The 144179-nt window shown below is 51.5% G+C and overlaps 1 protein-coding gene across 2 annotated transcripts; it reads right to left on the reverse strand.

Moving 5' to 3' along the window:
• Positions 1–12241: 12241 nt before the first annotated feature.
• Positions 12242–65696, reverse strand: LOC140410138 (beta-1,3-galactosyltransferase 5-like). 2 transcript variants are annotated; one of them, XM_072498090.1, is made up of 2 exons: positions 65661–65696; positions 12242–14515 (listed from the first exon to the last, which is right to left on the reverse strand). In XM_072498090.1, exon 2 carries the CDS (start codon positions 14501–14503, stop codon positions 13454–13456), a length of 1050 nt encoding a protein of 349 aa, XP_072354191.1. In that variant the 5' UTR covers positions 14504–14515; positions 65661–65696; the 3' UTR covers positions 12242–13453. The 2 variants fall into 2 exon arrangements, with proteins under 2 accessions (XP_072354191.1, XP_072354192.1); XM_072498091.1 differs by lacking the exon at positions 65661–65696 and adding an exon at positions 64373–64429.
• Positions 65697–144179: the final 78483 nt, after the last annotated feature.

A 144179-nucleotide genomic window follows, 5' to 3' on the forward strand; every position in this document is an offset into this window, starting at 1 on the left:
GAACGGTTGCCACCGCCTGTAAAACCCCTGCGCAGACCCTCTCAAAGCAAACTTAATTCTCTCCAATTTTATGCACTCCGCCATGTCGTTCATCCAGGCCTCCAGGCTAGGGGGCTTCGCCTCCTTCCACAGCAGCAAGACCCTTCGCCGGGCTACTAGGGACGCAAAGGCCAGAATTCCGGCCTCTTTCGCCTCCTGCACTCCCGGTTCGTCCACTGCTCCAAATATTGCTAGCCCCCAGCTTGGCTTGACCCGGACTTTCACCACTTTAGATACTGTTCCCGCAACTCCCCTCCAGAACCCCTCCAGTGCCGGGCATGACCAAAACATATGGACATGGTTCGCCGGACTTCCTGAGCACCTCCCACATCTGTCCTCTGCCCCAAAGAACCTACTCAACCTCGCCCCCGTCAAATGCGCTCTGTGAACCACCTTAAATTGTATCAGGCTGAGCCTGGCACACGAGGAAGAGGAATTAACCCTACCTAGGGCATCAGCCCACAGACCTTCCTCGATCTCCTCCCCCAGCTCCTCCTCCCATTTACCTTTCAATTCTTCTACCAGCGCTTCCCCCTCTTCTTTCATCTCCTGGTGCATTTCCGACACCTTGCCCTCCCCGACCCATACCCCCGAGATCACCCTATCTTGACCTTCTTGTGCCGGGAGCAACGGAAATTCCCTCACCTGTCGCCTCACAAAAGCCCTCACCTGCATATATCTAAATGCATTTCCCGGGGGTAACTCAAATTTCTCCTCCAGTGCCCCTAGGCTCGCAAATGTCCCGTCAATGAACAGGTCCCCCATTCTTCTTATCCCCGCCCGATGCCAGCCTTGGAAACCCCCCGTCCATCCTCCCCGGGACAAACCAGTGGTTACCCTTGATCGGGGACCACACCGATGCTCCCATTGCACCCCTGTGCCTTCTCCACTGGCCCCAGATCCTTAGTGTCACCGCCACCACTGGGCTTGTGGTGTAATTTGTCGGCGAGAGCGGCAGCGGTGGCGTTACCAACACCCCCAGGCTCGTTCCTTTACAGGACGCCATCTCCATCCTCTTCCATGCCGCCCCCACTCCCTCCATAACCCACTTGCGGATCATCGCCACATTTGCTGCCCAGTAGTAGCTCCCCAGGTTTGGCAGCGCTAACCCTCCTCGGTCCCTACTGCGTTACTGGAACCCTCTCCTTACCCTCGGGGTCCTATTTGCCCACACAAACCCCATAATACTCCTACCTACCCTCTTGAAAAAGCCCTTGGTGATCACGATGGGGAGGCACTGAAACACGAACAAAAACCTCGGAAGGACCACCATTTTGACCAACTGCACCCTACCCGCCAGCGAGAGCGGGAGCATGTCCCATCTTTTAGAATCCTCCTCCATTTGCTCCACCAACCTCGTCAGATTCAATTTATGTAGGGCCCCCCAACTTCTGGCTATCTGGATCCCCAGATACCGAAAACTCCCCTCCGCCCTCCTCCCCTATCCCTCTTTCTTGGTCCCCTGCCTGTAATACATAAAGCTCGCTCTTCCCTACATTAAGCTTGTAGCCCGAGAACTCTCCAAACTCCTTCAGAGTCTGCATGACCTCCACCATCCCCTCCATTGGGTCCGCCACGTATAGCAGCAGGTCATCCGCATATAGCGATACCCGATGCTCCTCTCCCCCGCGGACTATCCTCCTCCATTTCTTAGACTCCCTAAGTGATATGGCCAAGGGTTCGATCGCCAATGCAAACAACAGGGGGGACAGGGGGCACCCCTGCCTCGTCCCTCGGTACAGCCGAAAGTACTCCGACCTCCGCCGGTTCGTCACTACACTCGCCACCGGGGCGCTGTAAAGGAGCTTAACCCATCCAATAAACCCTCCCCCGAACCCAAACCTGTGCAATACCTCCCAGAGGTACTCCCACTCTACTCGGTCAAAGGCTTTTTCCGCGTCCATAACTGCCACTATCTCCGCGTCTCCCTCCTCCGATGTCATCATTATCACGTTTAAGAGCCGCCGCACATTGGTATTTATAACTGCCTGCCCTTTACGAATCCCGTCTGGTCCTCATGAATCACCCCCGGGGCACAGTCCTCAATCCTAGTGGCCAGTACCTTCGCCAATAGCTTAGCATCCACATTGAGGAGCGAAATCGGCCTGTACGATCCACATTGCAGTGGATCCTTGTCTCGCTTTAGGATCAGGGAGATTGTCGCCTCCGACATTGTCTGGGGCAGGGTTCCCTCCTCTCTTGCCTCGTTAAAGGTCCTCACTAGTAGCGGGGCCAGCAGGTCCACATATTTTCTATAGATCTCCACCGGGAACCCGTCCGGCCCCGGGGCCTTCCCGCCTGAATGCTCCCCAAACCCTTACTCAGCTCCTCCAACCCAATTGGTGCCCCCAAACCAACCGCCTCCTGCTCCTCCACCCTCGGGAACCCCAGCTGGTCCAGGAATCGCCTCATCCCCCCTTCCCCCCCCCTGGGGGCTGGGATCTGTACAGCTCTTCATAGAAGGCCTTGAATACCTCGTTTATTTTCGTCGCACTCCGCACCGTGGCTCCCCTTCCCTCCTTGATTCCCCCTATCTCCCTCACTGCCGCCCTCTTACGGAGCTGCTGTGCCAGCATTCGACTAGCCTTTTCCCCGTACTCGTAAGTCGCCCCTTGCGCCTTCCTCCACTGTGCCTCCGCCTTGCCCGTGGTCAGCAGGTCAAACTCCGTCTGGAGCCGTCGCTTTTCCCCAAATAATCTTTCCTCTGGGGCCTCTGCGTATCTCCTGTCCACTCGCAGAATCTCCCCCACTAGCCTCTCCCTTTCCATGCCCTCTGTCTTCTCCCTATGAGCCCTGATGGAGATCAGCTCTCCCTTGATCACCGCCTTCAACTCCTCCCATACCACCCCCACCCGCACCTCCCCGTTGTCGTTGGCCTCCAAGTACCTTTCGATGCACCCCCTCACCTTCCCACACACCACCTCATCAGCCAGCAGTCCCACATCCAGCCGCCGCAGCGGGCGTTGGTCCCTCTCCTCTCCCAGCTCCAGTTCCACCCAGTGCGGGGTGTGGTCCGAAACGGCTATAGCCGAATACTCCATCCCCTCCACCCTAGGGATGAGCGCCCTACCCAGAACAAAGAAATCTATCCGGGAGTAAGCCTTATGTACGTGGGAGAAAAAAGAAAATTCCCTGGCCTGCGGCCTTGCAAACCACCATGGGTCCACTCCCCCCATCTGATCCATAAACCCCCTAAGTACCTTGGCCGCCGCCGGCCTCCTTCCCGTCCTTGATCTGGAGCGGTCCAGTGCTGGATCCAACACTGTATTGAAGTCCCCTCCCATTATCAGGCCTCCTATCTCCAGGTCCGGAATGCGCCCCAACAGGCGCTTCATGAATCCTGCATCATCCCAGTTCGGGGCGTATACGTTTACCAACACCACCCACGTCCCTTGCAGCCTCCCACTCACCATTACATATCGCCCTCCATTGTCCGCTACAGTAGTCTTGGCCTCAAATGACACCCGCTTTCCCACCAGAATTGCCACCCCTCTATTTTTCGCGTCCAGTCCCGAGTGGAATACCTGTCCTACCCATTCCTTTCTTAACCTGACCTGGTCCGCCACCTTCAGGTGTGTCTCTTGGAGCATGGCCACGTCTGCCTTCAGTCCCTTTCAGTGCGCGAACACTCGAGCCCTCTTCACCGGCCCATTCAGGCCCCTCACGTTCCACGTTATCAGCCGGATGGAGGGACTCTCACCCCCCCCCTCCGCGTCTCCCTCACTCTCCAGTCCCCCAGCCGGGGGACCCCCGTCCCAACCACCTCTTCTGTGTCCCGTTCTCTTTCGGCCAGTGCAGCAGCAACCCTTTCCCCCCCCACTTCCCCCCCTCCCCCCCGCCCCCCCCCCCCCCCCCCCCCCCCGCGCTAGATCCCCGTCTAGCTTTTTTGCTCCCCCCATATCCCTCCCGTAAGTCAGCTGACATCTGCTGACCCCGGCTTCCCCCGCCATCCCTTTGACCCCCCCCGTGTGGGAATCTCCCAATCAATGTACATTCCTTCGTTCCCCTTCCCGCACGCAGGAAAGAAAACCCCGCGCTTTCCAAAGTTTGCCCCGCCCCCCCCATGGCGCAGCTCCCGTCGTGGCCTTGTCTCTCGTCCCCAGCCCATATAGCATTTCCTGCGCGTGGTTGATCCCCTATGTACAACAACCGTCATACTTCAACCCTCTTCGGGCGTTTCGAGGTAGTGGTGTTGGCCATTATGTGTGACCCACAGTCGCGCTGGCTGCAACATTCCAAATTTCACCCCTTTCCGATGCAGCACCGCTTTGGCCCGGTTGAAACCCGCTCTCCGCTTAGCGACCTCCGCGCTCCAGTCCGGGTATATTCTGATCTCTGCATTGTCCCACTTGCTGCTCCGCTCCTTCTTGGCCCATTTCAGGACCCTCTCTCTGTTCCTAAACCGGTGAAATCTCACCACCATCGCCCTTGGCGGCTCTTTTGCCTTGGGCTTCCTCGCTAGCACCCGGTGCGCCCCTTCCAGCTCCAGCAATCCCGGGGGGGGGGCCTCCGCACCCATCAGCGTCCCGATCATCGTGCCCGCATATGCCGCGGCGTCGGCCCCCTCCACTCCTTCTGGGAGACCCGGGATCCTCAAATTGTTTCTCCTTGATCTGTTCCCCAGGTCTTCGAGTCTTCCCGCCCACGTCCTGTGCAGCGCCTCGTGCCGCTCCACTCTCTCCGCCAGGCCCACGAGCTCGTCGCCGTTCTCACTCACTTTTTCCTGGATCTCCTGACTCTTCACCTCTTGGGCTTTCTGGGTTGCTCCAAGTCTTTCCACCATTGCCAGTATAGGCGCCACCATCTCCTTACGCAGCCCTTGATGAACTCTTGCATCTCCTCTCTGTCCGTGGGCGCCGCCATTTTCCTTTTTTTTTCTTTCTTCTCCCGCTGCTCCAGGGCCGCTTTCCTCGCCGTTTCACTGCGGGTCCGGTCCATGCAGGTTAGTAGGGGACCTTTCCCCTTCTTTCCCCACGGGTTGGTTATTTAAAAAGTGCCGTTGGGGCTCCATTAGCGGGCCCAAAGCTCCGTCTTCGCGGGAGCTGCCGAATCGCGCGGCTTAGCTCCGCATCGCCGCGACCCGGAAGTCGGTTCCTACAATTTCAAAACGCAGGGTTGCTTGTGAAGAATGATGGGTTACCGCAAGCTGGCATGAGCCACTGGCAGCAATGGCATTGGCATTGTAGTCGAGGAGCTGGCAGGCCGGTGGAAGAATGCTGGGCTTGACGCGGATGGTGTCAAGGTCAGACTTGGAAATGAGGTTCGCTGAAGCGCCGGTGTCCAGCCTGAAGCGTACGCGAGCCTCGTTGACCGTAAGGGTGGCGCACCACTCGTCGTCCGGATCATCACTGGGAGTTGTTTCACCTTCTTCGCTGAAGGCAGGGTATGCTTGGTGATGATGCCCACCCGGAATGGGGATGTGAGGCCCTCGGTGTCGGAATCTGGAACCATGTCGGAGTCGGAATCTGCAACGGGTTGCCCCACTGACCGGACGTCCCTGCGCTGCGACGGGGATCGCTGTGTATTGGGCAGTTGAGCAGATCTGCACAGGGCTGCGTAGTGGCCACACTGGAGGCAGCGCCGAGATTTCGCGGGTCATTGCCGCTTTAAATGGGCGGAGCCACAGTTGCTGCACGTCATGGCGCCGACGTCAGGGCGCTCCGCGCGCCACCGCGCATGCGCGCTGCGGTCGAACGATGTGCGCACCTGCGCAGTTCGGTCGTCGGCCTCGCCGCCCCCCTTGGTCGTGGAGGCCGGGAAAGGCGCGCGAAATGGCCGCCCTCGTCCAGACTCAGGCCCTGGAGCTGTTTTACGGCCTGCACCCGCTCCGCATCGTGGGGGCCTTGCCGCGCCGTCTCTGCGGCCTTGATTTGGGAGCACCGGTTGTCAGCGTGCTCGTGGAGGACGCAGGTTTCGATGGCGATGGTGAGGGTGAGCTGCTTAACTTTAAGGAGCTGCTGGCGAAGGGGATCGGAGTGGGCACCGAAAACGATCTGGTCGCGGCTCATGGAGTCGGAAGTGGAGCCGTAGTTGCAGGACTGCGCGAGGATACGGAGATGGGTTAAGAAGGACTGAAAAGGTTCATCCTTACCCTGAAGCCTCTGCTGGAACACACAGCGTTCAAAGCTCTCGTGGGCTTCGATGTCACAGTGGCTGAGGAACTTCAGCAGGACTGTTTTAAACTTTGTCCTGTCCTCGCCTTCAGCAAAGGTGAGGGAGTTGAAGATGTGGATCACGTGGTCCCCGGCTGTAGAGGGAGGGCGCTGTCCATGTTACCGGGTGGCTGATCGCTGGTCAAAGACAGACTATCTCAAGGTAGGTCCGTCAAACCCAAACATAACTCACTGGTACCATGATGTGTTGGGTAGGCCGGGTCTGCGAGGACTGCGTTTACTGCAGCAGTGAGAGAGACAGGCCTCCAACACTTGAAGAAATGCAACTCGATTTTATTGAACTCTTAACTATCATACACACTTGAACTGTGGGTTGACACTATGCTGACTTGACTGGAGGCCTGAGGCTAACCTGACCAGACTATCTTACTACCACATGGTGTATGTTCTAGTTGTTGCTCACGAACTCTGACTGTCTCAGAGGCTGGGTCCCGAGAGAGCGGGAATACTAGTGCCCTCTGGCTTTATAGTGGTCGTGTCCTGTCTGGTGATTGGCTGCTGTGTTCTGTGTGTTCACTGGTCATCCTGTGTGTCAATCACTGCCTGTCTGTGCACCATCATATACCTGCGTGTATATTATGACACCACACACATGCATACACACCCACTCTATCTTTTTTGAGAATTGCTTACTGTGTGGCTTCAAATGAAGTTACTGTGAAAAGCCCCTAGTCGCCACATTCCGGCGCCTGTTCGGGGAGGCCGGTACGGGAATTGAACCCGCGCTGCTGGCCTTGTTCTGCATTGCAAGCCAGCTATTCAGCCCACTGTGCTAAACCAGCCCCAATCACACACAAACTCTCTCTCACACCCACACACGCACTCTCACACACACACACTAACACTACACTCTCTCACATGCACACACACTCACACACACTGTCATGTGAGAGCACCTTTAAGAAATGGATGTTTAAGCAGTGTACCTTTAAGGGATGGAGCTGATCATACCACTGAAGTGATGTCACGGGGGGGGGGGGCGGAGCTGAGCTCACTTCTGCTTTTGGTTTCAGTTTGAGAGCTTGGGTGTGCCTGGCTGGTTTTGCTGAGAGCAGCTGAAAGGTGCCTGGCTGGTTTGCTGAGAGCTGCTTGGAAGGAGAAAGCCAGTTTGAGGATGAGGCTGGGAGTGTCTGGGTGTTTTGAAAAGAGCGGCAGGAAGAAAAACACCGAGCTGGTCTGTGGACGTCTGCAAATCCAAAGACTATAAGTTTATTTAATGTAACCTCATGTCTGTTGTTAAAGGTGAAGTCTTGTGGATGTTTAAAGGAACATTTTGAGAGATTATTTAGTGTTGTATTATTTTTGGGGTTATCCTTGAAGTAAGGGGTGTTAAGAGATCCAATTTTATTTAAAAGGTCAATTTGAGTTCATGGAATAAACATTGTTTTGTGTTAAAAACCACGTGTCCATAATTGTAATCCCACACCTGGGGAACAAGCCGGGTGCTTCAAAAGCAATAATCCATTAAAGTGGGGGGGGGTTGGTTGAACTCCATGATACATTTTGGAGTTCTCACACAATATACTCAGAAACACACGCACATTTGCAAACTTTCCCTTTCGGACTTGGTGAGCTTGGCAATTGCCACCTAGCCCATTGTAATGTTCAGGAAAACATTCGGCCCACTGAGCCCCGATTTGTATGGGCTCTCGACTCGTCTCCGTTCTCCAATCCTGCCGCAGAATCCAGGAAATGTTTCCCCTTCAATCAACTGTCACCAAACGGTGTGACTCGGGAAAAGGTTCAGGGCTGAGCTTGCCAATGACAAACGGGTACCAGGGAGAAAAGACACCTCCAAAATAAAACTGGTTGACATGGATCATCAGTTGTCACACTGCTGTACGAAAAGGAAAGTTGCATAAAGAGACTTCCCAGTAGAGCCACAGCTTTTGTGATGTGGAGTAGAGTATGGAAAAACTTTATTCTTTTTTATTTTCATTTGTTTGGAAATATTACGTGTGTGATATAAAGTTTTGATTTAAAGAAAATATAGCAGTCTTTTAATATGTTCATTTTATTGGTCCGGTGAAGGTTACACAGGGGAAGTACATTGATTGATTAGGTACTTTGAGCATTTGTAAAGAAAGACCTCTGTGACATTGGTTATGGAGGAGACATAAAATGTTCTATTCCATTAATAAATCTGGTATTACTATTAGCTAAAAGATTGGCATCTTCATAATTCATCTTCAGAATGATAAGCAGTTAGCAGATAGAACTGACATGGCGGGTTAGTGACTGATGCAGAAACTATGGGTGCGATCCAGGTCCAACGTCTGAATCGCGCGACAGCCCCAAATCCTCCTGGCCGGGCGCTGGGGTGATCAAGAGTCACTCTGGATCTCCCCGTCGCCATTGCGAGGCCTCAACCGGGCGCAGTCTAGCACTGGTTCCCAAGAACGCAGACCAGGCACAGTGGCACCTTGGGAGGTCTTGCAGACCATTAGAGACCCCCCCCCCCCGGTGGTCAGGGACAGGGTGGGATGGTATCCAGGCACTCCCCCTGGCACTGCCAAAATGTCAGGGGTCCCAGGTGGCAGTGCAGGCTGGCAGTGCCACGGTGCCCGGCTGCCAGGTTGGTATTGGCAGGGGTTGGGGGTTCGGTGGGGGGGTGGGGGGAGGGGGGGGGGGGATCACCCAAAATGGCAGTACGGTAGCATAGTGGTTAGCACAATTGCATCCAGGGGTCCCAGGTTCGATTCCGGCTTGGGTCACTGTCTGTGCGGAGTCTGCACGTCCTCCCCGTGTGTGCGTGGGTTTCCTCCGGGTGCCCCGGTTTCCTCCCACAGTCCAAAGATGTGCGGGTTAGATGGATTGGGCCGTGATAAATTGCCCTTAGTGTCCAAAATTGCCCTTAGTGTTGGGTGGGGTTACTGGGTTATGGGGATAGGGTGGAGGTGTGGGCTTGGGTAGGGTGCTCTTTGCAAGGGTCGGCGCAGACTCGATGGGCCGAATGGCCTCCTTCTGCACTCTAACTTCTATGTCTAAAAGAGCAGGGACAAGGGAGGAGGCCACACGCGCCCCCAAAAAGGACTTCAGCTTTGTCCGCTGAATCGTGCCCTGTATCAACATTCAAGATTCGATTTGTTGTCTGGATAAGTATCTTAATTGAATTTCACAAACAAACAGAAACCACATTATTATCGCAGTAAGAAGTCTCGGAACAAACCTGTTGGACTTTAACCTGGTGTTGTAAGACTTCTTACTGTGCCCACCCCAGTCCAACGCCGACATCTCCACATCACATTATTATCAATCAACGAACAACCAACATGATAGAAATGCAGAGTCAAAAAGTTATATATACATCCACCCTTATATTAATTGTAATAATAATCTTTATTAGTGTCACAAGTAGGCTTACATTAACAGTGCAATGACGCATGTTCTGGGCGTGCCCAGCGCTGGAGGAATTTTGGAAGGGCGTAGCGAGGACGGTGTCGAGGGTGGGAGGATCCAGGGTCAAGCCGGGCTGGGGGCTCGCAATATTTGGGGTGGCAGAGGAGCCGGGAGTGCAGGAGGCGAAAGAGGCCGGAATTCTGGCCTTTGCGTCCCTGGTAGCCCGGCGAAGGATTCTCCTTCGGTGGAAGAGGATGCGAGGCCCCCAAGCGTGGAATCCTGGATCAGCGATACGGCGGGGTTCATTAAGTTGGAGAGGGTGAAATTCGCCTTGAGAGGGTCGGTACAAGGGTTCTTTAGGCGGTGGCAACCGTTCTTAGACTTCCTGGCAGAACGCTAGACATTGGTCAAAGGCAGCAGCAACCCGGGGGGGGGGGGGGGGATTCGTTTACAATTATCGGTGGCACAGGGGTTAGCACAGCGGAAACTAGAGCACCCAGAGCAAACCCACGCGGACACGGGAAGAAAGTGCAGGCTCGGCACAGACAGTGACCCAGGTCCCTGGCGCCGTGGAGCCCCAGTGCTAACCGCTGTGCCACCGTTCCGTCTACGATTGTCACAAACAAATTAACCCCACTCTAAGCTAACCCCCCCCCTAACAGTTGACTGTTTCTCGGTCTTTAGAAAATGAGATTACAGGTGGCCCCCCCTCAGGTAGAATCTCCCCACCGATACCCTGGTGAAATACTTAATTTGCTCCAAGTGCTTCAAGTCACCCAACCTGGCGGATGCGCGAGGCGGCGTAGGCGAAGTCCAGCTGGGCAATGTTCACCTCCTGGACACGAAAGGGGCACAGGACGGGACGCCCAACCCCACCTCAGAGTGAAATCCTGGACAGCCAGAGACACCAAATAACGCTAATAATGGGCATGGCTCTGGAGGGCTCGAGGAGAAACCTGGGAGGGGGGGGTGAGGGGTTTGCGAGGGCAGCAGTGCAGTAATTATGGAGCGAAGCCAGGAGGAGGTGGTCCACGACCGAGCCCCCATCTTACCCATAAGACACAGGAGCAGAATTAGGCCTCGCGGCCCATCGAGTCTGCTCCGCCATTCAATCAGGGCTGAAGTCAGAGAATTTGCAGCGCAGAAGGAGACTATTCGGCCCATCGAGTCTGCACCGGCCCTTGGAAAGAGCGCCCTTCCTAGCCCACACCCCCACCCTATCCCTGTAACCCAACCCAACCTTATTGACCCAACCCAACCCACAATGCGGCCGATGTCTTCCGCCGTCAGCAGTGTGGTCGGTAGGGGAGAAAGAGAGCCCCCCCCCCCGCCCACATCAGTTTACTTTGTGTCCAGTCCTGAGACGGCTAAGAGTGATGACGACGCAAACCCTTCTGGCATTTATCTCTTCTGGGCATTTTTATAAAGTAAGTGTCTTCCCACTTCTGCTTCTTCAGACAATTGCAAGCAGAGATTGGAACAGGATGGGTCAATATGGTTTAGTGGAGGGTAAACACCATCAGTTGCTAGTTGGGACCGAATGTTGTATCTATCTTATAAGAACATAAGAACTAGGAGCAGGAGTAGGCCATCTGGCCCCTCGAGCCTGCTCCACCATTCAATGAGATCATGGCTGATCTTTTGTGGACTGAGCTCCACTTTCCGGCCCGAACACCATAACCCTTAATCCCTTTATTCTTCAAAAAACTATCCGTCGTTATCTTAAAAACATTTAATGAAGGAGCCTCTACTGCGTCACTGGGCAAGGAATTCTATAGATTCACAACCCTTTGGGTGAAGAAGTTCCTCCTAAACTCAGTCCTAAATCTACTTCCCCTTATTTTGAGGCTAAGCCCCCTAGTTCTGCTTTCACCCGCCAGTGGAAACAACCTGCCCGCATCTATCTTATCTATTCCCTTCATAATCTTATATGTTTCAATAAGATCCCCCCTCATCCTTCTAAATTCCAACGCGTACAGTCCCAGTCTACTCAACCTCTCCTCGTAATCCAACCCCTTCAGCTCTGGGATTAACCGAGTGAATCTCCCCTGCACACCCTCCAGTGCCCGTACGCCCTTTCTCAAGTAAGGAGGCCAAAGCTGCAGCACCAGGAAAGTGACCTAACGGATTGTGAACATGGAGTGGGGCCCACGGACGGAGATCTGAAACATTGGATTCGGCGATCCAGAAATCCAGGGAACTCGGGATACACATACCTCATTGAAAGATTTATTCAGCCATTCTAAAATGACGACAAAAGAAAAAGTTTTCGAGGAAACGCTTGGACAGAAAACCGTCATGGAAGGCGTTGAAAACAATATCAAAACCAGCGTGAATCTTCGAATTAATCAGGTGGGTGTGAAATATGAAGGCGGGTGTGGGGTGATTCTCCGAACCCACCAAGGCTGTGAGGTAACCTGGTTCACATTCTGGCTGGGCGAGGATATCTAAATTATAATTCAAATCTGCAGAATCGTCTTTGAGCTGAATTCGCCGGCCTCCTCCAATTCTCCCTTCTGGCACAGCTCAAGGTGAGAATCACTGCTGGTTTCCAAAAATTGAGGCCAGGCCCGGGGTGGTCAGGGAAATGGCTGGAAAGGTGCCGCCCACTGCCCTCTGTTGGCTCGGCAGTGCCAGGGTGCCGGGGGGGGGGGGGGGGGGGGGAAGGGGACAGTGTCCAGTTGGCACTGCCCAGGGGCGGGGCCTGAGGGGGGGGGGGCAGAGCTTGAAGTGGGGAGGGCTGCCTTCGGCGACCCCCATAGCGGGGTGTCGCTCACATTGGGTAGGCCCCATGACAGCAATTTGGGAGAGGGGGGGGGGGGGTGTTGGTGGACAACGAGGGGCTGGTTTAGCACAGGGCTAAATCGCTGGCTTTGAAAGCAGGCCAAGGCAGGCCAGCAGCACGGTTCGATTCCCGTCCCAGCCTCCCCGAACAGGCGCCGGAATGTGGCGACTAGGGGCCTGTCACAGTAACTTCATTTGAAGCCCACTTGTGACAATAAGCGATTTACATTTACAATTGGGATTGGGGTTCTGTAGACCTGTCTTCAGGTCGGACCCTCGTCAAAAACGGCCTCTGAGGAACATGGTCGCTGCCGTGTTAGGCCCCGCATATCTCGGTAACAGCGCAAATCACCCCAGCCTCACAAGGAAATGTCCCCGCCCGGGATGGATTGCGATCTGGATTGCGCCGGCCTACCCAACGGGAATCGTACCCCGTTTCCTGCCTCAGACCGCACTTACAAATTTGTTTTGAGAATTGGTCCATAATTTTTTTAAAACTTAATTTAGATCCTGATGTCTCAGATTAGAAATTTCAGACATTGTGTTCCCTGAAAAGCATTCCGTTTAATTTGACCATTTCTGGACACCCCCCACCCCCGCTCCTTCCTGTGAAAGAGCGATCTAATCAGTTCCAATCTCACCCAGCTCTTTCCCCAGAACTCCGGAGAAAACCATTTTCCCCTTCGACAATTTATCCAGCTCCTCTTTGGAAAGTTATTCCTGAATCTGCTCACAGCGCCAGACAAATTCTCCACAGCTTCACCCTAATCCATTTATTATCAAAAATATCCTGAATACGAGAATATCAATTTTAAAATTACGCGGGATGGCAATTTGCGACGTCGGCCTGTGCCTTAGGCTGTGGCCCAGTTTCAGCAGCTGGGAGACGTCAAACTGAGGCTCTGCAGCACCATCACTGGGGCGGAGGGTGTAATTCCAGCGCGGCGGCCACTTAAACGCTATTCCCACAATGAATGTGAGTGAGAGAATTTCTTACAGTGGAGAGTTAAACCAAAAACTCTGGCCCACCTGAGAAACATGTCAAAGCATCCAGAGAGGTAGTTTTGTAAGTACAATGAGTATTTTGCCCGCACAGCATCAGCACCGGTGATGGGAGCTTACAAGTTTGCAATGATGTTGAACAGCAGGGGAATTAGGGGAAGTGTATTTGATGGGGTCAGCATGAAGCCTCTTCCAGGTGGCCTCCCTCCTTCGCCCGTCTCTGGGCAGTGCTCACCTGCTGCCTCTCCCAGTGATTCCCAGTAGCTCAGCAGCTCGGAGGGATTCACCCCGTGAGAGGTGATGAGTGTACGAAACTCGCAAACAGAAAACGTCACCTTCCAATTGTGGAACTTCTCCTCCGAGTGGATTTCCACTGGTGCAATCTTCAACTCCGCCAAGCACAGCCCGATGTAAACATCCTCCAGTTTAAAGTGGGGGATGACCCTGGAAATATTCCAGACTCGATTGGCAACATCGGCCGACAGCACGTACCCAGTGCCGGAGCAGAATGATGGGTATACATTCGGAGGATAAGTCTGTCGGCTGATGAACCATTTACTGAATATATTCCTAACAGGTCCAAAATTCCTCATGACGAAGCCGGTGAAAATGTCCTTGCGGTTCATTCCCAACAAGAGCTCGGCCAGATAATCCACGTTAACAAACATGTCGGAATCGGTTTTCATCACGAAGGATGTGGACGGACAGAATCGGTCCACCCATTCCAGGCCCATCAGCACCTTGAGGGTCAGGTTGTAATAACTGTCGGTGAAACCTTTCTGGATGATGTCCTTGTGCAGTGAACTCTCTTTCTGCAGCTGTTCCTGATGCTCTCGGCTGTACCCCAGCAGGAAGTAGGTCGCCACCCTCTTGCCATGGGTGGTCCTCGCTCTCCCCCAGGTCTGGCGAATGGCCGAGCGAGCTTCCAACTGGTCCTGGGCACTGGTGACCAGAAGGACCAGGAATGGGGGCCGGGTCTCAGAGCAGCTATTTGGCAACATGAGGAAAGGGGTGTCGATGAGGTTTGCAGACTGCCAGTCATCACCCATGTACTGGCTGAGATATCCAAGTACAATAAATATCAGCAACGCGGGCACTAAAAACAAAATACATTTGGTTTTTTGAAGCAATCTGAAGCACCAACTTGCAGAATAAAATACCTTCATGCTCCGAGTGACCTGTAAAATACAATAAATAAAACAAGTTGGTTTTAGTGGGGTCCAGATGACACAAAGGGAATTGTCATGATATTCAAACACACACATCATGATAGACAGACCAACAGACAAATTAGCACACATAACACGACAGCCAATCACAGACAAGGACAGAGACAGTATAAGACAAGGAACACGACACCTGGTGGCCGGTCCATCTAGAGACCAGGACAAGGACAGGACCTGATTGACAACACACTCAGGGAATCACCACGTGCAGAGTATCAAGACAGAACTGTAAATAGCAAGTTGGAATAAAACTGCGTTGTACCAATTGCAACCGTGTTGGTTCATCTGTACCTCAGAGCACCCAACACCACATGGTACCAGTGAGTGGATCGATACCTGCCGGCAAACCTGCCATCCTGAGCCATGGACATCACCAACAAACCGCAGCCGTTGCAAGTCGCTGGGAACCTGGGCACCAACTGGAAGCTTTTCAAGCAGCGATTTGAACTGTACATGCGAGCCAACGAAAAACAGGGTGCCTCGGACGAAACAAAGATTGCCATGCTCCTCACTACCGCAGGTCAGCACGCCATCGATGTATACAACTCCTTGGTGTTCGTGGAAGGCGAGAACCAATCCAAATATGACACGGTCCTCCTCAAGCTCGACCAGCACTTCAACGTTGAGGTAAATGAAAGCTTTGAGAGGTATATCTTTCAGCAACACCTGCAAGGTAAGGATGAGCTCTTTCAACCCTTTCTGACGCACCTCCGCATACTCGCGCAGTCCTGCGGTTACGGCAACACCTCAGGGTCCATGATCCGGGACCAGATCGTTTTTGGCGTTGCCTCCAGTGGCCTACGCCAGCAGCTTCTTAAAATTAAAGGCCTGACCTTAGCGTCTGCGGTGGAAGTTTGTGTCCTCCATGAAAATGTGACCAGCCGTTTCGCCCAATTTCAGGCTACCGAATCGGCACGGAGGGGGTCCCTAGCTGTCGAATCGGCAAGCCAGGCCGCCCACGAGGCCGAACGCATCCAGGCAATCGAGTATCTCCCGGCCCGCGGCCCGGACGAGGGCGGCCGTTTCGTGCGCTTTTCGAGGTCTCCCGCGCTTGTGCGCGCCAAAACGAACGGCAACATCGAGGGACGCACTGCGCAGGCGCGCCCGATGCAAGACCGAACTGCGCATGCGCAGTGGCGTAACGAACGCCGTGACGTCACGACGTGCGGCAACTGTGGAGATGCACATTTAAAAGGGCAATGTCCTGCAAAAACCCGACAATGCCTACGATGTGGCAGGATGGGCCACTACGCTGCCTACTGTCGAGCGGCTCAACCGATGGATCCTACACATCTCCGACAACCTCGCAGACACGTAAGGACCGTCCAGCCCGCACATCAGGACATCCAGCCCGATGACACAGATGACCAAGATGCCTTCCGGGTTGCGGTCATTGATGTGAACCGCGTCAACACCATCAATCCGGCCGATGAATGGAGTGCCACCCTGACGGTCAACCGATCGCCGATCACTTTCCGCCTGGACACTGGCGCATCCGCCAACCTCACAGTGTATTCAGCATTCCATGCCATGAAGGTCAAACCACCTATCCAGCCATCCCGGTGCAAGATGGTCGACTACAACGGGAACGTCATCCCGGCCATGGGATCTTGCCAGCTCCAGGTGACACACAACACATACACGGCCACACTCTCGTTTGAAATTGTTGGCTCATCAAAGGATTCCTTGCTGGGCGCACAGGCATGTAAGGCTCTTCACCTTGTACAGCGAATTATGTCTCTCTCTCCAGACGACACATCCGACTTCCTGGATGCTGAGTTCAACTAAAATCTACAATCGCTCCTCGCTCACAACCAGGAGGCATTTGAAGGCATGGGAACACTGCCATACACATACAAAATTCGCCTCAAACCGGACGCCATCCCGGTCGTTCACGCACCTCGCAGGGTTCCTGCGCCACTTAAAGACCGCCTCAAGCTGCAGCTGCAGGATCTCCAGGACCAAGGGGTCCTATCCAGGGTCACGGAGCCCACGCCATGGGTCAGCTCCATGGTGTGTGTCAAGAAGCCCTCCGGCGAGCTCCGCATCTGTACAGACCCTAAAGACCTAAATAATAACATTATGCGGGAACATTATCCCATACCTAAACAGGAGGAAATCACCACTGAAATGGCCCAAGCCAAGATATTCACCAAACTGGATGCTTCTAAAGGATTTTGGCAGATCCAACTGGACCCGTCCAGCCGAAAGCTATGCACCTTTAACACCCCTTTCGGCAGATTCTGCGATAACCGGATGCCATTTGGCATCATCTCGGCATCCGAGGTCTTCCACAGAATCATGGAGCAGATGATGGAGGGCATCGAAGGGGTGCGCGTATATGTGGACGATGCCATCATCTGGTCCATCACAACACCGCAGGAGCACATCAATCGTCTCCAGCGCGTTTTCGCCCGCATACGGGAAAACGGCCTGCGCCTCAACCGAGCCAAGTGTGCTTTTGGCCAAACCGAATTGAAGTTCCTGGGGGACCACATCTCCCGATCAGGGGTCCGTCCCGATGCAGACAAGGTGAGCGCCATCACAGCCATGCCGCGGCCGGCCGACAAGAAGGCTGTCCTACGATTACTGGGCATGGTCAACTTCCGAGGGAAATTCATTCCCAACCTTGCCTCCCACACAACGGCTCTGCGCCATCTCGTAAAAAAATCCACAGACTTCCAGTGGCAACACACACACCAGCTGGAATGGGAGAAGCTCAAACGCAAACTCGCCACGGCACCAGTGTTGGCGTTCTTCGACACGTCTCGTCCCACCAAAATCTCAACTGATGCCAGCCAATCCGGCATTGGAGCAGTGCTCCTGCAGAGGGATGACACGGCATCATGGGCCCCAGTGGCCTATGCATCACGGGCTATGACCCCCACAGAGCAGCGCTACGCGCAAATCGAAAAAGAATGCCTGGGCTTGCTAACTGGTTTGGACAAGTTCCACGATTATGTATATGGTCTTCCACGGTTCACGGTCGAAACTGACCACCGCCCCCTGGTCAGCATAATAAACAAGGACCTGAACGACATGACCCCTCGCCTCCAGCGCATTCTACTTAAACTCAGGAGGTACGACTTCCAACTGGTCTACACTCCAGGGAAGGACCTCATCGTGGCGGATGCCCTATCCCGAGCAGTGAGCACGCCGCCAGATACGGAGGGGTTCGTATGTCAGATCGAGGCACAAGTGGCCTTGACAGCGGCAAATCTGTCGGCTGACGACTCCAGTCTGGCCCGCATCCGCCGAGAGACAGCGGCCGACCCCCTTTTACAGCGAGTGATGCGCCACATGACGGGAGGTTGGCTCAAAGGGCAGTGCCCGCAGTTCTATAATGTACGAGACGACCTAGCCATCATTGATGGGATCCTTCTGAAGCTGGACAGGATTGTCATTCCGCACAGCATGCGCCAGCTGGTTCTTGATCAAATACACAAAGGCCACTTGGGGGTCGATAAGTGCAGACGGAGGGCCCGAGAGGCGGTATACTGGCCGGGCATCAGTGACGATATTGCCAACATGGTGATCAACTGTACAACCTGCCAAAGGTTTCAGCTGGTGCAACCTCCTGAGACGCTTCTGCCCCATGAGCTGGGGACGTCCCCCTGGGCGAAGGTGGGTGTCGACCTATTTCACGCGCTTGGCAGGGACTATGTTATCATCATGGACTACTTCTCCAATTACCCAGAAGTCATACGCCTGCACGATCTGACGTCGTCTGCTGTCATCAGGGCCTGCAAAGACACCTTCGCTCGCCACGGCATTCCGATGACTGTCATGTCGGACAATGGGCCCTGTTTCGCCAGCCATGAATGGTCATCCTTTGCCGCCTCGTATTGCTTCACACATGTGACGTCCAGCCCTCTGCATCCCCAGTCCAATGGAAAGGCGGAAAAGGGCGTTCACATTGCCAAGCGGCTCCTCTGCAAGGCTGCTGCTGCCGGATCGGACTTCTTCCTCGCCCTGCTGGCCAATCGCTCGGCCCCATTAGCCATGGGTCTCTCACCAGCCCAGCTGCTGATGGGTCGCACCCTCAGGACAACTGTGCCTTCCATCCTGACACCAACAACGGACCATGCTACGGTACTGCATAAGATGCAACTGCAGCGTGATCGCCAGAAGAGTTCGTACGACACAAGAGCAACTGATCTTCCCCCCCCTGGCCCCTGGAGACAACGTCCGCATCCACCTACCAGACGGTGGCTGGTCAGCACCTGCCGAAGTTCTCCGACGGGTGGCTCCCCGCTCGTTCCTGGTATGCATGACGGATGGATCCGTGCGTAGGCGCAATCGGCGAGCCCTTCGCCTACTTCCACACTCGCAACGGAACCACACACAGACGCCGGGTCCTCCACTGGTTCCTGATAGCGACTTCGTGGAGCGGCCACAGACCATGCCCCTTCTGTCGCCGCCCGTGGCCAGGCTCGCACCTCGGCCGGTGGTTCTCAACCCACCCTTGAGGCGGTCAACCCGAATTCGTCACCCACCTACTAGACTGGACTTATGAGACTGTTCACATGTCAAAGTTTAGCAACTACTGTATTGTAACATGTCACTGTTTTATCATTCCAGATCTCGTTTGACCGGACCACACTTCAAAGTTTTTTTCTTCTTTTGTTATGGTACAACCTCGTTAGCATGCCACACCTGACATCGCCCCATGTATATAGTTACGCCACATGTACATGCTGTACATATCACGCACACACACCTTTAGCTGCACTCAGGACACATTCATATTTTCACCACTTAGGCACATAATCTTGTAAAAAAGGGGGGGATGTCATGATATTCAAACACACACATCATGATTGACAGACCAACAGACAAATTAGCACACATAACACGACAGCCAATCACAGACAAGAGCACACACAGTATAAGACAAGAAACACCACACGTGGTGGCCGGTCCATCTAGAGACCAGGACAAGGACAGGACCTCATTAACAAGACACTCAGGAAGTCACCACGTGCTGAGTACAAGGACATATGTGTAAATAACAAGTTGGAATAAAACTGCGTTGTACCAATTGCAACCGTGTTGGTGCATCTGTACCTCAGAGCACCCAACACCATAGGAATCACTTTCCCATTTAAGATTCTTTGGTTCAACTGGCAACACAGGAATACAAGGCCGTTCAGCCCCTTCTCCAGCCTCTTACACAGGAACAGGGGGAGGCCCCATTCAGCCCCTTCTCCAGCCTGTTACACAGGAACAGGAGGAGGCCCCATTCAGCCCCTTCTCCAGCCTGTTACACAGGAACAGGGGGAGGCCCCATTCAGCCCCTTCTCCAGCCTGTTACACAGAAACAGGAGGAGGCCCCATTCAGCCCCTTCTCCAGCCTGTTACACAGGAACAGGAGGAGGCCCCATTCAGCCCCTTCTCCAGCCTGTTAGACAGGAACAGGAGGAGGCCCCATTCAGCCCCTTCTCCAGCCTGTTGCACAGGAACAGGAGGAGGCCCCATTCAGCCCCTTCTCCAGCCTGTTACACAGGAACAGGAGGAGGCCCCATTCAGCCCCTTCTCCAGCCTGTTACACAGGAACAGGAGGAGGCCCCATTCAGCCCCTTCTCCAGCCTGTTACACAGGAACAGGAGGAGGCCCCATTCAGCCCCTTCTCCAGCCTGTTACACAGGAACAGATGGAGGCTCCATTCAGCCCCTTCTCCAACCTGTTGCACAGGAACAGGAGGAGGCCCCATTCAGCCACTTCACCAGCCTGTTACACAGGAACAGGGGGAGGCTCCATTCAGCCCCTTCTCCAGCCTGTTGCACAGGAACAGGAGGAGGCCCCATTCAGCCCCTTCTCCAGCCTGTTGCACAGGAACAGGAGGAGGCCCCATTCAGCCACTTCTACAGCCTGTTAGACAGGAACAGGAGGAGGCCACATTCAGCCCCTTCTCCAGCCTGTTAGACAGGAACAGGAGGATGTCCCATTCAGCCCCTTCTCCAGCCTGTTACACAGGAACAGGAGGAGGCCCCATTCAGCACCTTCTCCAGCCTGTTACACAGGAACAGGAGGAGGCCCCATTCAGCACCTTCTCCAGCCTGTTACACAGGAACAGGAGGATGCCCCATTCAGCCCCTTCTCCAGCCTGTTACACAGGAACAGGAGGCCCCATTCAGCCCCTTCTCCAGACTGTTACACAGGATCAGGAGGAGGCACCATTCAGCCCCTTCTCCAGCCTGTTACACAGCAACAGGAGGAGGCCCCATTCAGCCCCTTCTCCAGCCTGTTACACAGGAACAGGAGGAGGCCCCATTCAGCCCCTTCTCCAGCCTGTTACACAGGAACAGGAGGAGGCCCCATTCAGCCCCTTCTCCAGCCTGTTACACAGGAACAGGAGGGGGCCCCATTCAGCCCCTTCTCCAGCCTGTGACACAGGCACAGGAGCCCCCATTCAGCCACTTCTCCAGCCTGTTACACAGGAACAGGTGGAGGCCCCATTCAGCCCCTTCTCCAGCCTGTTACACAGGAACAGGAGGAGGCCCCATTCAGCCCCTTCTCCAGCCTGTTACACAGGAACAGGAGGAGGCCCCATTCAGCCACTTCACCAGCCTGTTACACAGGAACAGGGGGAGGCTCCATTCAGCCCCTTCTCCAGCCTGTTGCACAGGAACAGGAGGAGGCCCCATTCAGCCCCTTCTCCAGCCTGTTGCACAGGAACAGGAGGAGGCCCCATTCAGCCCTTCTCCAGCCTGTTAGACAGGAACAGGAGGAGGCCCCATTCAGCCCCTTCTCCAGCCTGTTACACAGGAACAGGAGGAGGCCCCATTCAGTACCTTCTCCAGCCTGTTAGACAGGAACAGGAGGAGGCCCCATTCAGCCCCTTCTCCAGCCTGTTGCACAGGAACAGGAGGAGGTCCCATTCAGCCCCTTCTCCAGCCTGTTAGACAGGAACAGGAGGAGGCCCCATTCAGCTCCTTCTCCAGCCTGTTGCACAGGAACAGGAGGAGGCCCCATTCAGCCCCTTCTACAGCCTGTTAGACAGGAACAGGAGGAGGCCCCATTCAGCCCCTTCTCCAGCCTGTTAGACAGGAACAGGAGGATGCCCCATTCAGCCCCTTCTCCAGCCTGTTACACAGGAGCAGGCCCCATTCAGCCCCTTCTCCAGCCTGTTAGACAGGAACAGGAGGATGTCCCATTCAGCCCGTTATACAGCCTGTTGCACAGGAACAGGAGGAGGCCCCATTCAGCCCCTTCTCCAGCCTGTTACACAGGAACAGGAGGAGGCCCCATTCAGCCCCTTCTCCAGCCTGTTACACAGGAACAGGAGGAGGCCCCATTCAGCCCCTTCTCCAGCCTGTTACACAGGAACAGGAGGCCCCATTCAGCCCCTTCTCCAGACTGTTACACAGGAACAGGAGGAGGCACCATTCAGCCCCTTCTCCAGCCTGTTACACAGCAACAGGAGGAGGCCCCATTCAGCCCCTTCTCCAGCCTGTTACACAGGAACAGGAGGAGGCCCCATTCAGCCCCTTCTCCAGCCTGTTACACTGGAACAAGAGGAGGCCCCATTCAGCCCCTTCTCCAGCCTATTACACAGGAACAGGAGGAGGCCCCATTCAGCCCCTTCTCCAGCCTGTTACACAGGAACAGGAGGCGGCCCCATTCAGCCCCTTCTCCAGCCTGTTACACAGGAGCAGGAGGAGGCCCCATTCAGCCCCTTCTCCAGCCTGTTACACAGGAACAGGAGGAGGCCCCATTCAGCCCCTTCTCCAGCCTGTTACACAGGAACAGGAGGAGGCCCCATTCAGCCCCTTCTCCAGCCTGTTACACAGGAACAGGAGGAGGCCCCATTCAGCCCCTTCTCCAGCCTGTTACACAGGAACAGAAGGAGGCCCCATTCAGCCCCTTCTCCAGCCTGTTACACAGGAACAGGAGGAGGCCCCATTCAGCCCCTTCTCCAGCCTGTTACACAGCAACAGGAGGAGGCCTTAACTCTGAACACCCCATCCCATCACAAATCTGTCAATCCCCGATCCGAACCCTTCAAATGGCCCGCTAGCCTCACTAGCTTTTGAGGGACAGAGTTCCAGACTTTCGCTCCTCTTTGTTGCCAACGGTACATCCTGAATGACCGAGTTCTCATTTAAAGATTCTGACCCTCACTCACATATTCCTTCAACTGAAGAAATCATTTATTTCTATCGTCACTGGTAACATATTTAATAAATTAAATACTTTAATTCAACACGAAATGGAATCCAAAAGTCTACAGCTGCTTTCGAGGATATTAACACAAATCTGTATGGATATCGCTGAGAAAGACAAATGCGCAAAAAATATTAGTGGGGGTTGTATACAGACCCTCAAAATGATGTTGGAAATGGCATTAAACAGGAAATGAGAGGCACATGACACAAAGTAATTATGTAATTATGGGTGATCTTAATTTGCACATAGATTGAGCAAATCAAATCGATTCCCGGCTCGGGTCACTGTCTGTGCGGAGTCTGCACGTCCTCCCCGTGTCTGCGTAAGTTTCCTCCGGGTGCTCCGGTTTTCTCCCACAAGTCCCGAAAGACGCGCTCGTTAGGTGAATTGGACATTCTGAATTCTCCCTCTGTGTGTACCCGAACAGGCGCCGGAATGTGGCGACGAGGGGATTTTCACAGTAACTTCATTGCAGTGTTAATGTCAGCCTACTTGTGACACGAATAAAGATTATTATTATTAGTAGTAGTAACAATACCGTAGAGGAGTTTTGTGAGGGCCACGAAGAATCCAGCACGTGTTTTAAGGATACAAAGTAATAACATTTATTTACTATAACGTATATACATAACAGTAGCAGTAACTTCCCTTGCTACATACTCCTTCCTGCTGGTTCCTGAACTGGCCAGCTTTATTTATACTGGGAGTTTACTAATGGTTTATCCGCCCCCCTCATTGGGGAAGCTCATACTCCCACAGGATTGTGGGATTGTCATTAGTCCCCAGCCAATGGTAAGTAGGCAGGTTATAACAAGGAGGAATTCCTGGAGTGTATACGGGGTGGTTTTCTGGACCAACATGTTGAGGAACCAACGAGAGAACAGACCATCAGAGACTGGGATTTGTGTCATGAGAAATGAATAGCTGACAATCTGGTTGTGCGAGGCCCTTTGAGGGTGAGCCACCGTAATATTTAATCAAGGTGAAGAGTGAAGTAGTTGATTCTGAGAGGAGGGTCATGAATATCAATAAACGAAACTATGATGGTATGAAGCACGAGTTGGCTATCACGGATTGGGAAGGGTTACTTGAAGGGATGATGGTGGATAGTGATATCCTGACAAGCGGTAAGTTACAGCCGCACTTGTCCCAGAGTCATAGCACAAGAGGGCAGCACGGTAGCACGGCGGTTAGCACTGTTGCTTCACAGCGCCAGGGTCCCAGGTTCGATTCCCGGCTCGGGTCACTGCCTGTGCGGAGTCTGCACGTTCTCCTCCCGTGTCTGCGTGGGTTGCCTCCGGGCGCTCCGGTTTCCTCCCACAAGTCCCGAAAGACGCGCTCGTTAGGTGAATTGGACATTCTGCATTCTCCCTCTGTGTGTACCCGAACAGGCGCCGGAGTGTGGCGACTAGGGGATTTTCACAGTAACTTCATCGCAGCGTTAATGGAAGCTACAATGACAATAAGGATTATTTTTAAAATTAAGAGTATTCAGCCAAGCAGGACAATGGACTTGAATAAGGAGGGGAAAGTAGAGTACGAGAGAAAGCTCGCGGGGGGTCATTAAAAACTGACTGTAAAAGTTTCTTAAAGTCTGTGAAGGGAAGAAGATTGGGGAAGACAAATGGCTTCGTCAGGAAACAGGAGACTTTATAATGGGGAACGAAGAAATGGCTGAACAACTGAATACGCACTTTGGCTCTGTCTTCACAAAGGCGGACGCAAATAATGAACCAGAAATGTTGGGTAGCACGGGGTTTAGTGAGAGGAAGGGACTGAAGGAAATCAGTGTCAATAGGGAGATGGTGTTGGGGAACTTGATGCGGTTAAAGGATAATAAATCCCCAGGGCTGAATAATTTACAACCCAGGCTACTTAAGGAAGTGGCCCGAGAAGTAGAAGATGGATTGGTGGTCGTCTTCCACGATTCTATCGACTCTGGAACAGTTCCCATAGATTGGAGAGTAGCTAACGTAACTCCACTATTGAAAATGGGAGGTAGAGGGACTTCCGGTGATGGCCATGGTGTGAGTGGTCACGCATTCAATAGCTCCCACTTGTGGTGATGTTTTTGGGCTGGTTAACGGGCAGACTTTTTAATGGAAAAAGGTTGAGGAGTAGTGGAGGAAGAGTTTGTCCCACCGGTGGATGGAGTCATGGACCAGGAGAGGTTTGGGGCGAAAGGAGCTGCTGGTGCGGGCAACTTTCCCTGTGCCACAGGGGAAGAATTCAGAGGGTAAGGGACCGGCCCTAACGTCACAATGGAGCAACTGGTGGGCCTCTTGAACGAGAGGTTCACCCAGCAGTGGAAGGAGTCTCGGGAACATCTTGGCCACGTACAAGCCAGCGTCCACTGTCTCAATGTCCTCTGGCAACCCCACCATCCTCAGGACCCCACGTTCTCCACATCCTCCACCTTCTCCTGAAGCCGCTTCTGGATATCACGCATCGCCCCCATCTCGGCCGGCAGCGAGGTAAGCTGCTCGTCGCGGGGCGAGGACGGTAGACCTGATTCAGGTCTACGCGAGTTGAAGAGACCGAACAGGTCACTCTCAATCTTGCTTTTTGACTTGAACGGTTTTTCATTGAAGAGCCCCGTCAGCTCTTCTTCGATAACCAGGTTTCCCGGGCCTTGGTGCTTGTTTTGGCCTACATTCCTGGTCGGCATTGAGAGAGCGGACGCTGGCTTGTACGTGGCCAAGATGTCCGAGAGGTTGTTGGGAGAGGAGGTCTTCGAGCGGCCACGGGAGGCGGTCCTGGCGCCCAGGGAGCCGATGAGGAAAGCCGCAGAGTAACGAGCCCCCGAGGGCGATGGTGCAGCAGCTGCACCGGTTTCTGGGTGACCCTGAGGAGGCAGGCAAGGCGGTATGCCTGGGAGGGCAGTGAACTTCGAGTTTACCAGGACCTGCGTGCAGAGCTGGCCTAAAGGAGAGCGGGTTTTACTAACGTGAAGGCTGCCCTCTTTCAGAAAGGGTGAGGTTGGGGATGCTGTACGCAGCCCGTCTCTGAGTGACCTACAATGGCCGATAATATTATTTTGGGGCACCGGAGGAAGCAATGCCACTTCTGAGGGACAATGGAGTGGCAGGAGCGGGAGGACATTGAACTTTGCAGGAGGTGTCCTTTTTTATTTGGGGGCCATTGTTCTTCGGTGGGGGATGGGCCCTTCTTCTGTTCTCTTTTGGTCTTTGAATGTTGCTATTGTTTGTATCAGGCTATTGTGAGAGTGGGGGGCAAGGGGTGGGGGGGGGGATCAGTGTGGGATAGAAAGGGGAGCGGGATGCTGGTGGTGTTGGTGAATGTTTATGTCCCGAACTGGGACGATGTAGAGTTTATGAGGCGGGCCCAGACTCACACCGGTGGACATTGGGAGGGGAGGGGGGGGGGGGGGAAACGGAGGTGGTTTATGGAGCGGGGGGGGGGGGGGTGGGGGGGGGGGGGGGGGGCTCGTGGAGGTTTGGTAGGCCGAGGGCGAAGGAATTCTTGTTTTTTTTTCTCTCACGTGCACAGGGTACTCCCGGGTCGATTATTTTGTGTTGGATAGGACGTTGTCGGCAGGGGTGGTCGGAGAGGAGGATTCAGCAATTGTAGTTTCAGACCATGTGCCACATTGGGTGGACCTGCAGGTGAACCTGGTCAGCTACGCTCGGGTAGGGCACACACGGCATTGGTCGCCGTCCTACCCGGGGACTCCATCCAAATCGTACCCGCCGCGGCCCGTGCGCACCTCGTTCCGTCAAGTTTTGTTCAAGAAGTTTTCTTTTGTTTTCAGGTGACCCTGAGGTTGCCAACCCTCTGCTATTTACATCCTCAAACATTTGGATGGTAAACCGCACAGTCTGCGAGACGGCTCGCACGGTTTCGGTATTTGTAAGTGTGTCTTGTGGAAGGTTTTCGGGCAATTCGGCCCTTTTTGGACTGTTCAAGAGTAAAATCCAGAGACTGGAACATAACCAAATTTCCCAGCAGGCTTGGCCTGCTGAGCTGGGTATGTGTATGGATACTTACAAACTGCCCCCCCCCCCTCCCCCCGGAGCTACAAGGAAGAAGGGGCCAGACAACTAGATAAGATTAAACACAGAGACAAAGGGCATGGTAATATAAAGGGGCCTGCCTGCAAGCAGGACAATGGGATGGTCATAGCCCCATGCAGATGTAAATGACTTTGCCTCCACCAGAGCAGAATCCAATCAACACCCCATCAACATAGCAGCGATCTCCAGAGCAGATGGAAGACTTTGAAAATCTTCACAAGGGAGCTTAACCTTGTTATCTAAAAAAGCAGACTGTCTGGGCTTAGTATATTGCGCTGGAAAAGCCCGGAAAGATAAACGGTAGAAAAAACCAAGTTGGAGGCGGACCTAGGGGAGGTCCTCCAATCCTGACAGAAGCCACCGGCAGGAATTCACTGGTCAGAGGGGGCGGAGCCCGCGCCAAACTCAAACTACCAAGTTGGAGGCGGACCTAGGGGAGGTACTCCAATCTTGGAAGGTCTGATTGACAGGAACCATGGTCGGAGGGGGCGGAGCCCGTGCCAAGCTCCAACTATCAAGTTGGAGGCGGACCTAGGGGAGGTACTCCAATCTTGGAAGGTCTGATTGACAGGAACCATGGTCGGTGGGGGCGGAGCCCGCGCCAAGCTCCAACTACCAAGTTGGAGGCGGACCTAGGGGAGGTACTCCCATCTTGACAGGTCTGACCGGCTCAAAGGGGGCGGGACCAGCGGGAAATTTAAACCTTATGGATTCAATGCAAAAGGGGCTGGCCGAACACAGGAAAAAGCCAGGTAAAACGGATATAAAAGGGGCTGTGTTTCGATTGAGGGTCTCTTGGCTTGACCTCTCCACCTTCGACTTGACGTCCCGCTCGAGCCGCAGCCTTGGACTGTAAGTACCCTGCAGCAGCTTGCGAAACTCCCTTGACCTTGATAGTGGTTGAGGCTTTGGGGCAGGGGGATTGATTTGTGTTTTGTACCATTGCTAAAATTGTGTAACGATAAGATTTTACGTTGTGTCCGTTATAGTACTTCCTGAATAGACATAGTTTGTGTTAGAGCTTAAGGTTTTATTATAATTTCTTCTGTTTGATGATTTTGACCTGGGTTTTGCAATAAACCTCGATTTGCTGATAAATTGGAGTCGTTTAAATTCTTCAATCTCTCACCAGCGATCTCTGACCAAGTCATTGTTAAAATATTCCTCACCCTAATTCCGGGGTCGAGAATCTGGGGTCATCTTGAACGATTCGAACCCGTTCACTCAGGACAGGCTGCTGGTTAGGTAATAAACAGCAGTGTCCTATTCTCTCTCTTGGGAAAGCTACTCCAGCGAAGTAGGAACCGGGTGGGTGTTATACCACTGGCAAGAGAGAGAATCACCTGGGCATTGGTGGGGGTCTGGATATCTGTGTGATATAAGCCTCAGGCTTCCGGTTAGGGATAAACGGCCGGCTTGATTCAGTGCTCTCTCCCGCGGAGGTGTCCCAGTGCGGCATCCCCTGGCCTCTGAAGTTTCAGTGCCAGCTGGAGAGAGACACACACAGATACTCAAACCCCAGATATCGGCCCAGTAGTGGAGTAGCAGAGATGGAACCCTCTACAATGGCGACCGGGGCAGGAGCCCGGTGGTTTGGAGTATGTGACTTGGCAGAGGGGGTGAGGGAACGAAGTAAAATGGAGGAGAGAATCTCCTCGTATATGTGGCAAAAGGTCAACCTCACCAAACCTTGGGTCTCAGAGCTAATCAATGCGGAGCGACCCGTAATGGCGGCGGCCGCATGGACAGAGAGTAAGGCGCACAAAAGGCACTTGGAGAAGGCAGTGTGGCTGGTCTGCTTGTCCCAGCAGGTAGCCAAAACAGAGCGAAGGGTCGAAGAATTAGAGCAGGAGTTGGGAGAAGTTAGGGCCAGCGCAGGGGACAGCGCTAGTGCAGCTGAACGACTGCGGGAGGAATTAGCAGAAGTGAAACAGGGCAGCCTACAGGAAAGCGAGTCTAACCGGTATGAGAAGGAATATCTCCACTGCCAGATAGGGGAGGGTAAGGCAAAGGAACGAAGGCTCCAGGGACTCTATGCTCGAAGTACGGAGCAGTATAGGAAGCTGGAGGGGAAGTGCCGGGACATCCAGGCAGCGTACCGGGTGGCTCGCGAGGAGGTAGGGGACTGCGCTCACGGGCCGTGCCAGGCATGGATAACGGAGTTGGAGGAGATCTTGTCCAAGGTCAGGGGACAGGTACACCTGGTAAGCCCAGGCGGGTTCCCAAGGGGCAAGGTGCTCCTCGCAGCGGATGATTCCCCAAAGGCCAAGGGGAACAGACCGCCTCCTGAGGGGCCGGGATGGTGTCCGGGTCGGCAGGCAGGGATCGGGACGTCCGGGAAGGGACGGGCCCAAGGGGGAGCCGAGAGGGATCCCCAGGTAACAGCATCTCCTGTGTGGGTCGTTAACCCAGGGGTGGTAGGGCCAAAGGACACAGGAGAAGAAGAGTCAGACAGGGAGGAGGAGGAGGAGCAGGAACCCCAGGTAGGGCAGATGTGCCCTGTAAGGCAGAGAAGGTATGGTCCCCCAGCAGGGCTGGCGAATAGGGGACAGGTAGAGGGCGACATTATCATTCCTCATGGGGCATCCGCACTCAAGGGGATGGTGGCCCACGTTCCCAGGCTGACTCCGAAAGGGGATCCGTCGCTTCATTTTATGGAGGTGGAGCAGGCAGCCAGCATTAATGACTGCGACGAGGGGGAGCAGGTAAGGATGCTCCTGATGACCCTAGATTCGCAACTATGCAGGACAGTGACCTCCGGGAATGGGGGACGACCTGACACATGGGCAGCACGGACTGCTGTCCTGGAGGCAATGGGCTTGAATCTGGGGAGCCCTTTCATGAGGGTGGGGGAAACCAAGCAGCAGCTAGGGGAATCGCCAAATATGTTTGCAGACAGGCTGTGGACTGTCTATGTGGAGGCGTGCGGGGTCCCCGCGGATAGGCAGAATTTAGATGAGAGAACAGCCCACTGGCTGAAGACCCTCGTAGCTAACTGTCTCCCTCACGTTAGGGCAAAGGCCGAACACTGGTTCGACCCGCAGACCCCGGCCCTTAATGAGGCAGAGGTCCTTAGGAAACTCACCCTTGCATATCGCAACGGGGAGAGGAGTGAGGAAAAGCCCCATAAGGGTCAGGTGCATGAAATCGCGCCAGCACCCCCTAAGAGAGAGTGGAAGCATGAGGGCTCCCGGACCTCCGACAAGAGACCGGTATGCTCCGGGTGTGGAAAGACCGGGCATTTCAAGAGGGAGTGTGAGAACCCTGGCAAGGAGGAGAGGGCTCCCGTAGTAGAGAGTCAGACCCCGGCGGCAGGAGCAGCTGCCCCGGAAAACATCAGCTTGAAAAGGCTTTTAGCCTTTTTGCCGAGCCCAGCAGCTGGGTCGGGACAGGTGGCAATGGCAACGGGCCAGGGCCTGCCCGCACCCACACCACAAGAACCCGTGTGACTACCCAGGGAGCAGCCTCAGGAAAAAGGGAGCGCAGGGGTAGTTCTAGCCCCAGACCCTGGTCCGGTCCAGGTGCAGGGTCCTATTCTGGAGGCTGCCTCAGCGGCTATTTGCAGTTTAAATCCCTTAAGGTGGGACCCCTGCGAACGCCACATCAGTCAATTTAAATTGTTCCACCCCAGAAGGGCAAGAAAGAGCAAGTTGGGGGGAAGACTGGGGGTGGTGGTGAAGGAAGCCCTCGTAGAATTAACGACGGTGGGGGAGGTCCCTGACTCCACGGTCACACAACCGGTGACAAGGTGCTGTCCCGAAGGGGCAGTCCCAAAGAAACCGACAGTGCTACAAGCACCCAGCCCAGGGACAGTAACAATCCCCAAGCCCCTGCCTGTGGGTCAGGTGGCCTGCCTTAGTATAGAGGCTAGGGAGGCAGAGGAGAGGGAGGTATCACCTTGGGCGTGGGAACCATCCAGGGGACGAAGGAGCAATCGGGTCTCCAAGCCCCCGGTAAGATGGTCCCCAGTAGAAGGGAACGGTGAGGGAGGTAGGACATTATCTAGTGCTGCCACAGGTAGCCCAGTCTCCGGAGGGAGCAGAAAGGGATCCCCGAACCCCTTTGGGGAAGGAGAGGCAAGGGGCAGTCCGGACCCCCGGGAGGGGGAGGTCTGGCCCGAGCCTTTGGTCCAAACAGGTGAACAGCCCCAGTATAGCGGGGTCCAGTTTTAATTTGGCCACCCGGAGACGAGTGGCATTGTATATATCATTTTCCCCTGTTAGTTCTAATTAGTGTTTAGTGGTGTGTGGGTTATTTAGGATCGTGGGATCACAGAAGCGCATAGTGCAGTGATATAATGGATGAACTGCAGGCACTAGCACCCTGGTGGAGCCGGGCTGTGGGCACAGAACCACAGACAGGCTGCGGCAATTTCATGTCGATTTCCCAACTTCAAAGCGGGAGCTGCTGCTGCCGCTGGATAGAAGCCATGCACTTTAAGGTAGGTAGTTCTGTAGAGGCAAGGATGTGTTTTGTCTGTTTTACAGATGGGACACCCGACGATGTGGAGCTTGCTGGTGATCTTGGTGAGGTACCCTCAATAATGACGCTTAGAGATTAAACTGTAAAGAAGGCTTTATTAGACTAATAACTATGCTACAGATTTGGACGAGAGCTGACTGCTATACAGACCATGAGGCAGCCCTTTATGTATGGCTCCCAGATGGGCGGAGCCAGAGGCGGAGTCCCCAGGATTCCAAGCCCGTTCGTAAAGGGGACATCACCTTACATGATGATAAGGCAGTAACCGTTCATCACATTCACCCCCTGTTTAAAAAGGAGTCCGGCGGGTGTGAAGTGCCATCATAGGTCCATCCTTCTCGGTGGCCGGATCGTCCTCCTCGACCTCCTCAATGCGGGCAGTGGTGTGGTGGGCACGGACGTCCCGGTTGAGGGCACATGCGGGAGAACAGCGGTCGGAGCTTCGGCCCGGGTCGGGGCAGAGGAACTAGGCAGGGCCGGGGGTAGCGGAGCCGGCGCCGGCGGGGTGTGTAAAGGGGGGGCGCTAGGGGGGGCGCACGGTAGGAGCTCACCAACGGGTGGTAGGGCCGGAAGGGGGTGTATTGTAGGGGGCGACGGGTCCTGCAGGGGAGCGGCGCGGGAAGGGGCGTCTGTGGTGGGGGATCCAGTGGGCGCCAGATCCCGGAGGGAAACCGTATCTTGCCTGCCGTCGGAGTATTCCACGTAGGCGTAACTGGGGCGGGCGTGGAGCAGTCAGACCTTTTCAACTAGGGGGTCCAATTTATGGCTCCTCGCGTGCCTCCGGAGAAGAACAGGTCCCGGAGCCGTCGGCCAAGGTGGAAGCGAGACCCCGGAGGTAGACTTCCTGGGGAAGACAAACAATCGGTTGTGAGGGGTCTCATTCATGGCCGTGCAGAGGAGCGACCTAATGGAGTGTAGGGCATCGAGTAGGACCTCCTGCCAGCGGGTATTGGGAGATTTCTCGACCGCAGGGCCAGAAGGACAGCCTTCCACACGGTCGCGTTCTCCCTCTCCACCTGCCCGTTTCCCCGCGGGTTATAGCTGGTCGTTCTGCTCGAGGCGATGCCTTTGCTGAGCAGATACTGACGCAGTTCATCGCTCATAAACGATGTACCCCGGTCGCTGTGGATATAAGCGGGGAAACCGAACAGGGTGAAGATGCTGTGTAGTGCCTTAATCACCGTGGCTGAGGTCATGTCGGGGCAGGGAATGGCGAATGGGAAACGGGAGAACTCATCGATCACGGTGAGGAAATAGGTATAACGGCTGGTGGATGGGAGGGGCCCCTTGAAGTCCACGCTCAGTCGCTCAAAGGGGCCCGAGGCCTTCACGAGCCGAACCTTGTTTGGCCGATAGAAGTGCGGTTTGCACTCCGCACAGACTTGGCAGGTCCTGACCATGGCCTTGAGCTCCTCGGTTGAGTAAGGTAGGTTGCGGGATTTGATGAAATGGACGAGCCGGGTAACCCCCGGGTGGCAGAGGTCATTGTGGGTGGCTTGCAGGCGGTCCTCCTGCGCGTTGGTGCATGTGCCGCGGGACAGGGCATCTGGGGGCTCGTTGAGCTCCCCTGGACGAGACTTGATATCGTACGAGTAGGTGGAGAGTTCGATCCTCCACCTCAAAATTTTATCGTTTTTTATTTTGCCCTGTTGCGTGTTATCGAACATATAGGCGACCGACCGTTGGTCGGTGACGAGGGTAAACCTCCTACCGGCTAGGTAGTGTCTCCAGCGCCGTACAGCCTCCACAATGGCTTGTGCCTCCTTTTCGACTGCAGAGTGTCGAACCTCGGAGGCGGTGAGCGTTCGGGAGAAGAACGCTACTGGTCTGTCTTCCTGATTGAGGGTAGCAGCCAGGGCGATGTCTGATGCATCGCTCTCTACCTGGAAAGGGATGGTTTCATCCACCGCGTGCATGGCGGCCTTGATGATGTCGGCCTTGATGCGGTTGAAGGCCAATTGAGCCTCAGCCGAGAGGGGAAAAGTGGTGGTCTTTAGGAGTGGGCGAGCTTTGTCCGCATACCTGGGGACCCACTGGGCGTAATAGGAGAAAAGCCCCAAGCACCGTTTGAGGGCCTTGAGGCTGCGGGGGAGAGGGAGTTCCTTAAGGGGGCGCGTGCGGTCGGGGTCGGGACCTAGGACCCCGTCTTCCACGACATAGCCGAGGATGGCCAGCCGGGCGGTGTGGAAAACGCATTTGCCCTCGTTATAGGTCAGGTTAAGGGCTCGGGCGGTCTGGAGGAAATTGTTGAGGTTAGCGTCATGGTCCTGCTGATCATGGCCGCAGATGGTGACATTGTCCAAGTACGGGTATGTAGCCCACAAACCGTACTGGTCCACCATTTGGTCCATCGCCCTTTGAAAGACGGAGACCCCATTTCTGACACCGAAGGGGACCCTGAGGAAGTGGAAGAGCCGGCCGGCTGCTTCGAAGGCAGTATAGGGGCGGTCTTTTGGTCGGATGGGGAGCTGGTGGTAGGCGGATGTGAGGTCGACCGTGGAAAAGACTCGGTATTGGACGATCCGATTTACCATTTCCGCGATGCGAGGAAGGGGGTACACATTAAGCTGCGTGAATCGGTTTATGGTCTGGCTATAATCCACGACCATCCGTTTCTTCTCCCCGGACCGGACTACCACCACTCGCGCTCTCCAAATGCTGTTGCTAGCCTCGATGACCCCCTCTCCCAGTAAACGCTGGACCTCTGACTTGATAAAAGCCATATCTTGAGCACTGTACCGCCGGCTCCTGGTGGCGACGGGCTTACAGTCAGGAGTGAGGTTAGCGAATAGCGAGGGGGGTGCGACTTTCAGTGTCGCAAGGCAGCACACCGTGAGGGGGGGGGCAAGGGTCCGCCGAACTTCAGTGTCAGGCTTCGGTGGCTGCGCTGGAAATCCAGTCCGAGCAGCAGGGGGGCGCAGAGGTGAGGGAGGATATAAAATTTGAAAGGGGTGTATTTGGCGCCCTGGATCGAGAGATCCGCAATACAGTACCCCGTGATTTGTACCGAGTGGGACCCAGATGCGAGGGCTATGGTTTGGGATGTGGGATGGGTGCGTAGGGAGCAGCGCCTTACCGTTTCAGGGTGGATAAAGCTCTCCGTGCTCCCGGAGTCGAAGAGGCATGCAGTGTCGTGCCCGTAGACCTGGACCTGCATCATGGAGTTCTCCAGGTGTTTTGGCCGAGTTTGATCGAGGGTGATCGCACCCAGTCGCGGGTATCGGAGTTGTCAGCCGAGTCGGACTCGTAAAATGGCCGCCGCCGCTGGTCGCACGTGTCGGGTCGAGAAGATGGCCGCCGACAAGATGGCCGCTCCCATGATTCGCACGAGGCTGATGATGCATCAGAAGAGGGCGTGTCGGGTCAATGCGCAGCAGCATTGCGAGGCCTTCGGACCTGAGAGCCTGATTTTCGGGCAGGCTGTTCTTTGTGCTTCTGGCCCCTGGGTCTGGCCAGGCAGACCCTCGCAAAGTGCCCTTTCTTCCCGCAGTCGCTGCAGATCGTGGAGCGGGCTGGGCAGCGTGGGCGTGGGTGCTGGCCCTGCCCGCAGAAGTAGCATGGTGTGCCCCCATGGTGAGCGGGTCGCCGCATGGCGCAGGCCTGGAATACGGGCGAGTCTGAGGAAGTCCGGGGGGGGCTGGCAGAGTCCGCGGGGTACGTACCCAAGTTATGTCAGGCCACCACCAGCGAGGAAGCGAGCGTTAGCGTCTCCTGGAGGTCGTTTGCCTCGTTTTCGAGCAGCCGCTGCCGGATGTAGGTCGAGCGGATGCCGGACACGAAAGAATCTCTGATGTGCAGGTTCATATGGACTTCCCCTGTCACATCCTGATGGTCACAGTCCCTGGCCAGCGCGGTGAGTTTCTCAACAAACTCGTCGAGCGATTCCCCCGAGCGCTGCCGGCAGATAGAGAGCAGATGCCGGGCATGCACCTCATTGACGGGTTTGACAAACCGCTTGCGGAGAAACTCAATCGCTTCCTCATAAATCGTCGCCTTTTCGAGCGTGGCGGAGATTCTGTGACTCACCCGGGCGTGGAGTAGACGCAGCTTGCGTGGCCCCAGGATGGGAGTCTCTGCGGAGTCCAGGTAGGCCTCGAAGCACCGCAGCCAGTATTAAAAAATTTCCTTTGCCTCCGGAGTTCGTGCTTCCAGATTGAGCTTCTCTGGTTTTAGGCCTGCGTCCATCCTGAATCTAGTTTTGTCTAATAAATTGAGGTACCCTCAATAATGACGCTTAGAGATTAAACTGTAAAGAAGGCTTTATTAGACTAATAACTATACTAGAGCTAGAGACGAGAGCTGACTGTTACACAGACCATGAGGCAGCCCTTTATGTATGGCTCCCAGATGGGCGGAGCCAGAGGCGGAGTCCCCAGGGTTCCAAGCAGACCCGCTACTCACACCTGGGGAGGTGGCCTGGGTGGCTGGGGTCGAACTCGACCAGGTACTCCGGCCACCAGAGCTTCACCTATGGAGAGGCCTCTGTACTCTGCGAGGAGATACAGGTGGCGACTGACCGGGTTAGGGTGACTGAGGGCAGGCGGGTGTGTTTAACCTGTGAGGGGGACGTTCCTTTGGGGAGATGGTGGTGGCCCAGGAAGCTGAGCCTGGACATGAGGGATCGGTCCTCGGACTGGGAACGCCTGGACAATGACACCTACCGGACCATCACGGGGTCACCGGGTAGGATCACCGTTTGCTGGGATAAGTGGTGGGCTTCTGACCAGGGCATTTATTTGTGTTTATGGGGGTCTACCAAGGCATGTCCACAAGGGACATCGATCACTTTTGGAAGGTGGTGGCAGAACCCAGGGAACGGGATGAATTGACCACAGTGGGGAGGGATGTGTAACGCCCAGGGAAGGGATGACTGTAAAAGCTACCGAACTGCTGGTTCAGGTAAAGCGACCCCTGCCCACAGCCCAACCAATCGACCCTCACGACTGTCCGATCACCACCAGGGGGCCTGAGAATGGTTTAGTGTTTGTCCCCACAAAGAAAATGTTGCACCAGGGGGTACATTATGCTGTCGCCTCAGTTGTATGGAATCTCTCAGCTGCAGGTATTGACGACGGAGGAAAATGAAGAGCCTTCAACGGGCTTTTGGGAAGAAGCGAAGTGCAGCCCAGAAAAGAGGATCCTTAGTGTAATAAAGAGATTCAAATGTAAATAGTTGTATGGATTCGCGGGTTTCAGTTATTTGATTGTGGTGTATGTACAGGGACCCTTACGTTTGGGGTTCCAGTGAAATGTGTGTATGTTACTGTGTGTTTAAATTAAGTATGGTCTTGTCTTTCTCTTTCAATGAAATTAGGGGTAGCCTAGATTAAGGGAACTGTCTTGGGACTTGTAGTTTGGCAGGTTGTTGAGGGGGTGCCTGCGGTCCACACAAAAGGAAATGATTGCCCTTCACCTGTGTCGATACGGTCCAAGCAGGTAGGGACGTATCGAAGGGGCATCTGTAAGGTTTTCAGGCAACTCGGCCCTTTTTGGACTGTTCAAGAGTAAAATCCAGAGACTGGAACATAACCAAATTTCCCAGCAGGCTTGGCCCGCTGAGCTGGGTATGTGTATGGATACTTACAAACCCCCCCCCGCGGAGCTACAAGGAAGAAGGGGCCAGACAACTAGATAAGATTAAACACAGAGACAAAGGGGCATGGTAATATAAAGGGGCCTGCCTGCGAGCAGGACAATGGGATGGTCATAGCCCCATGCAGATGTAAATGACTTGGCCTCCACCAGAGCAGAATCCAATCAACACCCCACCAACATAGCGAGGTGAGAATAGCAGCGATCTCCGGAGCAGATGGAAGACTTTGAAAATCTTCACAAGGGAGCTTAACCTTGTTATCTCAAAAAGCAGACTGGAGGCGGATCTAGGGGAGGTACTCCCATCTTGACAGGTCTGACCGGCTCAAAGGGGGCGGGACCAGCGGGAACTTTAAACCTTATGGATTCAATGCAAAAGGGGCTGGCCGAACACAGGAAAAAGCCAGGTAAAACGGATATAAAAGGGGCTGTGTTTCGATTGAGGGTCTCTTGGCTTGACCTCTCCACCTTCGACTTGACGTCCCGCTCGAGCCGCAGCCTTGGACTGTAAGTACCCTGCAGCAGCTTGCGAAACTCCCTTGACCTTGATAGTGGTTGAGGCTTTGGGGCAGGGGCTTGATTTGTGTTTTGTACCATTGCTAAACCTGTGTAACAATAAGATTTTACGTTGTGTCCGTTATAGTACTTCCTGAATAGACTTAGTTTGTGTTAGAGTTTAAGATTTTATTATAATTTCTTCTGTTTGATGATTTCGACCTGGGTTTTGCAATAAACCTCGATTTGCTGATAATTGGAGTCGTTTCAATTCTTCAATCTCTCACCAGCGATCTCTGACCAAGTCATTGTTAAGATATTCCTCACCCTAATTCCGGGGTCGAGAATCTAGGGTCATTTTGAACGATTCGAACCCGTTCACTCAGGACAGGCTGCTGGTTAGGTGATAAACAGCAGTGTCCTATTCTCTCTCTTGGGAAAGCTACTCCAGCGAAGTAGGAACCGGGTGGGTGTTGTACCACCGGCAAGAGAGAGAATCACCTGGGCATTGGTGGGGGTCTGGATATCTGTGTGATATAAGCCTCAGGCCTCCGGTTAGGGATAAACTGCCGGCTTGATTCAGTGCTCTCTCCCGCGGAGGTGTCCCAGTGTGGCATCCCCTGGCCTCTGAAGTTTCAGTGCCAGCTGGAGGGAGACACACACAGATACTCAAACCCCAGATATCGGCCCAGTAGTGGAGTAGCAGAGATGGCACCCTCTACACTTGTCCTGAAATTCGGTTTTTGAAAAATAAATGAGTGAGTCACACATAGTGACCAATTATAAAGGGAGTAATTGGCACTAAAGGACAGACAGGCTATCGTACGAGATATTAAACCAAGATAGTAACAGACACTATGCTTGATCCCACAGAACCCCAGAAGCTCCAGGACCGGAGAAGAGAAGAGAAGAGAAGAAAAGAACCATGAGGACATCCTCCGCGTGGCTCATCGCCATAATGGACATTTGGTTGCGCGCGAACGCGAACCCCCTGACCCCAACCCCCCCCCCAGCCGTTAATGATTCACTTCCCTACAGTACCCAGAGCCCAGTCACCAGCAACACCACACCATCTTGGTGACAGGTTTATAACCTGGTACTCCCTGTCCTACTTGATAGAATCCTTCTTGGTATTGGCGATACTCTGCCGCATCGTGCAGACTATTCGTCTGAGAAAATGGAGAAGGAGAGCCTACCGCGCTCGCACCCCGGTATATAGGATCAGATCCCCTATTTTCAGATATGACCAGACCCCCGAACCCGCGATCTTTAATAAAGAGCATTCGTTTGCGGTTTGTTGTAAATAAAAAAATGTTCCTGAGCTTGACTGCCAAGCCAGAAAATGTGTATAAAACTGCTATGATTTTGTTTGTATGGTTTAGGAAGTCCGTGTGATGAAATGTTTGAGTGAGTGTAGTGTATTAAGGATAGTTAGAGGTTCCCATTTTCTTGTTTTGTAATGCATGTCCCTGTTTGCCATAGCGCCCCTTAGAATTGTCAGTTAACATTTTTTTGCATAGTTGTGGTCAGTGTAGAGGCCATAGAAGAGTGCTCGCCGGGTCAGGGAATGAAAAACAACGTAGTTATGTGATCCTTCACACTTCGCGTTAGGATCACAAGGAGGGTGTGTAGCCACCTGGGTTGGCCAAGTCCCGATTTAAAATGGAGAACAGCAAAGGCTGAAGGGAAATTCAGCCAACACAGGCAGAAACTAGCAGGTGCAAGTTACTGTGTATTAAACTCTGCAAAGCCCAGACAGCATCGATACAAGCAGCCATCTGCATAATAATGTAGCAGCCATCAAAATACTAATAAGCGATCCCCGGGAACAATCGAAACAGTTGGGATAAACAAAGCTAAGCCAGACTCCTCGGCGCCAGCAGGAGCCAACACAAAAGAGGTTAACGGACACCTCAAGACCGCCCATCGATCAGGGAACCGCTCCAGTATTGGAGAAATCGAACCAAGCGATTGGAACCAAGTCCAATCACCTAGAACCAGGTACAGGGTCCGCCCCGAAAGGCGGGAAGCCCCTGGGGACTGTAAAGTTAAGCCCCCAAGTTCGAATCGTTCTTCTTGACCGGGTCACTCAGCAACGCGAACCAACCCTGACCGTGACCGGCTCAACTGCCGCCGATATCCAGTAAGCCTGAAGTCAACGCTCGCTACGAGATAGGCGCTCCTAGCTACCAATCTGTACCAACTTTGAATCCCGCAGACTCAGAACCCGAACTGAAGGCCATTTGTTCCCCTGACCTGGTGGGCCAGTCTGAAGCTAAGTATAGGCCTGTTAGTTGTAGACGTAGCTTAGACGTAGAATTTGTGCATGAGTAGCGATTACTGTGTTTAATAAATATGTTTTGACTTGAATCTCACTAATCGGTGTATTGAGTTATTGATCATTACTTGGACTTGAACCTCGTGGCGGTATCATAAAGATACCTGGCGACTCGAGAGCAAAGGTTATAAAACAGAGCCAATTGAACCAACCAAACGTTAGCAACAGGCTGTTGGCAGATGAGGAGGTCTCTGAGCGGGTGGGGCCGGCCATTCGGGATGCGTAAGCTGAATGACACGGGGGAGGTTTTGGCCGCCATGTTGTGTGAGGCACTGAAGGCAGTAGTAAGGGGGGGAGCTTATTTCAATACGGGCGCACATAGACAAGGTGGAGCGGGCGGAGAGGGCTAGGTTAGTGTCTGAGATTTGGTCGGTGGATAGGAGATATTCGGAGTCCCCGGAGGCGGGGTTGTTGAGGGAGGGGCAGAAATTCCAGGTGGAGTTTGGGCGATATGGGGGGGTAAGCCCGAGGCCCGGACGGGTTCCCGGTGGAATTTTATAAAACGTCTTTGGGACCCCTGCTGGTGAGGGCGTTGAATGAGGAGAGGGAGCAGGGGATGCTTCCCCCTATACTGCCGCAGGCCTCGATCTCCTTAATCTTAAAGACGGACAAGGAATTAAAATGAAAATCGCTTATCGTCACAAGTCGGCTTCAAATGAAGTTACTGTGAAAAGCCCCTAGTCGCCACATTCCGGCCCCTGTTCGGGGAGGCCGGGACGGGAATTGAACCGTGCTGCTGGCCTGCCTTGGTCTGCTTCCAAAGCCAGCGATTCAGCCCAGTGTGCTAAACCAGCCCCAGATCCGGAGCAGTGTGGGTCCTACAGGCCAATGTCATTGCTGAATGTGGATGCTAAGTTGTTGGCCTCGATTTTGGCTCCAAGGATTGAGAACTGTGAGCTGGGAGGACCAGACGGTGTTCATTCACGGGAGGGATCTGCCAGGCAACATCAGCTGTTAAATGTTAAAATGGTGCCCCCGGAGGGGCGAAGTGGGGTCGCCATGGATGCTGAGAAGGCCTTCGATCAGGTGGAGTGGGACTACCTGTGGGAGGTGCTGTGGGGGTTTGGGAAGGGGTTTGTGGATTGGGTCCGTTTGCTGCACCAGTAGTACCTGTGTGAATGAACCGGGTGAGGTTGGAATATTTCAGGCCGCATCGGGGGACGAGGCAGGGGTGCCCACTCTCCCCATTGCTCTTTGCCTTGGCGATAGTGCCACTGGCAATGGCGCTCAGAGCATCAAGGGACTGGCAAGGGATTGTGCGGGGGTGGGGGGGGGAGCGCGGGTGGAGCATTGGGGTCTCCTTGTCCTCGCCGATCTGTCGCTCTATATACCAAACCCGTTGAAAGGTTTTGGGGGGGATTATGGGCCTATTGGAGGAATTTGGCGGGGACTCGGGACATAAATTGAATATGGGGAAGAGCGACGATTTCCCGACCCAAGCGACGGGGCAGCAGAAGGGGCTGGGGGAGTTGCAGTTCAGAGGAGTGGGGGGGGGGCGACCTTTCGGTATTTGGGTATTCAGATGGTGCGGGGATGGGAGCGGCTGCACAAGCTGAATCTGGCTCGATTGGTGGAACAGATGGAGGGGGATTTTAGGAGGCGGGATGTGCTCCCACTGTCGCTGGCGGGACGGGTGCAGTCGGTGGAGGTGACGGAACCCCCGAGGTTCTTGTTTGTGTTCCAGAATATCCCGATCTTTATCCCGAAGGCTATTTTCGGGGGTTGAATGCACTGATGGAGGCAGCCTCTTAAGGACTCGAGCTTGGGGGCACTATTGATGTCGTCTTTCCCATCCTCGCCGGCTAGGTCCTCCACTAGCCTGGTGGTGGTGGGGGCCCTGAGGGTGTGGGGACAGTGGAGGCAGCACCTGAGGTTGGGGTAGGCCTCGGTTTGGGCACTGATCCATGGCAATCATAGATTTGGCCCGAGGTGGGGGGTGGCTAGACGGGGAGTTTTGGGGTTGGCAACGGGCCGGGATCGAGCGGTTTGGGGACCAATTCATTGGGGAAGCTTCTGGAGCTTGGTGGGATTGGTGGAGGAATTTGAGTCGCCCAACGGGAATGGGATCCGGTGTTCGCAGGTGAAGGATTTTGTTCTGAAGCAAGCACCGACCTTTAGTCACCTGCTGCCCCAGGGGCTGCAAGATGAGGGCAAGGTGGTGTCAAAAACAGGGGTAGGTAAGAGTAGAATGTCAGAAATGTACAAGGAGTTGATGGATTGGGAGGGAGCCCCAATAGGGGCAGTGAAGCGTAACTGGGAGGAAGAGTTGGGGAGGGAGGTGGAGGCTGGGGTTTGGGAGGAGGGTGAATGTATCCTGTGCTAGGCTTAGCCTTATTCAGTTTAAGGTGGTCCACAGGGTACATATGACTGTGGCTCGGATGAGCAAGATTTTTGAAGGGGTGGCGGATAGGAGTGCAGGTGGGCCTGTAAACCATATCCATATGTTTAGAGCCTGTCCGAAGTTTGGGGCATTCAGGCAGGGGTTTGCCGTCATTATGTCGGCGGTCCTGAAGGTGGAGGTGGTCCCGAATCCAGAAGCGGCGATATTTGGAATGTCGGAAGACCCGGGAGTCCAGAGGGCGAGAGACGCCGAGGTCTTGGCCTTTGCCTCCCGGGGAGCCCGGAGACGGATTTTATTCGAATGGAGTGACTCGGGGCCACTAAAACTGGGGGGGCGGGGGAGGTGAGCAGGCAGAGTTTCTTAGGCTGCGGAAGATAAAGTTCGCCTCGAGAGGGTCTGTGGAGGGGTTTGCCCGGAGATGGCAGCCGTTCATCGACTTGATTGAGAACAGTCAAGATGTCAGCAGTTAGGAGGGTTTGGGGGCGTAAAATAGGGAGGTAGGGGAGCTGGGGAACAGGAAGCAGAATGGTGGGGTGTTAGGTATTTCGTTGATTTGGTTATTTGCAACCTTGTTGGCGTGTCTTGTGTTACGGTTGTACCTGAACAAAGAACAAAGAAATGTACAGCACAGGAACAGGCCCTTCGGCCCTCCAAGCCCGTGCCGACCATGCTTCCCGACTAAACTACAATCTTCTACACTTCCTGGGTCCGTATCCCTCTATTCCCATCCTATTCATGTATTTGTCAAGATGCCCCTTAAATGTCACTATCGTCCCTGCTTCCACCACCTCCTCCGGCAGCGAGTTCCAGGCACCCACTACCCTCTGCGTAAACAACTTGCCTCGTACATCTACTCTAAACCTTGCCCCTCGCACCTTAAACCTATGCCCCCGAGTAATTGACCCCTCTACCCTGGGGAAAAGCCTCTGACTATCCACTCTGTCTATGACCCTCATAATTTTGTAGACCTCTATCAGGTCGCCCCTCAACCTCCGTCGTTCCAGTGAGAACAAACCGAGTTTATTCAACCGCTCCTCATAGCTAATGCCCTCCATACCAGGCAACATTCTGGTAAATCTCTTCTGCACCCTCTCTAAAGCCTCCTCATCCTTCTGGTAGTGTGGCGACCAGAATTGCACACTATACTCCAAGTGTGGCCTAACTAAGGTACACCTTGATGTGTAAATATATAAATCCTTCAATTAAAATATATATTTTTTAAAACAACAAGGACTGTGGAGAACTGGGAATTGTCGCTCAATCTGCCTGACATCAGCAGTTGGAAAATTCTGGAGTCCATGATGAAAGATTTAGTAGTTGAACACGCGGCAGAATCGGACAGAGTCAGCATGGATTTTCGAAAGGGAGATCTTACTTGACAAATCGACTGGAATTCCTCAAGGATCTAACTCATAGATTTAATGAAGAGGAGCCAGTGGATGTGGTTTATTTGGACTTTCAGAAGGATTTTGACAAAGTACCACATAAGAGATTAGCGTGTAACATTAAACCGTACGGGTTTGGAGGTAGTGCATTGAGATGGATAGAAAACTGGTTGGCAGACAGAAAACAAAGTGGAGAAATAAACGGGTCATTTTGCGAATGACAGGTCACGTCTGACCAACTTGATGGAATTATTCGAAGAGGGGGCCAGGTGTGTGGATGAGGGAAACGCCTTTGACGTGGTCTACTTGGGCTTCAGCAAGGCTTATGATAAGGTTCCACACGGGAGACTGATAGCGAAGGGAAGAGGCCGTGAGGTGCAAGGGAATGAGGCAGATTGGATCCAGCATTGGCTGAGTGGCAGGAAGCGGGGGGGGTGGTGGTCGAGGGGGGTTGTTTCTGACTGGAGGCCTGTGTCGAGTGGGGACCCGCAGGGAGCAGTGTTGGGGTCCTTGCTGTTTGTAGTTTCTACAAATGATTTAGATATGAATGTAGGAGGATGAATCAGTAAGTTCTTGGATGATTCAAAAATTGGTGGAGTAGTAAATAGAGAGGATGATAGCCTTAACGTACAGGAGAATATATAGAGGTGAAATGAATGAAGGAATTTCAGATACATTGTATTATAAGTATTTGGTCAGTAAGGGTTAAAGCCTGGGTTAGTGTGTGCATAACTTCTGCAGCTGACGAATGTGATATAAAATAGTTACTTTAGAGATATTAGTTACTGTAGTGTAGAGATAGGCCAGTCTCATCCTGGTGAGTTCACAGACAAAGGATTTCAGACCGCATGGCAAAGCAAAGGAAGAGGTGTGTCCAGCTACGGAGGGGAAAAGGATGCTGGGTGATAGGGGCCAGAGGAAGGGATTGGAAGTGAGCCAATTAGAGTGTATGGATAGGTCAGGAGGGGTATAGGATGACCTATGGGAATCGTGTATGTGAAACTTGATGCCATTTGTATTAATAGTAAAGATCTCTTTGTCCTACAGAATCACTTGATTCCGGAGGTGTACGAAGCAAGATGTGCTTTCTATTTGCTGTGAATTGAGAAAGACTTGCAAGTCAAATAAAATAACTAATGCTGTACCTGCAAATCCATCTCGACTTTTATTGAGGCCAGACTGACGGGTAAAGAAATTTGGGATTTGTCATTTGGTGCCCGAAACCCGGGATTTCTCAAGACGGTTCTGACCAACTGCGAAATCAGAATTAGACTGATTATGAACAGGAGGATGGGAAAAAGGGGCCCACAATGTACAGCTGGAAAATGACCGCGCATTGATTTTTCCCCTCTTCTTATCGTCTGATTAGTCTGGTCACTCGCGGGTGGTACGGAAAGATCGTCTCGACGAAATCAAAGGTCAGTCTGGGGATTAGAAATTTAATTGATGGGATTTCATATTGTTGATTCGGCTTGGGTTAGGTTTTGGGTTGATGGGACATCTAAAACGATGATTCAATTCCATGTATAAGTGTTTTTAAGGCTGCTGGGACTTCAGTAGATGAAGGTTCAGTTCAATAAGTGTTTTTAAATCTGAAGATGATTCAATTCCATGTGTGAGTGTTTTAAATCTATAGTTGATTAAGCTAAAATTGTACCCTTGGACTGTCGTGGCGAAAAACGCAGTTCTGAGGACTAGTTGAGATTATGGGGAATTCCTTGGATAGCACAAATGATCCAGGCATGCCACTGCAAATATTATGCGATATGTATCCGGATAAAGCAAAAGATTTCAGGGAAATGTCAGCAACGTTAAGGAGTAAAATGGGGGAGGAATGGCCACTAGGGGGCACCAAAGACATAGAACATAGAACATAGAACAATACAGCGCAGTACAGGCCCTTCGGCCCACGATGTTGCACCGAAACAAAAGCCATCTAACCTACACTATACCATTATCATCCATATGTTTATCCAATAAACTTTTAAATGCCCTTAATGTTGGCGAGTTCACTACTGTAGCAGGTAGGGCATTCCACGGCCTCACTACTCTTTGCGTAAAGAACCTACCCCTGACCTCTGTCCTATATCTATTACCCCTCAGTTTAAGGCTATGTCCCCTCGTGCTAGCCATTTCCATCCGCGGGAGAAGGCTCTCACTGTCCACCCTATCTAACCCTCTGATCATTTTGTATGCCTCTATTAAGTCTCCTCTTAACCTTCTTCTCTCTAACGAAAACAACCTCAAGTCCATCAGCCTTTCCTCATAAGATTTTCCCTCCATACCAGGCAACATCCTGGTAAATCTCCTCTGCACCCGTTCCAAAGCCTCCACGTCCTTCCTATAATGCGGTGACCAGAACTGTACGCAATACTCCAAATGCGGCCGTACCAGAGTTCTGTACAGCTGCAACATGACCTCCTGACTCCGGAACTCAATCCCTCTACCAATAAAGGCCAACACTCCATAGGCCTTCTTCACCACCCTATCAACCTGGGTGGCAACTTTCAGGGATCTATGTACATGGACACCTAGATCCCTCTGCTCATCCACACTTTCAAGAACTTTTCCATTAGCCACATATTCCACATTCCTGTTTTTCCTTCCAAAGTGAATCACCTCACACTTCTCTACATTAAACTCCATTTGCCACCTCTCAGCCCAGCACTGCAGCTTATCTATATCCCTCTGTAACCTGCTACTTCCTTCCTCACTATCGACAACACCACCGACTTTAGTATCGTCTGCAAATTTACTCACCCACCCTTCTGCGCCTTCCTCTAGGTCATTGATAAAAATGACAAACAGCAACGGCCCCAGAACAGATCCTTGTGGTACTCCACTTGTGACAGAACTCCATTCTGAACATTTCCCATCAACCACCACCCTCTGTCTTCTTTCAGCTAGCCAATTTCTGATCCACATCTCTAAATCACCCTCAATCCCCAGCCTCCGTATTTTCTGCAATAGCCTACCGTGGGGAACCTTATCAAACGCTTTGCTGAAATCCATATACACCACATCAACTGCTCTACCCTCGTCTACCTGTTCAGTCACCTTCTCAAAGAACTCGATAAGGTTTGTGAGCCTAGAGATTGTTAAGAAAATTTAGGGACACATTTGGAAAAAGAGTCAAAGAATGAAAGCAAAAGAATTAATTGGATTATGGAGACAATATTGTCAAGAGGAAAGAGATAAGATCATGTTATCAAGTTGGCAGGACAATGCCCTTAAAATGGGAATTCCAATTAGTGAACAGGGTAACCAAAAAACATTACAGGTCTTAAAAAATGAATGTGCATTCAAAAAACGCGCAAGTAAAGACAGGAAAGGCTCGGGTCAAACAAAAGATGGGCTACGTAGTTCAATGGCTGGCCTTGAATTGACAGAAAATGATCAATTTGATGATTTGAAAATGTCAGCAAAAGTTCCGACTGCAGCTGTAGCATTGTCTGCACTAATTCCAGAACCACCAGAGTATAATAATTTATATCCAGTCACTGCTCCCCAGATTCCAATCATGCCAGTAACTCCAGCCCTTTTGGTTGATAGCGTGGGTCCCGATTTACCATCTTCACGATCAGTAGGGGAAGAGGAGCTCTGTTCCACAAGCCCAGTTAGCTCTAGGACCCGATCTCGGACAGCGAGAGAAGGGCTTGATCCTAACCAGAAACAATTAAGCAGACCACCTAAATCCCTTCAGACCAAGGGGAAACCGCAAATTTCGAGAACAAAGGGAGATGCCACAGATGATTTTGAAGAGAAAGAACTCCCTCTAGTGACAGGGAGGGAATTCGAAGTCTTGGAAGAACCAGAGGAAATAGCTAGAGTGCCCCCTGGTGAGACTCGGAGACAGTTGCCGATTAGGAAGCTACCAAACCCTGACGCGGTGACTGCCGGGGCGCAGCCCACGATAGACGTTTACTTCCCATGGACACCCAGTGAGATGATGGCTATTATGGCTCCAATCCCAGATAGAAAAAAATCTCCTGCTGCTTTCGTGGATTCGCGGAGAACTACCATCTCAATTTATCACGCTGATTCTAGGGACCTCTGGGCCCTAGTCCAGCAGGTTTTAACCCCAGCAGAGTACCGCAATTATCTTAATCAGTTGGATTATGCTAGCCACGCCGCAATTCAGCAAGCCCATGCGTTAGACGACGATAGACGGACACAAATCCTGAATGCGTTGAATAGCACATTTCAAAAGCCCATAAATATTTCTGCTATCTTAGACCTAAAACCTAAGAAGATTGAAGAGCCAGAGGAATTTCTGGAGCGTTTTAATGAAATCTACCGTGGGCAGTCAGGCGACTTGCCATATCAAAATGGTCAGAATTCCCCTCAATATTGTGCTATGTTAATGCATTGCCTACCACCTTCCGTGGCTACTGCTGTGAAATGTAATAACATGAATTGGACAGAGAACGACCCTTCCCAGATGGCAAGGGCAGTCAGATTTTATTGGAAGGAGGGTGTAGACCAGGAAGGAGGCTCAGTTACAAAGGTTAAGACTGAGTATGTAATGAAAAAGGATGATCTGCGACCCCAACAAGCGGCAGAAATGGTAGCTTACCAGCTGGAACCCCAATATTGTGACTTTGGGTGGGTGGATCAGCGAGGGGGAGGATATCAAACCCACCCAAAGGGACCCTCAGCTCCTTTTTATGGCCCACCGTATGCACCAACAGCGTTACAACTGCCGCCCCCTCTGAGGGGCCATTGGTCTACTGGGAGAAGAGGACGGGGCAGATATAGAGGGAGCAATGCATGTTTTAATTGCGGCCGTGCAGATCACTGGCAACAGGAATGCCCCTTTAAAAGACAGGCAGCAGAAGGAGACTACCCGACCCAAAGGAGGGGGTACCCACCAAGGGGAGGACAGACGAGATACACTGACTTCTTCCAGGCAAACCCTTTCCCAACACAGGATTGACTAGCTAATTTAGTCATAAGGACTCTCCAATCGGACAGGGAACCTATTATTTCTCTGCAGATAGGAGATCAACATCACTCATTTGTAATCGACACTGGAGCAGCCAAGTCTTCTGTGCAATCAGAACTTCGACTACCATTATCCGACCACACGCAGCAATTGTCGGGGTTCCAAGGACAGGTGTGTGAGTATCCTATTTCTGAACCTGTGACAGTCACTTACGAGAATAAGTCTGCAGATCATCAGTTTGTAGTGACTACTGGATTGGACTGTAACTTGTTGGCCCGAGATTTACTGTGTATCTTCCAGCTACAGCTAGAGTGCAGAGACGAGGGGGTAACGGTTAAATCATGGAGGATGAGACAACAGTGCTATATTTCTATCACCCCCCAGCGGTGGACGTTAGAAATTGAACATTCACTGCATCACGTTACCCTGGCCTATGACAGAACCAGACAAAACAGGGAGTTGGAGGACAAATACCGGCCATTAATTGGGACCGAATGGCCAGTCAAGATTACAGCCACAGTCACGGGAAAAGAAGGTACAGCCAATTTTGTTACAATACCACCACATTTATGGCCACAGTCAGCTTCTGTAAGCCCTCATATTACACGTCAGGTCCACGACCAGTACCATGCCAGGGATCTGGGGCCTATGGTAAGGAGGGCAGTGGGTCATTCGGATCCAACAGAGTACGCACTTCAAGTCACGCCAGACGGCACAGCCATAAAATATTTTGAGGTCCCTGAAACGATTAACACTCGACTGCAGCATCACCGGGGACATGATGTGTTGGAATATGTCAATCCACAGGTCTGGGCGGAATACCCATCACAAGTGGGAAAGACAAATGTTACACCTATTAAGGTAACGATTAAGGATCATGTAAAGCTACCTTCCATTCGGTAATACCCCCTGAAATCCCAAGCTGCTCCGTCAATAGACAAATTAATTCAAGAGCTGTTGCAACAGGGTATTTTGGTCCCTTGCCAATCAGAATGTAACACCCCCATACTTGCTGTGCCTAAACCAGCCAAACCAGACCAGTACCGATTAGTACAGGATTTACGTTCAATCAATGCCATTGTACAGCCGTTACATGCTCTCGTTCCTAATCCTGCCCACATACTGGCTCAAATTCCAGCTCGAGCCCGGGTCTTCGCCGTAATTGACCTTCAGCACGCCTTCTTTGCCCTCCCACTCGCAACTGAAAGCCAATATTTGTTTGCCTTCACTTACAATGGACAGCAGTATACCTGGACCCGACTGCCACAGGGGTTCGTCAACTCACCTACGCTCTTCCCCAGATGCCTGCAGACCCAACTCCAGGCCTTGACATTGGAGCATGGTTCCACTCTAGTGCAGTATGTAGATGACATATTGGTAGCGAGTCCCGCCGAGCCCAGTAACAGGGATGATGTGATCCAGCTATTAACCCACCTCTCCTCGTTGGGTTATGTTGTTTCACAATCAAAGGTCCTGGTGGCTCAGACAAAGGTCAAGTTCTTAGGAGTTTTACTTACAGCCACAGAAAGAGGTCTCGAACCCAGTAGGATTGAACCAATATGCCAATTCCCCGCGCCTACCACAGCCAAGGAGGTCGGTCATTGGCTGGGTATGGTGAATTATTGTCGGCAGTGGATACCAAACATCGTTGTCTATACAAAGCTGCTGACGCCTTACACTAGTGAAGGGGGGAATTTTACTCTCACCACCGAGGCACTCGGGGCCTTCCGTTGCCTGAAGCAGGCCTTGCTACAAGCACCGGCCCTCGGTAGGCCCCTATATGACCGACCATTCCAGATATACTGTACTGTTCTGGAAGGATGTTCAACAGCGGTACTCACCCAGCAACATGGGGACAAGCACCGGCCCGTAGCATATTACTCTTCCAAACTCGACCCAGTGGCGTTGGGCCACCCTGTTTGCACCCAGATCTTGGCAGCGATATACAATAGTTTGCAGGCTGCTGCCAATATCACTCTCCAACAGGATATTACGGTGTATAGCTCCCACTCGGTAATCGCACTATTGGGGCAACTGCAGTTTCAGCATCTTACCGCAGCTCGTCAGAATAGGTATGAGATATACCTTTTGAACAATCCACGTCTGACATTTAAATACTGTACCACTGTCAATCCAGCCTGGTTTCTTAGCGGTCCCCCTGTCCATGAGGACGCACCTGGTCACGACTGTTTAGCCTTGATTCAGGAAACTACCACAATAAGGGAAGATTTGAGTGATATTCCGTTAGAACAACCTGACATGATTATGTATGTTGATGGCAGTGCATTAGTAAGCCCCACTGGCCGGAGATTGTCCGGTTATGCAATCATAGATCAGGATGGTCTGATTTTAGAAGCGGCAGCTTTCCAGACCCCTTATTCAGCTCAACAAGCCAAACTTTTTGCCCTCACCCGTGCATGTATACTTGCGGTAGATCGTCGGGTAAATATTTACACTGACTCCCGATATGCTTTCGGGGTAGTTCATGACATCGGACAACTCTGGAAGAATAGGGGATTCCTTACCTCGGCCGACACGGACATATCCCACCGGGGTTTAGTTAATGACCTACTGCAGGCCCTCCTTATGCCAGCGCAGATTTCCGTTATTAAATGCGCTGCCCATACAAACGGTAAGACCCCAGTTGACGTTGATAATGAACGAGCAGATTGTGCAGCGCGGACAGCCGCGCAAATTCAGCAAGTGATGGTGCATAAAATGTTAAGTCAGACTAAACGATCTACTATAAATATGTCTGCTTCTGACAAGTCAATGCCAACCATCCAAGACGTCATAAGGTTACAGGAGGACGCTCCTGAGAGTGATAAACAAATGTGGAAGTGGTTAGGTTGTACATATGATTCTGTTTCCTCTTTATGGACCACGCCAGCACATCAGACTTGTATGTCTGATGTGCTGGCTTTATGGGTCATTGAATGTGTACACTTTGCAACTCATTGTGGGGCTCGGGGGACTAGTGATTTGTTGCAGGGGTTGGCCCAGAGTATCAGTAATCGGTGTTTAATCTGTCAGCAATATAACACCGGAAAAGGTATCCCTTGTGGGATGGGGCAAACCCCATTGCCCAGTGGTCCCTTTGAGACGCTCCAAATGGATTACATTGAGTTGGAAAGGTGTCAATGTTACAAATATGTTTTGGTCATTGTGGATGTGTTCAGCAGATGGGTCGAGGCGTATCCGACTATCGATAATAAAGCTGCTACTGTGGTTAAAGTTCTGATGCAGGAAATCATTCCCCGGTACGGTATACCAGCTCAGTTAAGTTCTGATAATGGGCCTCATTTTATTGGACAAATTAACAAGGAGTTTTGCTCCCAGTTGGGCATACGCCAGCAGTTACACTGTGCTTACAGACCGCAGGCGGCCGGGTTGGTTGAGAGACACAATCAGACCCTCAAAACTAAATTGGCTAAATTAAGAGCAGACACGGGACTGACATGGCTTAAGTTGCTCCCCGTTGCCCTCTTCCAGCTGCGGGTTACACCTGCGGGACCGGCCCGGCTCTCTCCCGCCGAGATTCTTTATGGCAGGCCTCTTAGAACTCCCTGGAGCCTGCAGGTTCCCAGACTGGTTCAGTTTCACCATATGACTGAAGAGATGACCACCGATGTTCTAGCCCTCACTCAGGTCCTCAAGGAACTCCATGGCCAGGTCCGCGCGGCTCACCAGCCATCGCCCCCAGTACCTAGCTCACTTTCAGTCCAGCCCGGTAGTTATGTCATGGTCAAAAATTGGACTAGGAAGGGGTCGGAGCCGCGATGGGACGGGCCCTTCCAAGTTCTCCTTACCACCCCCACAGCAGTTAAAGTGGAGGGGCGAAGTGCTTGGGTCCACCTACATCACTGTAAATTGAGTACATCTCCACTACTGTAAAAGGTCGGATACTAACCTGCCTCCCTTCTCCAGTGCTATTTTACAGGTGTGGAGCATGATGGGGTGGCTACGCACCGCCTGTGTGATCTACGGCCTCACCTCGCTTGGAGTGTTATTGGCGACGGACATGGAAAAGGGAAATATTATCTACATTTATAACCCCAACCAATCTACAAGGATACATCACCTATGCAAAGGTGATGTTCTTCGCTGCCCCCATATACGAGGACATGGTATCGACTCATGGAAGGTCGTCAAAGTTAAGGAGAATGCAGGAGTCATGAAGCAATTGCACCGGTCCCGGCAATGGGAAGGGAATATTACATGGACATTGCCTTGTTTTTGGAATACATGTAAATTTGATTTTGGATGTGTTAAGATTGGTGCAATAAAGGTAACATCAGACCGTCAGGAGAGCATAGGAAGAGGCTGTGAGAGAGGGACTAGAGAGAGGAGGGGCGTGTGAGAAGGGAAGTACAGCTAGAACGTAGGTTACCGGGAGATACACTTAATTTAGTTAAAGGCCAAACTGAGGAAAACCTGGGTAGTTTGAATCTCTTCTACCAGATTTACCACCGCTTGTATGGCCAGGGACGGGTTGTCTGCTACCCGAACCCCGCAGCGGTGTCTAGGTTATTTTCTGTTTCACCGCTTTGGGGCACTCCCCAAACGGTGGTTCATTGTCAGCGTTCCGAGCCACTGCCCGAGCTAGTCACTCTTCCTTACGATCCGGGTTCAGCACCACCGGCTATTTGTCTTCCCCTTCCTCGGGATAATTCCCATTCACAGTATGATATGCTGCAACGGTGGAGGGCATATATACCTAGCCACTTCACTCCCAATAGGGATTCCCGGTCGTACGAGAATTGTTTCAGCAGTGAAGGATACGGCTGTTTGCTGGTAGAGGTGGACACAAATATAACATGTCTGTTTCCCACCTGTACGGACAGGAGGTGCCATATCACCCAGGCGTCTGGCCAATGCGTTTGTTACAACACCACTTGCGTTCCATTGAACGCCGGCCTCCAGCTCCTTTGTGGCTGGGCGAATGTCTCTCATATCACTGTTGGGACTAGGGCTTTCCGCATTGCTAGGCGGCCCGAATGGGCGATTCGAAGCTGGATAAACTGGGCTACTGGGGGATCCTTACGCAACCGACATACTGATTGTGATGCTAGCCTGCACACGGAGCAAGGATACTACTTTTTATTTAATGGCACAGCGACCACTGTTTTGTCACCCCCATTTCCCCGCCAAATTGCTATTGGGACTCTAGTCCCTACCACAGTCCCCTGCCCCTCGGCGTGGATGCTGCATAATCAGTTAGCACGAAGGGCAGTCTCAGCTGAATTCTGCGAGAACTGGAAAAAACCTCAGGTTCTCGCACCCAACCGGGGCCACTCAGCCGGGTGGGGCATTCTGAGCGCCTTGACACTGGGAGGTGTGGGGGGTTCCTTGGCTGTCAGTGATCGGAATTATTTTATTTGTGGCCTTACCATCTTGGGAAATGAAACCTTGGGAGCCCTCGGGGCAATAACCAAGGAGTTGTCTCAGCTACGGTTGTTTGCAATGCAGAACCGGTATGCTCTTGACTATCTTCTGGCCCGTGAGGGTGGGGTATGCGCCATAGTGCAGGGCAAGTGTATCATGGGAGTTCAGGACTTGACCGCTAACATCACTAAATTTATGGATCACATACGGGATCACCTGGACGGAATGCAGAATCCTGGCTCTTGGGGTAACTGGGGATTTGGAGGTTGGAAGGACTGGTTGATAAATATGGCCATGTATTTAGTGGTGGCTACCGGCTGCATCTTTGTGGGCCTAGCCATCCTTAAATGTGTGATGGGTAGAATGCGGGGTGCACTGGAACAGATCAACGCCCCTAAAATCTTAGCTGTCAAAATCCATGAGGGTGCAGCGGATGAAGGGGGGCTACGCCAGGAATTGGAAATGCAGCGACGGATCCTTTTTAGATGCGGAACCGTAGCTATGGATTGGATAGTTCGGTTATCATGGAATGATAAAAGGAGGGAATGATGAATGTGATATAAAATAGTTACTTTAGAGATATTAGTTACTGTAATGTAGAGCTAGGCCAGTCTCATTCTGGTGAGTTCACAGACAAAGGATTTCAGACCGCATGGCAAAGCAAAGGAAGAGGTGTGTCCAGCTACGGAGGGGAAAAGGATGCTGGGTAATAGGGGTCAGAGGAAGGGATTGGAAGTGAGCCAATTAGAGTGTATGGATAGGTCAGGAGGGGTATAGGATGACCTATGGGAATCGTGTATGTGAAACTTGATGCCAGTTGTGTGAGTAGTAGAGATCCCTTTGTCCTACAGGCTCACTTGATTCCAGAGGCGTACGAAGCAAGATGTGCTTTGTACTTGCTGTGAATTGAGAAAGACTTGCAAGTCAAATAAAATAACTAATGCTGTACCTGCAAATCCATCTCGACTTTTATTGAGGCCAGACTGACGGGTAAAGAAATTTGGGATTTGTCACAGCCATGTTTTCAAAGAATCCTGGTTTGAAAGGTTGGGAGCCAGGGGTGCAATGAAGGCACCATAAAAAATCTTGGGTTAATGCACTTTTGTTTGGATTAAGGGGGGTTCCCTGTGGAGTTAATTAGATTTCAGCTTGATAAGATTATGTAATTAATGGGTGGAGCTAAGGTATCAGGCATTTTTTGCCGAAAGCAGCTCAGTGGCGTTTTAGATGCAGCTGTGACCAAAAGCCAAGCAGTTTGCTCTCTGCAGTTCAGTAAAAGATAGGTCTGTAGACATATTAGCAATCTTTCAAAGCAGATCATACTTGTCTGATTAGAAGATGAACAGAAGCAGCTTCTCAGGAAATACAGTGAGAGTGTCTGCATGGTTCTGACAGGCTTCAGGTCTTTTCTTTAAAGCAGTATCAAAAGATCCCTCTTTCTCAAAGATCATCTCTGTATAGCAGGCATTCCTAAATGCTAATAATAGTTGGAGTGGATTGAGAATTGAGATGGTATTTCTTGTTGTTTGAGTGAGAATAAGGATAGCATTGAAGAGTAGTGCATTCACTGTATTGAGTAGTAGCTCAAATGCCAGCTATGTTCTGGTGTGACGTTAAAGATATTTTATACTGTTGACTCCCTCATTTCCCCTTTCTTTATTGTTTTGCTGTTTTCACTTTGATCCATTTGGATGCATAATGGATATGTATCTTTAAGTCGAGCAGCAGAGAAAACGGGGAATTCATGAAGTTGCAACATGGTATTTGGTGCTAGTATTTGAACAGGAGAGCTCAGACTTTATGGCACCCGAGAGATGGGGTGGGACTCGGTTCGATTGGTTGGCTGGTGGCCAATGAACTGGCTAAAAGGCCATATTCTGCCTGGTAACAGGCGTTGGTTAGGTCCGACTTGAGTAGACAACTATCTAAAACAAAGGCTCATCTTTTACTTTTATTTATTATTGTCACCCTTCTCTTTTCTTCGGTGTTTATCTGTCTTGTATGTGTGCAGAGTGCCATGATATTCATGTGAACATCACAGCACATACACACACACATAATGATGGACAGATCAACGGACCAATCAACACACACAACACGACAGCCAATCAGGGACAAGAGCGTACACAGTGCAAAGCAGGGAACACGACACTTCCTGGGCACTCGAGCAGGAGGGCGCTCAGGGCACAGACCTGATTGCCAGCCACTCAGAGGTTCACCATTGTGCTGATTACCAGGGTTTACTATGTTTATAGTTCAATGAAATAAAACTGCGTGGTACCATACGCAACCGTGTTGGTTTGTCTGTGTATCAGAGTGCCCAACACTTCACAGAGGGTGGGGGGGCGGGGGGGGGGGTAGAAGTGGTAGATTAGGAAGTCGATAATAGTTAACCAATTGTATTTGCTTTATATTTCACTGTTGTTGTTATTATAAATAAAAAGTAATTGTGTTTAAATTTACAAACCTGGTGACTATAATTATTGGACAGCCAAGGGCCAAAGAGTTTGGGTGTTTTTCTTAGAATTATTGATTAATTCAGTTGTGTTGCAACTCCAGGTCAAGCGGGGCTGAAATTGACCGTGCACCAGACCAGGGTGCCGTACCAATACTGTGTTCGTGATCAAGATTGGTTTAATATACCGTATCACTATTTTATTGTGCAGTCACTCCTGGAGCGCGGCATCCTGTCCTCACAGTCCTACAAAATTAAATTAAAATGTTGGGCTTTCGGTCCAGTATCCTACCCACTGTCGGGGTCTGGTTGTAACCAACCAGAGTAACTGATCAGCCTGTCGTCAACAGAACTGATTCTTCCGTGGAAGCAAAAACCTGTGCCAGCAGGGGGTACCTGTTATCGCAGTTCCTGTTAACGTTGATCCTGTGGAAGCAACTCAGACTACAGAATTACTCTGCTCAACAAGAAAAAGACTCAAAGACTTGGGATGTGCACTGTGCACGGCGCAGATACCGTTACGCCAGGCTCATAGTGGGAAAGGCGAGGCTTTTGCCCCAGGCTCTGAGCTCGATGCAGCCAACTCGGCCCCCATGACATAATCTGGATCACGCCCTCGCTGGGCATCATCCAATGGAGCATATTGAAATGAGTCACTGGGATCATTTAAATTGACGCAGCCTGCATGAGGACCCAGCCTGTCGGTATTCGCCGGCCCCACCAGACTGGCCTCACGCAAGTGGGAATCGGTGCTGATCTCCAAAACGAAGACCCAAGATGATGGCCGTGTTTGGGGGGGGGGGGGGGGGGTTCGGAGGCCATTGGAGGCCTGGATGGTCGGGGACAGGGCAGGACAGTTGCCACAGCGCTGCCAACCTGTCGGAGTGCCTGGGGTAGTTCCCAGGTGCCACGTTGGCACTGCCAAGGGGAAGGGCCTGAGGGGGCCATGCCCGTGAAAGGTTAGGTTTGAAGCTTGGGATTGAAGGGGTATGAAGTGGTTTTATGAAGGGTGGGGGAGTGAAGGGGAGGGGGCCTGAAAGAGGAAGGGTTGCCCCAAAGGCGGAGTGGCTCTACAGTGGAGTTTGCTAATTTTGAGGGGGAGGGAGAGTGGGGGGGCGGGGGGGCGCAATGCCCCAATGCCTACGAGGATGGATGGGGAGGTTACCCTCATGCCTGGGTGACTTGGGGGGGGGGGGGGTGGGGAGGTCATGCGGACTTTCCGTGATGGTGGGGAGGTTGGCCTCTCGGGAGTTGAGGAGAGGGGGGAGAGGGAGGGGGGGAGAGGGAGGGAGGGAGGGGGGGGAGAGGATGGGAGGGAGAGGGGGGGAGGGGGGGGAGAGGGAGGGAGGGAGAGGGGGAGGGGGAGGGAGGGAGAGGGAGGGAGAGGAGAGGGAGGGGGGGAGAGGGGAGGGAGAGGAGGGAGAGGGGGGGTGGGAGAGGGAGGGAGGGAGAGGGAGGGAGGGAGAGGGGTGGGAGAGGGGGGGAGGGAGAGGGAGGGAGGGAGAGGGAGGGAGAGGGTGGGAGGGAGAGGGAGGGAGGGAGAGGGGAGGGAGAGGGGGGAGAGGGGGGGGGAGAGGGGGGGAGGGGCAGAAAGGTCGCGGTATCCGTGGTTGGGAGGTGTGGGCATCTTCAACCCCTTTTTGAGATCCGCGTAGCCTTGTAAAAATGGCGCCGTTCTCTGAGGAGCCGGTCTCGTCGACAGTGCAGGAAAGAATTCTGGGAGCAATTCAGCGGAATTCAAACAAAGTCTGCTGTCGGCCCCGTTTTGCAGGGTGTTTTACGGAGGCGGCGGCGTCATTCAACAGAACCGTTGCTGCTTGTTTTGTCCTCGCTCAGGGAGTCGCTCTCCGGTGAGGCCACACTTAGCAGTAATTTCCTGCTGGCCAGCTGAGCCCACCAGCAGGACAGGCCGTCTGCAGATCTGGCTGCCCCTTTGACCAGCTGCCCATCTTCCGAACCCATCCCCCCTTCAGGACCCCCCCTCACTTTATTGATGCCCCCCCCTCACCCCCAGCCCCCAACCTTGGGAAGACCCCGCCCAACACACGCTCCCCCTTAACCCTCCCTCCAAGTGGCAAGACGCCCGCTGGCCCGACTCCTGGCATTGCCGACCCTGCAATTTTGGAATATCGTCAATGCGTTGGAGGGGATGCAGTCAGGAGGAAACAGAATGGGCGAGACTCTCTGGTCCCCCAGCCGCGCGTGTCTCGGTGGCACGCCTTTCGCTTGCGGTGGGATTGTCTACTCCCGCAGCTTGCCAATGGGATTCCCGTTGAAGCCACCCCGCACCGCCGGGAAACACGTGGGCAGGGATGTGCTGCGGGAAGAAACTGAGAATCCCAATGGCCGGAGAATTCCAATCCAAATGTCTCTCATCCTGGGGTGATTCCACACTCTGGTCAAACAGGCCATGCGACCCTTACTCTGCTGTGTTGCCCTTAAAGGGACAATCACCATATTACTTCCCCTTGAAGTTCTTTATCCAATCTTCAATTCACTCCCTCCTAAATATTCACAAAACATTATGTATGTGAGCAGGACAATGAGAAATTGAGGGCTAGATTCCTCCCAAAAGTGAGTTTGGGCAGGTTCCGTGGGGTGATTCCTGACGGATGTCTGGATGAAACTCAGACCAGTATTCACTCAAATTTAATCATTTGCTTTGAGCTTGGGGAGTTTCTCACGGGAACAATCCCACACTTAGAGGGCATGATTCAGCGACCCCATTGCCCCCCATTGCCCGAGAGCCCCAAATCTCGGACTCCACGCCATGGGCAGGTCCGATCGCGAGGGGGGGGGGGGGGGGGCAGTGGCATAGTGGTACGGTGACGGGATTTGGAAACCAGAGATGTAGAGTAATACGCTACGGACCCGGTCCAAATCCCACCACCGTAGATAGTGAAATTTGAACTCAATATGAAGCTGGAATTTAAAAAGTCCAATGATGACCATAAAACCACTGTCGATTGTCACAACAACCCATCTGGTTTATTAATATCCTTCAGAGAAGGAAATCTGCCATCCTTTCCTGGTCTCATCACCATGTGGCTCCATATTTACTGTAACGCCATTGACTCTTAACTGCCCCCTCAAGGGCAATGAGGGCTGGGCAATAAATGGTGGCGCAGCCAGGTCGCGTGAATGCATTTCCGCGTGGATGCACCGACTCGCTCCACCTGGCACAATCTGGATGGCCCCAGGCCATCTAGCCCATCAGAGGTGGGGTGAGGGGGGGTGCTCAAGGATCCCTGAAGAGGTAAGTTGGGTGAACTATAAAGGGTAACCACAAAGACATGAGGGGGGAGCTGCAATCAGATGTAACATAGAACATAGAACATAGAAAATGCAGCACAGAACAGGCCCTTCGGCCCACGATGTTGTGCCGAACCTTTGTCCTAGATTAATCATAGATTAACATTGAATTTACAGTGCAGAAGGAGGCCATTCGGCCCCTTTGAGTCTGCACCGGCTCTTGGAAAGAGCACCCTACCCAAACTCAACACCTCCACCCAACACCAAGGGCAATTTGGACATTAAGGGCAATTTATCATTGGCCAATTCACCGAACCCGCACATCTTTGGACTGTGGGAGGAAACCGGAGCACCCGGAGGAAACCCACGCAGACACGGGGAAGACGTGCAGACTCCGCACAGACAGTGACCCAAGCCGGAATCGAACCTGGGACCCTGGAGCTGTGAAGCAATTGTGCTATCCACAATGCTACCGTGCTGCCCTTGAGAACAAATAAATCTACACTATATCATTTAACCGTAATCCATGTACCTATCCAATAGCTGCTTGAAGGTCCCTAATGTTTCTGACTCAACTACTTCCACAGGCAGTGCATTCCATGCCCCCACTACTCTCTGGGTAAAGAACCTACCTCTGATATTCCTCCTATATCTTCCACCTTTCACCTTAAATTTATGTCCCCTTGTAATGGTTTGTTCCACCCGGGGAAAAAGTCTCTGACTGTCTACTCTATCTATTCCCCTGATCATCTTATAAACCTCGATCAAGTCGCCCCTCATCCTTCTCCGTTCTAATGAGATAAGGCCTAGCACCCTCAACCTTTCCTCGTAAGACCTACTCTCCATTCCAGGCAACATCCTGGTAAATCTTCTTTGCACCTTTTCCAAAGCTTCCACATCCTTCCTAAAATGAGGCGACCAGAACTGTACACAGTACTCCAAATGTGGCCTTACCAAAGTTTTGTACAGCTGCATCATCACCTCACGGCTCTTAAATTCAATCCCTCTGTTAATGAACGCGAGCACACCATAGGCCTTCTTCACAGCTCTATCCACTTGAGTGGCAACTTTCAAAGATGTATGAACATAGACCCCAAGATCTCTCTGCTCCTCCACATTGCCAAGAACTCTACCGTTAACCCTGTATTCCGCATTCATATTTGTCCTTCCAAAATGGACAACCTCACACTTTTCAGGGTTAAACTCCATCTGCCACTTCTCAGCCCAGCTCTGCATCCTATCTATGTCTCTTTGCAGCCGACAACAGCCCTCCTTACTATCCACAACTCCACCAATCTTCGTATCGTCTGCAAATTTACTGACCCACCCTTCAACTCCCTCATCCAAGCCATTAATGAAAATCACAAACAGCAGAGGACCCAGAACTGATCCCTGCGGTACGCCACTGGTAACTGAGATCCAGGCTGAATATTTGCCATCCACCACCACTCTCTGACTTCTATCGGTTAGCCAGTTCGTTATCCAACTGGCCAAATTTCCCACTATCCCATGCCTCCTTACTTTCTGCATAAGCCTACCATGGGGAACTTTATCAAATGTAACGGTATTACAATTAAACAAGGGTGACTACAAAGACAAGAGGGAGGAGCTGGCCAGGGTTGATTGGAAAAGGAGCCCAGCAGGGAAGACAGCGGAACAGCAATGGCAGGAGTTTCGGGAGATTACTCGGGAGGCACAACAGAAATTCATCCCAAGGAGGAGGAAACATGCTAAGGGGAGGACAAGGCATCCATGGCTGATGAGGGATGTCAAGGACAGCATAAAAGCTAAAGAAAAAGCATACAAAGTGGCGAGGATTAGTGGGAAGCCAGAGGATTGAGAATCATTTAAAAGTGAGCAGAGGACAGCTAAAAAAAAAGCAATAAGGGGGGGAGAAGATGAAATATGAGTGTAAGCTAGCGAGTAATATAAAAGAAGGTAGGAAGAGTTTTTTTCAATATATAAAAGGTAAGAGAGAGGCAAAAATAGACATTGGACTACTTTAAAATTTGGCTGAAGAAGTAATAATAGGAAACAAAGAAATGGCAGACAAACTGAATAGTTACTTTGCATCAGTCTTCACGGTGGAAGACACCAGTGGGATGCCAGAGCTCCAGGAGAATCGGGGGGCAGAGGGGAGTGCAGTGGACATCACTAAGGAGAGGGTTCTGGGGGAACTGCAGGTCTGAAGGTGGATAAGTCACCTGGACCAGATGGACTACACCCCAGGGTTCTAAAAGGGATAGCTGAGGGGATTGTGGAGGCATTGGTGGTGATCCTTCAGGAATCACTGGAGGCAGGAAGGGTCCCAGAGGACTGGAAGGTGGCTAATGTAACACCGCTGTTTGAGGAGGGAGGGAGGCAGAAGACGGGCCGGTTAGCCTGACTGATAAGATTTTAGAGTCCATTCTTAAAGATGAGATCGCGGAGTACATGGAAGTGCAGGATAAAATAGGACTGAGTCAGCACGTCAAGGGGAAGTCGTGTCTGATAAATCTGTTCGAGTTTTTGAGGAAGGAACAAGGGGTTTAGACAAAGGAGAACCAGTGGACGTGATTTTTTAGATTTCCAGAAGGCCTTTGACAAGGTGCCACATAGGAGACTGTTGAATAAGTTAAGAGACCATGGTTTTCAGGGTAAGATCCTGGCATGGATAGAGGATTGGCTGACTGGCAGAAGGCAGAGAGTGGGGATAAAGGGGTCTTTTTCAGGATGGCAGCCGGTGACTAGTGCTGTGCCTCAGGGGTCGGTGCTGGGACCACAACTTTTCACAATATACATTAATGATCTGGAAGAAGGTACTGTTGCTAAGTTTGCAGATGATACAAAGATCTGTAGAGGGACAGGTCGTATTGAGGAAGCAAGGGGGCTGCAGAAGGACTTGGACAGGGTAGGAGAGTGGGCAAGGAAGTGGCAAATGAAATACAATGTGGAAAAGTGTGAGGTTATGCACTTTGGAAGGAGGAATGGAAGCATGGACAATTTTCTAAATGGGGAAATGCTTCGGAAAGCAGAAGCACAAAGGGACTTGGGAGTCCTTGTTCACGATTCTCTTAAGGTTAACGTGCAGGTTCAGTCGGCAGTTCGGAAGGCAAATGCAATGTTAGCATTCATGTCAAGAGGGCTAGAATACAAGACCAGGGATGTACTTCTGAGGCTGGATAAGGCTCTGGTCAGACCCCATTTGGAGTATTGTGAGCAGTTTTGGGCCCGGTATCTAAGGAAGGATGTGCTGGCCTTGGAAAGGGTCCAGAGGAGGTTCACAATAATGGTCCCTGGAATGAAGAACCTGTCGTATGAGGAATGGTTGAGGACACTGGGTCTGTACTCGTTGGCGGTCAGAAGGATGAGGGGGGATCTTATTGAAACTTACAGGATACGGCAAGGCCTGGATAGAGTGGACGTGGAGAGGATGTTTCCACTTGTAGGAAAAACTAAAACCAGAGGCCACAATCTCAGACTAAAGGGACGATCCTTTAAAACAGAGATGAGAGGCAATTTCTTCAGCCAGAGGGTGGTGAATCTGTGGAAGTCTTTGCCGCAGAAGGCTGTGGAGGTCTCTAAGACAGAGATAGATAGGTTCTTGATCAATAAGGGGATCAGGGGATATGGAGAGAAGGCAGGAGAATGGGGATGAGAAAATATCAGCCATGATTGAATGGCGGAGCAGACTCGATGGGCCGAGTGGCCTAATTCTGCTCCTGTGTCTTATGGTTTAATGGGGAAGTGGGGGGGTCCGGAGGCTGCCGTGGGAGGGGTGGGGGGGGGGGGTGGGGGGGGGGCACTGAGGGGGGCTGAAAGAACGTGGCTGCCTTTATAAAGGGCGCCCTGACCCATGAGCAGTTTTCCTGAATATGACTTGATGAATGACCTCGGCGGGCAGTTCCTCGCTTAGGCCAAAATGAATCGGCAAAATGCCATTGAACAGCGGGGCCTAAACAGACTTTAACTCAAGCCTGCTTAACCAGACCCAATGCTTAATGTTGGAGTTACATTTTGGACTTGACGCTGCATGCTGGACATACTTGACTATTGTACGAACACTGAATTCTGTAGAACACGGACTTTGTGTGAAACATGTGGCCCCTGACCAGGTGCATGCTGTGTATGTGCCTGACCCGTGCTCCACAACCAAACTGTCGAGACAGCAACAAAAAGAGGATCAGACCCGAGATCCTGTGCGGTACGACCTGAGACACCATGGCCATTATGTAATCACGAGTGTAAAGAGCTGGTTGGAACAATGTCGCCCGATTTGAAAGGAATTGATTGGAGAAAAATGACCTAAATGTGCTGCTGAGAGAATCGATTGGCTGCATGTAAATAGTGCGCAGACTAATTCTGCATTTCGAAACTGTATATTAAGCCAGCATAAGCCCTGGCTCGAGCGAGTACGTGTTTCCACAGACCGCGGGTCGAGGACTCTTCTCCCAGAGCTCTGTGACAATAAATTGCTTCTCTTGCTCACCAGAAAGGTCTATTCGGGAATATTTTCTCCCAACACTGAAGGTCGACCATCATTCTTTAGCGCTGCCAGATCCGCCATGCATTTGCATTATTAAATTAGCAAAGCCGTGTTCTACATCCTAAACATGAAATACATTTGCTATGGGGCAGGACGGATAGGGGCGGCACAGTAGTTAGTACTGTCTGGGCGGAGTCTGCACGTTCTCCCTGTGTCTGGGTGGGTTTCCTCCGGGTGCTCCGGTTTCCTCCCACAAAGTCCCGGAAGACGCGCTCGTTAGGTGAATTGGACATTCTGGATTCTCCCTCTGTGTTCCCGAACAGGCGCCGGAATGTGGCGACGAGGGGATTTTCACAGTAACTTCATTGCACTGTTAATGTCAGCCTACTTGTGACAAGAATAAATTGTTATACTTTAAAACCATAATTACCTTCCCTCTGTACCCAGCAAGCCTGAACAGATTTAACTCACCGCACTTTCCACAGCATTTATCCCTGACACACCTGACAAAGCCTTCAGCAGCCTGTCTCTGAATTACTTTGACGGAGGGTGAGACTGCGGAGGAAGCAAACCCGTGCTCTATATTGGGCTGCTTCATCCTGATTGGTCACTGTGGAACATACCTGTAACTACCTACAAGGCGCTGTTTACAACAAAGATGCTGATACCCCACCCACCCCATCAACTCCTTCACCACAAAGAAAGTCCCACTCACACAGGTTTGCTGCGCAGTATTTCAATGCTGGAACTGCCACCTCTTGAAAAACAAGGTGCCAATTGTCATCACAAATGCCACGCCCAACATTATGCAAATGCAGGCAGCTCACTCCCTGTTGCAAGATCAAATCATTGAGCCTATGCAAACACTGTGAAAGATTTGAATCACTGACCCCCACGCCCTCTGCGACGTATCTCCCTGCGAGTGTTTATGCAATTGCCAGCAGGGAGAGAGAATGCACCATTCACACATGCCGCATACCCACATGCCCACCTGACAGGACCAGAGCATCCCGCTGCCAGAACGGGCAGAGAATTCCCGCCCATATGTCTTTGCGCACTTTAACATTGTTTTTCATGTCTCCTCTGACTCTTTGCGATTGCTTTCTTCTGCTTACTGGCCCTTCACTCATGGGAAACATTCTCCCCGCATTTATGCCATTTCCAATACCTCGATTAAATCTTCCCCACACCCTTTCTGCTCCACGGAGAACAGTCTCAGCCTCTCCTGTCTCTCCACATTAACTGAAGTTCCTCATCCCTGCCATCGTTCTGGTCAATCTCATGTCCACTCTCTCTCCAAAGCCTCTCTCCCTCAAGCGTGGGGCCCAGAATGGGACACAGTGCTTCATCTGGGAGCTATCCAGTATTTTATAAAGGTTCGGCATAACGTGTTTATCTTTGCACAGTTATAACATTAATAAAACCACATTTAAAAAATGCAGAATCCCCGACTTGTCCTCCCACCTTCAAGAATGAGCGCACGTTCCCCTGGGTCTGTCCCAGCGCCACGTTTAAAATTGTACCAGTTAGTTCCTACTGAGTTTCCTCATTCTACTGAAATCAATCGCTTTACATTTCTCCGTATCAAAGTTAATCTGCCAGCTGCCTGCCCCTTTCACCAGCCTGTCCGTGTCCTTCTGAAGTCTGTTCCTATCCTCACTAATGTCTGAGTTCTGCGTAAATTACAAACTTTAAAATGTCTGTCCCGTAAATCCAAGCCAGTGAAACAAATCAAACAGACCTTCCATCTAATACTCACACTGAGAGATTTTCACTGCACCATCAGTCAAAAACAGAGACACAAGTAAGAGTTGGGTGTGTCCCGTCTCTAAGTTGTATTGCACTCAGATTGCTTCATTTCCTGGTGTCATTACCAAGTCCCACTGAATTCTACCTCAGTCTCTTTTATTTTAACTGCCAGGTGAAGTCCTGCTGGATAAAACCTGACATTCCACCCAAGTTTATCGATGAGGAAAAGCCATGGAGACACCTGAGTATTAAGGAGGGGGAAACGGGGGTAGCTGGCTGATTAAACTATCTGACAAAAGCACATTACTGTGGGTGCTGAAAATCTGAGATAAGAATGAGAAATACTGAAAATATTCAGCAGATCTGGCGGCACCTGTGGAGAAAGAAACAGAACTGATGGATACGACCGACAATCCTTCTTCAGGACTTCCAGTGGCGACCATGGCGTGAGCTGCTCTGATTCAGGAAAGGCAATAGAAATCCCGGGGCGGGGGAGGTAGTTGCCCCCTCTCTCCGTGGTGCGTTTTTGGGGAGTGTGGGGGGGGGCCAGATTGTAACGTTGGTCTTTTTTCTCTCTCGCTGTGGACGGGGGGGACGTGGACCTGTCACGTTGGCTTGTGAACGGAGGTGAGGCGGGGGAGGAGGTTGAGAGAAGTGGTTGAGGGGAGTAACGGGAGGGGCGGGGGGGGGGGGGGGAGAACGTGAGCAGAGGGATGATGGCGGGGTGACGGGAGAGGGATAAGTCAGAAGAGAAAATTGCGATGCGGTGGAAAACAAGCATGGTCAAGGACAGAGAGAGGGGCAGTCTTGAATGGGCCCGATTTAGGAGAGATTGAGGAAGATGGTGGATGATAGGGTCACAGGGGTTTAGAGCATGAAAACAGGCCCTTCGGTCAACTTGTCCATGCCGCCCAGTTTTAATCACTAAGCTAGCCCCAATTGCCCATATTTGGCCCATATCCCTCTGTACCCATCTTACTCATATAACTGACCGAATGCTTCTCAAAAGACAAAATTGTACCCGCCTCTACTACTGCCTCTCGCAGTTTGTTCCAGACACTCACCACCCTGTGTGTGAAAAAATTGGAGCCTCTTGTATCTCTCGCCCCGCACCTGAAATCTGTGCCCTCTAGTTCTAAACTCCTCTACCTTTGTGAAAAGCTGTTGACTATCTACCTTATCCGTGCCCCTCATTATTCTATAGACCTCCATAAGATCACCCCTAAGCCTTCTACGCACCAGTGAAAAAAAATCCCAGCCTCTCCTGATAACATCAAGTCCCGGTAGCACCCTCGGAAATCTTTTCTGCGCTTTTTCTGGTTTGATACTGTCCTTTCTCCAATTGGGTGACCAGAACTGGACACAGTATTCCACGTGTGGCCTGACTAATGTCTTGCACAACTTCAGCAAGACGTCCCAGCTCCTGTATTCAATGTTCTGGCCAATGAAGCCCAGCATGCCGAGTGGCTTCTTCATCACCCTGTCCACCTGCGACTCCACTTTCAAGGAGCTATGGACCTGTAACTCCCAAGTCGCTTTGACGAAGGGTGTAATTGATAATATGGGAAGATGTGTCATTTAAAACATGGAAATCTGGCAATATCTGGTCTGAGAGAAACGTGAGAGAATACAGGGCAAGATCCCACAAAGGGTTAACAGCAGCTGCCAGGGAAGGATTGTAAAATGCAGATATCCTTGGTCAAGAAGGCTCAGCAAACAAGACAAACAGGATTTTGAATGAAGCCAAAAACAATGGCTCACACCTTCATTGAAAGTAACTAACTTAGTAAGGATCGGGAAAAGAATGGATGAGGTTCTAGGTGTGACAATTTGCTAATACCAGGTTTATCAGTCTACGAGAAACATAATATCAAAGCCAAAATCAAAGTCAAAATTGAGCTGAGGACACAATTGGAAAATAAAACTATAGAAATGACAGGAATTAAAAGTAACACCTATTGAAACCAAAGCATTTTGAACACCACAAAGGACACAATGTAATCAGATCTATGAGATGAAGTCATGTCAAAATGAATACTTAGTTGGATTAAAAGGTTTAGATTAAAAGGTCCTTTTTACAATCGAAGAAAATAAGAGTTACTTTACAATAACATCAAAAAACGCAATTGTTAGAAAGCAAATATAAACCTCGAGACCAGGGCAGGAACTATCAGATTCAGATCCAGATCCACAACCAGAGCTCAAAGGGAGAGAGAGAGAAGCAGAGAAGGAACAAGCAGCTAGAGTCAGATCACAATCAGCTCGGTCATGGGAAATGGACAGGGCAGAGCAGCCGAGCTAAAATAGCGAATACATCTAAGGAAGACCAGACTTTAAAGAAGATTGATTGTCAAGTTGGGCCTGAAGGTCCCTTCAACCAACCAGAAGGATCCAGAAGCAAGATCTTTTTCCTTTCTGTAAAGACGGTGATTGCATCTTTTAAAAAGAGAAAAAAAAAATAACTTAAAGGTTTTAACCTGAAACAGTGGTTATTCCAAAGTCTACTTTACTTACTTAGCAATGCGGGGCCCAGGATCGATGCTACTAAGTGGTGAGTAGATTAAATCTTCGGTGAAGGTATGGGTTATACCGGGGGATAACTTGAAAATATAGTTTGACCTGAATAGCACCCACTGAAGCTTGCATCGGAGTCTGGGAGTGAGAATCCCTGATCACCATTTAGAATGTCGGCCCTTTTTGGTATAGGGGGACTTCTAAGAATAGTGGTGAGTTTTCAAAAACAAGGGGAATGGAGGTGTAGACCCCCATTCGTGGGATGTTTTTGGGCTAAATGGGCCGATTAAGAGATCCCTAGCCGCGGCACTCCTGAAGAGTTTGAAGACGGAGGTGATCTTCCTACAGGAGGTGCAGCTCCGAGTCAAAGATCAGATTAGGCTGAGGAAGGGATGGGTGCGACAAGTATTCCACACAAGGTTTGACTCGAAGGCACCGGGGGGGGTGCATTTTGATGAACAAGAGAATGTGGTTTGTGGGAGCGAGGGAGCTACGGGACTTGGATGGGGGAGATATATAATAGTGAGCGGAGTGCTAGAGGGGACACCAGTGGGGCTAGTCAACATATATGCACCAAATTGGGATGATGCGGGGTTTCTGAGGAGGCTGCTGCTGAGTGATGCTGAACCTGAATATGCACCAATTGATGATGGGCAGAGGTTTCAGTTGTGTGATGGAGCCGAGGGTGGACAGGTCGAGCCCCCAAGTCAACGGAAAGGCCGAAGGTGGCAAAGGAACTGGGAGGGTTTAGCGAGCAGACGGGAGTAGTTGACCCGAGGAGGTTTAGGAATCCGGGGACGAAGGAGTACTCCCTCTTCTCACCTGTACATGAAGCAGACTCGAGGACTGATATCTTTGTGGTGAGCCGGGCGGTGTTTCTGGGAGTGACGGAGGCGGAGTATGCGGGAATCGTAACCTCCGACCACTCGCCACATTGGATGGCGGTGATACCCAGTGAGGGGCGGGTGCGGAGGCCGGGTTGGAGGTTTGACACAAATCCTTGGGCAGACAAGGGATTCTGTGAGGAGGTGAGGTAGACAATTGAGGAGTGTGTGTGGAGATTATCCAGAAAGGATGTCGTCGACCACATTTTGGGGTGAGTTCAGCTAGTGGTCTGAGGGGAGGTTATTTCATTTTCAAGCGGATAGAGACAGGAGGCGGAGGGAAGAATATGGACGGTTGTTGGAGGAGATAGCTGAGGCGGACAAGAGAAGTGCAGGGGCCCCGACAAAGGAGTTGCTAGTGGTGAGAAAGAGGTTGCAGGTGAGAATTTCTAAATTCTTTACCCGTCAGTCTGGCCTCAATAAAACTCGAGATGGATTTGTAGGCATAGCATTAGTTATTTTTAACCGACTTACAAGTCTGACTCGCTTCACAAAAACCCAGGACACAAGCTGCCTCCTAGCTCTCCAGGATCGAGTGCCTCTGGAGAACAAAGAAATCTCTACCAACACATTCAAATGGCATCAAGTTTCACACACAATATTCCCATAGGTCATCCTATACCCCTCCTGACCTGGCCATACATCCTAATTGGCTCACTTCTCATTCCTTCCCCTGGCCTCTTTTTACCCAGCATCCTTTTCTCCTCATACTCTAAACACCCCATCCCCCCTTCCTTGCCGTGCTCTCTGAAATCCTTTGTCTGTGAGCTAACATGAATTAGACCGGCCTACACCTACATTACAGTAGCTAATATCTTTAAAGTGACTATTTTACATCACATTCGTCGCAGGGACAGTTTGGTAGGCTGATGACAGGGAAGGCAGTGGGGCAGTTAAGAAGGGCGAGGGGGGTGCAATATGAACATGGGGAGAAGGCGGGCCGTATGCTGGCCCACCAGCGAAGAAAGACGGCCGCGCCCAGAGAAATTTTAAAAGGAAGAAAGGAAGTGCGAGTGAAGCAGGACCAGGAAATGATGTGTTTCGGAGATACTACGAGGTTATATAGGGTGGCAGCAGACGGAATGGGGAGGGGACATGGGAAGGTTCCTAGATAGTTTGGAGTTCTTTAGGGGAATGAAGTCAGGGAAAGCAACAGGGCCTGATGGCTTTCCAGCAGACTTCTGCAAGGTGTTTGCATAATTGAGTCCGCACTTGTTGGGACGTTTAATCAATCTGTGGAGAAGGGAGACATGTCCAGAGACATCAACACAGGCATTGATTACATTAATCCCAAAAAGTGGGAAAGATCCGTTGGAGCGTGTGTCTTTTAGGCCCATTTCACTGTTAAATACTGACAGAAAGCTGCAGGCCACATCTGTTGTGGCCTCTGCCCATCTGTTGGTGGGAATGATGGAGGGATGTGTGCCATATTTGGTAGCAGAAGACCCAACTGGTTTTATAAGAACAAGTAATATCAGGAAGCTTTTAAATGTGATAATGACTCAGTCGAGGGGGCTGTTGTCTCCGTAGATGTGGAGAAGGCCTCCGACTGGATGGAATGGAGCAGGTGGGAGTTACTGCCTTACTTGAAGCTTTGGACAGGTTTGGATTTGGATTGAAGTTTGTAGCGTGGGCATGCTTGTTATATCCAGGCCCAGTGGCACGTGTTGCCATGAACGGAATGAGTTCACGAAAATTCGAGCTGTGCAGAGGCGATGAGACAGGCATGTCCACTGTTGACGTCGCTTTTTGTGCTGGCGATTGAACCCTTGGCGATGGCCCTCAGGGGATCTGCGGAGTGGCGGAGGTTTGTGAGGGGCAATAGGGAACATCGGGTATCGCTAGACGCGGACAGCCTGTTGTTGTTTGTGTCAGATGCACTTAAGAGAATGGGGCAGCATCATGGGAATACTGGAGAGGTTTGGGGCCTTCTCAGGATATAGATTAAATGGAGAGAAAGTAGGCTTACATTAACACTGCAATGAAGTTACTGTGAAAAGCCCCTAGTCGCCACACTCCGGCACCTGTTCGGGTACACTGAGGGAGAATTCAGAATGTTCAATTCACCTAACAAGCACGTCTTTCGGGACTTGTGGGAGGAAACCCACGCAGCCACGGGGAGAACGTGCAGACTCCGCACAGACAGTGACCCAAGCCGGGAATCGACCTCGGACCCTGGCGCTGTGAAGCAACAGCGCCAACCACTGTGTTAACCTGCCACCCCACACCTAGGATTCGGGTGAGAAGGGAATGGGCCACGACAAGGGAACGGGAACTTGGCAACACTGGTGGAAGAGATCAAAGGGGACCTCAAGAGATTGGATACGCGGCATCTGATGTTGGCGGGGAGAGTGCAGGCCAGAAAGATGAATGTGTTATCAAGGTTGTCTTCCAGGCCACCCCCCCACCCCCCTCGATCTTTCTCCCGGTCTTTCAGAAATTAGAGGCAGTAACTTTGGAGTTTGTATGGGCATGGAAGTTGCTGAGGGGTAAAGAAGGCCCCTCTACAAAGGCAGAGGCAGAAACCTGCTACACTACTAATGGGCAGCAAGCGTGGGGAAGGTGAGGCGGTGGTGGGGAGAGGAGAGTGGGTTAAAATGGAAGAGGTAATCCTGCAGGGGATCCAGCCTTAGAGCCTTGGTAACGGCCCTGAGGAAATACACAGAGAGACCAGTGGTGCAATCGCTGGTTAAGGTATGGAACCAATTGAGGAGGCAATGTAAATTGGAGGGGACGTCGGGGTTGACACTATTGGGCGAGAACCAGAGGTTTAAGCCGGGGGAGATGGATGGGAGGTATAAAAGATGGAGGGAGGTGGGACTGGAGAAGGTGAGGGACCTGTACCTGGAAGGGCAATTTGCGGGTTCAGATGAGCTACAAGACAGGTTCGAGCAGCCAAGAGGGAGTGAATTTAGGTTAATGCAGGTATGGGACTTTGTCAGAAAAGAGTGAAGGGTGTTTTCCATGCTGCCTGGGGAGACGCTGTTGGAGTATTTGATACTCCCAGACGAGGCTTGAAAGGGCAAGATTGGAGATATATACGGGTTGCTTGTGGAGCTGGGGGGGGGGGGGTTGGGGCACAAGTCAAGAGGAATAAATGTCAGTGGGCGAAGGAGCAGAGTGATGCGACCATCAATTGACTCGAAGACATGTGGAGAGGTAAACCGTGGTTTTAATCAGCTTGGAACTGTGCCTGCCTGCGACCGGTACAACACTGAAGGCGGCCCCGCAGGTCGGCAGCTCTCATACTTCCTGCAAAGGGGGTGGAGCCATGGGCGGAGCCCGTACATGCCCCGACACATCCCCCTGTGGGTGAAGCCACACAATGGCCCACAGGGTTAATAACGTAACACAGTGCACTGGTGAATTATCAGTGATTATACATTTACCACGCAGAGTAAGGAAATGGATTGAGTCTGTGGTGCGAAGCTATGTGTAGGGTGTACGTTATTTCATCTTGTGTGTCGACGAGACCAATCCAGTTTCAGACTGTGCACACGACTCGAGCACGAATGAGCGGGTTCTTTCGTGGGGCGGTTCACGTGTGTGGAAAGTGTGGGCGAGGGCGGGCGAGCCCACGCGCACATATTCTGGGGGGCGGGGGGGGAGCTGGCAAGGAACTGGCAAGGCTGCGTTTGGGACACCGCCCAAAATTATTGGGGCCGAGGTCAGGCCAGACCCAATGGTGGCAATGTCTGCGCTCGCCGAGGCGCTGGCGGAAGGGGTAAAGGCTGGTGTTACTGCTTCCGCTTTCCTCGTGGCCTGGCGGTGGATTTTGTGACATTGAAAGGCGCGACACGCCACCAGGAGTGGCAGGCAGGCTGGGGTATAGCTTTGTACTTTTGGGGAAAAAAATCTAATTTGAGTTAAGGGGGTCGGAGGAAGGTTTTGAGGCACGGTGGGGCTTGTTCGTGACAATCTGTTCATCATGGGGGAGGGGCAGGGTAAGGGTAAAACAAGATGAAATTGTACAAACTGTATGTTGCTGATTCTGTTGGATTTATTACTCTTCTTAGTTATACATGTTTGGAATAAAATGCTACATTAAAAAAAGACAATCTTTCTTCAGAACTGTCCTATATTTCTACTATTAAACATGCTTGAGGTCCTAAATTCAACCATGAAGAAATGTATGTTGCTACAGGGCAGGAGTGATATTTTAAAACCATAATTACCAGCCAATTACCCCACAAATCTGAACAGGTTTAAGCCACCACACTTTCCACAGCATTTATCTCTGACACGCCTGACAAAGTCTTCAGCAGCCTGTCTCTGAATTACTTTGACGGAGAGTGAGGCTGCAGTGGAAATGAAAACGAAAATCGCTTATTGTCCCGTGTAGGCTTCAAATGAAGTGACTGTGAAAAGCCCCTAGTCGCCACATTCCGGCGTATGAAATTATTGCCCCTGTGTAAACTCTGTGAAAGACTCAATGATCCTCATACCCCTGTTCCTTATCTCCCTGCGAGAGTTTATGCAATTTCTTTGCGAAAATTCCTATTAAAACTACATCCATGCAGTCAATTCTGGATTATAACTGGCTGTGCTTAATATTGTTTCACGTGTTGCCTCTCTCTCTTTGTCCTCTCTGGTTACAGACCCTTCACTCAGGGGAAACATTCTCTCTCTGTTTATGCCCTCTAAAACACACGTGCTTTTGATAAACTCGATTCAATCTTCTCTCCACCTTTCCTGCTCCAAGGAGAACAATCGCAGCTTTGACAAAGCGGCATCGGACTCGAAACGTCAGCTCTTTTCTTTCCCCCACAGATGCTGCCAGACCTGCTGAGATTTTCCAGCATTTTCTCTTTCCCATTTGCAGCTTCTCTTGTCTCTGCACGTTAACTGAAGTCCCTCCTTCTTGGTGCCAGTCTGGTCAATCTCGTATCCATTCCCACGAAGAAGCCTTACAACACCAGGTTAAAGTCCAACAGATTTATTTCGGATCGTTAGCTTTTGGGTGAGGAAGGAGCAGCGCTCCGAAAGCTAGTGATTCCAAACAGGCCTGTTGGACTTTAACCTGATGTTGTAAGACTTGTGTCCACCCCAGTCCAACGCCGGCACCTCCACATCATCACGCTCACTAAGGTCTTGACATCCTTCCCCTAAAGTGTGGGGCAAACAATTTGATGCAATGCGGCAGCTGGGACAAGTAGTTGAGACATGTTCAGCGTAATCTGCTTGCCTTTGTATTCCTGTGGGCGAGATTCTCTGGCCTCCCCGTGTTTCTCGGGGGTAGTAGGTGGCCTGCTATTGGCTGGAGGCGGGATCATCTGATCATCTGGGGAATCCCGTGGCGAAGGGGTGCGCTGTTGGCCGAACCAGGCGATCCCGCCAGTGCGAACATCCGAAAGATCTCGCCCCATGTGAAGCAATTGTGCGATCCACAATGCTACTGTGCTGCCTCCCGATCTCTAATCTCCTCCAGCCCCAGAAAAACTCCCCATCATTGTAACCTCCAGTCCCCACAACCTTCCTTATCTCCGTACCCTCCTCCAGCACCTACAACCCTCCCAATCCCTGTAACCTCCTCCAGCCCCTACAACGCACCCTACCTCTTGCACAGTCCCGTATCCAACTGCTGGCAGCTGTGCCTTCAACATCTAGACCCTAAGCTCTGGAGTCCCTTCCATACATCCCTCCACCTCTCCCTCCACGATTCAGATGCTTCTCTAAAGCTACTTTGTTGACCATACGTTTGGTCACCTGCCCCATTTTCTCCTTTGGAGCTTTGGGTCAATAGGGTGTCCATCAATGATGCTCATTAAAAACCACAGGGCACATTTCTACGTTAGAGATGTTATATACATAGCTGTTGTTGTCTTGTCGTCTGTGTTGCTCTTTTTAACCTTAGTCTATTTGCTCTGATTACGTCACCTTTGCTCACGAGTCGCCAGGTATCTTTCTGATACCGCCACGTGGTTCAAGTTCAGGTTATGATTAATAACACAGCACACCGCTTAGTAAGGATTAAAACAACGGTCATTTATTATATACAACAAGCACTATTAATACCCTAATACTACTTTCTATATAATAAACCTATCACTACTGGCCAATACTTAACTTAGGAAGAGCCCACCAGGTCAGGGAAACGAATGTCTTGTCCAATCAGATCTGGCCCGCGGGATTCAAAAGGCTGCTACAGGTCGGTGGCTAGGTGTCTGTACCGGATAGCGATTGTTGGATTCAAACTTACAGTTGCCGGTGGCTGGTCTTGCGAAGGTCTCGAGCAGGCGAAGATGAGAGAGAGAGATCTGAACTTGGACCTCTACTTTTATAGGGCCCAGGGGCTTCCCGCCTCCCAGGGCGGCCCTTGACCCTGAGTCCCAAGTGATTGGATTTGTTCCCAATCTCTGGGGTCGATGTGTCCAATGGTGAGGCGATTCCTCGATCGGGGGGTGGTCGCTCACCTGTCTTTGTTTCGGCCACTGCAGGCGCCGACAGGTCTGGCCCGGTATTCAATTGCTAATGTGCTGCAATTGTTCCCGGGGATGGCCGATTAAACTGCAGATGTCTGGATAGATGGGCTGCAAACAGTCCTGAATGTAACTGCAAATACCTGGGTTGATGGGCTGTTGATAGCCCTGAGTATCGATCTGGGCTACCTTCCCAGAGCAGAATATGCAATACTGTCTGCAGCTGCCTGCTTGTGTCTTGTTAGCTGCTTTTCCCAGCAGTCTTTCGGGTTAGCCATTTCAAACTGGGTTTTGGCCAGATTAATCGGAACGCAGCCATTTTACATGGCTACATCTGATGTCCTCCAGGCTCAAGACCCAATCTGCAGGTAGTACATCGGTGAGGAATCACTGCCAGCTGTAGTAATGGGTAAGGTGGGGAGCAGATAAGAGAAGTGCGGGGGAATAATTAACTAGTACCGATCACAATAAGGTTGAAGATAACATTGAGATTATTGAGAGCACAAGGTCCAAAAGAATAAGACTGGAAAAATGCCAATTCTGAGGGAACAAGGTTAGGCCAAGGCAAATTAAATTGGAGAAAAATATCCAGTAAGATAAGACTTGTCAGTGAGTGAGCAAAAGGAAGGCATTGATCTTTTTAAAACTGAAGACACGAAGGACAATGCTACGGATAAATAAAGCAAAGATAAAATTCCAACTGATGATGAAGAAAGGGTTTATGCACAAGATCTTCGTCAACAAAGGGGACGATGACTTCCGGGTGCGGCGATGACCAGCTGAGTCGCACGTTTCGGCAGCTCCCGGTGAAACGGACTTTTGGGCTCTTGATAGGAGCCCCAACGGCAATTTTGACGGCTAAAAACACTGTGCGGTAAACCAGAAGGGAATCCCCCCTGGATACGGATGGAAAAAGGAGAGGAAAGTGGCCGGATTGCAGTGGATCCTTTAGAACAGCGGCAAGGAAGGCAAGCAAAAACCAAGATGGCGTCGGAAGGTGGCAGTTTAACATGGGGCCCTGAACAACAAGAGTTCTTGAAATGCTGTGTGGAAGAGCTCAAAAGGAAATGAAGAAAGAGCTGTTGGCCCCGATACTACAGGCGATCGAAGGGCTAAAGGAGGAACAAAAGACCCAGGAGCGGGAGCTTCGGGTCGTGAAGGCAAAGGCAGCCGAGAATGAGGACGACATACAGGGCCTGGTGGTGAAGACGGAGACGCATGAGGCACATCAGAAACGATGTGTGGAAAGGTTGGAGGCACTGGAGAACAACGCAAGGAGGAACAACCTGAGGATTCTTGGCCTTCCTGAAGGTGTGGAGGGGGCGGACGTCGGGGCATATGTGAGCACGATGCTGCACTCGTTAATGGGAGCGGAGGCCCCGGCGGGTCCGTTGGAGGTGGAGGGAGCATACCGAGTGATGGCGCGAGGACCGAGAGCAGGAGAAATTCCCAGAGCCATAGTGGTGAGATTCCTCCGTTTTAAGGACAAAGAGATGGTCCTTAGATGGGCAAAGAAAACTCGGAGCAGTAACTGGGAGAACGCGATGATCCGCGTTTATCAAGACTGGAGTGCGGAGGTGGCGAGAAGGAGGGCGAGCTTTAATCGGGCCAAGGCGGTGCTTCATAAAAAGAAGATAAAATTTGGAATGCTGCAACCGGCAAGACTGTGGGTCACATATCGAGGGAGGCACCACTACTTTGAGACGGCGGATGAAGCGTGGACTTTTATTGTGGAAGAAAAACTGGAATGAGCGGGTTATTAAAAAGAACGTTCGAACAAAGTGGTGGGGCGAATGTGGGGGGCGAAGAGGGGGGTTAAAAAGGGGGGAAAGAGGAGTTTTATGTACTAATCCTGCGATGTGGTAACTTTTCTCTCTTCCACAGGTGGTGATGGGGGGAGGAGGGGAGGTGGAGGAGATGGGGCGTTGGCCATTGGGGGCGGGGCCAAGGGAGAAGCGCGGGCTTGGTTCCCGCGCTATGATAATCATGGCGGGAATAGAGAAGCAGGAAGGAGGGGGCGTCGCACGGTGCGAGCCGAGGTCACGGGGGGAAGCCGAGGTCGGCCAGAGTTTGCTGACTTCTGGGAGCAACATGGGGGGAGTAATTACGCTAGCGGGGGATCTAGCGGGGGGGGGTGGGAGGGGGGAATTACTGGGTTGCTGCTGCTGGGGAGAGGGGGGAGCTGGTATGGGAGGGGATGGGCGGGGGGGCACCGCCTGGGGGAGATACAGCTGCGTGGGAACCGGGTGAGGAGCTGGAAAAAGGTGATGGCTAATCGACAAGGGGGGGGGGGGGGGGGGGTAGGAAGCCCCCCAACCCGGCTGATCACGTGGAACGTGAGAGGGCTCAACGGGCCGATAAAGAGGGCATGGGTACTCGCACACCTTAAGAAACTTAAGGCAGATGTGGTTATGTTACAGGAAACGCACCTGAAACTGATAGACCAGGTTAGGCTACGCAAAGGATGGGTGGGGCAGGTGTTCCATTCGGGGCTAGATGCGAAAAACAGGGGGGTGGCTATATTAGTGGGGAAGCGGGTAATGTTCGAGGCAAAGACTATAGTGGCGGATAACGGGGGCAGATACGTGATGGTGAGTGGCAAACTACAGGGGGAGACGGTGGTTTTGGTAAACGCATATGCCCCGAACTGGGATGATGCCAATTTTATGAGGCGGATGCTAGGACGCATTCCGGACCTAGAGATGGGAAAGCTGATAATGGGGGGAGATTTTAATACGGTGTTGGAACCAGGGCTGGATAGGTCGAAGTCCAGGACTGGAAGGAGGCCGGCAGCAGCCAAGGTACTTAAAGATTTTATGGAGCAGATGGGAGGTGTAGACCCGTGGAGATTTAGCAGACCTAGGAGTAAGGAGTTCTCGTTTTTCTCCTATGTCCATAAAGTCTACTCGCGAATAGACTTTTTTATGCTGGGAAGGGCGTTGATCCTGAAGATGAGGGGAACGGAGTATACGGCTATAGCCATTTCGGATCACGCTCCACACTGGGTAGACTTGGAGATAGGTGAGGAAACAGGAGGGCGCCCACCCTGGAGAATGGATATGGGACTAATGGCAGATGAGGGGGTGTGTCTAAGGGTGAGGGGGTGCATTGAAAAGTACCTAGAACTCAATGATAATGGGGAGGTCCAGGTGGGAGTGGTCTGGGAGGCGTTGAAGGCGGTGGTTAGAGGGGAGCTGATATCAATAAGGGCACATAAAGGGAAGCAGGAGAGTAAGGAACGGGAGCGGTTGCTGCAAGAACTTTTGAGGGTGGACAGACAATATGCGGAAGCACCGGAGGAGGGACTGTACAGGGAAAGGCAAAGGCTACATGTAGAATTTGACTTGCTGACTACGGGCACTGCAGAGGCACAATGGAGGAAGGCACAGGGTGTACAGTACGAATATGGGGAGAAGGCGAGCAGGTTGCTGGCACACCAATTGAGGAAAAGGGGAGCAGCGAGGGAAATAGGGGGAGTGAGGGATGAGGAAGGAGAGATGGAGCGGGGAGCGGAGAGAGTGAATGGAGTGTTCAAGACATTTTATAAAAAATTATATGAAGCTCAACCCCCGGATGGGAGGGAGAGAATGATGGGCTTCTTGGATCGGCTGGAATTTCCCAAGGTAGAAGAGCAGGAAAGGGTGGGACTGGGAGCACAGATCGAGGTAGAAGAAGTGGTGAAAGGAATTAGGAGCATGCAGGCAGGAAAGGTCCCGGGACCGGATGGATTCCCAGTCGAATTCTATAGAAAATATGTGGACTTGCTCGCCCCGGTATTGACGAGGACCTTTAATGAGGCAAAGGAAAGGGGACAACTGCCCCCGACTATGTCTGAAGCAACGATATCGCTTCTCTTAAAGAAGGAAAAGGACCCGCTACAATGCGGGTCCTATAGACCTATTTCCCTCCTAAATGTAGATGCCAAGATCCTGGCCAAGGTAATGGCAATGAGAATAGAGGAATGTGTCCCGGGGGTGGTCCATGAGGACCAAACTGGGTTTGTGAAGGGGAGATAGCTGAACACGAATATACGGAGGCTGTTAGGGGTAATGATGATGGCCCCACCAGAGGGGGAAACGGAGATAGTAGTGGCGATGGATGCCGAGATAGCATTTGATAGAGTGGAGTGGGATTATTTGTGGGAGGCGTTGAGGAGATTTGGTTTTGGAGAGGGGTATGTTAGATGGGTGCAGCTGTTGTATAGGGCCCCGATGGCGAGCGTGGTCACGAATGGACGGGGATCTGCATATTTTCGGCTCCATAGAGGGACAAGGCAGGGATGCCCTCTGTCCCCATTATTGTTTGCACTGGCGATTGAGCCCCTGGCGATAGCGTTGAGGGGTTCCAAGAAGTGGAGGGGAGTACTTAGAGGAGGAGAAGAGCACCGGGTATCTTTGTATGCGGACGATTTGCTACTATACGTGGCAGACCCGGCGGAGGGGATGCCAGAAATAATGCGGATACTTGGGGAGTTTGGGGATTTTTCAGGGTATAAATTGAACATGGGGAAAAGTGAGTTGTTTGTGGTGCATCCAGGGGAGCAGAGTAGAGAAATAGAGGACCTACCGTTGAGGAAGGTAACAAGGGACTTTCGTTACCTGGGGATCCAGATAGCCAAGAATTGGGGCACATTGCATAGGTTAAATTTAACGCGGTTGGTGGAACAAATGGAGGAGGATTTCAAGAGATGGGATATGGTATCCCTGTCACTGGCAGGGAGGGTGCAGGCGGTTAAGATGGTGGTCCTCCCGAGATTCCTCTTTGTGTTTCAGTGCCTCCCGGTGGTCATCGTGAAGGCTTTTTTTAAAAGGATTGAAAAGAGCATCATGGGTTTTGTGTGGGCCGGGAAGACCCCGAGAGTGAAGAAGGGATTCTTACAGCGTAGCAGGGATAGGGGGGGCTGGCACTACCGAGCCTAAGTGAGTATTATTGGGCCGCTAATATTTCAATGGTGAGTAAGTGGATGGGAGAGGAGGAGGGAGCGGCGTGGAAGAGATTAGAGAGGGCGTCCTGTAGGGGGACTAGCCTACAGGCTATGGTGACAGCCCCATTGCCGTTCTCACCGAGGAACTACACCACAAGCCCGGTGGTGGTGGCTACACTGAAGATTTGGGGACAGTGGAGACGGCATAGGGGAAAGACTGGAGCCTTGGGGGGGTCACCGATAAGAAACAACCATAGGTTTGCCCCGGGGGGAATGGATGGGGGATATGGAATGTGGCAAAGAGCAGGAATAACGCAACTGAAAGATCTGTTTGTGGATGGGAAGTTCGCGAGTCTGGGAGCGCTGACCGAGAAATATGGGTTGCCCCAAGGGAATGCATTCAGGTATATGCAACTGAGGGCTTTTGCGAGGCAACAGGTGAGGGAATTCCCGCAGCTCCCGACACAAGAGGTGCAGGACAGAGTGATCTCAAAGACATGGGTGGGGGATGGTAAGGTGTCAGATATATATAGGGAAATGAGGGACGAAGGGGAGACTATGGTAGATGAACTAAAAGGGAAATGGGAAGAAGAGCTGGGGGAGGAGATCGAGGAGGGGCTGTGGACAGATGCCCTAAGCAGGGTAAACTCGTCGTCCTCGTGTGCCAGGCTAAGCCTGATTCAGTTTAAGGTATTACACAGGGCGCATATGACTGGAGCACGGCTCAGTAAATTTTTTGGGGTGGAGGATAGGTGCGCGAGGTGCTCGAGAAGCCCAGCGAATCATACCCATATGTTTTGGTCATGCCTGGCACTACAGGGGTTTTGGATGGGGGTGACAAAGGTGCTTTCAAAAGTAGTGGGGGTCCGGGTCGAACCAAGCTGGGGGTTGGCTATATTTGGGGTTGCACAAGAGCCGGGAGTGCAGGAGGCGAGAGAGGCCGATGTTTTGGCCTTTGCGTCCCTAGTAGCCCGGCGCAGGATATTGTTAATGTGGAAAGAAGCCAAGCCCCCGGGGGTGGAGACCTGGATAAATGACATGGCAGGGTTTATAAAGCTAGAGCGGATTAAGTTCGTTCTAAGGGGGTCGGCTCAAGGGTTCACCAGGCGGTGGCAACCGTTCGTCGAATACCTCGCAGAAAGATAGATGGAATGGAAAAAAGAAGGCAGCAGCAGCAGCCCAGGATCGGGGGGGGGGGGAGGGGTGGGGGGGGGTGTGGGGGGGGGAGGGGGGGGGAGGAGGAACCAGAAGGACTCTCAGGGTTGTTAATATATACTGTATAATATGTATAGGTCGTTGGTACAGATAATTATATATTGGACTGTTAAATTATATTTTTGGAGAGTGTTACTTGTGATAAGGCAGTTGCCAATTAGGGTTAGTTTTCATTTTTGTTATTTATTATTTATTCATTTTCTGTTTATAAAATAGGTCATTGTTATTTGTGTTGTTATAATATTGTGTAAAGGATGCACAATGTACTGTGTTGGTTGACCAAAAATTTTCAATAAAATATTTATTAAAAAAAAAAAACTGTGCGACCTGTCAACGCTTCCAGCCAGCGCAGAGCAAGGAGACTCTCCAGCAGCATGAAATCGAGACCTCCCCGTGGTCCAAGGTTGGCATCGACCTCTTTCGTGCGAATGGTCGTGACTATGTGTTGATTATTGACTATTTCTCCAGACCTCAGATCTCGGACCGTCATCAAGGCCTGTAAGGAGACGTTCTCCAGGCATGGTATCCCACTCACTGTCATGGTGACAATGGCCCGTGCTTCAACAGCCACGAGTGGTCTCTGTTTGCCAAGTTGTACCATTTCAGACATGTCACTTCCAGCCCACACTATCCGCAGTCCAATGGGAAGGTTGAAAAAGGGGGGCACATTGTGAAACAGCTCATCTGCAAGGCCGCGGATTCTGCTTCTGACATCGACCTCACGCTGCTTGTGTACAGGGTGACCCCACTGTCCACTGGCATGACACCGGCTCAACTCCTGATGAACAGGGACCTGTGGACGACGCTTCCAGTCATATACCTGCCCGACCTGGATCACCTCCCGGTGCTGCAGAAGCTGCAGCAGCTCCGAGACCGGCAGAAAAAGGGCTATGATGCTCATGCCACCGATTTGCCCGTGTTATGCCCGGCAGACACTGTCAGAGTCAAGATACCGGATGGTGGTTGGTCTGCTCCAGCTGTCATTGTTCAACAGGCTGCGTCCCGCTCGTATGTTGTCCCCACCACCACCTCTCCGGCGGTCGACAAGGATCAGACGCAAGTCCCAGAGACAGGATTTATGAACACTTGTGTTGTTTGCTATGTTCTGTTTTCTCACATTAGACAGCTGTCTTCACATGTAAATACGTTCACATATGCCACCGCTTGTAAATATGTTAATATAAACCACCACATGTAAGTACGTTCCCATATACCAACAAAACATTAAAAAAGGGGCAGATGTCATGATATACAGACATGCAGATAATGGACACAGAGAACAGGACATGACCAATGAGCAGGCAGGACACTCAGGGGTGGGATCTGACTATAAAAGGCACGAGGCACTCACACCCCGCCTCTTTCCACTGATGAACATCTACAGAGTGAGTCAGGGTGTATGTACAGTACCACACCTCCAGCACGTGGCTAAGAGCTAGTCTGGTTCAGTCAGACAGAGTAACCACACTTAGGTTAGCAGAGAGTCGAACTCATAGAGAACTGTGCTAACTGTGCTCCTGGTTCAATAAATCAGATTGAACTAACTTCAAGGTCTGGAGTATCTTTTGGTTAAAGCTGCATCCTGTTGCAGCCTGTGTTATCCCAGAGTACAGAACACGACAGGGACGATTTGCGAGTCTGGAACAGTTGGGAGAGAAATGTAGATTGACGCAGAGAGAGGGGTTTAGGTGTATGTCGGTGCGGGATTTCGCAAGGGGAGTGTTCCCAATCTTCCTGGTAGCACCGGTCCATCATTGTTGGAGGAAGCCTTGTCAGTGGGGGGACTGGAGAAGGGAGCTGTCTCGGTGATTCATGGGAGGATCCTGGAGGAGGATAGGGTGTCAATGGAAGGGATTAGAGATGAAATGGGGAGAGGAGCTGGGGATGGTGCTTGAAGAGGGACTGTGGTGTGAGGTGCTACGGAGGGTGGATGGGCGAGGTTGGGGCTGATACAGATGAAGGCAATGTGAAGGGCACACCTCACTAAATCAAGGGTGAGCCAGCTGTTCGAGGGGGCGGAGGATGTCTGTGAGTGATGTGGACCCCGTGAATAACGTGCACATGTTTCGGTCCTGTCCGGAACTGGACCATTTTTGGAGGTCGGTATTCAGGACGATTTCAGGGGTCCTGCATCTGGATATGCCCCCCCCCCCCCCCCCCACCCCCCCGCCAGAAGCCATATTCAGGGTGTTGGACCAACCCGAGCTGCAGGCGGGCGCGGGGCAGATGCCCCAGCCTTCGCCCCCTTGATCGCTTGAAGGTGGGCGTTGTTGGATGGATGGGCGGGATGGCGTGGCAGGCGGGAGGGGGGGCGGGGGGGCTTGACTGGAGCTTTTGACCCTGGAGAAGGTGAAGGTCGAACTGAGGGGGACGAAGGAGGGGTTCGACAATTGTTGGGGTTTGTTTGTTATGCGTTTTGGGGACTTGGTTACCGTTGACTGTTGAGGGGTGGGTACGGGGGGGGCGGGGGGGGGGGTCTTGTTTATTCGGGAGTTGCTGTTTGGGTGTTGTACTGTGTTGTACTGCAAACACGATGGAGGGTCTCCTCAATGTGAAGATGGGACTTTGTCTCCACCAGGACCGTGCGGTGGTCACAGCTGCCGATACTGTCAAGGGCAGATGCATCGGCAGCAGGCAGGTTGGTGAGGATGACGTCGAGTATGTTTTTCCCTCTTGTTGGTTCGCTCGCCGCCTGCTGCAGTCCCAGTCGAGCAGCTTGGTCCTTTAGGACCCGGCCAGCTCCGTCTGCGGTGGTACTCCCGAGACACTCCTGGTGATGGACATCGAAACCCTTCACCGAAAGCATATTCCGGGCCCTCGCCACCCTCAGTGCTTCCTCCAAGTGGTGTTCAACATGGAGGAGAACTGATTGATCAGCTGATGGTGGCCGGTACGTGGCAATCAGCAGGGGGGGGGTTCCTTGCCCATGTTTAACCTGAAGCCTTCACGGCGTCCAGAGTCGATGTTGAGGACTCCGAGAGCCACTCCCTCCCGACCGTGCCGTCACCTCTGCTGGATCTGTCCCGCAGGTGAGACCGGACGTGCCCAGGAATGGTGACAGTGGTGTCTGGCACATTACCTGGAAGGTGTGATTCTCTGGGTATGACTATGTCAGTCGATGCCAGGCGATCGGTCCGGACTCATGTTCCTTTGCACAGGTTGAATCCAATCGAGTCAGTCACACTAATGCGCACCTGGAGCCACATGGAAACCAGGCCAGGTAAGGATGCCAGATTTCCTTCCCGAAAGGACCAGGTGTATTTTTACGACAATCGTTTCATGGTCATCGCTGGGCTTTTAATTCCAGGCGTGTTATTTTAAAGTTGAGTTTTATTTTTAATTTCACCATCTGTTGCGATGGGATTCGAACCCAGATCCCCATGGTCTTCCTGGATTAACAGTCCAGTGAGAACATCACTGCACCACCTCCCTCTCCCCATGGTTACTAACCTGAGGAAGGAGCAGCGTTCCGAAAGCTAGTGATTCCAAACAAACCTGTTGGACATTAACCTGGTGCTGTAAGACTAAGTACTGTGCTCACCCCAGTCCAACGCCGGCATCTCCACATCGTATCATAATTAAACCGTGACACCCATATTAATCAGTATCTCCTTGTGGTTGTATTAGAATTACGCTGTTCCCTGAAACATCGCCAAGTTGCACAGTGTGTACTGATCTCCCGAGACGGTTGCAAAAGCTGATTATTAAAAGACTCACTTTCTCTGCTGTCCCTCTCCAGGGCTATTTTCTCATTTACCTTTCATTTGAATCTCGGATGCTAGGGTCCTGGTACCCACAGTGACCCTGCGCCCGCTTTGACAATCACCAGACATGCACGGTTACTATCGAGGCGGTGCAGGGAGCAGGGGGTTGGAGAGGGGGAGGAAGGTTATCAAGGATTAAACGAACAGGCAGGAGCAAGAACGGGAGATGTATAAATTCTAAAGTGTAAAGAGAAAATGCTGAAAATACGCAGCAGATCTGGCAGTGTCAGTGGGAGGGAAACGGTTAACAGTCTGGGCCACTTACTTTCCTTCAGAACTGCCAGACCTGCGGACTATTTCCTTGATTCAGCTCGCAAAGCCGTGTTTTTGATCTGATATTCGAGCGTAAAGGGTGTTTGCTAGCGTGCAAGAACACCACACAATTAAAAGTAGACAGTTGTCTGGCTCCAGAGATGGGATACGGTTACACCCTCCAGGAATGTCATTTCGAAATCCAGCGTACACACCTTTCAACCCATGGAGGCATCAGAAATCTTGTTTTTTAAAAATCTTTTCAGAGCACATGACTGTGACTGCCGCAGCAAGTCCCGAACGGCCCTTGAGAAGCTAGTGTCAAGTGGCAATCCGTGTGGTGTAGGTACACCCACTGTGCTGTTAGGGAGGGAGTTCCAGGATTTTGCCCCAGCGACAGTGAAGGAACGGCCGATATATTTCCAAGTCAGGGGGGTGAGTGACTTGGAGGGGGACCTCCAGGCGGTGGGGTTCCCAGGTATCTGCTGCTCTTGTCCCTCTAGGTGGTGGTGGTCGTGGGTTTGGAAGGTGCTGCCTGAGGAGCCTTGGTGAGTTCCTGCAGTGCATCTTGTAGATGGGACACACGGCTGACACTTGGGAAAGGGAATATAGGGCACCATTTTACGGCCGCAACACGACCGATGTGGTGTCAGGACAAGGCAATTGAATCTCACATGAAGCCTATCGCGGGATTTGTGATGATTGAAGAGTCTTGTCAGATTTAATGGAGTCTCGCAAGACGTCGAGATCTGTATTCTCTGACAGTGCTGCGCTTGATGCACGATCAAGGACCACTAAAGCGAGGTTGTAGTCCAACTGAGGGCTTTAATAAGCTAGATGTTCCCCCCAGCAGCTCAGGTACAGAATGAAGGCTGCTGGGGCGGCACGGGCTCTTATACCCCACCTAGCAGGGTGGAGCTACCACACATCTTGACCAATAGGAAACAAACAATATCTACCAATTGTGTTCCAGCATTACCAGGTACCGTAATACCTCGACACAGACTACCACATTCACCCCCTGTTAAAAAAGAGTCCGGCGGGGGTGGTGGCTTGATATTACAAAATGGTAACGTGGCAGAAATTATAGTTATGGAGGTACCGTAATACCTCCGTAGAGTGTTTTTGTCTTATTGTCGTACTATTTACAGATTCACAATTAACTATATACACTTTTAAAATGAAGCAATCAGTCGATCGGGGCCCTGGTCGTCCTCTGTGATCGTCGGAGCTTCGGTGGTGACGCCGGTGGAGGCTCGGGCGTCGGTGACTCCGGGAGCGTGGCTTCGATCTCCATGGCAGCTTCGGCACCCCTAGATGGCGCTGGTGGGGAAGCCGATTGACCTGGGAAGGGAGCGTCTGCGGGGGGCGTCGGTGGGCGGGGGTTCTAGACGGGGGCGGCGGAAGGACCAATCCTCCTGTAAGGTGCTGCGGTGGGGGGGGGGGGGGGGGGGAGGGGGGACACTGGTGGCTGGGATGTGCGTGGGGCTCCGGAGGGCGCCAGGTCTCGGAGGGAGACCGTATCTTGTCGGCCATCGGGGTACGCCACATAGGCGTAATGGGGGTTAGCGTGGAGAAGATGGACCCTCTCAACCAAAGGGTCCGACTTGTGCGCCCCCGACTTGTGTTTTCGGAGCAGGATGGGTCCGGGAGCTGCCAGCCAGGTCTGAGCGAGGTCCCAGAGGAGGACTTCCTGGGGAAGACAAGGAGATGTTCGTGAGGTGTTTGGTTGGTCGTGGTACAGAGCAGTGACCGGATGGAGTGGAGGGCATCCGGGAGGACTTCCTGCCAGCGGGAGACTGGGAGATTTCTGGACCGTAGGGCCAGCAGGACGGTCCTCCAGACCGTTCCGTTCTCCCTCTCTACCTGTCCGTTACCCCGGAGGTTGTAACTGGTCGTCCTGCTCGAGGCAATACCCTTGCTGAGCAGGAATTGACGCAGTTCGTCGCTCATAAAGGAGGACCCCCTATCACTGTGTATGAACGCGGGGAACCCGAACAATGAAAAATCTATGGAGGGCCTTGATGACGGTGGTTGCGGTCATGTCGGGGCCGGGGATGGTGAATGGGAACCGGGAATACTCGTCAAACACGTTAAGGAAGTATGTGTTGCGGTCGGTGGAGGGGAGAGGGCCTTTGAAGTCCATACTGAGGCGTTCAAAGGGACGGGAAGCCTTTATCAGGTGCTCCCTCTCTGGCCGGTAGAAGTGCGGTTTGCACTCCGCGCAGATTTGGCAGTCCCTGGTGGCTGTCCTGACCTCCTCGATGGAGTAGGGCAGGTTGCGGGTCTTGATAAAATGGAAGAAACGAGTGACCCCCGGGTGGCAGAGGTCCTCGTGGAGAGCTCGGAGGCGGTCCACTTGTGGGGTGGCACATGTGCCGCGGGACAGGGCATCTGGAGGCTCGTTTAGCTTCCCGGGACGATACAAGATCTCGTAGTTGTAGGTGGAGAGTTCGATCCTCCACCGCAAGATCTTATCATTTTTTATCTTGCCCCGCTGTGCATTATCGAACATGAAGGCTACCGACCGTTGGTCAGTGAGGAGAGTGAATCTCCTGCCGGCCAGGTAATGCCTCCAATGTCGCACAGCTTCCACTATGGCCTGGGCCTCCTTTTCGACTGAGGAGTGGCGGATTTCGGAAGCATGGAGGGTACGGGAGAAGAAGGCCAGGGGTCTGCCTGCTTGGTTGAGGGTGGCCGCCAGAGCTACGTCAGACGCTTCACTCTCGACCTGGAAGGGGGGGGACTCATCGATGGCATGCATCGTGGCCTTTGCGATATCCGCTTTGATGCGGCTGAAGGCCTGGCGGGCCTCTATCGACAGGGGAAAAGCTGTGGATTGGATCAGGGGACGGGCCTTGTCCGCATAGTTGGGGACCCACTGGGCGTAGTAACTGAAAAACCCGAGGCAGCGCTTCAGGGCCTTGGAGCAGTGAGGGAGGGGGAACTCCATAAGGGGGCGCATGCATTCAGGGTCGGGGCCTATAACTCCATTTCGCACTACGTAGCCGAGGATGGCAAGGCGGTCGGTGCTAAACACGCATTTATCCTTGTTCTACGTAAGGTTAAGGATCTTTGATTTCTGGAGGAATTTTCGGAGGTTGGTGTCGAGGTCCTGCTGGTCGTGGCCGCAGATGGTGACATTATCGAGATACGGGAACGTTGCCTGTAAACCGTACCGGTCAACCATTCGGTCCATCTCGCGCTGGAATACCGTGACCCCGTTGGTGACACCGAAGGGAACCCTTAAGAAGTGATAGAGCCGCCCGTCTGCCTCGAAGGCAGTGTATTTGTGGTCACTAATGCGGATGGGGAGCTGGTGGTAGGCAGACTTAAGATCCACCGTGGAGAAGGCCTTATAATGCGCGATACTGTTTACCAGGTCGGATATGCGGGGGAGAGGGGACATGTCCAGCTGCATAAACCTGTTGATGGTCTGACTGTAGTCGATGACCATCCTATGCTTCTCCCCGGTCTTTACCACCACTACTTGAGCCCTCCAGGGGCTGTTACTGGCTTCAATGACCCCTTCCCTCAGTAGCCTTTGGACCTCTGACCTAATAAAGATCTGGGGCGAGATTCTCCGACCCCCCGCCGGATTGGAGAATCGCCGGGGGCTGGCGTGAATCCCGCCCCCGCCGGTTGCTGAATTCTCCGGCACCGGATATTCGGCGGGGGCGGGAATCGCGCTGCGCCGGTTGGCGGGCCCCCCGCTCGATTCCCCGGCCCGGATGGGCCGAAGTCCCGCTGCTAAAATGCCTGTCCCGCCGGCGTAGATTAAACCACCTACCTTACCGGCGGGACAAGGCGGCGTGGGCGGGCTCCGGGCTCCTGGGGGGGGGGGGGCGCGGGGCGATCTGGCCCCGGGGGGTGCCCCCCGCGGGCGGGCCTGTGCTGTGGGGGCACTCTTTTCCTTCCGCCTTCGCCACGGTCTCCACCATGGCGGAGGCGGAAGAGACTCCCTCCACTGCGCATGCGTGGGAAACTGTCAGCGGCCGCTGACGCTCCCGCGCATGCGCCGCCCGGGGATGTCATTTCCGCGCCAGCTGGCGGGGCAACAAAGGCCTTTTCCGCCAGCTGGCGGGGCGGAAATTCATCCGGCGCGGGCCTAGGCCCTTAAGGTTTGGGCTCGGCCCCCCAAGATGCGGAGCATTCCGCACCTTTGGGGTGGCGCGATGCCCGACTGATTTGCGCCGTTTTGGGCGCCAGTCGGCGGACATCGCGCCGATACCGGAGAATTTCACCCCTGATCCTGGGCACTGTACCGTCTGCTCCTGGTGGCGACGGGTTTGCAATCCGGGGTGAGGTTCGCAAACAGGGAAGGCGGATCGACCTTGAGGGTCGCGAGGCCGCAGACAGTGAGAGGGGGTATAGGGCCGCCGAATTTGAAAGTTGGACTTTGGAGATTGCACTGGAAGTCTAACCCTAGGAGTGTGGCCACGCAGAGGTGGGGAAGGACGTAGAGCAGGTAATTTCTAAACTCCCTTCCCTGGACTGTGAGGTCTGCTACACAAAACCCCTTTATCTCCACTGAGTGGGAACCGGAGGCCAGGGAGATTTTTTGATTAACAGGGTGGATGAGGAGAGATCAGCGCCTTACCATGTCGGGGTGTATGAAGCTCTCCGTGCTCCCAGAGTCGATTAGGCAGGACGTCTTGTGCCCGTTGATGAATACAGTCATCGTAGCAGTTGAGAGTGTTCGAGGCCGAGACTGATCCAGGGTCACCGAGGCTAATCGCAGCAGTTGAGAGTTCTCTTCGGGCAGTGCGTGGTCAGCCGAGCTGGGGTCCTGGGGGTTCATCCAAGATGGCGGCTCCCATTGGTCGCACATGGCTGGGGGTGCACAAAATGGCGGAGCCCATCGATCGCACTTGGCGTCCGCGGGACAAGATGGCGGCGCCCGGGGGCCGCACGTGGCCCTGGAGTAGGAAGATGGCGGCGACCGCTGGCCGCACGGGGACAGTGGAGAGGTTTGTGGTGGCGGTCCGCATTCGCCGCCGGAGACAACGGCAACCGCACGGGCCTGGCATACCCCCACAAAATGGCCCTTTTTACCACATCCCTTGCAGGTGGATGCGCGGGCCGGGCAGCGCTGGCGGGGGGTGCTTGGCCTGCCCGCAAAACTAGCAGCGGGACCCCCCGGGGTTGCCAGGCCGCCTTGCAGCACAAGCTTGTGGGGGGATGGGGGGGGTGTCTCGGGGTCGGTTGCGGAGGGGTTCCACACTGCCCAGGGGGCTGCCGCGCGGTCGGGAACGTTAGAGCGGGTGTTTCTGGAGGCCACTTCCAGGGAGCCTGCAAGGGCCCGTGCCTCCTTGAGACCTAGGGTGTCTTTTTCCAGCAATCGCTGGCAGATTTGGAAGGATAGCATACCTGCCACGAAAGCGTCGCGGATTAAAGGTTGTGTGTGGTCGCTCGCCGAAACTTGGGGGCAGCTGCAGTTTCTCCCCAACACCAGGAGCGCACGGTAGAATTCTTCCAGCGATCCCCCAGGGGTTAGTCGCCTCGTTGCTAATAGATGCCGAGCGTAGACCTGGTTTATCGGGCGAATATAATATCCTTTTAGCAGCTCGATTGCTGCATCGGAGTCTTCCGCTTCCTCGATGAGGGTGTAAATCTCCGGGCTCACCCTTGAGTGCAGGACTTGCAATTTCTGTTCTCCCGTGGGTGCGTTTTCTGCCGTTCCGAGATACCCTTTAAAACACGCCAGCCAGTGCTTGAAGATTGCCGCTGAGTTCGCCGCGTGGGGGATGAGTTGCAGACACTCCGGCTTGATTCGGAGCTCCATCCTTTTTAATACTAGCTTATTAAATTGATGCACGATCAATGACCACTAAAGCGAGGTTGTAGTCCAACTGAAGGCTTTAATAAGCTAGATGTTCCCCCCAGCAGCTCAGGTACAGAACAAAGGCTGCTGGGACGGCACGGGTTCTTATACCCCGCCTAGCAGGGCGGAGCTACCATAAAGCTTGACCAATCGGAAACATACAATATCTACCGATGGTGTTCCAGCATTACCAGGTACCGTAATACCTCAACACAGACTACCACAGCACTGACCCTCTGACAGTGCAGCACTCCCTCAGTACTGACCCTCTGACAGTGCAGCACTCCCTCAGTACTGTCCCTCTGACAGTGCAGCACTCCCTCAGTACTGACCCTCTGACAGTGCTGCACTCCCTCAGTACTGACCCTCTGACAGTGCAGCACTCCCTCAGTACTGACCCTCTGACAGTGCAGCACTCCCTCAGTACTGACCCTCTGACAGTGCGGCACTCCCTCAGTACTGACCCTCTGACAGTGCGGCACTCCCTCAGTACTGACCCTCTGACAGTGCAGCACTCCCTCAGTACTGACCCTCTGACAGTGCGGCACTCCCTCAGTACTGACCCTCTGACAGTGCAGCACTCCCCCAGTACTGACCCTCTGACATTGCAGCACTCCCTCAGTACTGACCCTCTGACAGTGCAGCTCTCCCTCAGTACTGACCCTCTGACAGTGCAGCACTCCCCCAGTACTGACCCTCTGACATTGCAGCACTCCCTCAGTACTGACCCTCTGACAGTGCAGCACTCCCTCAGTACTGACCCTCTGACAGTGCAGCTCTCCCTCAGTACTGACCCTCTGACAGTGCAGCACTCCCTCAGTACTGACACTCTGACAGTGCAGCACTCCCTCAGTACTGACACTCTGACAGTGCAGCACTCCCTCAGGACTGACACTCTGACAGTGCAGCACTCCCTCAGTACTGACACTCTGACAGTGCAGCACTCCCTCAGTACTGACCCTCTGACAGTGCAGCACTCCCACAGTACTGACACTCTGACAGTGCAGCACTCCCTCAGTACTGACACTCTGACAGTGCAGTACTCCCTCAGTACTGACACTCTGACAGTGCAGCACTCCCTCAGTACTGACACTCTGAAAGTGCAGCACTCCCTCAGTACTGACCCTCTGACAGTGCAGCACTCCCTCAGTACTGACCCTCTGACAGTGCAGCACTCCCTCAATACTGACCCTCTGACAGTGCAGCACTCCTTCAGTACTGACACTCTGACAGTGCAGCTCTCCCTCAGTACTGACCCTCTGATAGTGCAGCACTCCCTCAGTACTGACCCTCTGACAGTGCAGCACTCCCTCAGTACTGACACTCTGACAGTGCAGCACTCCCTCAGTACTGACACTCTGACAGTGCAGCACTCCCTCAGAACTGACCTTCTGACAGTGCAGCACTCCCTCTGTACTGACACTCAGACAGTGCAGCACTCCCTCAGTACTGACACTCTGACAGTGCAGCACTCCCTCAGTACTGACACTCTGTCAGTGCAGCATCCCTCAGTACTGACACTCAGACAGTGCAGCACTCCCTCAGTACTGACACTCTGACAGTGCAGCACTCCCCCAGTACTGACCCTCTGACAGTGCAGCACTCCCTCAGTACTGACCCTCTGACAGTGCAGCACTCCCTCAGCACTGACCCGCTGACAGTGCAGCACTCCCTCAATACTGACCCTCTGACAGTGCAGCACTCCCTCAGTACTGACACTCTGACAGTGCAGCTCTCCCTCAGTACTGACCCTCTGACAGTGCAGCACTCCCTCAGTACTGACCCTCTGACAGTGCAGCACTCCCTCAGTACTGACACTCTGACAGTGCAGCACTCCCTCAGTACTGACACTCTGACAGTGCAGCACTCCCTCAGTACTGACACTCTACTGACCCTCTGACAGTGCAGCACTCCCTCAGTCCTGACCTTCTGACAGTGCAGCACTCCCTCAGTACTGACCCTCTGACAGTGCAGCACTCCCTCAGTACTGACCCTCTGGCAGTGCAGCACTCCCTCAGTACTGACCCTCTGACAGTGCAGCACTCCCTCAGTACTGACACTCTGACAGTGCAGCACTCCCTCAGTACTGACCCTCTGACAGTGCAGTACTCCCTCAGTACTGACACTCTGACAGTGCAGCACTCCCTCAGTACTGACCCTCTGACAGTGCAGCACTCCCTCAGTACTGACACTCTGACAGTGCAGCACTCCCTCAGTACTGACCCTCTGACAGTGCAGCACTCCCTCAGTACTGACACTCTGACAGTGCAGCACTCCCTCAGTACTGACACTCTGACAGTGCAGCACTCCCTCAGTACTGACCCTCTGACAGTGCAGCACTCCCTCAGTACTGACCCTCTGACAGTGCAGCACTCCCTCAGTACTGACACTCTGACAGTGCAGCACTCCCTCAGTACTGACCCTCTGGCAGTGCAGCACACCCTCAGTACAGACCCTCTGACAGTGCAGCACTCCCTCAGTACTGACCCTCTGACAGTGCAGCACTCCCTCAGTACTGACACTCTGACAGTGCAGCTCTCCCTCAGTACTGACCCTCTGGCAGTGCAGCACACCCTCAGTACAGACCCTCTGACAGTGCAGCTCTCCCTCAGTACTGACCCTCTGGCAGTGCAGCACACCCTCAGTACAGACCCTCTGACAGTGCAGCACTCCCTCAGTACTGACCCTCTGGCAGTGCAGCACACCCTCAGTACAGACCCTCTGACAGTGCAGCACTCCCTCAGTACTGACCCTCTGACAGTGCAGCTCTCCCTCAGTACTGACCCTCTGGCAGTGCAGCACACCCTCAGTACAGACCCTCTGACAGTGCAGCACTCCCTCAGTACTGACCCTCTGACAGTGCAGCACTCCCTCAGTACTGACACTCTGACAGTGCAGCTCTCCCTCAGTACTGACCCTCTGGCAGTGCAGCACACCCTCAGTACAGACCCTCTGACAGTGCAGCACTCCCTCAGTACTGACCCTCTGACAGTGCAGCACTCCCTCAGTACTGACCTCTGACAGTGCAGCACTCCCTCAGTACTGACCCTCTGGCAGTGCAGCACTCCCTCAGTACTGACCCTCTGACAGTGCAGCACTCCCTCAGTACAGACCCTCTGACAGTGCAGCACTCCCTCAGTACTGACCCTCTGACAGTGCAGTACTCCCGCAGTACTGATCCTCTGACAGTACACCACTCCCTCAGTACTGACACTCTGACAGTGCAGCACTCCCTCAGTACTGACCCTCTGACAGTGCAGCACTCCCTCAGTACTGACACTCTGACAGTGCAGCACTCCCTCAGTACTGACCCTCTGGCAGTGCAGCACTCCCTCAGTACTGACCCTCTGACAGTGCAGCACTCCCTCAGTCCTGACCCTCTGACAGTGCAGGATTCCCTCAGTACTGACCCTCTGACAGTGCAGCACTCCCTCAGTACTGACCCTCTGACAGTGCAGCACTCCCTCAGTACTGACCCTCCGACAGTGCAGCACTCCCTCAGTACTGACCCTCTGACAGTGCAGCACTCCCTCAGTACTGACCCTCTGACAGTGCAGCACTCCCTCAGTACTGACCCTCTGACAGTGCGGCACTCCCTCAGTACTGACCCTCTGACAGTGCGGCACTCCCTCAGTACTGACCCTCTGACAGTGCTGCACTCCCTCAGTACTGACCCTCTGACAGTGCGGCACTCCCTCAGTACTGACCCTCTGACAGTGCAGCTCTCCCTCAGTACTGAACCTCTGATAGTGCAGCACTCCCTCAGTACTGACCCTCTGACAGTGCGGCACTCCCACAGTACTGACCCTCTGACAGTGCAGCTCTCCCTCAGTACTGACCCTCTGACAGTGCAGCACTCCCTCAGTACTGACCCTCTGACAGTGCGGCACTCCCTCAGTACTGACCCTCTGACAGTGCGGCACTCCCTCAGTACTGACCCTCTGACTGTGCGGCACTCCCTCAGTACTGACCCTCTGACAGTGCAGCACTCCCTCAGTACTGACCCTCTGACAGTGCAGCACTCCCTCAGTACTGACTCAGTGAAGGCTCACTGGGCTGACCCCGAGTATGGAGTGATTTAAGACAGAGATGAGGAGGAATTGCTTCTCTCAGAGGGTAGGGAGTGGAATGTATTATGGGCCTGGGTTTCGAAAACTCCAAAGTATATCATGGAGTTCACCTGACCCACAACTCTTTATAGATTTTGTTCTGGGGAGCAAATGGCTGACTTTTCAGGTGTTATTAAACAGAGGCCTTGCGCCCGTTTAATCAAAAACAAAGTTTATTCTCCAAATTTAGTTAACTTTTCTGTAAACACACACAGTAAGCATTTTTATCAACTACAAACATAAATACCCCACACAGCTACAGTTCTCTATATATAAAACCCTTAATAACCTCCCTTTCAACTGTTTTTCTGATAACAACATCCAATAGACCAGAAAAACCCTTTTAACAAAACAGTAGGCTTGAATTCTTTCCAGAAAACAGTCATCACTTTTAAATTATCAAGTGATCTGGACACCTTTTAACGTACAGAGAGAGAGAGAGGCAAGAGAAGCCTCCTTTGTGTGGATCCAGCTTCCAGAGATGTGCAGATTAGGTTATGGGGATGGGGCGGGGTGGGCCTAGGTGGAGTGCTCTTTTGGAGGGTTGGTGCAGACTTGATGGGCCGAATGGCCTCCTGCTGCACTTTAGGGATTCTATAGAACTTCGAACATAGAACATTACAGCGCAGTACGGGCTCTTCGGCCCCCGATGTTGTGCCGACCTGTGAAACCACTCTAAAGCCCATCTACACTATTCCCTTATTGTCCATATGTCTATCCAATGACCATTTTAATGTCCTTAGTGTTGGTGAGTCCACTACTGTTGCAGGCAGGGCATTCCACGCCCTTACTACTCTCTGAGTAAAGGACCTACCTATGACATTTGTCTTATATCTATCTCCCCTCAATTTAAAGGTAAGTCCCCTCGTGCTAGACATCACCATCCGAGGAAAAAGGCTCTCACTGTCCACCCTATCCAATCCTCGGATCATCTATGATTCTACAAAAGTAAAACTCAGAGCCACAGCCCAGCTCCAGCTCAAAACGAAAGTAAAACCCAGAGCCACAGCCCGGCTCCACCCACACAATGACATCCCTGAAGCCATTTGATAAGACACACATATCTAAAAGGGACACCCCCATGAGGATTCTTTACCGCTGAGAGTAGCAGTGGCCTGGTCGTCAAGTATGTTGAAGGCCGACTTCCGCCATGGGGGTGAGTGGTCGCATTTTTGGCAGCTCCCGCTCGCGGTGGTCTTTTTGTGGCCTTTACGCCGGTTTGCACCAGGGATTTTGGAGGTAAAAGGTGCAGAAGCGAGAGCGGAAGAGAGTGGGCCCTCGTTCTTGGAGCTGCGATACCCGGAAAAAGACGAACGGTGGCGAGTGGGGAGCGGACAGCGCACGCGGAGATTGCGGACTGGCAGGGTTCGGAGGCGAGCCAGCCTTGCAAGTTGGTTGAACGGTGGCGAGTGGGGAGCGGACAGCGCACGCGGAGATTGCGGACTGGCAGGGTTCGGAGGCGAGCCAGCCTTGCAAGTTGGTTAAAAATAAATAACACCACGCCTACAAATCCATCTCGAGTTTTATTGAGGCCAGGCTGATGGAAGGTGCATTCGATCGGCCGTTGGGGGTGGATCGGGCCCACGGGCCGATGCCCAAGCCCCGGGGAGGGGGGAAACGAGCCGCCGAGGGCGATGGTGGTACCATTGCACCGGTTTCTTGGATAAGGAACGCATCACGAGGTGGGCCAGGCAGGCGAGGCGGTGCACCTGGGAAGGTGTCGGGATTCGGCTGTCCCAGGACCTGGGGGGCAGAGCTCGGGAAGAGGAGGGCGAGCTTTGATAAGGTCAAGTCGGCCCTGTACAAGGAGGGCGTTAAAGTTTGGTCCACTGCATCCGGCTCGCCTATGGGTGACCTACGGGGGACGAGAGCTGTACTTTGGCTCGGCAGAGGAAACAGCGTGTGAGCGGGTGAGGGAGGCCATTAGGGGATATATAAGGATCAATGACTCGGGTGAGGTTTCGGCGGAGGTGGCTCGGGAGGCACTGAAGGCGGTAATTAGGGGGGAATTCATCTCAATTTGGGCCCAGAAGGAGAAGGCTGAGGGGGCGGAGTTGGGTAGATTGGCAGGTGAAATTTTATAGGTGGACAGGAGGTAGGCGGAGTCTCCGGGATGACGGGCTTTTGAAGGAGCGTCAGAGACTGCGGCTGGAATTTGGGCTCTTGTCCACAGGTAAAGCAGAGGGACAGCAGAGGGGGGGCGGTGAATATGAGGTAGCAGGATGCAGCGAGAGAGATTGGGAAAGTGAGGGATACAGGGGGGAACAGTGGGTCTGGACCCGGCGGGGGTCAATAATGTGTTTCGGGAGTTTTATAGTAGATTGTATAAATCTGAACCCCCGGCCGGGGAGGAGGGGATGCAGCGATTTCGTGGGGCGGGGGGGGGGGGGGGGGGGATGCTGGTGTTCCCGAGGATAGATGAGGAGACCCAATTGGGCTTGGTGAGGGTGTCGACGGGCTGGGGGCGATGCAGTCGGGTAAAGCCCCGGGACCAGACGGATTCCTGATTGAGTTTGTATAAAACGTTTTCCGGGCTGTTGGGGCTGAGTCTGGTAAAGACTTTTAATGAGTCGAAGGAGCTGGGAGTGCTCCCCCCCACCCCAACGTTATCGTAGGCATCGATTTCCGCTATTTTGAAGCGGGATAAGGATCTGGAGAGCTGTGGGTCGCATAGGCCGATCTCCCTGCTAAATGTGGGTGGGAAATTGCTGGCAAAGATCTTGGCACCATGTCTAGAGGATTGTGTTCCGGGGGTAATAGGTGGGGGGGGGGGGGGACCAGACAGGATTTGTTGAGGGACGACGCCTGACGCACAACATTAGGCGGCTCCTGAATGTAATACTGATGCCTGTGGAGGGGACGCGAGGTCAAGGTGGTGGTGGACACGGATGCAGAAAAGGCCTTTGATCGGGTGGAGTGGGAGTACCTGTGGGATGTGCTGGGACGGTTTGGGCTTGGGCAGGGATTTGTGGATTGGGTCCGGTTGCTGTACCAGTCACCGGTGGCGAATGTGAGGACAAACCCGGGTCGGATGAGAATATTTTAGTCTGTGCCGGAGGACGAGACAGGGGTGTCCACTCTCCCCACTACTGTTTGCCCTGGCCATAGAGCCTTTGACAATGACACTGCGGGCATCGAACATTTGGCGGGGCATAATGAGAGAGGGGTGGAGCATAGGGTGTCGCTCTATGCGGACGAGTTGCCCCTATTTATAACAGACCCGTTTGGGGGGGGGGGGGGTTGCAGGAATTATGGGGACGCTGGAGGAATTTGGCCTGTTCTCAGACGACAAACTAAACATGAGCAAGGGTGAGGTCTTCGCGATCCAGGCAAGGGGACAGGAGACGAGACTGAGGGAGATGCCGTTCAAAGTGGTGGGAGGGAGTCTTAGGCACCTGGGGATTCAAGTGTCAAGGGACTGGGGTCAGCGCAGTAAATTAAATTTGGGCAGAGGTGATGGAGCAAATGAGCGAGGATTTCCGTCGGTGGGACGCGCTCCCGCTGTCATTGGAGGAGGTGGTTCAGACGGAAAATTCCAGTCCTATCGAGATTGCTGTTCGTGTTTCAGTGCCTCCCAATCTTCAGCCCCAAGGCATCTGTTAGGAAGATGAATGCGGCGATCCCGGGGCCTATATGGGGCGGGAAAGCCCTGAGGGTGAAGAAGGTCCTTCTGGAGCGGGGGCCCGGGGAGGGGAGGGCTTGGCCCTTCCGAACATTATTAATTACTACGGCGTGGCTCATATAGCGATGGTTAGGAAGTGGGTAGTGGGGGAGGGGTCGGTGAGGGAGCGGGTGGAGGCGGCATCTGGCATGGGCACGAAGGCTTTCTTACCGGCTGTTCTCCCCGGCTCGCTACGTGGCAGCCGTGAGAGTGTGGGGGCAATGGTGGCAGCACACGAGACTGGAGGGGGCGTCGGCGTGGTCACCGATCTGTGACAACCACCGGTTCGCTCTGGGGGGAGAGCTTCAGGAGGTAGCAGCGGGGGTGGGGTAGGGGGGGGGGGGGCTGGGGGGGTGCTTCAGGAGGTGGCAGCGGGGGGGGGGAGGCTGGGGGGGGGCTTCAGGAGGTGGCAGCGGGGGGGGGGATTGAGAGCTTTGGGGATCTCTTCATTGAGCAGAGTTTCCCGGGATGGAGGAGCTAGAGGAAGAGTTTGAGTTGCCAAGGGAGGAATGGGTTCCGGTACTTGCAGGTACGGGATTTTTTCCGGAGGCAGGTCCCGAACTTCCCTCGCCTCCCACTAAGGGGGGGCGGCAGGGTAAAGTGATGTCAAACACAGGGGTTTGGGGAGGGGAGGGTCTCGGAAATATATAAGGACCTGATGGAGTGGGAAGGGGTCCCAATTGGGGGGGGGTGAAGAGGAAGTGGGAGGAGGAGCTGGGAGGGGAGTTGGAAGTCGGGCTATGGGAGATGGCCCTGAGGAGAGTCGATGCATCCTCGTCGTGTGCCAGGCTCGGCCTGGTCCAGTTCAAGGTGGTCCACAGGGCTCACATGACTGTGGCCCCGGGTGAACAGGGTTTTGAGGAGGTGGAGGACATGTGTGTGCGGCGCGCGGGGGAGTCTGGCGAATCATGTACACATGTTCTGGGCGTGTCCGAGTCTGAGGGGATTTTGGGAGGGATTTGCAGACGCCATGACAGAGGTACTGGAAGGGAGGGCGACTCCGAGTCCAGAGGTGGTGATAATCGGAGTGTCAGAAGATCCGGGGGGAGCCCAGGAGGGGAGAGAGGCGACGTTTTGGCCTTTGCCTCCCTGGTGGCCCGGAGATGGCTTCTTCTGGGATGGAGGGACTCAGAATCTTCAAAGTCGGGGGGGGGGGGGTCAGTAACATGGCGGGGTTTCTTCGGCGAGAGACAATCAAGTTCACATTAAGGGGTTCACTACAGGGGCTCGCTCGGAGGTGGTAGCCGTTCATCGACTTCTTCAAGGAGAATTGACCGTCAGAAGGAGTGGGGGGGGGGAGGGGAGGCATAGAAATGGCGAATAAGGGTAAGGAATCTAATGTATGGGTGGTTAGGGTCTACTGCTGGGGGGAGTTGGGTGCGTTATTGTGGGGGGTTTTGTGAGTGATGGATTTTTGTGTTGTTTAAAATGTTAAAATTATAAATGCCTCAATAAAATATTTTCAAAAAAAAAAAAGTATGTTTCAGCCCGAGATTGAGGGAATCAAGGGTTCTGGGGATTAAAGTGGGAAAGTGGAGTTGGGGATTATCACGTCAGATTAGCCCTGATCTCATTGAAGGGCAGAGCCCACTCGATGGCCTGAATGGCCGACCTCCGCTCCCCCCTCTCTTTGGGTACAGACTGAGAAGCTGGGGGATGCCAAACCGAAGCTCCACACCGCCATCTCTGGGAGGAGGTTATAATTACAGCGCGGCCACTTCTGCAACGCCGTTTCCGCAGGAGCTGTGAAGAGAATGGAGTGGAGGTGTGCAGAGAGAGAATTCTCTTCAGTGGAGAGTTACATCAAACACCCCGTCCCCATCTGAGAAACGTGTTAAAGAATCCGTACAGATAGGTTTGTAAGTGTATTGAAGATTTTTGCCAGCGCAGAATCAGCACCGATGATGGGAGCTTACAAGGTTGCAATGATGTTGAACAGCAGGGGAATTAGGGGAAGTGTATTTGATGGGGTCAGCCTGAAGCCTCTTCCAGGTGGCCTCCCTCCTTCACCCGTCTACAGGGCAGTGCTCACCTGCTGCCTCTCCCAGTGATTCCCAGTATGATGTGTTGGGTGTTCTGGATGACAAACCGGTCACCAACACTGGAAGTGGTGCAACTCTATTTTACTATAAGGTTAACTCTATTAACATACTTGAACTGTGGGTAAATGCAATACCAGCTTTAACTGTTGACCCTTGCCTAGTCCGAACCAGGTGATGCACTCAGCACAGGGTGAATGTCTGTGTTGCAGGCTGTGAGCTCTGTGCTCCGAGCTGGCTGCTACTACAATGAGCAGTAACTCTCCTGTCCTCTGTCTTTATAGTGCGTGTGCTCTCACTGGTGATTGGCTGCGGTGTTGTGTATGCTGATTGGTCCCACTGCGTGTCCATCAGTGTGTGTGTGTGCACCATGATATACTGGTGTGTATATTATGACACAGTAGTTCTGCAGTTCGGAGGGCCACATAATGGTGCAGTGCTTAGCATTTCCCCACACCCCGGCACCTGTTTGCGTTCACTAAGGGAGAACTACCCACGTCTTTCGGGGCTTGTTTGAGAATACCGGAGCGCCCGGAGGAAACCCACGCAGGCACGGGGAGGGCGTGCAGACTCCGCACAGACAGCGACCCAAGCCGGGAATCGAACCTGGGACCCTGGCGCTGTGAAGCAACCAAGTGGTGCCGCCCTGAGAGGTCCTTGAGATTCATTCTCAATTTGAACGCATCAGTTTCCATGTTCTGGGGGCACTTTCTGTGAACATGGGCAAGAAGCTGCCTCCCAAGACATTCCTCGGATTCAGAGCAAAGGGGGTAGCCTCGTGTCAGCCTTTCTCTGGGTAAGGCAGCTTCCAGTCCGTTTTCCCCATGAGCTGTATGAGTCAGGGCCTCCCCCAGAGGTCTGCAAAGTTTCCGAGTGGTTCGGGGCTGTTCGAATGTATTGTGCCCCGTTAGCCTTCAGGAATCCCCAAAACTCTTCACCTGTGAAAGATGTTCCATTATCGGGAACAAGCACATCTGGAATTCCGTGCGGTTGCTCGGGAAGTGGTCGCTCACATCCTATGGACTTCCAACCACTTAGAGTGGGCATCTGTCAGCAGCAGGAACCATAAGACCATAAGACACAGGAGCAGAATTAGGCCACTCGGCCCATCGAGTCTACTCCGCCATTCAATCATGGCTGATATTTTCTCATCCCCATTCTCCTGCCTTCTCCCCATAACCCCTGATCCCCTTATTGATCAAGAACCTATCTATCTCTGTCTTAGAGACACTCAGTGATTTGGCCTCCACAGCCTTCCGTGGCAAAGAGTTCCACAGATTCACCACCCTCTGGCTGAAGAAATTCCTCCTCATCTCTGTTTTAAAGGGTCGTCCCTTTAGTCTGAGATTGTGGCCTCTGGTTCTAGTTTTTCCTACAAGTGGAAACATCCTCTCCATGTCCACTCTATCCAGGCCTCGCAGTATCCTGTAAGTTTCAATAAGATCCTCCCTCATTCTTCTGAACTCCAATGAGTACAGACCCAGTGTCCTCAACCGTTCCTCAAACGACAAGCTGTTCATTCCAGGGATCATTACTGTGAACCTCCTCTGGACCCTTTCTGAGACCAGCACATCCTTCCTTAGATACGGGGCCCAAAACTGCTCACAATACTCCAAATGGGGTCTGCCCAGAGCCTTATACAGCCTCAGAAGTACATCCCTGGTCTTGTATTCTAGCCAATTCTCTATTCATGCCAGGATCTTACCCTTAACATCATGGGATATTAACTTATAGTCTCCTAGGCGGCACCTTGTCAAAGGCCTTCTGGAAATCTAAATAAATCACGTCCACTGGTTCTCCTTTGTCTAGCTTCCTTGTTACTTCCTCAAAGAACTCTAACAGATTTGTCAGACACGACCTCGCCTTGACGAAGCCGTGCTGACTCAGTCCTATTTTATCACGCACTTCCAAGTCCTCCGCAATCTCATCTTTAATAACGGACTCTAAAATCTTACCAATGACCAATGTCAGGCTAACCGGCCGATAATTTCCGTCTTCTGCCTCCCTCCCTCCTCAAACAGCGGTGTTACATTAGCCATTTTCCAGTCCTCTGGGACCCTTCCCGCCTCCAGTGATTCCTGAAAGATCACCACCCACCATTGCCTCCACAATCTCCTCAGCGATCTCTTTTAGAACCCTGGGGTGTAGTCCATCTGGTCCAGGTGACTTATCCACCTTCAAACCTGCAGTTCCCCCAGAACCCTCTCCTTAGTGATGGCCACTGCACTCACCTCTGCCCCCTGGTTCTCCTGGAGCTCTGGCATCCCACTGGTGTCTTCCACCATGAAGACGGATGCAAAGTAGCTATTCATTTCCTCTGCCATTCCTTTGTTTCCTATTATTACCTCTCCAGCCACATTTTCCAGTGGTCCAATGCCTAGTTTTGCCTCTCTCTTAGCTTTTTTATATTGAAAAAATCTCTTCCTATCTTCCTTTATATTACTAGCTCACTTGCACTCGTACTTCATCTTCTCCCCCCCTTATGTTTTTTTTTGTTGTCCTCTGCTTGATTTTAAAGGCTCCTCAACCCTCAGGTTTCCCACTAATACTCGCCACTTTGTTTGCTTTTTCTTTAGCCTTTATGCTGTCCTTGATGTCCCTGATCAGCCATGGATGCCTTGTCCTCCCCTCAGCACGTTTCCTCCTCCTTGGGATGAATTTCTGTTGTGCCTCCCGAATAACCCCCAAAACCCCTGCCATTGCTGTTCCGCTGTCTTCCCTGCTAGGCTCCTTTTCCAATCAACTCCGGCCAGCTCCTCCCTCATGTCTTTGTAGTTCCCCTTATTTAATTGTAATACCGTTGCATCTGATTGCAGCTTCTCCCTCTCAAAAACTGCAGGGTAAATTCGATCATATTGTGGTCACTGCTCCCTAAGGGATCCTTCACCTTAAGCTCCCTAATCAAGTCTGCCTCATTACACATCACCAAATCCAGAACTGCCTGTTCCCTAGTAGGCTCTGTCACAAGCTGCTCCAAAAAACCATCTCTTAGACATTCCACAAATTCCATTTAGAACATAGAACATCGAACAGTACAGCGCAGTACAGGTTCTTGGGATCCATGACCAACCTGATTTTCCCAGTCCACCTGCATATTGAAGTCCCCCATGATTATCGTAATATTGCCTTTTGAAATGAAATGAAAATCGCTTATTGTCACAAGTAGGCTTCAAATGAAGTTACTGTGAAAAGCCCCTAGTCGCCACATTCCGGCGCCTGTTCGGGGAGGCTGTTACGGGAATTGAACCGTGCTGTTGGCCTGCCTTGGTCTGCTTTCAAAGCCAGCGATTTAGCCCCGTGCTAAACAGCCCCTACATGCCTTTTCTATCTCCTGATTTATTTTCTGCCCCACATCCTGACTACTGCTCGGGGGCCTGTACATAACTCCCATCAGGGTCTTTTTACCTTTGAGATTCCTCAACTCTACCCACAGAGATTCTCTGCCTTCTGATCCTATATCGCTCCTTGCTATCGATTTAACTTCATTCCTTACTCACAATGCCACCCCGCCCCCTTTGCCCACCTGCCTGTCCTGTCGATAGGACACATTTCCTTGCACATTTAGATCCCAGCCCTGATCCCCTTGCAGCCACGTCTCTGTGATGCCCACAACATCGTACCGGCCAATTTCAATGTACGCAACAAGCTCATTTACCTTGTTTCGTATACTGAGCACATTTAGGTACAACACCCTCAATCCTGCATTGACCACCTCCCGTCTCACACTTGTCACATTTTTTGCTCTGCCTGAGGGTGATGTTGTTCTCTTATTTCTGTTCTTTTTTGTTATTATTTTGTTATTTTTCTTCTGTATTTCCCCTTCAGTTATTACACCTCCTCAGCTAACGCCCCCCCCCCCCCCCTACCATACTAGTTTAAATCCTCCCAAGTGGAGGGGTTTAGGGGCAGCACGGTAGCATTGTGGATTGCACAATTGCTTCACAGCTCCAGGGTCCCAGGTTCGATTTCCGGCTTGGGTCACTGTCTGTGCGGAGTCTGCACGTCCTCCCCCGTGTGTGCGTGGGTTTCCTCCGGGTGCTCCGGTTTCCTCCCACAGTCCAAAGATGTGCAGGTTAGGTGGATTGGCCGTGATAAATTGCCCTTAGTGTCCAAAATTGCCCTTAGTGTTGGGTGGGGTTACTGGGTTATGGGGATAGGGTGGCGGTGTTGACCTTGGGTAGGGTGCTCTTTCCAAGAGCCGGTGCGGGCTCGATGGGCCAAATGGCCTCCTTCTGCACTGTAAATTCTATGATAATCTATGATAAGTGACTCCAGCAAACCTCCCAGCCAGGATATTGGTGTCTCTCCAGTTTGGATGCAACCCGTCCTTCAGCTCACACCTGAATCGAAAGAGATCGCAATGGTCCATAAATCTGAAACCCTCCCTCCTACACCACCAGTTTAGCCACGTTTTTAGCTGCTCTATCCTCCTATTTCTAGCCCCACTGGTACGTGGCACAGGGAGTAATCCTGAGATTACAACCCTAGAGGTCCTGCTTTTTAGCTGACTGCCTAACTCCCTGAACTCCTTCTGCAGGACCTCACCGCTCTTCCTGTCTATGTCGTTAGTACCTATGTGTGCTACGACCTCCGGCTGTTCACCCTCCCCCTTCAGGATGTCAGGAGCCCTGATACGGACCAGCAAAATTGATGTGTAAAACGTGCCCATGAGCTAAGAGGTGCAGCAGGCGAGGGTTTCTGATATGCATTGCACCGCTAGTCTACTCTCTCTATGTTAACGCCTCGCCCTGGCTACCAAACGTAGCTACATGGTAACATTTTCATTTTGGACAATCCTGGGTGTCCGTTGTGCAGGTCTCTGAGGAGCAGATCGGGGCGCTTGCTTGGGATGACAACTCCACAACATGATGCCACCTTCAACACTTCATTCAGGCAACTTGGCCGAAAATGCCCGCAGTTCGCCAGGCAGCTGGCTATGCTGACCCCCCCCATTAGAGCTGAGGAGGGGGGTTTACCGACCACCCTGCCGTGTGTTTTTCGGCAGGGGAGTTGGCCCGCCAGGAGGATCTCCCACCCCCCCCCCCCCCCCCGGCCTTGCTGCTGTCAATGGGATTTCCCGTGGGACCACAATTTCCCACCAGCGTAAATCCCAGCCTGTGTGTCGTACCTTCGAGAGGACTGGGCTGGTCCACCCAAGGACTTCGGACGCGGTAAGGGGTGGTGAGTCCATAAAGTTGAATGCGGCCACCACCTCATCCATGCTGGGAGGAGAAGGAGGGCACGTCATCAGGTCTCACCTTATTGCATCCGCGTTTGTTATCTGGCTGTCGGGATGATGGTCAAATGATCAGCAAACAAAAGGGTCCAACGTTGGATCTTGGAGGATGGAATAACGTGGTCTTCCTTGAAAGGACCCTTGATGATCGTGAAACATCGACTGTACACTTATTGGTGGATCTGTTCCACGGCGTTGACAATTCTCATTTTGCGCATAATTGCGCTCTGCCGCAGCCAGAGTCCGGGAGGCGAGAGTGATCGGCCTCTCTCTGCCATCTTCCATGCGATGTGATAAAATGGCGCCATCTGCGATGCGCCACATGTGACAAGTAGTTGGTTGGTGGGATTACAATGCATCAATATGCCGTGAGAAGCCCATTGTTTCTTTACCTTTGCGAATGTCTCTTCCTGTTGCTTTCTCCACGCCCATTCCTGGTTCTTCTTTAGGAGGAGGTGTAGAGGAGCTCCACGGTGTTTCTGGGGTTAGAGGCCTGCCGAATGGGTTCGCACCTTCTCTTGCGACCGGGTGCAACCCTTCACGGTCCACTTGGTAGTCCAGGTACACCGCTTCCCCCGCGTGAAAAATGCACGTTTCTCTCTGCAGGCGGACAACCGACCCCGGAGCACCTCGTTCAAGTTACTTCAATGTTCTTGTTCGGTCACCCCCTCCCCCCCTCCCCCCCCCCCCCCATGATATCATCTGGTCTAATGCTCCAGAAGAACATTGTGACCGGCTCAAGAAAGTGCTTCACTGTGAGTTGAAATTGAATCGTGACAAATGTCAATGTGGGAGAAATCTTTAGGCGATATCAAATCACAAGACGGAATTCAACCGGATTCAGACAAGATCAGTGCCATAGGTGAAATTCCAGTACCAACTGACAAAGAAGCAACTCTGGGAAAGATCAATTCCAACCTATCCAATCGAACAAAGGCTCTGTGTAATCTCATCAAAGCGAATGTTGACTTCTAACGGACACCTGAACATGCAGATACATGGCAGGACATGAAAACAGCTCTGGCTGTGGTGATATACATCACCGGAAGTACACAAAGGGTTAATGTACATACACTACACCTAGCTAGACAGTAGAGGGAGCACCAGAGACATGACACACAGACAGTCAACCAATAGGTCAGTAAGATAGGGCACGACCAATGGGCATTCACGATACACACAGAGGGGACACGACCACAGGAGGGCATTACACCAACCCATATAAAAGGACACATCACACATGCTCAGTCTCTTTCCAGTGGAGACACTCAGTGAGTACAGACACAGGGTTGATTGAACATCACACCCACCACGTGGATTGTAGCAGACTGGTTAGTCAGTCTGAATGGCTGTAGCAGGATTAACAGTAGCGTCGAATCCAAGTAGGAGAATTGTTAATAGATTAATAAATGTGTTAAAGCTATCTCCAAGTCTGAACCTTCCTTTGTCAGAGTGCACATCAAGGAAGCAGCTTATGCTACGACAAGAGCATAACAAAACATGGTTCCAGGAGTGAACTGTTTAAATCCATATAGTTAAAACTCAGCAAACAGTGACAACCAGCAACAGCAGCCAGGCAAGATGATCGAGATTCCGCTTCCACAGCAGCTCAGGCACCAAGGCAATCTCAGTGAAAACTGGCGTTGGTTCAGGCAGAGATTCGAGATCTACCTGGTAGCGTCCGACCTAGATGGCGTGGCGGAGGCAGAGAAAATAAAGCTTCTACTTACCATCGCGGGTCCAGAAGCAGCTGAAATCTTCCAGACCTTCAAATACTCAAAGGGGCAAAACAAGAGCAATTTCCAGGCAGTCTTGGACTGCTCCAGTGTTAAGTGTTTTACGACTCGACAAAGGAAATGAAAATTTCCACTGATGCCAGCAAACAGGGCCTAGGCTCAGTCCTACTTCGAAAAGATGATCATGATCTGTGTAAACCTGTAGCGCATGCATCTCGCTCGATGACTCCTACAGAGCAACGGTATGTGAAATAGAAAACTAATACCTTGGTCTCTTAACAGGCATCACCAAAGTTCATGATTATGTAGATGGCTTACCACACATTGTAGGTGAAACTGATCACAGACCCCGAGTTAACATCATCAAGAAAGACTGAATTTGCAACAATTGAAACATTGTTTTCCTTTTGCCGGACAGTTTTTTTTGTTGCTGTGGGCGTGGCCATAGTGCGTGTACGTCATCATGCTCGTGACGTCACTCTAAGAATGGCCACCAGCCGTTGCCCGCGGTTTTCTGTGCTGCGACACAGCATGAATGGCGTCGGCCACGTTTCCCGACTTTGCGCCTTTTTCATTTGCCCTGAACTCCGCATATTCAGAGGGTGCTTGTTCACTGGCTTTGCACATATTAATCGCTTCATCTAGCGGCAAAATCGGACATCTCGGCATTTCTTTCTCGCAAACATTCGTCATTAATCCCAAGTACAACTTGAACGTGAAGCACTGGATCAGCAGCGGAGGAGAAGTGACACGACTGCGCTCTTAACTTTAAAGCTGAAATGAAAGAATCTACCGACTCCCCTTTCAGCTGCAGCCGTTTTCTGAACATGAGGCGCTCAGAGGTCTCATTCACCTGCTTCTTGCAGGGTGCAGCGAATTTCTGTAGCACTATGTTATACTTCATTTTACCCTCATCTTCAGCAAATTCAAAGGAGTGAGATGACTCTAATGCTTGTGTTCCGGCCAAATTAAGAAGAAACACTATTTTTCTCTGATCAGAAGCATTTTCTAGCGCAGCGGCAGATAGGAAAACTTCAAACTGCTGTTTGAAAAATGCCCGCTTTTGACATAGTTTACAATTTGGTCGGAAGTAATCAGCTTTCTTCAGACTTTCCATCCTACGATCGGTGTAGCGGCGTGATTGTTTTCTTAAATTTTCTTAAAGCTAACCTGTCTCATCTAATTGCTTATTATTTTTAGACATACAGGCCTGGTACCATGTGGTGTTCTTTGTGGTTCTAATCCGAGGATGGTTGGCAGTGTTCACAAAGACCTCAATTAGCTTTTATATCGAACAAAACTAAAGATTTATTTACACTACGTAATTGGATTCTACACTTACTCCTGTATAATAAACAGATGATAACAAACATGCAATCTACATTCATCCACTACTAATCTCTACACTAATACAATAACTATGATCTGCTCTCACTCACACTATCTTTTCTACAGTTTGTCTTCTCGCCTTCTCCTCAACCTCTCACCCAGAAGGCTTGGCACTGATGGCTTGTATCGTTCTGCATCTAGCTCGCTCCAGTGGTTGGTTTGGACATAACATTAACCCTTACAGTTCTGTACATTTATCATAATGTCACAGTATTCCGTCGGGATGACTCGTTCTTGGACCAAAGGATCTGGCCCCTCGAGATTTAAAAAGCGCGGGAGCTGCGAGTCAGAGCGGAGATTTAAAAAGCGCAGGAGCTGCGAGTCGGAGCGGAGATTTAAAAAGAACGGGAGCTGAGAGTCGGAGCGGAGGTTTAAAAAGTGCGGGAGCTGCGAGTCGGAGCGGAGATTTAAAAAGTGCGGGAGCTGAGAGTCGGAGCGGAGATTTAAAAAGTGCGGGAGCTGCGAGTCGGAGCAGAGATATAAAAAGCGCGGGAGCTGCGAGTCGGAGCGGAGATTTAAAAAGTGCGGGAGCTGCGAGTCGAAGCGGAGATTTAAAAAGTGCGGGAGCTGAGAGTCGGAGCGGAGATTTAAAAAGCGCGGGAGCTGAGAGTCGGAGCGGAGATTTAAAAAGTGCGGGAGCTGCGAGTCGGAGCGGAGATTGAAAAAGCGCGGGAGCTGCGAGTCGGAGCGGAGATTTAAAAAGCGCGGGAGCTGCGAGTCGGAGCGGAGATTTAAAAAGCGCGGGAGCTGCGAGTCGGAGCGGAGATTTAAAAAGCGCGGGAGCTGCGAGTCGGAGCGGAGATTTTAAAAGATCGCGGCCTAGTTTCGGGAGCCGTTCGGAGGAGGAGCAGTCTCTGTCAGGGAGAGAACCTGAGAACATCTGAGATCCTCAGAAGGTAAGTAAGTGATTTTTACTCATTTTTACTTTTAGTAACTTTTCAAATTGTGTGTGTGGGGGGGGGAAACTGAAGTGACATCACAGAAAAGCTGTGACCTGAGTGGCTGGTTGGGAATCTACACTAAATTAAAAAAAATAAGCATTGGTAACTAATTAAACATAATTACTTAATTATAATTTAGAGGGGTATCTAAACCAGAGATTGGAGAGTACAATATTTAGCTTTCACATTTATAGTAGAAATCTAGTGCTAGGAAACAGATAGTTAACAGTAACTTTAAAGAATTTTTTTTTTTTAACTTTTAATTTTAATTTGCTAATTAATTGATGCAAAGTCAGTTAGAGGGGTGCAGTGCTCTGACTGTGCGATGTGGCAGGTCCGGGAGGCTTCCAGCGTCCTGGATGGCTTCATCTGCAGAAAGTGCACACAACTGGATCTCCTCACAGACCGCATGGTTCGGTTGGAGCAGCAGTTGGATGCACTTAGGAGCATGCAGGTGGCGGAAAGCGTCATAGATCGCAGTTGTATAAATGTGGTCACACCCAAGGTGCAGACAGAGAAATGGGTGACCACCAGAAAGAGCAGGCAGTCAGTGCAGGAATCCCCTGTGGTTGTCCCCCTCTCGAACAGGTATACTCCTTTGGATACTGTCGGGGGGATAGCCTATCAGGGGAAAACAGCAGCAGCCAGAGCAGTGGCACCACGGCTGGCTCTGATGTTCAGAAGGGAGGGTCAAAGCGCAGAAGAGCAATAGTAATAGGGGACTCTATAGTCAGGGGTACAGATAGGCACTTCTGTGGACGTGAAAGAGACACCAGGATGGTATGTTGCCTCCCTGGTGCCAGGGTCCAGGATGTCTCCGAACGGGTAGAGGGCATCATGAAAGGGGAGGGCAAACAGGCAGAGGTCGTTGTACATATTGGTACTAACGACATAGGCAGGAAGGGGCATGAGGTCCTGCAGCAGGAGTTCAGGGAGCTAGGCAGAAAGTTAAAAGACAGGACCTCTAGGATTGTTATCTCGGGATTACTCCCTGTGCCACGTGCCAATGAGGCTAGAAATAGGAAGATAGAGCAGCTAAACACGTGGCTAAACAGCTGGTGTAGGAGGGAGGGTTTCCGTTATCTGGACCACTGGGAGCTCTTCCTGGGCAGGTGTGACCTACATAAGAAGGACGGGTTGCATCTAAACTGGAGAGGCATTAATATCCTGGCCGCGAGGTTTGCTAGTGTCACACGGGAGGGTTTAAACTAGTATGGCAGTGGGGTGGGCACGGGAGCAATAGGTCAGAAGGTGAGAGCATTGAGGAAGAACTAGGGAATAGGGACAGTGGGGCTCTGAGGCAGAGCAGACAGGGAGAAGTTGCTGAACACAGCGGGTCTGGTGGCCTGAAGTGCATATGTTTTAATGCAAGAAGTATTACGGGCAAGGCAGATGAACTTAGAGCTTGGATTAGTACTTAGAACTATGATGTTGTTGCCATTACAGAGACCTGGTTGAGGGAAGGGCAGGATTGGCAGCTAACCGTTCCAGGATTTAGATGTTTCAGGCGGGATAGAGGGAGATGTAAAAGGGGTGGCAGAGTTGCGCTACTGGTTAGGGAGGATATCACAGCTGTACTGCGAGAGGACACCTCAGAGGGCAGTGAGGCTATATGGGTAGAGATCAGGAATAAGAAGGGGGCAGTCACAATGTTGGGGGTTTACTACAGGCCTCCCAACAGCCAGCGGGAGATAGAGGAGCAGATAGGTGGACAGATTTTGGAAAAGAGTAAAAACAACAGGGTTGTGGTGATGGGAGACTTCAACTTCCCCAATATTGACTGGGACTCACTTAGTGCCAGGGGCTTAGACGGGGCGGAGTTTGTAAGGAGCATCCAGGAGGGCTTCTTAAAACAATATGTAGACAGTCCAACTAGGGAAGGGGCGGTACTGGACCTGGTATTGGGGAATGAGCCCGGCCAGGTGGTAGAAGTTTCAGAAGGGGAGCATTTCGGGAACAGTGACCACAATTCAGTAAGTTTTAAAGTGCTGGTGGACAAGTATAAGAGTGGTCCTAGGATGAATGTGCTAAATTGGGGGAAGGCTAATTATAACAATATTAGGCGGGAACTGAAGAACCTAGATTGGGGGCGGATGTTTGAGGGCAAATCAACATCTGACATGTGGGAGGCCTTCAAGTGTCAGTTGAAAGGAATTCAGGACCGGCATGTTCCTGTGAGGAAGAAGGATAAATACGGCAATTTTCGGGAACCTTGGATAACGAGAGATATTGTAGGCCTCGTCAAAAAGAAAAAGGAGGCATTTGTCAGGGCTAAAAGGCTGGGAACAGACGAAGCCTGTGTGGAATAAAAGGAAAGTAGGGAGGAACTTAATCAAGGAGTCAGGAGGGCTAGAAGGGGTCACAAAAAGTCATTGGCAAATAGGGTTAAGGAAAATCCCAAGGCTTTTTACACGTACATAAAAAGCAAGAGGGTAGCCAGGGAAAGGGTTGGCCCACTGAAGGATAGGCAAGAGAATCTATGTGTGGAGCCAGAGGAAATGGGCGAGTTACGAAATGAATACTTTGCATCAGTATTCACCAAAGAGAAGGAATTGGTAGATGTTGAGTCTGGAGAAGGGTGTGTAGATAGCCTGGGTCACATTGAGATCCAAACAGACGAGGTGTTGGGCATCTTAAAAAATATTAAGGTAGATAAGTCCCCAGGGCCTGACGGGATCTACCCCAGAATACCGAAGGAGGCTGGAGAGGAAATTGCGGAGGCCTTGACAGAAATCTTTGGATCCTCACTGTCTTCAGGTGATGTCCCGGAGGACTGGAGAATAGCCAATGTTGTTCCTCTGTTTAAGAAGGGTAGCAAGGATAATCCAGGGAACTACAGGCCGGTGAGCCTTACTTCAGTGGTAGGGAAATTACTGGAGAGAATTCTTCGAGACAGGATCTACTCCCATTTGGAAGCAAATGGACGTATTAGTGAGAGGCAGCATGGTTTTGTGAAGGGGAGGTCGTGTCTCACTAACTTGATAGATTTTTTTCGAGGGGGTCACAAAGATGATTGATGCAGGTAGGGCAGTGGATGTTGTCTATATGGACTTCAGTAAGGTCTTTGACAAGGTCCCTCATGGTAGACTAGTACAAAAGGTGAAGTCACACGGGATCAGGGGTGAGCTGGCAAGGTGGATATAGAACTGGCTAGGTCATAGAAGGCAGAGAGTGGCAGTGGAAGGAGGCTTTTCTAATTGGAGGGCTGTGACCAGTGGTGTTCCACAGGGATCAGTGCTGGGACCTTTGCTGTTTGTAGTATATATAAATGATTTGGAGGAAAATGTAACTGGTCTGATTAGTAAGTTTGCAGACGACACAAAGGTTGGTGGAATTGCGGATAGCGATGAGAACTGTCAGAGGATACAGCAGGATTTAGATTGTTTGGAGACTTGGGCGGAGAGATGGCAGATGGAGTTTAATCCGGACAAATGTGAGGTAATGCATTTTGGAAGGTCTAATGCAGGTAGGGAATATACAGTGAATGGTAGAACCCTCAAGAGTATTGAAAGTCAGAGAGATCTAGGAGTACAGGTTCACAGGTCACTGAAAGGGGCAACACAGGTGGAGAAGGTAGTCAAGAAGGCATATGGCATGCTTGCCTTCATTGGCCGGAGCATTGAGTATAAGAATTGGCAAGTCATGTTGCAGCTGTATAGAACCTTAGTTCGGCCACACTTGGAGTATAGTATTCAATTCTGGTCGCCACACTACCAGAAGGATGTGGAGGCTTTAGAGAGGGTGCAGAAGAGATTTACCAGAATGTTGCCTGATATGGAGGGCATTAGCTATGAGGAGCGGTTGAATAAACTCGGTTTGTTCTCACTGGAACGACAAAGGTTGAGGGGGGACCTGATAGAGGTCTACAAAATTATGAGGGGCATTGACAGAGTGGATAGTCAGAGGCTTTTCCCCAGGGTAGAGGGGTCAATTACTAGGGGGCATAGGTTTAAGGTGCGAGGGGCAAGGTTTAGAGTAGATGTACGAGGCAAGTTTTTTACACAGAGGGTAGTGGGTGCCTGGAACTCGCTACCGGAGGAGGTGGTGGAAGCAGGGACGATAGTGACATTTAAGGGGCATCTTGACAAATACATGAATAGGATGGGAATAGAGGGATACGGACCCAGGAAGTGTCGAAGATTGTAGTTTAGTCGGGCAGCATGGTGGGCACGGGCTTGGAGGGCCGAAGGGCCTGTTCCTGTGCTGTACTTTTCTTTGTTCTTTGTTCTCGTCCTGGGTAGGGTATTCGTCAGGTGGGGGCGGGGGGAGGGGGGGGGGCAGGATGTTGCAATCCAAGGGTGTTTACTTCCATCCCTGAGTCTCCTGCACACCTCTATCAGCATTTTCGCGGGACATCAAGTGTGGCCTGCTGTCGGTCAAGAGAAGGCTCGGCTCGCGATTTCAGTTGAGGAGCTGCATTATTTACGCCGCAGGCCAAGTGGGCACACAGCATTTCTGAATGGGAGATTCCATAATTACCAACTTCAGCTATTTTTGCACAGCCGTGTCAATGAGTCGGTTATGGACGCTGCAGGGGTCCTTCCTGCCGTATGGAAACAGTACCCCTGCATTGTCAAGGATGGCCTGGGGTCGAACTGTTGCTCCACTTGCGTTATCATGCACCTCAGGCGGTCAGCGGTGTTAAGTCTGTTGCTCAGTCTCTGTGAGATTATTCGCCCGGAATAGCTCATGCAAATATTCCGTGCACGGTGCCCATTCCTACCTAAGCTTGCGTCCAACCTCCCAAGCAGAGGCATTTTCAGAAAAGAAAAATTTACAACCTTGACCTGGGAGAATAAAGATGGTGTGGCAGCATCTACAATGACCCAGTTTTATCATCACCAGCCAGTTTTGTCGACCATGAATGAGTCCGAACCGAGGTGGTAGCAAATTTGGTTTATTGCAACCAAACAGTGGGTGGACCGACTCCACACAGACCGCAGCGGTGAAAGAAGGCAGCTCACCACCACGTTCTCAAGGGCCAATTACGGATTGGTGATAAGTGCTGCTCTTACCAGCAACGCTCACGCATCAGGAAATGATCATGCTTTTCATGAAATGAGCAAGGAAGATTCAGTGGAATGAAAATGAGCCTGTGCTGGCTCGAGGACTTGACACATGTCTGGGGATGCTCATAGATAGCGTGCTGAAACCGTCATGAGCAACAGCAGATCTTCTGGTGTCCAGCAAGGAGGATAGAGCACATTGCAGGAAGTGATAACCAACTGAGATAACAGAACTCTATCTCCCGTCCCTTCTCCGGGACATGAAGACGGCGTAAGCTCTGCCACTGTACATTCACTGCAAACACAACCTGATGATAAGGCAGTGCTCCAGACCCACTTGTAGGACAGTGACAACGCTACAATGGACACAAGCTGACATTGGAGAAAGGATACAAAATTATGAGGGGCATAGACAGAGTGGATAGTCAGAGGCTTTTCCCCAGGGTAGAGGGGTCAATTACTAGGGGGCATAGGTTTAAGGTGAGAGGGGCAAAGTTTAGAGTAGATGTACGAGGCAAGTTTTTTACGCAGAGGGTAGTGGGTGCCTGGAACTCACTACCGGAGGAGGTAGTGGAGGCAGGGACGATAGGGACATTTAAGGGGCATCTTGACAAATACATGAATAGGATGGGAATAGAAGGATACGGACCCAGGAAGTGTAGAAGATTGTAGTTTAGTCGGGCAGTATGGTCGGCACGGGCTTGGAGGGCCGAAGGGCCTGTTCCTGTGCTGTACATTTCTTTGTTCTTTGTTCTTTGATATTATACTGCATGTCACTTGATAGCTTTAAATAAACAGCTAATTGTCAGAAGGGAATTAGAAATGAGGAAATATTCTTGTTCAAACTTTTAAAAGCAGCAATCCTCGACTTCGGATATTCCTAACTGTTTAGCACAGGGCTAAATCGCTGGCTTTGAAAGCAGACCAAGGCAGACCAGCAGTACGGTTCGATTCCTGTAACAGCCTCCCCGAACAGGCGCCAGAATGTGGCGACTAGGGGCTTTTCACAGTAAGTTCATTTGAAGCTGGGGGAAGGGCAATTATGATGCCATTAGACGTGACTTGGGGGGGATAAGGTGGAGAAGTAGGCTGCAAGTGTTGGGCACACTGGATAAGTGGGGCTTGTTCAAGGATCAGCTACTGCGTGTTCTTGATAAGTATGTACCGGTCAGACAGGGAGGAAGGCGTCGAGCGAGGGAACCGTGGTTTACCAAGGAAGTGGAATCTCTTGTTAAGAGGAAGAAGGAGGCCTATGTGAAGATGAAGTGTGAAGTTTCGGTTGGGGCGATGGATAGTTACAAGGTAGCGAGGAAGGATCTAAAGAGAGAGCTAAGACGAGCAAGGAGGGGACATGAGAAGTATTTGGCAGGAAGGATCAAGGAAAACCCAAAAGCTTTCTATAGGTATGTCAGGAATAAGCGAATGACTAGGGAAAGAGTAGGACCAGTCAAGGACAGGGATGGGAAATTGTGTGTGGAGTCTGAAGAGATAGGCGAGATACTAAATGAATATTTTTCGTCAGTATTCACTCAGGAAAAAGATAATGTTGTGGAGGAGAATGCTGAGCCCCAGGCTAATAGAATAGATGGCATTGAGGTACGTAGGGAAGAGGTGTTGGCAATTCTGGACAGGCTGAAAATAGATAAGTCCCCGGGACCTGATGGGATTTATCCTAGGATTCTATGGGAGGCCAGGGAAGAGATTGCTGGACCTTTGGCTTTGATTTTTATGTCATCGTTGGCTACAGGAATAGTGCCAGAGGACTGGAGGACAGCAAATGTGGTCCCTTTGTTCAAAAAGGGGAGCAGAGACAACCCCGGCAACTATAGGCCGGTGAGCCTCACGTCTGTAGTGGGTAAAGTCTTGGAGGGGATTATAAGAGACAAGATTTATAATCATCTAGATAGGAATAATATGATCAGGGATAGTCAGCATGGCTTTGTGAAGGGGAGGTCATGCCTCACAAACCTTATTGAGTTCTTTGAGAAGGTGACTGAACAGGTAGACGAGGGTAGAGCAGTTGATGTGGTGTATATGGATTTCAGCAAAGCGTTTGATAAGGTTCCCCACGGTAGGCTATTGCAAAAAATACGGAGGCTGGGGATTGAGGGTGATTTAGAGATGTGGATCAGAAATTGGCTAGCTGAAAGAAGACAGAGGGTGGTGGTTGATGGGAAATGTTCAGAATGGAGTACAGTCACAAGTGGAGTACCACAAGGATCTGTTCTGGGGCCGTTGCTGTTTGTCATTTTTATCAATGACCTAGAGGAAGGCGCAGAAGGGTGGGTGAGTAAATTTGCAGACGATACTAAAGTCGGTGGTGTTGTCGATAGTGTGGAAGGATGTAGCAGATTACAGAGGGATATAGATAAGCTGCAGAGCTGGGCCGAGAGGTGGCAAATGGAGTTTAATGTAGAGAAGAGTGAGGTGATTCACTTTGGAAGGAATAACAGGAATGCGGAATATTTGGCTAATGGTAAAGTTCTTGAAAGTGTGGATGAGCAGAGGGATCTAGGTGTCCATGTACATAGATCCCTGAAAGTTGCCACCCAGGTTGATAGGGTTGTGAAGAAGGCCTATGGAGTGTTGGCCTTTATTGGTAGAGGGATTGAGTTCCGGAGTCGGGAGGTCATGTTGCAGCTGTACAGAACTCTGGTACGGCCGCATTTGGAGTATTGCGTACAGTTCTGGTCACCGCATTATAGGAAGGACGTGGAGGCTTTGGAGCGGGTGCAGAGGAGATTTACCAGGATGTTGCCTGGTATGGAGGGAAAATCTTATGAGGAAAGGCTGATGGACTTGAGGTTGTTTTCGTTGGAGAGAAGAAGGTTAAGAGGAGACTTAATAGAGGCATACAAAATGATCAGGGGGTTGGATAGGGTGGACAGTGAGAGCCTTCTCCCGCGGATGGATATGGCTGGCACGAGGGGACATAACTTTAAACTGAGGGGTAATAGATATAGGACAGAGGTCAGAGGTAGGTTCTTTACGCAAAGAGTAGTGAGGCCGTGGAATGCCCTACCTGCTACAGTGGTGAACTCGCCAACATTGAGGGCATTTAAAAGTTTATTGGATAAACATATGGATGATAATGGCATAGTGTAGGTTGGATGGCTTTTGTTTCGGTGCAACATCGTGGGCCGAAGGGCCTGTACTGCGCTGTATTGTTCTATGTTCTATGTTCTAAGCCTACTTGTGATTTTCATTTCATTTCAGTAAGTAAATACAATGGGCAGGATTTTCCAGCCCTTCAATTAGACCAGCGTCTATATTTGTAGATCTATTCACATGAAAAGCAGAATATTATAATACTGATTGTAAACTCTGGCTGTTCTCTGCTTTTCACGGACCATGCACTGGAATAAATGCACACTGTCGTGAGTAACAATGCTCACAGATAGAAGTGTTATTTACATTCTAACTCTTTCAGAGTAACTATCACAGTAAAACTGGCATAACCATCCAAAGTTGACGATTTAAATCACCTCTGTGGGTTGGTTCTCAGTCAGGCGCAATTGTCAAGAGGAAGTTTAGTACTTTCCAGCAGGGTTCCCAAGCTTAGCATTGGGGTGCCCCCTACAGGCAATGCTGGAAACTGCGGGCTTACCTGCTCCTGCAGGAGTTACGAGGTGGTCTTCATGCACAATTTACACAACCAATAATCATTGTGATAGAGTGGGCTCGGTTCAATTTGATGGTGTTTGCTGGTTCACAGTTTTGGAACAGTCGTGTAGATGCGCAAATTTTTAAAGCTGTTGCCTAAACTGAATGAGGAATGGAACATAAAAATTTGGGGAAGACTGCAATGGAAATCTCTAAGTGTGTCAGTATAGTGATGTGTATCAGCAGACCTAGATCTTTCATTCTCACTGCTGAAGCCTCTTTGTTTACAGATGTATGTGATGGTATGCATAAAGCACATAATGTACATAACGTTATGCGTGACCTCCGACCACTAGGTAGCAGTGTAAACCCACCAGTATTTCTATAATAGTCAAATATTGTTCGTAGTTTATTATTTTATTGACTCTAGTTATCTTTATCAAGTAATTGTTTAATAATAAATTATTTAAACTAGATGTTCTGTAGTTCGTCATTTACTTCGGCCAGTCGGCAGACATGGTACCAAGAGTGATGATTCAGCAAGAACTTGAAGTTTCTGCATGCAAAAATCGGAACCACGAAGGCCAACTTTGACGGAAAAGAGGAAAAAAAGATTTTCTTTTTGCTGCTACCTTGCAAGCTGCTGGCGATTGGTGCTCAACGCGTGGTAAAACTTCGAAGGCACCAAGGCACTGCAACAGCTTCGGATTACCGGTAACGTAAATGGAAATTGGAGGGCGTTTAAGCGACAGTTTAAACTCTATGTTGCAGCCTTTAGTCTGCAGGTACAGCCCGATGAGAGGCGTATCGCGTTGCTGCTCGGGCAGCAGCTCCCCAGGCAATTGACATTTTCAACACTTTTGTTTTTGAAAATGAGGCTGACAGCAAAACTTTCGACAAAGTGCTCAGACAATTTGATTGGCATTGCTCCCCGAAAAAAAATTAAACCATTGAGCTCTATTTATTCCGTACGCGGACCCAGAACGCGGAGGAGGCATTCGATACCTTCCCCACTGACTTGCGGTTGAAGGCACCGTTAGGCAACTTCAGCACACTCCAGTCGTCGATGATCTGCGGTTCATCGAGGTTTTGGGATCTCGAATGATAAAGTGCGGGGCTGGCTTCTGCAAGAAACAGACCTTGGGTAGCACAGTTGCTTCACAGCTCCAGGGTCCCAGGTTCGATTCCGGCTTGGGTCACTGCCTGTGCGGAGTCTGCACGTTCTCCCCCGTGTCTGCGTGGGTTTCCTCCGGGTGCTCCGGTTTCCTCCCACAGTCCAAAGATGTGCGGGTTAGGTGGATTGGCCGTGATCAATTGCCCTTAGTGTCCAAAAAGGTTAGGTTGGGTTATTGGGTCACGGGGATAGGTTGGAAGGGTGGACTTAAATGGGGTGCTCTTTCCAAGAGCCGGTGCAGACTCGATGGGCCGAATGGCCTCCTTCTGCACTGCAAATTCTATGGTCTATGATGTATGACCTGCAACTCGAAAGTGCAATTCAAATATGTCATGCTAGTGGGCTGGCTGCTAAACATATCAGCAACTAAATGAAATGAAATGAAAATCGCTTATTGTCACAAGTAGGCTTCAAATGTGAAAAGCCCCTAGTCGCCACATTCCGCTGCCTGTTTGGGGAGGCCGGTACGGGAATTGAACCGTGCTGCTGGCTTGTCTTGGTCTGCTTTAAAAGCCAGCTATTTAGCCCTGTGCTAAGCCAGCCCCTAAATGCCAGGTATTTTGGCGCGAAGGCAGAAGAGACAGCCATTAATGTGGTAACGCAGCGGAATAAGAAACGTGCTCCCAGTGCGGGCGGCCATTTTGAGCGGCCGACCCGATCCTCCATTTTATGTTCGCGATGTGGCAAATGGCACTTGCCGCGGCAGTGCCCTGCTTATGGTGTCCGTTGTAATGGAAGAAATAATTTTGCAACCCGGGAGGAGGCCTGAACAAACAAAGATGCATCAGCGCTATTGATGAGGTGTGCCTAGAGGTCATATTCTTTGCAGATGTGATGTCCAGCGAGGACAAGGAGGCTCGAATCATACCAAATAACAATGTTTTTGTACCAAACTGCAGCAATAGTGAGTTGGAGGCAGATAATCATAAGGATAAATGGACAGTGCCATTAAAGCTTGACACTGGCGCGAGAGCCAACCCCATCAACATGTCCGATGTAAAATTGAACCAAAAATAGACAACAGAATGGGAATGTTATGAGATTACAATGGTAACAACACTCTCGCCGTTAGGGGCGTGTGAGCTTAATGTCAATGTAAAAAATAAAATTCATAAGTTGAAATTTTAATTGGAGTTTAATTTTAATTGGAATTGAGGCGAGTGAGGAGCTACAGCTCGTCCAACGAGTCTATAGTGCAGACAGCTCTGCAACAGGCTCTCATCCCCCAAGAGACTCCATGCTGAATGATTTTCCAGACATTTTCCTCGGCTTCCTTAAATTACCGCACATGTACAAGATCCAGCGAGAATATGAGTCCGACGCTGAGATGTGTCAGCGCCCTGAAGGGATAAACTAACGGCAGAGCTGGAGGAATTACTGCGTTGGGTGTCATTCAGCGGATAGGTCCCCGCATACTGGGTTAATTCTATGTCCTGTGTAAAGAAGCGCAATGGAGACTTACGAGTGTGCATGCGTCCGAGGGACTTGAATCTCAATATTAAACGGGAACACGACCCGATACCAAAAAGGGAAGAGATAACATGTGAAATGACAGGAGCAATCTGCTTCAGCACATTGGACATGTCACAAGGCTTCCAGCAACTGAACCTGGATAAAGAAAGCACTAAATTATGCACATTCAACACCCCCTTTAGGAGATATTGTTTTTTAAGACTGCCATTTAGCATCATCTCGGCTTCAGAGATCTTTCATTGTACCAGGGAACATCCAGTTGAGGGGATTCCCGGGGACCCTGTGTATGTAGGTGACATTATTATTTGGGGGTCGATTCGGGAAGAGCATGATAAATGGCTTTTCAGGGCCCTCAAAAATTTTCAAGAAAAGCTTCTGAAGTTGAACCGGGTGAAATGTCCCTTAATTGGAAAAGAAAATAATTGGGTGCTCTAAACTTAAAACAAAGTAAATCATTTAATTTTACAAATGAAAGGGGTTGTGATGATATGCATCAAACAGAAATGTACATAATGTTATTCATGACCTCCGACCATTAGGTGGCTGTGTAAACCCACCAGGAGACCATGTGGCAAGGTGGCAAGGGAGTTGAGAGTAGGTCGTGCTGAGGGCTAGACATATTTTGCGGCAGCTCTTATCATGTGAGAGTACCTTTAAGAAATGGATGTTTATCAAATAGCTGTAGTGGATGTACCTTTAAGAAATGGGTGTTTATCAAATTGCTGCAGTGATGTCAGTGTGTGGGTGGAGCTGAGCTGTGACTCTGCTTTTACTTTCGCTTTGAGCAAAAAGGTTGGCGTGAGTCTGTGTGTTTTAGTCACAGCTGCAGTCACGGCAAGAAGCTGCATTGATCTCTCTCTGCAATCTAAAGACTGTCTCCAGATCATTTGAGGATTTCAAAGTAATACCTGTTTCTGTAGAGCATTCAAACCTGCTGTCTTTCTGTAAGAAGGGTCTTTTGGTCTCATGGATGTTGTGAGGAAAGTTATGAAGGGTCACTTATAGAACATTGTATCTGTGGCGATTATTGGTGTTGATAGTTGTTAAGATGTTTGTTGTGGGTTTATAAAGTGTTAACTGGATTCCTAAATAAACATGGTTTTGTTTTAAAAGTACTTTAGATCTCTGTTGCATCACACCTGTAAAGTGGGTCGTGTGCTCCCCAGACCACAATCTATTAAAAGTTGGGGGTCAGGTGAACTCCATGATACACTTTGGGGTTCTCTAAACCCTGCCCCATAACACTCTACAGTAGTCAATTCATGTTAGTAGTTTATTTTATTGATTCTAGTTATCTTTACCAAATAGTTGTTCAATAATAAATTATTTAAACTAGATGTTCTGAAGTTCATCATTTACTTCGGCCAGTCTGCAGAACATGACAATGTAGTTTCACGAATAGTTCGTTCAGATTTCTCGCTCTGTCCCCACTTCCCCCTTTTTTAATAATGGGATGATGTGAACTGTCCCTCCTGTCCTCTGACACATCGTCTGGAGCCAGAGAGGAATTTGAAAATGACTTCCAGTGATATCCCTTGATGCCTCCTCCCTTGCCTCCCTCAACAGCCAGGGCTACATCTTAGCTAAGCCTTTCCCTTGCCTTAAGCAGCATCTAGACCTGCGGATTTATGCACTTTTTTTAAATAAACATTTTATTGAGGTATTTATGGTTTTATAACAGCAACAGAAGAAACAGTGTACATACAATTATAAATATAGTGCAAAAGCCATCTTCCTCCCTCACAGACCCCACCTTTTCTAGCCTCCTGCTCTACACTAAACTAGCCCCGCAGCCCCCCCTCCTCCCCCTCTTCTACTGACGGTTAATTTCCCCCAAGGAAGTCGACGAACGGTTGCCGCCTCCGGGTGAACCCTAACATTGACCCTCTCAGGGCGAACTTGATTTTCTCCAGACAGAGAAAGTTGGCCATGTCCGATAGCCAGGTCTCCGACTTCGGGGTCTCTCGGTCCCTCCAGGCTAATAGTATCCGTCTCTGGGCTACCAGGGAAGCAAAGGCCAGCACGTCTGCCTCTTTCTCCTCCTGGATTCCCGGGTCTTCCGACACCACGGAAATTGCCACCTCTGGACTCGGGGCCACCCTTGTCTTGAACACCGTGGCCACGACGTCCGCAAACCGCTGCCAGAGTCCCCTAAGCTTCGGACATGTCCAGAACATGTGGACGTCGTACGCTGACCCTCCCGCACACCTTGCGCACCTATCTCCTACCCCAAAGAACCTGCTCATCCGGGCCACTGTCGTGTGGGCCCGGTGAACGACCTTAAACTGTATCAGGCAGAGCCTCGCACATGTTGTGGACATGTTGTCTCTACTCAACGCATCCGCCCAGAGACCATCCTCTAACTCCCCACCTAACTCCTCTTCCCACTTGTGTCTCAGCTCCTCGGTCTGCGTCTCCTCTGACCCCATAAGCTCCTTATAAATGTCTGAAACCCTCCCTTCTCCCACTCACACTCTGGAAACTACCCTGTCCTGTATCCCCCTTGGTGTTAGGAGCGGGAAGGTTGAGACCTGCCTGCGTAAGAAATCTCGCGCCTGCAGATACCTAAACTCATTCCCTCCTGTCAGTTCAAATTTCACCTCCAGTTCCCTCAAGCTGGGAACGCTCCCCTCTGTAAACATATCGCCCATCCTCTCGATCCCTGCTCTCAGCCACCTCCGGAACCTTCCATCTAGCCTCCCTGGGGCAAACCGGTGATTATTGCAGATTGGAGACCAGACCGATGCTCCCTCTGCTCCCACATGTCTCCTCCATTGCCCCCAGACTCTCAGGGCCGCGACCACCACGGGGCTGCTGGAGTAGTGTGCCGGCAGGAATGGCAGAGGCCCTGTTACCAACGCCTCCAGACTCGTGCCCCTACAAGATGCTGCCTCTACCTACCTCCCCCCCCTCCCCCCACCCCTGATCATGGCTATATTCGCCCCCCCGATCATGGCTATATTCGCCCCCCCGATCATGGCTATATTCGCCGCCCAGTAATAAATACTAAAGTTCGGGAGTGCCAGCCCCCCCCCCCCCGCCTCCCCCCCCCCCCCCCCCGCCTCCCCCCCCCCCCCCGCCTCCCCCCCCCCCCCCCGCCTCCCCCCCCCCCCCCCCCCCCCCCCGCCCCGGCTACGCTCCAGCATTACCTTCCTTACTCGCAGGGTCTTGCCCGCCCATACAAAGCCCGAGATCACCTTGTTGACCCGTTTAACGAAGGTCGGTGAAATAAAGATGGGGAGAGACTGAAACACAAACAGGAATCTCGGGAGGACTGTCGTTTTCAGTGTCTGCACCCTCCCAGCCTGTGACAGCGGGAGCGCGTCCCACCTTCGGAAATCTGCCTTCATTTGGTCTACTAGTCGGGCCAGGTTTAGCTTGTGCAGCCGTTCCCATTCCCGTGCCACCTGGATGCCTAGGTACCGAAAGCTTTCCCCTACCACCCGAAACGGCAGCTCCCCCAGTCGCCTCTCCTGCCCCCTTGCCTGGATCGCGAACATCTCACTTTTCCCCCATGTTCAATTTACAACCCGAAAACCGGCCAAAATCCCCCAGAATCCCCATGATTTCTCCCATCCCCTCTAGTGGGTCCGAAACATATAGGAGCAGGTCGTCTGCGTATAGCAAGACTCTGTGCTCCACCCCTCTCCGAAACAGCCCCTTGAGGCTCTCAGCGTAATTGCCAGCGGGTCTATGGCCAGCGCAAACAGCAGTGGGGAGAGGGGGTATCCCTGCCTCGTCCCCCGGTGCAGCCGAAAATAGCCCGATATCAACCTGTCCGTCTGTACACTGATACAGCAGCCTATCCCAGTCAATGAAACTCCGTCCAAACTCAAACCGCTCCAGCTCCTCCCACAGATGGGTCCATTCCACCCGACCCTACCTCCACCCTATCTACCCTCTGGGGGCATCATTATCACATTCAGCAGCCTTCTAACGTTGGCTGCCGACTGCCTCCCCTTAACAAATCCCGCCTGGTCCTCCCCAATCACGTCCGGGACGCAGTCTTCAATCCCTGAGGACAAGATCTTAGCCAACAATTTGGTGTCTACATTTAGTAAGGAGATCGGTCTGTAGGACCCGCATAGCTCCGGGTCCTTCTCCCGCTTCAGGATCAGTGAGATAGTGGCCTGTGACATCGTTGGGGGAAGCCCCCCTTTCTCTGTTGCCTCATTAAATGTCCTCATCAACTCCACGGGGTGCCCATCCGGTCCCGGGGTTTTACCCGACTGCATGTCCTTCAGCCCATCTGCTATCTCTTCCAACCCGATCGGGGCCCCCAGCCTTCCGACCAAGTCTTCATCAACCTTCGGGAACTTCAGCCCCCCTAAGAATTGCCTCATCCCCTCCGGCCCAGCTGGGGGTTCCGACTCACACAGCCTGCTGTAGAATTCCTCGAACGCCTTATTAACCCCTGCTGAATCTCCCACCAGGTTCCCATCTCTGTCCTTTACTTTCCCAATCTCCCTGGCCGCCTCCCGCTTTCTAAGCTGCTGTGCAAGCATTCTGCTGGCCTTCTCTCCATGCTCATAGATCGCCCCCCCTCGACTTCCTCAGCTGCTCCACCCCCTTCCCTGTAGTTAACAAGCCAAACTCCACCTGTAGCCTCTGTCGTTCCCTTAGAAGCCCTGCCTCTGGGGTCTCCGCATAACTCCTGTCGACCTGCAGTATCTCCTTCATCAGTCGGTCCGTCTCTGCTCTGTCTGCCTTCTCCCTGTGGGCCCATATCGAGATCAGCTCCCCTCCAACCACCGCCTTCAGCGCCTCCCAGACCACCGCAGCCGAAACGTCCCCCGTGTCGTTGACTTCCAGATAGTTCTGGATACATTTCCTCACCCGCCCGCACACCTCCTCATCCGCTAACAGGTCCACGTCCAGTCTCCAGTGCGGGCGTTGGCCACACTCCTGGCTCACCTGTGGGCCCACCCAGTGCGGGGCATGATATCCGAGGCCGTGATCGCTGAATACTCAGTGTCCACCACCCCCGCCCTGTTCAAGATGATAAAGTCAGTCCGGGAGTACACTTTATGCACGTGCGAGTAGAAGGAGAACTCCTTCACCCTCGGCCGCCCAAATCTCCACCCCCCCCCCACCCCATCTGCTCCATAAACCCCTTCAGCTCCTTTGCGATTGCTGGCACCCTGCCTGGCCTTGAGCTCGGCCGGTCTAGCCCAGGCTCGATGACTGTGTTGAAGTTTCCCCCCCCCATGACCAACCTATGTGAATCCAGGTCCGGGATCTTCCCCAACATCCTCCTTATGAACTCCACATCATCCCAATTTGGCGCGTCCACATTCACGAGGACCATCGGCAGCCCTTCCAGCTTCCCACTGACCACATCCGCAACTATTCTTCCCGCCTCGAATGACACTCGCTTGTTAATCAGGATCGCGACCCCTCTAGTCTTAGAGTCCAGCCCCGAGTGAAATATGTGTCCGACCCATCCCTTCCTTAATCTAATCTGATCGGTTACCCTGAGGTGCGACTCCTGTGACATTGCCATGTCCGCCTTCAATCCCCTCAAATGCGCGAACACGCGTGCCCTCTTAACCGGCCCATTTAGCCCTCTTACATTCCGTGTGATCAGCATGGTTGGGGGGCTTCTCGCCCCGTGTCTGACTGGCCCACCGTAGGATACACTCCTTCTCCAGGTACCTGTGGAATCTCACCACCATCGCTCTCGGGGGGGTCACCCACACGCGGCTTCCTCGCTAGCGCTCTGTGCGCCCTGTCCCCCTCCAAGCGTTGGGTAAATGTCCCCTCCCCCAGTAGCTTCTCAAACATATGCCCCTGCGTCCGCTCCTTCGGACCCCTCTGCGAGACCCACGATTTTCATATTCTGCCGGCGGGACCAGTTCTCTAGATCCTCCACCTTCTCCAGGAGCCCTTTCTGTTGGCCCCTCAACATCCCCACCTCCACCTCCATTGCTGTTTGGTGCTCCTCCTGCTCAGTCAGCGCCTTCTCCACTTTCTGGGTCGCCCGATCTTGAGCATCCAGTCTGAGTTCCAGTCGCGCAATCGACTCCTTAAATCGGGTCCAAGCGTTCCTGTTTCTGCTTGGCGAATCCCCCCTGTATAAACTGCATCAGCTGCTCCGTCGACTGCTGGGTCGTCGAGCCAGGACTCCGATCGTCCGCAATGCTGTCTCCCGCTGCAGCCTCAGCCCAAGCCTTCTCTGTTCGCCTATGTTTTCCTTTGCGAGCACTCCTGGTCCGCCTCTCCATGCACTGATGTAGGATTCCTCGTCGCAGTTGTATCAACATCAATTTTCCACTTCAGATCCGACAACAAATCGGGGAAAAGGTCCAAAGTTCCGACCCGAGCGGGAGCCACCAAATGTGCGACCTCCTCCTTCGTAGCCACCACCGGAAGACCTGGATTGATCCACTTTTAAGGTTGCTCCACCTGCCTGTTGTGTTATGTACTCTGGGATAACTCTGGGAGCACGGTAGCACAGTGGTTAGCACTGTTGCTTCACAGCTCCAGGGTCCCAGGTTCGATTCCCGGCTTGGGTCACTGTCTGTGCGGAGTCTGCACATCCTCCCCGTGTGTGCGTGGGTTTCCTCCGGGTGCTCCGGTTTCCTCTCACAGTCCAAAGATGTGCAAGTTAGGTGGATTGGCCATGATAGATTCCCCTTAGTGTCAAGAGGTTCGGTGGGGTTATTAGGTTACAGGGATAGGGTGGAGGTGTGGGCATAGGTAGGGCGCTCTTTCCAAGGGCCAGTGCAGGCTCGATGGGCTGAATGGCCTCCTTCTGCACTGTAAATTATAGTTCTAAATTCTATAACACAGGCTGCAACAGGATGCAGCGTGAACCAAAAGATACTCCAGGCCTTGAAGTTAGTTCAATCTGATTTATTGAACCAGTAGCACCGTTAGCACAGTTCTCTCTGAGTTCGACTCTCTGCTAACCTAAGTGTGGTTACTCTGTCTGCCTGAACCAGACTAGCTCTTTGCCACGTGCTGGAGGTGTGGTACTGTACATACACCCTGACTCACTCTGTAGATGTTCATCAGTGGAAAGAGGCGGAGTGTGAGTGCCTCGTGCCTTTTATAGTGAGATACCACCCCTGAGTGTCCTGCCTGCTCATTGGTCATGTCCTGTTCTCTGTGTCCATTAGCTGCCTGTCTGCATATCATTATCTGCTTGTCTGCAAATCATGACACTGCCAGTACCTCCTCTCTCCAAATTATTTTATTTAACATTTCACATTCCTCCACCCTGATGTCAACACCTGGGTCACCCCTAAATGTCCTTTAGGGAAGGAAATCTTATGTCCTTTTCTGCTCTGGCCTACATGTGACGCCAGACCCACAACAATCTGGTTGACTTTTCGCGGCTCTCTGAAATGTCCGAGCATTCAGTTAAAGGGCAACTAGGGATGTGCAGCAAGTGCTGGCCTTGGCAATGACACCACAATTTCAGGAACAAATAAAGAAAAAGGCAATTGTTACGACCCCCTGAGTGCACGTGCAGTCAGTTCTAACTTCACAGACCCCGGAGTCCCAACATAAGTGAATTAACCAATAATTTGTGCATTTTCCTGAGATCTCTGTAGCCACCTGGGTTGGCCAAGTCCCGATTTCAAATGGAGAACAGCAAAGGCTGAAGGGAAATTCAGCCAACACAGGCAGAAACTAGCAGGTGCAAGTTTACTGTGTATTAAACTCTGCAAAAGCCCAGACAGCATCGATACCAGCAGCCATCTGCATAATAATGTAGCAGCCATCTACATACTGATGAGCGATCCCCGGGAACAATCGAAACATTTGGGATAAACAAAGCCAAGCCAGACTCCTCGGCGCCAGCAGGAGCCAACACAAAAGAGGTTAACGGACACCTCAAGGCCGCCCATCGATCAGGGAACCGCTCCAGTATTGGAGAAATCGAACCAAGCGATTGGAACGAAGTCCAATCACTTGGAACCAGGTACAGGGTCCGCCGCTGGGGACTATAAAGTTAAGCCCCCAAGTTCAAATCGTTCTCCTTGACCGGGTCACTCAGCAACGCGAACCAACCCTTGACCGTGACCGGTGCAGCTGCCGCCGATATCCAGTAAGTCTTAAGTCAACGCTCGCTACGAGATAGGCGCTCCTAGCTACCAGTCTGTACCAACTTTGAATCCCGCAGACTCAGAACCCGAACTGAAGGCCATTTGTTCCCCTGACCTGGTTGGCCAGTCCGAAGCTAAGTATAGGCCTGTTAGTTGTAGACGTAGCTTAGACGTAGAATTTGTGCATGAGTAGCGATTACTGTGTGTAATAAATATGTTTTGATTTGAATCTTACTAATCGGTGTATTGAGTTATTGATCATTACTTGAACTTGAACCTCGTGGCGGTATCATAAAGATACCTGGCGACTCGAGAGCAAAGGTTATAAAACAGAGCAAATTGAGCAAACCAAAAGTTAGCAACATATTGCTGGCGACATCTGACGGGACCCGAACAAGAAGTGGCTTAACCACTCTGGGAGAACCCAAAAGAATTTGAATTAGAGATCCAATTGGGAACAGAAAACCACAAGTGTTCAAGCAGTTCTGATCAATCCTCATAATTCGGAAGTGTGTTAAATGCATGCGTAACTAACAGGGCGATAAGGTAATACTGATAGATTTTTTGTTGCGACAAAACTGTCGGGAGTTTGTATTCCGGAAAAAAGCGAAAGCCGTACCCGTAATTACAGCACCGCCTTAGTCCCCCCCGGTCCAAATTTTAAAAGAAGCATTCAGATAAGAAAGATGGCAATGCAGGCAATGCAACGCCTCATGAACCCAGAAGAATTTGCGGTCGTTGCGACCAGCGGCAGTAGAGTAGGACAATGTCCCGTATGGGAAGAAGAAATCAGAAAGTCCCTCAAAGGGAAAGGATGGCCCCGTTGGAGCAAATTCTGTAGCAATGAGGAAACAGGTCCCGGGAGTATAGGACATATTTGGTGGGAGAACCTGAGCGAGATTCACAAGAAGAGCTTAGGGAAAGCTCGCAAGCCGATGGCAATCGTGTCCTGCTTGGCACAATTGTGAGGCACAGAGGAGGCCGTTAGGACGCTCCGGAAAGAGATAGAAGGCATACATCGAATGAGTACGGTTGATGTAAGTGAGGTAGAAAAAGAGAATGTAGAGTTAAGGAGGAAGTTGGCAGCAAAAGACAGAGAGGTGGATGATGCCAAGAGGGCACACCAGTCTTGTCTGGCGCACTTAAGCAGCTTCCAGTCCCAGTATGAAAAGGCCTATCAGGACATGCAACGTGCAGTCCTGGTACGAGAACAAACCGAGAAGCAGGTAGAAGCATTGCAGAGACAGTGTGGTCTGAATGGCCTCCTTCTGCACCTAAAGGCAGCGTTAAGAGCACTCCATGCTGCCACCGCGGAGCAAAGACAAAGCTCACTAGACCACGCAAAGTGCCGGAAGCAGATTGCAGAACTGCAATCGCTGCTTTCAGTTCAGAAAGGATTCCAGGAAACCTTTGGAGCAAAGTTAGATCAGGAAGACGGCCCTGATTGGGAAGAGTTAAATGAGACAGTGCAGAGATATGTTCAGGGAACATGTGCGCAGGGGAAGCCCCAAAAGAGAAAAGCGCCCCAACCCCCCACAGAGCAGATAGTTCAGGCTCCAATTAACCCAGTCACCACCCACTGCACAGCCACATCGGACAATGCGGAATTTCTGTACACCACCCCCTTAACAGTGACCCAATTACGGGACGCGTGCGAGAAGATCACACCGTTCCTCCCCACCTCAGACCCCCACCACTTCTTTGCTAGAGTAAAGCAGCAGGCTACCATGTACGCCCTGGATGAGCGAGAGCAAGTAAAGCTCACAGTTTTAAATTTAGACCCTTCAGTAGCAGCAGCCCTTCCCGACCCACAGAATGTAGGAGCAGGCACCCTTGCAGAAATGCATACCGCAATCCTGGATGTGATCGGGTATAACCGGGGTGACCCCGTCGATGGCCTCAATAAGTGCAGGCAAAAGAAAACCGAGCACCCCATAGCGTTTGCTGGACACCTGTGGATCCATTTTGCAGCAGTCTTTGGAGACTTAGACCGCGCCCATTTGTCCCCAGACGACATGGCCAAATGGACCCGCCCCCTTATCTCCCATGCCACAGAAACAGGACAAAAAGCTTGCGCGAATTATGATCCCTCAGAGGAGGCTCATAATGAGAAATGGGTCGTAAAAAGATTGTCCCGCGCCTGGGAGCAGTCTGTACAAAACAAACCCGCAGTTAAAATTCCCGAAGAAAAGCAGGCCGATGCAGATATACAGGCAGTTACAACACACCAGAACCCCGCATGGGTAAATGGAGGAAAGAACAGCCCCCCACCCAAGTCACAGGAGTGTTACAACTGTGGACAGTTGGGACACTTTGCAAGAGAATGCAATGCCCCTAGAAAGCCACAGAGAGCCCAGCAGACGGACACTCTGAGTAAGAAGAAGACAGAGCCCATTCATAGTGTTCGCGCCCGTTCAGATCAGACGGACTTGACCGGAACGGACTGACGGTGTACGGGCTCCCCCAGTTGGGTCTGCGACACACTTTGGGATAGGTCCGGACGACCGGTAGTTGCAGCGAAAATACAGGGGACAACCCATCAAATTTCTATGGGACACAGGAGGGTCCCGCACCACAATAAATTCCTCCACCAAGTTCCAAAAGGACACGTGGCCCACTACAGCCACCATCACCCTCAGCGGCTTTACAGGCCACTCACAGCAGGGACACATCACAGCCCCTGTACCCATTCAAATCGGTAACATCACCACCAAGCACCCCGTGGTTTTAGTCGACCTGCCCCACACAGCAGAACACATTCTGGGAATAGACTTTATGAATTCCCACAATCTAGCCTTTGATCCAGTCAACCGGTGTGTCTGGAAAATGGCAAAATCCGCAAGAGCCCCCACAACGCTCAACATAGGAGAATACGCAAACAAAATTAGCGCAGTAGGCGAATTTTGGTTTAACCCGACTACACTTAGCACGGACAAGCAGGTTAGGGCAGTTCTGCAAAAGAACAGGGCAGCATTCGCGACCCACAAACACGACTGTGGCCGGATGACTGGCTCCGTGCAAGTAACAGGATCTGACCCGAGACCCCCAAAACAGTATGGATTTCCCCAAGAGGCAGAGGGAGAAATCTCAAAGGTAATCGACAGCTTATTAGAGCAGGGCGTACTTAGATCAGTAGCCTCCACTAATAATGCCCCGATTTGGCCAGTGAGAAAGCCCGATGGATCATGGCGACTGACCATCGATTACCGGGAACTCAACAAAGTCACCCCCGCAGCAGCCCCCACAGTAGCGACCCCGAGATCATGCTCAAGCAGGGACTCAATTCCCGATTCTTTACGGTTTTGGATGTCAGTCATGGATTCTGGTCCATTCCATTGGCAAAGGCGTGCCAGTACAAATTTGTCTTCACCTTTAAAAATCAGCAGTACACGTGGACATGCCTGCCACAAGGCTTCCACAACTCCCCCTCCATTTTCCACCGACAGCTGGCAAATGGTTTAGCCAAATTCTCTCGCCCCGAATGTATGGTCCAGCACGTAGATGACCTACTACTGCAGACAGACACCAAGGAAGAGCACATCGAGCTTCTGTCCGAACTCCTACAAGCAGTTGGATGTAGAGTTAACCCCAAAAGGCCCAGATTCTTGAAAATAAGGTGATATGTTTGGGTACAATTATCACCCATGGTAAACGCGAGATCGAGCATAAAAGGATTGACTCTATTGCTAAATTGCCCCTTCCCCAGAACGTTTCAGCCCTCCGGTCATTTTTAGGACTGGTTGGCTACTGCCGAAACCACATTGACGGTTTTGCCAGCAAGGCAGCACCCCTCTCAGACCTCCTACAGAAAGGAGCCCCCTGGGAATGGCTTCCACAGCATACGGATGCTGTGGACTCTTTGAAACAGGCACTCATAGCCGCCCCCGCACTACAAGTTCCAGACCCGCTTTCCCCTTACGCCATAGAGTTAGTGACCACAGACCGCACCCTTTCGGCCGTGCTCCTCCAGGAACGGCATGACCAGCTAAGAGCCGTAGCTTACGCCTCCAGACTTTTAGATGCTGTGGAGCAGGGATTTTCAGCCTATGAGAGGCACCTGCTCGCAGTATTTTGGGCAGTTCAGTATTTTTCGTACATTACCGGACTGAACCCCATCACAATTCTGACCGAACACACACCCACCCAACTTTTACTGGACGGACGACTCAAGGACGGTACAGTCAGTCAGATTAGAGCAGCTAGATGGACCCTTCTCTTGCAGGGACGGGACATCACTGTTAAACGGACAAAGACCCACACTTTTTTAGCCGACAACCTACAGTACCCCGGAACCCACCATGAATGTGAGATTATCTCTCCACACCACAACACAGGCCCCTTTATTGCTAAAACACCCCCCCAGAAAGATAGGCAGTTCAACCCAGAGCCCCAAGCGCACAGACACATGCGAACCCATTAGGATATATGTGGATGGATCTTCCACAATATTAGAAGGGAAGCGCATAACAGGTTGCGGTATTTATGTCGAGGACGCGCAGGGACGTGCCCTAGAAGAAATAGCAATAAAACTTCCAGGACACTTAGGCGCGCAGGCAGCAGAGCTCGCGGCCATCGCATATATAGTGGAACACCCAGATTCTTTCCCCAGCCCAGCAGACATATACTCGGACAGCCTCTATGTCTGCAACAGCCTTACGAAATTCCTGCCCCTGTGGAAAGCAAGAGGATTTGTTTCCGCAGACGGAAAACGCCTCCCCTCAGCCCCATTGCTCCATCACATTTTAGAGAGAGCACAGAACAGGACTTTTGGAATAGTCAAAGTTTGTAGTCACCATCGCTCCTCCCCCACCCCCCTCCCTGGAAATGTAAAAGCCGACGCACTGGCTAAAGCAGGTTCCAGGCACGGATATTTTTGGACACCCCCGGAAAGCGCACCAGTGAATGCAGTTCAGGTCTCGCAGACAAAGATCGAGGATCTAGTGGAGGCCCAGAAGCAGGACAGCAAATCAGGGAGATTGAAAAGGAAACTATCCAGCACCCTCTGGAGAGGTTTAAAAATGCTCTGACCACACATGACGGTGTGGTGTTAAAAGACACCCTTTATGTGGTTCCTGAACAGGACAGGAATCAGCTCATTTGTTTGTTCGCGGACAGTCAGGGACACCAGGGAATCGATCACACTACAGCCCACCTCAGGCAGCTCTGCTGGTGGCCGAGTTTAAAGGACGATGTAAATCACTACGTTGAGAATTGTCTTATCTGTGCCCAGAACAACCCGAACAGATTTGCCAAAAAGGCTCAGCTCACTCACACCCGACCCGTTAATGGCCCCTGGACTAACCTCCAGGTTGATTATATAGGACCATTGCCCCCTTGCAGGAATGGTTATAAATATGTACTCGCGGTGATAGACACGTTTACAAAATGGGTGGAAGCATTCCCATCCAGAACGAACACGGCAAAGACCACAGCCAAGATTTTAACCCACCACATCTTTACAAGATGGGGACTCACCCACAGTATTGAGTCGGACCAAGGTTCTCACTTTACGGGACGTGTCATGAAGAACGTCCTCACAATATTTGGCATTACCCAAAAATTCCACATTGCATACCACCCCCAGTCAAGTGGTATCGTGGAGCGCATGAATCGGACCCTAAAATCCACCCTCAGAAAAATGGTCCAGCAGAACAACACCACTTGGGACTCAGTCCTCCCTTTTGCGCTGATGTTTCTGCGAAACATTGTGTCCACCTCCACAGGTTACACCCCACACACCCTCATAACCGGACGCCCCATGAAAGGCACAGAATTTATTAGGATTAGATTTGACCAGCCCCGAAGTGACGGCCCTCACACACGAGAAAGCAGTAGAACAATTAGTGGAGAATGTTAAAACGGCTCAGCTAGCAGCCGCAGTGAAATTGAGCACAAGAAAGAAACAGAGCAAGGCTTGTTTCGACAAGACAGTGCATGCGACTGAGTACAGTATAGGACAGCAAGTCATGCTCTCCGTATATAACCCCAGCACATTCCTGTCACCAAAATACTCGGGTCCATACTCCATTGCGGACAAAGTAAGCCCTTCCGTCTACAAGATAAAGTACCCCAATGGAAAGACTGCGTGGTTCCATATCAACCAGTGAAGGCATATGGAACACAGTCTAACCACGCACACCACGTCATGCTCGACGCAGCACACCACGCCCCGCCCACAGCCAACGTAGCCCTACCCTCCCCCAACACGTCCAGCCCTGCCATGGACTCAACCCCGACTCCACCCCTGAAATATACACTCCGCCCCGGAACGGCCACAGACTGCAGCAGCAGAGACAGCGACTGTGACTCGGACGACAGCCACCGCACGCATCCCTACTATCCCCATGCAACAGGACCCACACCCAGTGAATCTGACCACGATTCGAATGATCCCTTCATGATCACTTTCCTACACAAACCCCACCACCAACCACCGACCTACAATGACGACCCCGATTCCGTCCCCACAGAACTAAACACCACCTTTTGGCACCAAGATAATTCGTACAGACTGGTCCGGAATGACGAGAGCGATCCCAGATCACATCAAGCAGCCCTATCAGCCCTGATACACTCGAGAGTTTGGCATCCGGGAGAAGATGACGACCTTGAGTCTGACTCCCAAAACGAGAACCCCTTGGCGACCCTGTTCGCAACCGATAACTGAGGTGTCCAGGTGATGTTTTAAAAGGAACCGCTTGGGAGAAACGGCGTCCTTTCTGATGGAACCTGCAGCATGTTTAATGTTGTTTGTGGTGTTTTGTTAAATGTTGTATGTCAGACCTGAAAAAAAAATTTCCACGGCCCCACCCCTCTGACGCCCACTGACAGTCAGAGAAACTAGTTTGGCCAGACGCTAGTTCAGAGGAACTAGTTTGTCCACAGAGACTTGTTAAGGTCCCAGACGCCAGTTCAGAGGAACTCGTCTGTCGACAGATACACAGACCCCCATTCGTAACTGCCCGTCTGGTTCGAGGGAAGAACCAATACGGCAACCCCCCACGATGACTACATTTCTTGCCCGTTCTTGTCGGTTGCTCAGGCAGTGGAGAAATGGCTTGGGACCCGCCCTGCCTGGGAACCCCCCCTCTGGTCAGCTACGCTCAGGTAGGGCACACACTGCATTGGTCGCCGCCCTACCCGGGGACTCCACCCAACTCTTACCCGTCGCGGTCCATACGCACCTAATTTCGGAAAGTTTTGTTCAAAAAGTTTTGTTTTGTTTCAGGTGACCCTTAGGTTGCCAACCATATGCTATTTACATCCTCAAACATTTGGATGGTAAACCGCACAGTCTGCGAGACGGCTCGCACTGGTTCAGTATTTGTAAGTGTGTCTTGTCCTGAAATTTGGTCTTTGAAAAATAAATGAGGGAGACACACATAGTGACCAATTATAAAGGGAGTAATTGGCACTAAAGGACAGACAGACTATCGTACGAGATATTAAACCAAGATAGTAACAGACACTATGCTTGATCCCACAGAACTCCAGAAGCTCCAGGACTGGAGAAGAGAAGAGAAGGGAAGAAAAGAACCATGAGGACATCCTCCGCGTGGCTCATCGCCATAATGGACATTTGGTTGCGCGCGAACGCGAACCCCCTGACCCCAACCCCCCCCCAGCCGTTAATGATTCACTTCTACACAGTACCCAGAGCCCAGTCACAAGCGACACCACACCATCTTGGTGTGACAGGTTTATAACCTGGTACTCCCTGTCCTACCTTCGCCTGAGAAAATGGAGGAGGAGAGCCTACCGCGCTCGCACCCCGGTATATAGGATCAGATCCCCTATTTTCGGATATGACCAGACCCCCGACCCCGCGATCTTTAATAAAGAGCATTCGTTTGCGATTTGTTGTAAATAAAGAAATGTTCCTGAGCTTGACTGCCAAGCCAGAAAATGTGTATAAAACTGCTATGATTTTGTTTGTATGGTTTAGGAAGTTAGTGTGATGAAATGTTTGAGTGAGTTATGGTCAGTGTAGAGGCCATAGAAGAGTGCTCACCGGGTCAGGGAATTAAAAACAATGCAGTTATGTGATCCGTCACGCTTCGCGTTAGGATCACAAGGAGGGCGTGTAGCCACCTGGGTTGGCCAAGTCCCGATTTAAAATGGAGAACAGCAAAGGCTGAATGGAAATTCAGCCAACACAGGCAGAAACTAGCAGGTGCAAGTTACTGTGTATTAAACTCTGCAAAAGCCCAGACAGCATCGATACAAGCAGCCATCTGCATAATAATGTAGCCATCTACATACTAATGAGCGATCCCCGGGAACAAGCAAAACATTTGGGATAAACAAAGCCAAACCAGGCTCCCCGGTGCCAGCAGGAGCCAACACAAAAGAGGTTAACGGACACCTCAAGACCGCCCATCGATCAGGGAACCGCTCCAGCATTGGAGAAATCGAATCAAGCGATTGGAACGAACTCCAATCACTTGGAACCAGGTACAGGGTCCGCCCCAAAAGGTGAGAAGCCCCTGGGGACTGTAAAGTTAAGCCCCCAAGTTCAAATCGTTCTTCTTGACCGGGTCACTCTGCAACACGAACCAACCCTTGACCCTGACCGGTGCAGCCGCCGCCGATATCCAGTAAGTCTTAAGTCAACGCTCGCTACGAGATAGGCGCTCCTAGCTACCAATCCGTACCAACTTCGAATCCCGCAGTCTCAGAACCCAAACGAAAGGCCATTTGTTCCCCTGACCTGGTGGGCCAGTCCGAAGCTAAGTATAGGCCTGTTAGTTGTAGAAGTAGCTTAGACGTAGAATTTGTGCATGAGTAGCGATTACTGTGTATAATAAATGTGCTTTGATTTGAATCTTACTAATCGGTGTATTGAGTTATTGATCATTACTTGAACTTGAACCTCGTGGCGGTATCATAAAGATACCTGGCGACTCGAGAGCAAAGGTTATAAAACAGAGCCAATTGAACCAACCAGAAAGTTAGCAACATCTTTAACCCTTGACTGCTCCAATGAGTGACAGACACCAGAGTTATACGTAAAACATTGACAAACTATTTACTTAGAACAAGAATGAAAGATGAACATAGAATGGAAATAATGGAACAATGGTCTACTAGTCTACCTATTCCAAAATCCTGTCCCACCCTCCACACACACTCACAAGACAAACATATGGTAGGGGTAGGGAAGAATTGAAATAACGGGAATTGAACGAAAAGGTCTGGGATGAATCTTCACTGCTGAGGTTATGGTATCTGTTGGCGCCGGTCATTTTGGAAAGCGACCCTCTGCATCTTGGATTTATGCAGGAGATTCAGGTTGGTGCAATTCTATCCTTCAACCACCAGATGGCACCTTACCGAGTCATGTCGGCGCAATTTTATTCTTTGACCACCAGGTGCAACCATTGTCTCCCTGAGCTGTGACTGGATTTCTCAGATTTTGATCGAATTTTTCGAGGAAGTGATCGGGCGGGCAGACGACGGTAGGGTACTTGAAATCTGATTTCAGCAAAGCCTTTGACAAGGTGTGGTGAACCACTGTTGCACCTGTATTAGGTGATGTACGGTAGGACCCGTACTACAGGTTCGCCGGTCGTCCCTACCTGCTGGCTCCGCCCAGGAGGCGGGGTATAAATATGCGTGTCCTCCGTGCAGCAGCCATTTCGCCAGCTGCTGTGGGAGGCCACACATCTGATAGCAATAAAGCCTCAGTTGGATTCAACTATCGTCTTTGTCCAATTGATCGTGCCTCAATTATTGCTATCAGTTTCTAAGGATGGACCTCCGTATCAAACCGGATCGCCTGCAGCTGGATCCGCACTCAAACGACGGCAGAAAGGACTTCCAGCACTGGCTAGCTTGCTTCGAAGCGTGTATCAACGCGGCGCCGACGCCTGTTCAGGCTCAGAAGATTCAGATTTTATATTCCAGATTGAGCTCCAAAGTCTTTCCGTTAATCCAGGACGTGCCGAAATACGCCAAAGCCATGACTCTACTCAAGGACAACTACGCTCAGTGGGTCCAAAGCTATGCGGACAAGGCCCGCCCACTCATACAGTCCACCCAGTTTCCCCTGACGGCCGAGGCCCAACAGGCCTTCGCCCGGATCAGAGCTGATATTGCCAAAGCTGGAATGCACGCTGTAGACGAAACACTTCCTTTCCAAGTAGAAAGCGACGCATCAGACGTCGCCCTTGCCGCCACCCTCAATCGAACAGAGTGAAGATTGTGTTGAGGGCTTTAATGACGGTGGCAGGCGTCATGTCGGGGCATGGGATGGCGAAGGGGAACCGGGAGTATTCGTCGATCACACTGAGAATCGTCTTTCTATGATAACAATCACAGCTATGGGCACAGTGCTGGAAAGTGGGATTAGTGTAGATTTAGTGTTGATCTGTCGGTTCAGACCCGTTGAGCAAAAGGGCGTCTTCTGTGCTGTATGACTCTATGAGTGATTATCGCACAGTCCTTGTGGAGACAAAGTCCCATCGTCACTTTGAGGAAACCCTCCTTTCTGTTGAGTACTTCCTTGTGCTAAATGAATGTCTGCAAAGTAGCAGCCAAGCTGGGCAAACTGACCGCTTCCATTCCATGCCATAGCTCTACTTGAGCGCAGGTCCCCGGCTCTAAGTCTGCTGCTTCATTCACCCTAAAGCCCTTTTTCTTGGCCGTTTTTGTCAGTGGTAGTTTGCCAATACCCTCCGCCCTCAGGAGCAAGGCAAGGTGAGCCTCAAGTCGATCTTACCAGGAATGAGAATCGTGCTGTTGGCACTATCCAGACACACACACCAACGGGGCTTAGCGTTCCCAAATGAGGCAAAGGGAAAAGGAGTGTGACAATGATAGAAGGAAGTACAGACTGGGAGATAGATCCTCAGCAGCTGCACCTACGGTGTCCCAAAGGCTGTGTTGCCTGCCCAGTGCCAGTGTGAAGGCATCTCATCTGGGCCGCAGAAGAACTTCAGAAAGGGTCCAGAGAACCCTGTTGCCCTCTTTCACAGGGCAACCAATGACTTAAGGAGAATTAGAAATGAGATTTGGCAGAGGGAATCCGAGGTGTTAAGGATCTAATTGGAAAGACAAAATCTCAAAGATAATAATCACTGAGAAGAGGAGACAGAAAGTTTCTCGTGGGCAGGAGGGTCGACACAGATTCGAGGTGATTGATCAGAATGCCCGAGGTGACATTATGAGAACGGTCTCTCACTCCTTGGGTAGGATCGGAACTGCAGTACCTGAGAGTGTGGTGGAAGCAGTTGCCATTATTTCCAAAGCGAATAGGGTGAGTGCCTGAAAAGGAAGAATTTGCAGGGTTACGTGGAAAGTGAGTGGGGCGAGGTGAGTTCATTTTGCAGTGAACCGTCAAAAAACAAAATGGGTTGAATGACCTCTGCCATAACCATTCTATGATTCTAAGAAGCAATACGTTGATATATTGGTGGGTTTAGATGCAGAAAGGTGGAAGGAGGCTCATAAGCGTGAACATTATGCCCAGCACACGCCTGGAGGGCTGAATGGTCGGTGCCTGTGCTGTAACTACTTTGTAACATCGCGTGAAGTATGTAGATTGTGGAGTGGGTTTCCATCGGCTGAAACAGGGAGTAGTCGCATGTGGAGGAATGTTTTGTTCCGTTTTTTGCTGGGAACTTGCGCTCTGAAGTTAAAAACTCACCACTATTCTTAGAATTCCCCCTATACCAAAAAGGGTGGATATTCTAAATGGTGAACAGGGATTCTCACTCCCTGACTCCTATGCAGACTTAGGTGGGTGCTATTCGGGTCAAACTATGTTTTCAAGTTATCCCCCGATATAACCCATACGTTCACAGAAGAATTTTACCTACTTACCACTTAGGAGCATCGATATCCTGGGTCCTGCGTTGCTAGGTAAGTAAAGTAGGCTTTGTAATAACCACTGTTTCAGGTGAAAACTTTTAAGTTATTTTATTATTATATTTTTTTCTTTTAAAAGATGCAATCACTGTCTTTACAGAAAAGTAAAAAGATCTTGCTTCTGGATTCTCCTGGTTGGTTGAAGAGACCTTTAGGCCCACCTTGACAATCACTCTTCTTTAACTTTTGGTCTTCCTCAGATGTATTCGCTGTTGTGCTCGGTTGCTATGCTCTATCTTCCCCATGTACCGAGCTATGAGAGCTGAATCAGTTGACTCTGCGCTAACTCTGCTGGCTGTCCCCTTTCTTAGCGTTTATATATCTTTCTAACAGTTATTATGTTTTTATGACTTTATTGTAAAGTAACTTTTATTTCACTTGGATTGTAAAAGGTACCTTTACTCTGAATTTTTCTAACACAACTAAGTATTCATTTTCAGCATGACCTCATCCCATAAATCTCTGATTATATTGTATCCTTTGTGATGTTCAAAAATGCTTTGATTTCAAAGTGATGTGACTTTTGATTCCTGTCATTTCTACAGTTTTATTATCAAATTGTGTCCCCAGCTCATAATTTTGACTTTGATTTGGGTCTAATTTGTGTTCTCATGTTGATTCCCAAATTTCTTTCTCTGTCAGCCTGGCCTCAATAAAAGTTGAGATGGATTCGCACGTCAAAAGAAGTTATTTATTTAGCTTGCAAGCTTGATTCATTTCATAGAAATATAAGAGACATCCAGTTTCCTATATCCCAGAAAGCGAATGAACAAAGAAACAAAGGGATCTCTGCAAATCAATTCAAATGGTATCAAGTTTCACATACTCGACGCCCATAGGTCAGCCTATATCCCTCCTGACCTGTTTGATCTATTCTGATTGGCTCACTTCCAATCCCTTTCTCTGGCCCCTATCAATGCAGCATCACTCTCATAGACACACCTCTTCCTGCTTTTTCCATGCGGTCTCAAACCCCTTTGTCCCTAACTGCCAGAATCAAAGTGGCTTATTTCTACATTACATTAACTAGTATCTCTAAAGTAACTATTTTATATCACATTCGTCATTCCCTCCTTTTATCATTCCATGATAACCGAACTATCCAATCCATAGCTACGGTTCCTCATCTAAAAAGATCCGTCGCTGCATTTCCAATTCCTGTCTTAGCCCCCCCTCAACTGCCTCACTCTCATGGATTTTAACAGTTAAATTTTTTTTTCGGTGATTGGGGCGGTGATCTGATCCAGTGCACCTCGCATTCTACCCATCACACATTTAAGGATGGCCAGGCCCACAAAGATGCAGCCGATAGCTACCACTAGATACATGGCCATATTTATCAACCAGTCCTTCCAACCTCCAAATCCCCAGTTACCCCAAGAGCCAGGATCCTGCATCCCGTCCAAGTGATCCCATATGCGATCCATAAATTTAGTAATGTTAGCGGTCAAGTCCTGAACTCCCATGATACACTTGCCCTGTACTATGGCGCATACCCCACCCTCACGGGCCAGAAGATAGTCAAGAGCATACCGGTTCTGCATTGCAAACAACCGTAGCTGAGACAACTCCTTGGTTATTGCCCCAAGGGCTCCCAAGGTTTACTACCCGGGTTTTCCTCAGTTTGGCCTTTAACTAACTTAAGTGTATCTCCCGGTAACCTACGTTCTAGCTGTACTTCCCTTCTCATACGCCCCATCCTCTCTCGAGTCCCTTTCACTTTCTCATAGCCTCTTCCTACACTCTTCTGACAGCCTGATTTTACCTTTATTGTACCACTCTTAACACATCCAAAATCAAATTTACATGTATTCCAAAAACAAGGCAATGTCCATATAATGTTCCCTTCCCATCGCCGGGACCGGTGCAACTGCTTCATGACTCCTGCATTCTCCTTAACTTTGATGACCTTCCATGAGTCGATACCATGTCCTCGTATATGGGGGCAGCGAAGAACATCACCTTTGCAGAGGGGATGTATCCTTGTAGATTGGTTGGGGCTACACAGATACATAATATTCCCCTTTTCCATGTCCATCGCCAATACCACGCCAAGCGAAGTGAGGCCAAATATCAGACAGACGATGCGTAGCCACTCCATCATGCTCCACACCTGTAAAATAGCACTGGAGAAGGGAGGCAGGTTAGTATCCGACCTTTTACAGTAGTGGAGATGGACTCAATTTACAGTGATGTAGGTGGAACCAAGCACTTCGCCCCTCCACTTTAACTGCTGTGGGGGTGGTAAGGAGAACTTGGAAGGGCCCGTCCCATCGCGGCTCCGACCCCTTCCTAGTCCAATTTTTGACCATGACATAACTACCGGGCTGGACTGAAAGTTAGCTAGGTACTGGGGGCAATGGCTGGTGAGCCGCGCGGACCTGGCTATGGAGTTCCTTCAGCACTTGCGTGAGGGCTAGAACATAGGCGGTCATTTCTTCAGT

The sequence above is a fragment of the Scyliorhinus torazame genome, chromosome 4 (assembly GCF_047496885.1).
Source record: "Scyliorhinus torazame isolate Kashiwa2021f chromosome 4, sScyTor2.1, whole genome shotgun sequence".
NCBI classification, from domain to species: domain Eukaryota; kingdom Metazoa; phylum Chordata; class Chondrichthyes; order Carcharhiniformes; family Scyliorhinidae; genus Scyliorhinus; species Scyliorhinus torazame.

Coding starts and splice junctions, on each gene's coding strand:
- LOC140410138 (XM_072498090.1), bottom strand. CDS start 14,503: ATGAAGGTATTTTATTCTGCAAGTTGGTGCTTCAGATTGCTTCAAAAA.